The following is a 119,331-nucleotide window of genomic DNA, read 5'->3' as shown; positions in this document are numbered from 1 at the left end:
GAGTGAAATAAAACAGAAGATATATACCAGTCCCTAAAGAGAGAATATAATATGTCGGTCCCATACTGGGGAAATCCCTAAAACACCCAAGAGAAGCAAATCCTGATTGTCTACAGTGCTGACAACTTGGAAATTGAGTCTGGGAGACACAATCAGACATACAAACCCAGGCAGAATAGACTATGCCAACACTGTAAGCAGAAGACCCTCGAGGAGGAGAATCACTTCCTGTTGCACTGCCACACATATACTACAACCGGGGACACCTTCTTTAGAAATTAATGGACCTATTTCCAGACTTTCATGCATTAGAGCAGGCTTTCTCAATCAGAGTTCCCTGGAACCCCAGGGTTGCTTGAGTACTCTGCAGGGGTTCCCTGGCATCCCCCCCCCCCCCCATTGTGGGAGAAGTATAATAGTGCACATTATATAATAGGGGATACTGTAAAAATAAGCACTAAATTGGGGGTCAGAATAATAATGAGCACATTAATAAAAAGCACTAGGATAAGGAGACAGAATAATGAGTGACCATGTAATAGGGGGTAGTGACATTAACAGCCTCACCAACTTTTAAAATAAATGCAGGGGTTCCTCGAGATGAAAAAGTTATTTGCAGGGTTCCACCAGAGTAAAAAGATTGAGAAAGGCTGCAGGATGAGAGAAAACTCTACATTCAACTTGGAGAGGAGTGACAATCGCTGCACACTATGTCACAGTGTGCCACAGACTGAGAGGAGCAGAAATGAAGTGTAAACCTAAAAAATGTCTACAAACTGCTTATCCACTATACTGTACCTCCATCCCGCCACCAAGCCCTAGGACTCACCCCTTTCATGTTGCCCTTTTCCCCTTGCATTGATAATGTCTGTATATATCTTGGTCATGCCAATAAAGCTATGTTTGATTTGAATGACAGTTGGGGGGTGGCTGGTGTCACACAGTTGGGGTGAGTTGGAGCAATTGTGAAACAGTTCATACACAATACATGAAATGATGAAGTTGATTATCATGATTATAAACAGCGGTGGGCTGCCACTGGTAGCGGATGGGTAGGAAGCCCCCTTACCTTGGATGGGGCTGCAGAAGCTGGTTTATGACCCTTGGTGCCTCGTCGTGTCCCGTCACACAGATAGTCAGCAGCGTCCGGTGACAGATGGCGCAGTCCCCGGCTATTGTTATTATTGGAGTTCCCCTGTAAGATCAGTGCTGGGGGGCTCCCCCTGGCATCCCCCATTGTGAGGCCCCCCTCCTCGCTGTATATGTTCAGTCCTGGGGGGCTCCTCCTGGCGACCCCCCTTGTAAGTCCTGCCTCTTTTCTGTATAAGTTCAGTGCTGGGGGGCTACTCCTGGCGGACCCCCTTGAACAGACCCCCTCTTCATGTTTGGATAGGGTTATTTTCCTCACTGAGCGTTCCAGGCTCTCCGGGGCACAGTAGTGGTCACTGTCCAGCAGACAGTTCTGGGGGCCGCAGTGCGGAAGGTTGAGGTGAGGCAGCATGCGGGGGATGTCCGGAGGAGCTGCACAGGGGCCGGAGGTAGACGAGTTGCCATATTTGGGGACGGAGAGTCGGGTGGCAATGGTGAAGGGCTGCGGTTTCTTCATCACACCGTGAGACATAATCTGTTAGCGGCTCGCTCGAGTCGTGTCCTGCGGGGGAGAGACAGAATGTGAGACAGGCGGCCACACCCTATACATACACACACATACATGTATGGCTACCTGACACTGGAGGCACCTCTGGTTACCTATACTGAGGGCTACTTAATACTGGGGGCACCTCTGGCTACCAAATACCAGGGGCACCTCTGGCTACTTTTACTGGGGCTACCTAATACTGGGGGCACCTCTGGCTACTTTTACTGGGGGCTACCTAATACTGGGGGCACCTCTGGCTACTTTTACTGGGGCTACCTAATACTGGGGGCACCTCTGGCTACTTTTACTGGGGCTACCTAATACTGGGGGCACCTCTGGCTACCAAATACTGGGGGCACCCCTGGCTACTTTTACTGGGGGCTACCTAATACTGGAGGCACCTCTGGCTAATAATGGTAAAACCTATAATCACCTATTCTGGGGGTTACCTGATACAGTGTGCCTGAGTATGTGTTGATGCAATTTTCACACACTCCCCCTGAGATCTAGTAAGCCTAGAAACTGTCTTGATTATAATGAGTGGGAGGGTGGGGCTAATATGAGGGCTGGTCAGTATGAAGAGCACACAGCCAGGTATGGCAGGATTGATCAGTAGTTAGTAAAGGATAGGTTGCTCAGTGTTCATCACACACCTTCCTCATCAGATTCAGCTCAATACTAAGGGATTTGCTCCGTGGTTAGATAAGGGTGATATTGCTCAGTGTGTAGCACACCACAGAGGGGTTGCTTGATGGTCAGTAAATGGTCTGGCTGCTCAGTGGGCAGCACAGACCTTGTTCTGTGATTAAGGGGCAGAGGAGGGTTGCTCAGTGGTTAGTAAGGGTTCAGATTGCTCAGTGGGCCCAACACACACTCCTCACCAGGTCCAGTCAGAGCCAGATCATCCACAAAGCAAACCTGGGCAGTTGCCTAGGGCCTACAGAGAGCCTAGGGGCCTAGTGGATGCTGCCCCCACAACATTTGTGTGACCATCAGCAATGGGCATAAACTGTTATCTTGCCTAGGACCCCATTTCATCTTAATCCTTGTGTGGGTCCAGTGCACAGCCAGGTATGGGAGGATTGCTCAGTTGTTAGTAAAGTCTCGGTTTACTCAGTGGTTAGTAAGGGGTTGGGTTGCTCAGTGGACAGCATGCACCTCCCTTGCCAGGTCATTACATAGGGTTAGTAATGGGTTGGTGATGTACAGTGGCTAGTGAGGGTCGGGATATACAGTGGTTAGTAAGTGGCTGGTATGTTCTGTGGTTAGTAAGGGGTGGAGCAGGTAGTAAGGACTGGGTTGCCTAGTGACTAATAAGGGGTCGAGTTGATCAGTAAGGGGTCAAGTTGCTAAGTGGTTACTAAGGGGCTAGGGTGCTCAGTGGTTACTAAGGGGGTCATGTTGCTCAGTGGTTTTTGAGGGATTGGGGCGATCAGTGGTTCGTAAAGAGTTATATTGCTCAGTGGTTAGAGATGAGTCTGGTTCCTTATTGGCTGATAAGGAGGCCAGGTTGCTCGGTGGTAAGGAGTTATATTGCTCAGTATGGCAAGGTAAAGCAGGCACAGAATACAGTTTGGCGTAGGGGTTGTTCAGTGGTTAGTAAGAGATCGTGTTGCTCAATAGTTAGTAAGTGACATGGTTGCTCAGTGGTTAGTAAGGAGTGTTATATTGTGCGGCGGGCAGCACTCACCTTCCTTGCCAGGTCCAGCACACAGTATAGGGGCTGCTAAGTGATCAGAGGGGTATTGAGTTGTTCAGTGGTTACTAAGGGGTGTTATCTTGCTCAGTGGGTAGCATGCACCTTCCTCGCCTGGTCGGCATGCACAGCACACATTCTGGTATATTGGTTGCTCAGTAGATAGTAAGGGTGTCGAGTTGGTAAGAAGTTATATTGCTCAATGGTTAGCGCACACCTTGCTTACCAGGTCCAGCATTCACAGCACACATTCTGGTATAAGGGTTGCTCAGTGGATAGCAAGGGGACCGGGTTGCTTACAAGTTAGTAAAGAAGTTATATTGCTTAATGGGCAGCACGCACTTCCCTCGCAAGATCCAGCATGCACAGCACACATTCTGGTATAAGGGTTGCTCAGTGGATAGTAAGGGGTGCTGATTGCTCAGAAGTTAGTAAGAAGTTATATTGCTTAGTGAGCAGCACACACCTTCCTCACCAGGCCCAGCACGCATTCTGGTATAGGGGTTGATCAGTAGTTAGTAAGAGGGTCGGGTTGCTCAGAAGTTGGTAAGAAATTATATTGCTGAATGGGCTGCACACACCATCCATGCCAGGTCCAGCATGCACAGCACACATTCTGGTATAGGGTTTGCTCAGTGGATAGTAAGAGGTCGCGTTACTCAGAAGTTGGTAAGAAATTATATTGCTCAATGGGCAGCACGCACCATCCTTGCCAGGTCTAGCATGCACAGCACACATTTTGGTATAGGGGTTGCTCAGTGGATAGTAAGAGGTCGGGTTACTCAGAAGTTAGTAAGAAGTTATATTGCTTAGTGGGCAGCACGCACCTTCCTTGCCAGGTCCAACAGGCACAGCACACAGCCCAGCACGGATGCCCGGAAGCTCTCGGAGATCAGATACTGCCAGAGCCGGCGCAGCAGGGCGGATAGATGAGATCCGATCCAACGGACAATTTTCCCGAGCTGCGAAACACCCGAAACCGCCGCCCGACTACCCAGAGCCCGGAGGAGGGCGGAGCGGAGCAGCAGCAGGACAGGGGGGAAGGGCATAGTGCGGGGGGCGGGGCCGGGAGCTGCGGGGGAAAGAACAGAAGACATCGTTACTCTCCGCTATAATATACACTATATACTTACTGACCATCATCATCACTGCATATATATCCGTATATGTTATTACTAAGATATACTCTGCTTGTCATCACATATCTATATATGTCCTTCTGTATACACACACACATTCACATACTGGCAGTTATTCAATATAACAACTCACAAGAGGAGGTAGAGCTCTGACCTTCTTCTCAGATCATCACTATACATTAAACGCTAAGAGGTGGCAGATTCCCCTGTGGGTGGCAGTCCCCATGCAAGTGGCAGATTCTAGGCTTCCCCTGCAGAGGGTAGATTATGGGCTCCCACTGCTGGTGGCAGCCTGGCAGGTGGTGGGCTCCCCCTGTGGGTGGCAGTTTCTGGCTGTGCCGCTAGTGGCAATTTCTGTGCTCCCCCCTGTGGGTGGCAATTTCTGTGCTACCCCCTGTGGGTGGCAATTTCTGGGCTCCCTTGCTGGTGGCAGTTTCTAGGCTTCCCCTGCGGATGGTAGATTGTGGGCTTCCCCTGCTGGTGGCAGTTTCTGGGCTCACCCTGTGGGTGCCAATCAGAGCCGGATTAAGGCTAAATGGGGCCCTAAGCAAAGTAACTGATTTGGGCCCCCCCATCATGTCGTAATAGAATCAGAAGATGCAGCTGCACAGCAATATGCCGCACACACCGGGCAGCCGAGCTACTGGTTGCTATGGGCAACAGCACGCTTTCCTCTGTGGGTGCACAATGCAGGGAATAGCAGCGGCAAAATGCAGAGTGAGATATGAATGGCTGGGACATTTGCACTCAGAGGCTGGGGCACCCCTGTGAAGAGGGCGCCAGATATCACAGCAGCAGCACTTTCCCCCTGCATCTCCAGCCTGGCAATAGCAGAAAGCTCTGGACACCACCAAACCGGAAGCCGTTCCCCAGACAGAATTACATAACCACTCCCACCACTGAACAACCAATTTCCTCCCAAACTAGACAGCCACCATGCAGCCTCCATCCCAGTGAATACGATAGTCCAGCAGAGAAGGCAGCCGCAGTGGGGGAGAATGACAGCACCAGATGACTCACATTCACCTATTGCAATCCAAGCAATAGAGGTCCCGTCATCCGGAGCCCATCTGTCTCCTCTAGAGTGCTGCCACTCTGTTACTACTACTATTACTACTTCCTACTTCCTGTCTGATCTGAGAATCAGGAAGTTCAGAGCGAGCGGCTGCACTGTAGAAGAGACAGATGGGTTTCAGATGACGGGATCTCTATCGCTTGGATCATGGATAGGTGAGTGAGCGTTTGCCATCTGCTGCTATCATTCTTGCTGCAGCTGTGGTTCTCTGTGGGAAGGGAGGGTGGAGTGGGCAGCGGCAGAGCGCACAGTAGCAGGAGGGGGACCTAGGAGGAGAGCCTGGCTCTGAAGACAATCAGCAGCGCACGGCATCATTTGACAAGACAAGACAAATAACATTTATATCGCGCTTTTCTCCTGGTGGACTCAAAGTGCCAGAGCTGCAGCCACTAGGACGCGCCCTATAGGCAGTAGGAGTGTTAGAGAGACTTGCCTACGGTCTCCTACTGAATAGGTGCTGGCTTGCTGAACAGGCTAAGCTGAGATTCGAACCCTGGTTTCCTGTGTCAGCGGCAGAGCCCTTAAAGGGACTCCAAGCAGTGCCTGTGGATATGCCTTTAAGCATACCCACAACTAATTCATTACATCCTCACACCTACCAGCATGATGTTTGTAATTATATCCCCCTGGGTTCCTTATATTTCATTGCATTGTGCTGAATCGAGCTGCCAACTTTGGAGAAAAGTTGTCCTGTGGCCGTGATTTCGATCGCGAAAATATCGAAAACTAAAAGGCATAGAGCAGCCGTTTATATATCATTGGAAAGAGGAGAAAGAGAGCTTTAAAATGATATGCATCTTTCCATAGTTACTGCACTGCTCAGAGTCCCTTTAACCATTATACCATCCAGCCACCGCTGACTTTGGAGAAAAGTCGTCCTGTGGCCGCGATTTCGATCGCGAAAATATCGAAAACTAAAAGGCATAGAGCAGCCGTTTATATATCATTGGAAAGAGGAGAAAGAGAGCTTTAAAATGATATGCATCTTTCCATAGTTACTGCACTGCTCAGAGTCCCTTTAACCATTATACCATCCAGCCACCGCTGACAGGATGGCAAGGGCTGGTTTATGTGCTGATGGGGCCCCTTTGACTCTGAATGGGGCCCCAAGTGACTGCTTTTGTTGCCTGGTCGGTAATCCGGCCCTGGTGCCAATTTCTGGGCTCCCTTGCTGGTGGCAGATTCTGGGCTCCCCTGTGAGTGGCAGTTTCTGGGCTCCCCCGGCTGGTGGCAGTTTCTGGGCTCACCCTGTGAGTGGCAGTTTCTGGGCTCCCCCTGTGGGTGGCAATTTCTGAGCTCCCCCTCTGGCAGTGGCGTAACTATGGTGCTTGGGGCTACAGTGCGAATTTTACACGGGGCCCCAAGCACTCTATTGATACAGAGCCCCAAACCTACCAAGGACAGCTCCCGTTGCAGAGAGGTGCATGTAGAGTAATGCTGGTACACAGGATGAATTTTTCTGACAGATTTACTGTCAGATCGATTATTTCCAGCATGTCCAATCTGTGTTCCCATCGATTGACTTCTATGAAAAATCGTTCAGAAATCAGATAGGACTTGCTGGGAATAATCGATCTGACAGTAAATCTGTCAGAAAATTGCATAGTATGTAAGGAAACTGTTTGTTCAGATTCACAACTATGCAATGCACATATAGATGTGTTCATTACCAGCATATCACCAATGATAAGCTAATAAGATAGATGAAGGGGCCCTGGTGCAGTCGCAACCTCTGCATCCCCTATTGTTACGCCACTGCCTGCTGGTGGCAGTTTCTGGGCTCCCCCCTATTGGTGGCATATTGTGGGCTCCCCCTGGTGGTGGCAGATGCTGGAGGCAGATTCTGGGCTCCCCCTGCTGGTGGCAGTTTGTTGGTGAGCCCCTTACCTTGTGTATTTGGAGGGAAGGTCCCGTGTCTCTTCGGCCGCAGTTCTGTGTCAGCTCTGATGTCCCGGTCACCTGGCCCTATATATGACCCCCACCCCCCTTCTCCCCGGAGCCACTGATTGGGGGGAACAGCTGGCCCGGAGCACCGAGAGCAGCTGCTGTTTCACCCTTCCTCAACCAGTACTGCTCAATGTCTGAAGCTGGGGGGAGTAAGTACAACTCTCACTCATTCCTGTAAATATTTTATTATTTCTTTCCATGGGACAACACTGAGGATATGACCCATTGATACAATGTAAATAAGTCACTTTATAGCTAAACCGCTGGCAACAAAAGTGACTACATCAGTAAGTGAATAGTGTCAACATTCTGTCCAACTAGACATTTTCCCTCCCCGGGGGTCATGCTACTTGTTAATGTTACAAGGTCCTCAGGTATATTACACGAAAAAGGGGCGCGATGAGCTTTAAGGGTCGGGGAATAGCCGATAGTAGAATATAGGTAAGGGCTAGTTCACACTCGGCGCCGCTAGCCCGAGATCGCAATTAGCTCCACCATCCCGATTTTAACTAAAATCTCGTGATTCTTCTGCAATTTGCGCTTGTTGTGATTCCAGTTCAATAGAACGATAATCACACAGCAATCGCCGCCAAAACGCTGCATGCAGCACGTTTGTGATTAATCAAAACGCAACCGCTGCGGTGTGAATGTATCCATAGGGATACACTGTAGCAGCTCTTTGCTGATCGTTGGCGATCAGCAAAGTGCTGTAAAATCGCCCCAATGTAAAGCAGCGGTAAGATTTACAGATATTTTGCTATTTACAGTGGTAATTACAGTAGGAAATATTGGTAAATGTTACTGATATTTTACTACGGCTAATCCTAACCTTACTCTCACACAAAACCCTCCCTCACGCATATATTTACACACATGCGAGAGGTGTATAAACAATTAAGGCAGCCATACACTGGTCGATGTGCCATCAGATCGACCAGCTGACAGATCCCTATCTGATCGAGTCTGATCAGATAGGGATCGTATGGCTGCCTTTACTGCAAACAGATTGTGAATCGATTTCAGCCTGAAACCGATCACAATCTGTTCAGCTGCTCCTGCCGCCTGTCCCCCCCCCGTATACATTACCTGATGCGGGCTCCCGGGCGTCTTCTCTGCATCTTCTCAGCGCTGCACCCGCTCCATCCCGGCGCTTCCTGTGTCACTCCGTGACCAGGAAGTTCAAATAGAGCGCCCTCTATTTGAACTTCCTGGGTCACTGCAGTGACCCAGGAAGCGCCGGGATGGAGCGGGTGCAGCGCTGAGAAGATGCAGAGAAGACGCCCGGGAGCCCGCATCAGGTAATGTATTTTTCATCGGATCGGCCGCCGCTAGCGACGCGCACTTAACCGCGGGCGATCGAGGGTAATTTCCCGCACGGCGCGATCGACGGACCGATCCGATTTCGGGCGGAAATCGGATCGTCGGCGGCGTTTACCGCGAACGATTGGCAGCAGATTCGATCCCAGGATCGAATCTGCTGTCGAAACGGCCGGGAATCGGGCCAGTGTATGGCCACCTTTATAGCGGCCGTACATCTAGTGATGATAAACATATTCCACCAAGAGACAACACTCTGTCTAATTGAATCTGATTAGAGAGACATCTGTTGGCTGCCAATACACCGCAGGCCGACTCCCAATCAATTTCATGTTGAAATCGATCCGGAATCGGCCTTGTGATTCCGCATCTATTGGCCACACTTGCATTGATTTTTCTCAGCAGATTCAATCACTCTGAAATCTATAGCACAACTTGCCACATCAGCCGATCAAAAAAATCAATCATAATTGCAATTGGACAGAAAACTTTGGTGGATCAGACGTGACAGGGGAGCGGTGGTAGATCAGCAGCCCATAGCGTTGCACTCTATTGAGCAGTGTAAGGGCTGGAACCCACAGGAGCGCTTTTAGCAGCGTTTTGGCAGCACTGCGATACGCTAGCAGTTTGCCAAAACGCTGTGCTAATGTTAATGGATGGGGCAACTTCCACAGGAGCGTTTGCGTTTCTCAGAAACGCAAACGCAGGACCTGCAGCATTTTGGGAGCGTTAGCGCTTCAATGTAAAGTATTGAAACGCTAGTGGAAACGCTCAGCAAAACCTAAACTGAGCGGTTCTGCTAGCGTTTTGCGGTGCAGCGCAATGTAACAAAATGAAAAATTATTCACACGACCAATCAGGATAAAACCGCAAACCGCAAAACGCTACGCACCCGCTGGGCAAAAAAATACAATGTTGCAAAACGCGACCGCAAACGCGCATGAATCCGCTTGCAAACCGCTGTTACAAATTGCTAGCGGTTGCGTTTAGCGTTTGCGGTTTGCAGTGGGTTCCAGGCCTCAAGGTAGACATACACCTATAGACTGCCACCTTATTCAAAGAAGAATCGATTCCTACCACACACAACAGATCGATTTTCAATAGATTCCAGCATTGCACTGTGTGATGCAATGCAATGCTATGGGCTGCAATCGACTGCTGCTCCTGCTCCGCCCCCAATCAACTTAAAGCGGAACTGTAGATACGTTTTAAAGACAATGTTTCACTTACCTGGGGCTTCTGCAAGCCCCCAGCAGCCGTCCTGTCCCGCGCCAGTTGTCCACGAGTCTCCGTTCTCCCGCTGCCGCTCCGTACCTTGACTTGTAAGTCACGGCCAGCGCAGCCCTGCCAAGCATATCTTTTCTTTGCGTTCCCCTCTGCAATATCGGGAACGGGAAGAAAGGATATGCGAAACCGAAAGTAGCTGGCGGCGGGAGAACAGAGGCTCGTGGAGGACAGGCGCGGGACAGGACAGCTGATGGGGGCTTGTAGAAGCCCCAGTTAAGTGAAACCGTGTCTTTAAAATGTATCTACAGTTCCGCTTTAAGTCTCCTATACCCTGCAGATGGGTAACAGATTCGACCAACAGAAAATCTAATTAGAGAGGCATTACCGCCATCTAATAAGCATCTATTTGTAGTGTGTAGTAGCAATAGATCAGATCTCGATCAGAGTCGATCTCATCGGGCAGCCATCTGCTGGTGTGTGGTACCTTTAGTTATGTGGCCTGTAGTTAGTTGGAGCTCCCCTTTAGTCTGATATGATATGAACAAGATGCCGCGATGTTCCCAGCCCAGAAGCTGGCGGAGGAGGGGGGAGGGATTCCTGGGGGGTGAGCTCACTGAGTGTGACCTCAAATCTCCCCTTCTGATGACATCATCACACATTAACCCTTCAGCAGTAACTCGTGACCCAAAATTTGCTAGTGGGCTTCTTCCATTGTGGAATCACCAGGAGGGGTGAAGTGTGTGTGCAGCATAATATCCCTTTACACTGCGCCAGCTACGCCCCCACTACCGCCAGCTGACATCATCCTCATCTGCTGCCTGGTGTCTTATCTCTCAGGGACTCTATTGGTGAGGTCTCTATGCTTCTGAGTTCCCATCTCTGCAGAGCTGCTGCACCCTAATTTCTAGGGGGTTCCTCTGCCTGTGCCAGATTCCACTACCTGTCATGTGCAATCTCTGTGCTTCGGAGCGTCCAGCTCTGCCCATCTGCTGCAGACCTGCTGCCAGGGGAATCTCTGCATTCCTGAGTTCCCAGCTCTGCATACCAGCTGCAGTCATTACTAGGGATGATCACAGGTATGCAAATTGTTCCGAGTTGATGCAATTTTTATGCAAATATATGCAACTTGAAATGGACCAATCAGCTGAAACCTAGGTTTAAACTGATTGGTCCATTTTCAAACTGCATACATTTGCATAAAAAATTGCATAATTTCAGAACAATTTGCATCTCATTGATCATCCCTACCAGGGACTCCCCTCCTCTTACTAGAGGTTTTATCTATCTACATTATGGAGGATGGGGAATATACCCCAAGCGGGGCAGTAATAAAAGGTAGGAAGGATAGATTAGAATGAAGATGTAACCTGTAAAGTCTACAGTAGATATAAGTTTATAGCCACTTTCATCAGATTCCACCAATAACTGATATGTTTCTTCAGCATGTAGGTTTCCTCCAGTATTGAGCCCCATTTCCTGCACTCTCCATATACCGCTACCAGTGCTGCCTTACCTGATCTGTGGAGATCACAGACAGTCACCAGTAATAATTGGGGCAGCAGTCTCTACCTCTACTGAATGATTGGGGCACTACCACATCCATCTGCTGGTCCGCTCTCACCACTGCCCCCCTCCCTTACTCATTCTGAGCAAATCCTAGAGAACAATATGGAACCCCCATTACTGACTTCCTGCTGAGGATGGCGACCTGCTGTGCTGATGCTGCGTCTGATTAAGGGACTCAGAAACAGCAGGATCATCCACTAGGCAATCTAGGCCAGTTCCTGGGGCCTAGTGGCAGTGTTGCCAACTCATCCCTTTAATTACTGACACATATGAATTAATCAGGTTTTGTGGCTAGGTAGATGCAGTTCAGGCACTGATTATGTGCAAATAGCCCCAGAACCTGTATAACTTAGATGTGTCAGTAATTAAAGGGATGAGTTGGCAACACTGCCTAGTGGGTGTCAAAGGGACTGACTACCAAGTTTCAACTTCTATGAACCATTTTCCCACCTTAGCTTACCAGAAAGACTATCATGGAAAAACAAAGATACTACCTTGCCTTGGACCCAACATTGTCTTAATCCTTCTCTGCTCAGGACACGTCTGCAGATGAGGGCCTCTGATTGGAGTGGCGCTTATTGGGAGATCACTCAGTATTTCCCATCTCTTACAGTAAAGAACCCTTCCCACAGCCGGGAGTTGCATGCGTATTTACCATTTTCAGGCACTATGTGTGTGGTGATGATTATGTGTAATAATAATAATAACAATAATAATAATAATAATAATGTGATAACATGCAGTCCCCCTTCCCCCTCAATACTATTATTATTTTTCATTTATATAGCACCAACATATCCCATAGCGCTGTACATCGTACAAAACAAATAGTGGGCAGCACAGACACATGAGACATTCAAAACTCTGTACAATCAGGACCTCCAGCAATGCAAATACAGACATTGTTGATCTGAGACATCACCAATACTGGTTCATGTTCATATGATAAATTACATCACAATAAGAAACACTAGGAGGAGGTCCCTGTCCTTGCAAGTTTACAATACAGAACCTTGCATGTTGGAGTAATTAGGTAAGGGGACACAGGTGTTAGCGGGTGAGGCAGTAAACCTCCAATACCACTTATAGCAAAATGATAGGCTTGGCTTGGTGTGCTTTTAGAGTACATTTGAATATTTCCAGGCTCAGAACATGATAGATTTGCTGTGGGAGAGCATTCCAAAGGAGAGGTGATGCTCATGAAAAGTCCTGGTTGCAGGAGTGAGAGGAGGTAAACAAGCTAGAGGACAAGAGGGTCACCTGGGAGAAGTGAAGGTTCCAGGTGGGATGGTATCGGGAGATTAATGAGGAAATGTAAGGAGGTGACAATTTATGTAAAGATTTGAATGACAGTGTTAGTGTGGGTAATAGGTAGCCAATGGAGAGATTAGCAGAGAGGGGCTGCATCAGAGGAGCGGGAGAAAAGGTGGATGAGAGGAGCAGCAGAGTTCAATAGGGACTGGAGAAGTGCCAGTCTGGTTTTTGGTAGACCACAGAGAAGGGTGTTACAGTAGTCAAGACGGGATATGATTATTTGCCTCCTGTAAAAGGAAAGGACAAATTCTGGAAATGTTTTTGATTTTGAAAAAAATTCGGAGTCTGCCAGTGGGAGCGGAGAGAAGACCAGAGCTGCGGCGAGGGACAGAGAGACCACTAGAGGCTGGTAGATGGCCCAGGTAAGTCAAGCCAGTTTATTTAATTTGCCTCAGAAATCCTAAGGAGATGGGATGACATGAGTTGGGGGGGGGGGGGGGGGGGGTTATACTTTGGTCATCTCACCCCTCCCCAGAGATTGATGAGCCCCACATTCCGTCTGGAGATCCAATTTATTGGTGACACCCCTGCATACACCCACCTCAAGGAATCAAACTCTGATGAGACATGCATTTGGGAGACCTCCATCCAGTGATGAGACCCCCACATCCTCCCAGAGCTCCTCTGACACTGATAAGAACCTCCTTCCAGAGTACCCTCACTTTGTGGCCATAGAGGATGAGTATATGGTCTATGCTGCATAGGAGGGTGTAGAGGCAAAGGAAAACCCCTCCCCACAGGGGTGACAGGTCCTCAGTGATGGGTGACATGGGTGCTGACCTGTCTGATGACATGAGGGGATGTGAGGGTGACAGGTCCTCAGTGATGGGTGACATGGGTGCAGAGCTGTCTGATGACATGAGGGGATGTGGGGTGACAGGTCCTCAGTGATGGGTGACATGGGTGCAGCGCTGTCTGATGACATGAGGGGGGTGACAGGTCCTCAGTAATGGGTGACATGGGTGCAGGCAGCGCTGTCTAATGACATGAGGGGATGTGGGGTGACAGGTCCCCAGTGATGGGTGACATGGGTGCAGCGCTGTCTGATGACACTGAGGGGGGTGACAGGTCCCCAGTGATGGGTGACATGGGTGCAGCGCTGTCTGATGACACTGAGGGGGGTGACAGGTCCCCAGTGATGGGTGACATAGGTGCAGTGCTGTCTGATGACACTGAGGGGGGGTGACAGGTCCCCAGTGATGGGTGACATGGGTGCTGACTGTCTGATGACATGAGGGGATGTGAGGGTGACAGGTCCTCAGTGATGGGTGACATGGGAGCAGAGCTTTCTGATGACATGAGGGGATGCGGGGTGACAGGTCCTCAGTGATGGGTGACATGGGTGCAGCGCTGTCTGATGACATGAGGGGGGTGACAGGTCCTCAGTGATGGGTGACATGGGTGCAGGCAGCGCTGTCTAATGACATGAGGGGATGTGGGGTGACAGGTCCCCAGTGATGGGTGACATGGGTGCAGCGCTGTCTGATGACACTGAGGGGGGGGGTGACAGGCCCCCAGTGATGGGTGACATGGGTGCTGACCTGTCTGATGACATGAGGGGATGTGAGGTTGACAGGTCAACAGTGATGGGTGACATGGGTGCAGCGCTGTCTGATGACATGAGGGAATGTGGGGTGACAGGTCCTCAGTGATGGGTGACATGGGTGCAGCGCTGTCTGATGACACTGAGGGGATGAGGGGGGTGACAGGTCCTCAGTGATGAGTGACATGAGTGCAGCGCTGTCTGATGACACTGAGGGGATGAGGGGGGTGGCAGGTCCTCAGTGATGGGTGACATGGGTGCAGCGCTGTCTGATGACACTGAGGGGGGTGACAGGTTCCCAGTGATGGGTGACATGGGTGCAGCGCTGTCTGATGACACTGAGGGGGGTGACAGGTCCCCAGTGATGTGTGACATGGGTGTAGTGCTGTCTGATGACACTGAGGGGATGAGGGGGTGACAGGTCCTCAGTGATGGGTGACATGGGTGCAGCGCTGTCTGATGACACTGAGGGGGGTGACAGGTCCCCAGTGATGTGTGACATGGGTGTAGTGCTGTCTGATGACACTGAGGGGATGAGGGGGGTGACAGGTCCTCAGTGATGGGTAACATGGGTGCAGCGCTGTCTGATGACACTGAGGGGGGTGACAGGTTCCCAGTGATGTGTGACATGGGTGCAGCACGGATGTTATGGGGGTGACAGATATTTAGCAGGTATGATGGAGCCCCCTGGTGAGGTCTCTGCACACAATGAGGCTGTTGTTGCGGCTGTGGTGGGTTTGGCAGCTGGCACTGGACATCTGTTGCTGTGTGACTCAGTGATGGTGGGATGTATTTCAGGCATGCTGAGGGTGGTCAGGTGTGTGCGGTGCCCGGCCGTGTGCCCAGCAGGGGGAGCCACCTTCTGTCCAACATTACTGACATTTATCCCAGCATTACTGGCATACATGGGCTGCGCTGCACAATGACTGAGCCACACGCCACCCAGCTGCCCGGTACACCATGCATGCCAACCTCCACCAGCCCAGCTATGCGGCCAATCATCCCAGGAATCCAAACCCCCACCCAGCACCAACTCATTCCACCCACATACCCGGCACCGACTCATTCTACCCACATACCCAGCATTCATCTCTCAAATCTTTCACCTTCGTGGTTATGCTCCATAAAACTATTATTACGTATTGTATTTACAAAGTGCCAACATATTATACAGCGCTGGACAATATCTAAATAGGTTAATATACAAGGAAGAACATACAGGGAACTCACAACAAAACAAGATCACGCAAGATCATTATAACAGTAGTTCAGTGTCTCTGATCAAAATAGAGTCTGTTCTAGTCCACAAGAAGGGAGTCAGACGCTAAGTACCTCACGATGTAGGGAGATCAGTGGCGTAGCTAAGGAGCTGTGGGCCCCGATGCAAGTTTTACAATGGGGCCCCCAAGCACTCTATACATAACAATTGATACGGCGCACCAAAACCTGCCAATGGCAACTACAGTGTCTGAAGTGCAAGAAGGGGATGGGGAACAGTGTGTTAATGATTACCACTATTCAAAGGATCTATAGAAGTGATTATTATGAGCACAGAACCAATAGAGAGCTAATACTGTAGTTGATGAAGGGCCCTTTGGGGCCCCTCTGGCCCAAGGGCCCGATGCGGTCACAACCTCTGCAACTCCTATTGCTACCCCCCTGAAGGAGATGGATCCAACGGCAGCGGCATCTCCTTGACGACGAGCGCTCCGCCAGTCCATCTTCCTCCATGTTCTGGCCGGCGGGTATGCACGATGTTACACGGTGGGCCCAACAAAACTTCAAGCGATTGTGGTACTTTACGCAGAAGTCGTGGGGATCTATAGATCCGAACTACTGTGTCTGTCGCTTAACAATGTGCGATCACCGCTGGGGGGTGGGGGGAGGGGAGAGACACATCATTTACTACTGCAATGCCCTTTATGCTGGCCTCCCCAAAAAAGACCTGCGTCGCCTGCAATTAGTGCAGAATGCTGCTGCCAGATTGCTAACAAACCAGCCTCGCCACTGTCACATTACACCGATCCTTCGCTCACTGCACTGGCTACCAGTAGAATGGAGAATACTCTTCAAGATTGGACTGCTGACATTCAAATCCCTGCACAATCTGGGCCCTGGATACATGAAGGACTTGCTGAAGCTGCACCACACCTCTCACAACCTCAGATCAGCAAGTTCTATAAACTTGGTCACTCCCAGAGTGCACCTCAAAAAATCTGGAGACAGAGCCTTCTGTCATGCTGCCCCTACTCTTTGGAACTCCCTACCACACCCAGTAAAGACAGCACCATCCCTGGAGCTATTCAAATCCAGACTGAAAAGCCACCTGTTTAGCCTGGCATTTCCAGATTTATAAAATTCTTCCCCTGTACCACGATGGTCGGAGCCATGCTTATGCGCTTTGAGTCCCACGGGAGAAAAGCGCTTTACAAATGTTATTTGTTGTTGTTGTTGTTGTTATTTAACATGTTTACGTCTAATATCACTGTAATTATCGCTCAGTGGATACTTGCTAAGACAGTGGGATTGCATAGTCAAGCTGGAAACACTGGGGAGGGGCTGCCGGAGGACAATCTAAAGGGTAGGGGTAGCGACAATAGGTGGGTCTGTTGAGAAGGTGTCCTGCAGGACAAATGATGGTACTGATGCAGGGGTATTTGCGAGCATGAAAAGGTGAGTCTTGAGGGCTCAAATGAAGGTATGAAAGGTGGGGATGAGTCTGATGGCTAGTGGGAGTGAGTTCCAGAGAGTGGGGGCACCCCTAGTGAAGTCCTGTACAGATGTGGCATTACAGTTTTAGGTGGAGTATTGTGCAATGGCTGCTGGTGTTTCTGGGGTTCTCCGGACGCTACGGGTTTATTGAAGGGAACTTGTGGAAGGAGCTGCATGCAATGCAAATGCTAATTCACTGACCTTCCAGCAACCACCGCTATGTTCTGATATGCCCCAGGCACAGTCCTGTGTAATAAATCCACCACATGTTTACTGATCCTGCCTCATAGGCTGCAGTCTGCTGTTCGCCATACACAGTCAGATGTGCTTAAAGGTGCCCATTAAATCTACAATATTTTCCTCAGATGTCATCACTCAATCAGATTTGTACCATCGAATTGTACAGAAAACCAGGCAGTATATGGAAAAAATTCACGTGAAATGATTCTATGTTCGATTGGACTACAGAATTTTCTCAATTGGAATGTTGGATTTTACGATCTGAAAAGAGAAAGTGCCCTATTCGCCCTGTTTATGTGAAAAATTGATAATTACCTTCCAATTCAGAATCAGAATCAATTTATTTCGCCAAGTAAGTTTACACTTACAAGGAATGTGTCTTGGCAGTTGCTTAAAGGAGCACTTTGGGGAAAAATTGTGAAAACATAAACAAATAAGAAGTATGTTTTTTTTTCCAAAGTAAAATGAGCCATAAATTACTTTTCTCCTATGTTGCTGATACTTACAGTAGGTAGTAGAAATCTGACAGAAGCGACAGGTTTTGGACTAGTCAATCTCTTCATAGGGGGTTCTCAGGGATTTATTTATTTTCAAAAGCACTTAGTGAATGGCAGTTGCTCTGTCCAACTGCCAAAAAACTGTGTAGCGAGCAGGGAAGCTGGCCAGCATCATTGTTTAAATCCTTTTTAGGGAATATATTTATAAATAATAAAAGCCTTGCTGGGAATCCCCTATGAAACCTGTCATTTCTGTCAGATTTCTACTACCTACTGTGGCTGGATGGTGTAATGGTTAAGGGCTCTGCCTCTGACACAGGAGACCAGGGTTAGAATCTCGGCTCTGCCTGTTCAGTAAGCCAGCACCTATTCAGTAGGAGACCTTAGGCAAGTCTCCCTAACACTGCTACTGCTTATAGAGCGCGTCCTAGTGGCTGCAGCTCTGGCGCTTTGAGTCCGCCAGGAGAAAAGCGCGATATAAATGTTATTTGTCTTGTCTTGTCTTGTCTACTGTAAGTAACAGCAACATAGGAGAAAAGTAATTTGTGGCTCATTTTACTCTGGAAAAAACATACTTCTTATTTGTCTAAGTTTGCACATATTTTAAATTTTACAATTTTTCAACATAGTGCCCCTTTAACAAACACAGACAAAAACAATACAAGGACAGACAGTGTGTATATTACAAGTCAAGGACAGTATGTAAGTATAATGGCAGTAAGCAATGTGAGAATTGTTCATTTACAGTTCTGTGCTGATTACTTTCAAGTCCTAGCAGCTCTAACAGGGTTCTGCATTAAAGAGAACCCGAGGTGGCCTTGTATTACGTAAGTGGGGCACAGAGGCTGGTTGGGCACACTAACACCAGCCTCTGTTGCCCCATCGTGTGTGTCAAAGACCCCCCTGCTCGCCGCTAAACTCCCCGCAGTGCTGGCGACACGCAGCGCGTCGCCAGCACAATGTTTACTCTATCGCTGTCTGTCAGCGCCGCTCCCACGCCTCCTCCGCATCGCCGCTACCCGCCCTCGTCCCTTCCCTCCAATCAGCGGGAGGGAAGGGACGAGGGCGGGTAGCGGCGATGCGGAGGAGGCGTGGGAGCGGCGCTGACAGACAGCGCTAGAGTAAACATTGTGCTGGCGACACGCTGCGTGTCGCCAGCTCTGCGGGGGTATAGCGGCGAGCAGGGGGGTCTTTGACACACACGATGGGGCAACAGAGGCTGGTGTTAGTGTGCCCAACCAGCCTCTGTGCCCCACTTACGTAATACAAGGCCACCTCGGGTTCTCTTTAAGTATGGCTACCGCCTGAGGAAAAAAGCTGTTCCTGTGTCTGGAGGTTTTGGTAGCGATTGACCGGAATCTCACTCCTGAAGGCATGCGCTGGAAGATGGAGTGAGCTGGGTGGGAGGGGTCAGAGGCAATTTTGGTTGCTCTTTTTCTGCACCTGCTAGTGTAAAGATCCTGCAGGGAAGGTAAGCTACAGCCAATTATCCCTTCCGCTGATCGGATGATGCGCCTCCCCTTTTTTAACGCTGAGCAGGAGCCGAACCATACAGTCATAAATGATGTTATGGTGGATTCGATGATTGCAGTGTAGAACTGCACCCAGGGCCGGCCCTAGACTTTTTGCCGCCTGAGGCAAAATTTAAAAAAATCGCTCGGGGGGGGGGGGGGGGGGGGGGCACAGAGGGGCACAGAGCTGGAGAGGTAGCGGGCAGGGTGGAGGTATTGGGCCTAGCGGTGGGGAGGGGCCTAGCTCCCTCCCTCGCCTGGGTCCCTCAATCTGTGCTCCCCTCCAGCTGTAAATAGTTAAGTACCAGCGTATAGATTAAGAGGCAATGGGCGGGGATCACTCACCTTTTCCGCATTCCAAAGTGCGCTCCACTGACGTTACTTCCTGCAACGCCGTCCACTTACAAGACAGTGGGCGGCGTTGCAGGAAGTGACATCAGTGGAGCACTCGCTGGAACGCGGAAGAGGTGAGGCCCAATACCCCCTTTCTGCCTGCTACTCCTCCAGCTCAGCGGGCGGCCCCCCACCCATGGACAGGCGGTTGCCGCCCCCCCAGATGTGCCCCCTGAGGCAAATGTTTCACCCCGCCTCATGAGCGGGCCAGCCCTGACTGCACCGTTACATTTTGAGGTAGGCCAAACTTTTTCAACTGCCGTAGATGGTACATCCTTATCCCACAAATCTGAACGAATGATTGCATCTGAGGAAAACATTGTACCATCATTGGGCATCTTTAGAACAGGTAAACAATCAATATCTGACTGTTAAGGTGCCCATATATCAGACGATGTATGGGCAGATCGACCAAGAAACAGATCTCTCTCTGATCGAATCTGATCGGAGAGAGATCTGTTGCCTGCCCATACACCACATACCGATTCCCATTCGATTTCAGCATAAAATTTTCGGGAATCGGCCTTGTGACATCACACACACGTCCACATATACGCCGGCAACCAGGTGGGGCATGTGTATGGGAGCCAATGCGGAGACAAAGCCAGCGCTGGACACTGGCAGATTCCGTCACATTCGCTGCTCTCCCTGATATCGCACGCCGTTACTGCTGCGCACCCGATCCAGCATGTCGGCCCTACATCGTGCAGCATGTTTGATCGATGCAACCAATTTTGGCCTCAAATTGGTCACATTGTCGTTCAGGCATGCTCTTGGCGACACCGATTTTCATCTGATCTGATTGTAGTAATTGAATCAGATGTTCGATCGGCTGCCAAGTCGCCTGATGTATGGCCATCTTTAAGGAGTCCATTTATTTATTTATTTATTTATTGTATTTATAAAGCGCCAACATATTACGCAGCGCTGAACATTAATTTAGGTTACAGACAATATTTAGGGGTGACATACAGCAATATGACAATACAGGAATACAAGAAAACCAGATCACACACCATAGTATGAGTACCAGGTAATGCTTAGTCAGTCACTGGATGGAGCATGGAGATTAGGCAAGTTAGGTTCACTCAGATGCATAGCATGGGTGCACAGTAATAGAGGTGCATGATCAGGTAGGACACAAAAGGAGTGAGGACCCTGCCCAAAGGCTTACAATCTAGAGGGAGAGGTAAGGACACGAATGGTAGGGGACCAGAGTTCAGCTGTAGGTTTAGAGCACTTGTGAGGGGTAGTAGGCCAGAGTGAAAAGGTGAGTTTTGAGGGCTTTCTTGAAGATGTTGAAGGAGGGGGCTGCCCTAATGGGTGGAGGTAGGGAGTTCCATAGTTTTGGAGCAGCTCTTGAGAAGTCCTGGAGGCGTGCATGGGACTGGGTGATGCGGGGGGGCGGTTAGGCGAAGTTCATTGGAAGAGCGGCTAGGTGTGTACCTCTGAGTAAGATCGGAAATGTAGGTTGGACAGGTTTTGTGGACAGATTTGTAGGTCAGACACAGTATCTTGAATCTGATTCTGGACTGGATAGGAAGCCAGTGGAGGGATTCTAGGAGGGGATCTGCCGTGGTGGAGTGATGGGAGCAGTGGATAATTCTGGCTGCCGCATTCATGATGGACTGCAGTGGGGCTGTTCGGGTCTAGAGTTGGGCCGAACGGTTCGCCTGCGAACGGTTCCATGCGAACTTCAGTGGTTCGCGTTCGCGTCCCGCAGGCGAACCTTTGCGGAAGTTCGGTTCGCCCCATAATGCACATGGAGGGTCAACTTTGACCCTCTACATCACAGTCAGCAGGCCCAGTGTAGCCAATTAGGCTACACTAGCCCCTGGAGCCCCACCCCCCTTATATAAGGCAGGCAGCGGCGGCCATTACGGCCACTCGTGTGCCTGCATTAGTCAGAGTAGGGCGAGCTGCTGCAGACTGTCTCTCAGGGAAAGATTAGTTAGGCTTAGCTTGTTCCTGTCTGGCTGCATACCTGTTCTGTGAACCCACCACTGCATACCTGTGCTGTGAACCCACCACTGCATACCTGTGCTGTGAACCCACCACTGCATACCTGTTCTGTTCAGTGGACCCGCCACTGTATACCTGTTCATTGAACCCACCACTGCATACCTGTGCTGTGAACCCACCACTGCATACCTGTGCTGTGAACCCACCACTGCATACCTGTGCTGTGAACCCACCACTGCATACCTGTTCTGTTCAGTGGACCCGCCACTGCATACCTGTTCTGTTTAGTGAACCGCCACTGTATACCTGTTCTGTTTAGTGAACCCGCCACTGCATACCTGTTCTGTTCAGTGGACCCACCGCATCAGTGCGCATACCTGTGCAGTTAAGTGAACCCGCCACTGCATACCTGTTCTGTTCAGTGGACCCGCCACTGCATACCTGTTCTGTTTAGTGAACCCGCCACTGCATACCTGTTCTGTTCAGTGAAGAGAAGTCGCCTAAGTCACAAAAGTGTTAAGTACCTCACCTTTATCAAAATGAATGAGGCATGGATCCCGGAGGGCTGCTGCCCGCCCCAAGACTAAAGGTGCGTACACACATGCGACTATAGTCGTTTGTAACGATCGTTCCCCGATCTTTACCAACGACGATCGTTACAAAAAACGAACCACCGACTATTAAGGCAAACGACGAACGAGCCAAATCGCTACAAAAGAAAGTTCTGTCTCGGCGGATTTTAACCAACGACGATCGTTTGCAAAAGTAGTACATCGTTGGAAACGATCGTTCGTACTAGGCTTGACATGCGCATTTCACTATTTCTCCATGGAACTTCTCATTTTTATGCGCAGGCGCAATAGTTGCTTTCTGTGATGTAACGTTCGTTCTAACGATCAGATCGTTACACACATTTTAAAACTATCTTTACTTAGGTCGTTCTTTCATCAATTAAAAGTTCGTTCGTCGTTCTTAACGAACGATCGTTGTCGCATGTGTGTACGTAGCATCAGTCAGTCCCCGCACATACAGCATCTCTGCCTGCACGCCGTGTGACTGGCTGCCTGGCCTGCCCCAAGAAGACTAAGTCGCTCCCAGTCCCTCCACACAGCATGTCTGCCTGCAGGCCGCTTGACTACCTTCTCCGCCACCACCAACAGGGTCCGGGACTCCAGGCGAATTGCTGAATTTTTTAGGCCGCTGCTAGCAGCGGCCGCTGTAATAATTTTTCGGGTGCGTGTACATGACTGCCTAATTTTTCTGGCTGCACTGCGGGCAGCTGCAATAACAAAAGAAAAGGCATGTACATGCGCCCATTCCCCTTCGTGATCATTACCTTGCCGTGGTGAAGGGGCTTGCGTATCACAATGGAGCAATGACCGGCGCCTAGATGAGTGTCTCGGGGGGCACACCCACGATAATAAGGTCGTTGCCTCATTGTGGTCAGACCAAATTTGATCAGCTGGACAGTCACTGTTCTGTCATTCAGCTACATCAGCCAGGTGACCATATGGGCTGTAAAGCCACCAAAACCTGCACTCTCGCCATGGTGCGCACCAGTAAAGCACGCCCGTCACTACACAAACAGCTGTTTGCGGTGCGTTACACGATGAGTTTGGTGTGTCAGTGTGAAGCAGTACCTTAATTACACTACCTGATTGATGTATACACATGCAAGATGTTTGAAAGCACTTTAGGCCTGTCATTTAGCATTCAATGTGATTTCTGCCCTTAAAACGCTGCTTTGCGTCAAATCCAGATTTTTCCCGGGGACTTTTGGCATGTATCCCACTCCGCCATCCCCCCCTCCAGGTGTTAGACCCCTTGAAACATCTTTTCCATCACTTTTGTGGCCAGCATAATTTTTTTTTTTTTTCAAAGTTCGCATCCCCATTGAAGTCTATTGCGGTTCGCGAACTTTAACGCGAACCGAACCTTTCGCGAAAGTTCGCGAACCCGGTTCGCGAACCGAAAATCGGAGGTTCGGCCCAACACTGTTCGGGTCATAGGGAGACCAGACAGCAGGGCATTGCAGTAGTCAAGGCGGGAAATTATGAGGGCATGGATGAGGAGTTTGGTGGTGGCAAAGGTCATTAATGGTATAATCTTCCAAAGTCAACCACATGATTGATCGGATCGGGTACCGATATTGGTGCTGTTCGCCGATAAACGATCATTCTACCGTTCCTTACCTTGATCCATATTGTGGATCAATTCATTATAGTCTGATCAGATTGCTTATCATTTTCCCCTCATTAGTGGACCCAAATAAAAGTTTTCAATAATATCGGGAAATGGGACAGTTAAAGCGGACCTGAACTCAAAACTTTCTCTCAGCTCTAAAAGATGAGCAACAGCATAATAACCTTTACAGAAAAACATTTCTTTGTTACAGCTGAGACAAGTCCTGCAATAAATCTGCATTATCTACTTCCTGCTTTCTCGGAAGCAGACATAGGGTTAACATCCTGTGTTTACCAATTAGCTCTCTTCCGTGACAGACAGCTGACACAGCTGAGGGATCAAATTACAGTTGTGATTAGTCACAGATGAGGGGGAATTAGACAAGCTAAACCTTCTAAATACATACAGGGTGCATTTCTCTGGGTATTCCTTCTGTCCTGTGCAGTTCAGGTCCACTTTATTAAATGGGCACCTTTAGGCCTTGTTCACATCTAAAAACAAGTATTTTGCGTTTTTGTGTGTGTGGCTTTTTTTAGTGCCTCCTGGTGCTCCAAAGTGTGCTGCGTTTTTGTAAAAAGCACTTTTCTAAGCTCTTTTTTAGAGCAATTTTGTAATTCACTCCCTGACGCAAGTCATGAAGTGAACTCTTTGACCCGGAAAAGAATAAATACAATGTATTTATTCTTAAAGGGAACCAGAGAGGAACGGGGGGGTGAAAAAAGGAAAAGATTTCATACATACCTGGGGCTTCTTCCAGCCCCATAAGCCTGAATCGCTCCCACGCCGCCGTCCTCAGCTTCCTGGATCCGCCGGTACCGGGTCCCGTCACTTCCGGCGGACGCGGCCAATTGTCCGCATCACAGGGGCTCCCTCCATACACATACGCATGCGGCTGCGCAGTAGGCAGCCACATGCGTAACTGTATGGAGAGAGCACCCTGTGATGCGGACAATTGGCCGCGTCCGCCGGCCGACTCACGGTAATGAGGGGACCCGGTGGCGGCGGATCCAGGCAGTGGAGGACGGCGGCGTGGGAGCGATCCGTGCGTATGGGGCTGGAGGAAGCCCCAGGTATGTATGTGTCATCCTCTCTGGTTCCCTTTAAAAACGCGAAAGCAATCCCTGCACAAAGCGATTTTGTGAGCGTTTTGTGTTTTTCCTATACCTTCCATTGAGGTAAAATCTCCTCAAAAATGGTACAGGCAGCGCTTTGGTGAGCGGATCGGAAACAAACCGCTCAGATGTGAACTATCTCGTAGGGAATCATTGCACAAGCGTTCATAGGGTGATTTCGAAATTTACTGTGCTTTAAAAAAGGGCAAAAACGCCCTCAGCGCTGGTTCACACCTAGAGCGTCTTCGCTATTTTTAAGCGCTGGTGCAAAATAGCCCTGAAAGCGCGTGTGCAATGATTCCCCATGAGAGAGTTCAGATCTGAGCGGTTTGTTTCTGATGCGCTCAGCAAAGCGCTGCCTGTACCATTTTTAGGGTGATTTTGCTACAATGGAAGGTATAGGAAAAACGCAAAACGCTCCCAAAATCACTTTGTGCAGCGATTACATTTGCACTTTGATGAATAAATTATGAAAAACTGTATTTATTCATTTCCAGCTCAAAGAGTTCACTTCCTGACGCAAAAAGAAATCGCTCTGCAAAATCTCTTTGAAAAGCGCTTTACACAAAATCGAAGCAGGAGAGCACTCATTATTGCATCAGATTCAGCTGTGTGCCCTTGCAGATTGCACCCTTATGGCCCATACACACGTCAGATTTTTTTTAAACGACCCGTCGTTTTGACGTCCTGTCGTTCAGTTGTCCGGACGTCAAATCGGGCGTGTGGCGGATCGCTCAAGACCAGTCTTATCAGCTGAACGACGGACTGTACACACGCCCGATATGACGTCCGGACGACTGAACGACAGGACGTCCAAACGACAGATCGTTTAAAAAAATCCGACGTGTGTATGGGCCTTTACTGTCTATATAGCCATCCCACATTATGCAGCTGTGTGCCCTGTGCAGATTGCACCCATACTGTCCATACCTTCCAACTTTTTGAGATGAGAAAGACGGACACTTAAGCCACACCCCTGCCACACCCCTAATCATGCCCCTGGCACACCTACCATAATTATTTCATAAGAAAAATATGTTGTTTTATAATTCAGACCACATTGGTCCTCTCTATCCTGGTTCATTTTCTTTCATATTAACATTTTACAATTAGTGATATATCAATTTAAAGGATGGGAATACAGTTTAGAGTCAAATACATTTTTTAGTAGAGAAATATATATATTTACATGGAAAGAGGGACAAAGTCCTGAACGAGGGACAAATAAGGAAGAAAGCAGGACGGAGGGACAGGGCTCCCGAAGAGGGACTGTCCCTCCAAAAGAGGGACAGTTGGGAGCTATGATACTGCACAGCTGTGTGCCCTGTGCAGATTGCACCCATACTGTCTATATAGCCATCCCACATTATGCAGCTGTGTGCCCTGTGCAGATTGCACCCATACTGTCTATATAGCCATCCCACATTATGCAGCTGTGTGCCCTGTGCAGATTGCACCCATACTGTCTATATAGCCATCACACATTATGCAGCTGTGTGCCCTGTGCAGATTGCACCCATACTGTCTATATAGCCATCCCACATTATGCAGCTGTGTGTCCTGTGCAGATTGCACCCATACTGTCTATATAGCTATCCCACATTATGCAGCTGTGTGCCCTGTGCAGATTGTACCCATACTGTCTATATAGCTATCCCACATTATGCAGCTGTGTGCCCTGTGCAGATTGCACCCATACTGTCTATATAGCCATCCCACATTATGCAGCTGTGTGCCCTGTGCAGATTGCACCCATACTGTCTATATAGCCATCCCACATTATGCAGCTGTGTGCCCTGTGCAGATTGCACCCATACTGTCTATATAGCCATCCCACATTATGCAGCTGTGTGCCCTGTGCAGATTGCACCCATACTGTCTATATAGCCATCACACATTATGCAGCTGTGTGCCCTGTGCAGATTGCAGTATACTGTCTATATAGCCATCCCACATTATGCAGCTGTGTGCCCTGTGCAGATTGCACCCATACTGTCTATATAGCCATCCCACATTATGCAGCTGTGTGCCCTGTGCAGATTGCACCCATACTGTCTATATAGCCATCACACATTATGCAGCTGTGTGCCCTGTGCAGATTGCACCCATACTGTCTATATAGCCATCACACATTATGCAGCTGTGAGCTGTGTGCCCTGTGCAGATTGCAGTATACTGTCTATATAGCCATCACACATTATGCAGCTGTGTGCCCTGGGCAGATTGCACCCATACTGTCTATATAGCCATCCCACATTATGCAGCTGTGTGCCCTGTGCAGATTGCACCCATACTGTCTATATAGCCATCACACATTATGCAGCTGTGTGCACTGTGCAGATTGCACCCATACTGTCTATATAGCCATCACACATTATGCAGCTGTGTGCCCTGTGCAGATTGCACCCATACTGTCTATATAGCCATCCCACATTATGCAGCTGTGTGCCCTGTGCAGATTGCACCCATACTGTCTATATAGCCATCACACATTATGCAGCTGTGTGCCCTGTGCAGATTGCACCCATACTGTCTATATAGCCATCACACATTATGCAGCTGTGTGCCCTGTGCAGATTGCACCCATACTGTCTATATAGCCATCCCACATTATGCAGCTGTGTGCCCTGTGCAGATTGCACCCATACTGTCTATATAGCTATCCCACATTATGCAGCTGTGTGCCCTGTGCAGATTGCACCCATACTGTCTATATAGCCATCCCACATTATGCAGCTGTGTGCCCTGTGCAGATTGCACCCATACTGTCTATATAGCCATCCCACATTATGCAGCTGTGTGCCCTGTGCAGATTGCACCCATACTGTCTATATAGCCATCACACATTATGCAGCTGTGTGCCCTGTGCAGATTGCACCCATACTGTCTATATAGCCATCCCACATTATGCAGCTGTGTGCCCTGTGCAGATTGCACCCATACTGTCTATATAGCCATCCCACATTATGCAGCTGTGTGCCCTGTGCAGATTGCACCCATACTGTCTATATAGCTATCCCACATTATGCAGCTGTGTGCCCTGTGCAGATTGCACCCATACTGTCTATATAGCCATCCCACATTATGCAGCTGTGTGCCCTGTGCAGATTGCACCCATACTGTCTATATAGCCATCCCACATTATGCAGCTGTGTGCCCTGTGCAGATTGCACCCATACTGTCTATATAGCCATCCCACATTATGCAGCTGTGTGCCCTGTGCAGATTGCACCCATACTGTCTATATACGGTAGCCATCACACATTATGCAGCTGTGTGCCCTGTGCAGTTTGCACCCATACTGTCTATATAGCCATCCCACATTATGCAGCTGTGTGCCCTGTGCAGATTGCACCCATACTGTCTATATAGCCATCCCACATTATGCAGCTGTGTGCCCTGTGCAGATTGCACCCATACTGTCAGAATCAGAATCAGAATCAGAATCATGTTTATTTCGCCAAGTACAACGGGGGTTGTACCCGGAATTATTTTTGGCTCAAACAGGGTCGGAGATGGTTCAAAACACATGCATGCAATCCAACATATACAGTCAGGTACAGTAGTACAAAGTAGCATAAACCTACATACACATATACACATACACATACACACACACACACACACACATATACATACATACACACATATACATACATATACATATATATACACATACACATACATATATATATATATACATACACACATACATACACAAACACACATACATTAACATACACACATACACACACAGCACAGTACAGTACATATGCACATATACAGCACATAACTATAATGAAGGACGCGTGGGGAGGTCTGGAGTGCTGTGTGAGGGGAGCAGCCGGTGGCCTTCTGCCGGTGGCGCTCGCTCAGCTCCGCAGCAGCTCCAGACACCCCGCAGTGTGTCCTGGAAAACAGTGGACAGCAAAAAAGAGAAGGTATAGCCAAAGAGAGACTGAGAGAAGAAAGATAAAGAACCAGTGCAAGAGGAGAGAGACAGAGGCAGAGTCCCCCCCAGGGCTAGAAAGCACACTAAAGTCCGACAGTCAGTCCGAACAGTGTCCATCCCTGTGGAAAAGTCGCCAGGTGGAAGATCGCCTGGTGGACCACTGAACTTCAGATCTTGGTGGTGATGTAGGCTGACCGCTGATCCTCCGGGCTGGGTGGTGGCGCAGGCCGACACAGACCTCAGCAGTGATAGACACTGGGCGGCCGAGCAGGCTGGAGGCTGCAGCTGGTGAAGACCCTCACCGGAGCTCGGCCTGAGGATCTCTACCACGTGGGAGGCCCGGCAGGAAGCGGCGGTGGTCAGGCCTCCTGTGCCAGCGGTGCCAGCGGTGGAGCCCCAGCAGTCCAAAGTGGGTCCCAGGGTGATGGTGCAGAGTGGATCCAGCACGGTGGAGGCTGTCGGCGGTGATGGAGAAGGGCTCCCGCTTGCTGTGCTGCCGAAGAGCAGCTGCCCGGTGCATCCAGTGGAGTGGTGGCAGGCTGGCAGCCTGCTGGAGAAAGCATCGCATCTGCAGGCTGCATGGTGTCCCAGTCAGCGGCGATGGAGTGCCGGAGCAGCAGCAGGAGGGACGATGATTCATCTGGCGCAGGCACACACAGTGTTCCAGAGGTGGGATCGGAGCGACTGGGGGCCGGCGCCACATGGTCATCGTGCAGCGATCCAGGCAGCGGTGGTGAGGAGTATCTAGGCAGCGCCGGTGAGCAGGCAGCAGAGGGGCGGTCGGAGCAGCTGGTGCCAGTTCCACGTGGGAAGCAGCAAAGGTGGGATCGGAGCGGCTGGGGCCGGCGCCACGTGGGTCATCAGCTGAGCTGACCTCGAGGTGGGCCGGACCCCATGGCAAGTGCCGCTCAGCCAGAGCCCGTCAAGCCTGCGTGTCTCCCATCTGCCCGATGATGTGGCAGAGCTGGAGTGAGATTGCCTGGGCAGTCCAGGGGGAAAAAAAGGGGAAAAAAGGAAAAAATAAGAAAGATGTGAGCCGGAGCCCTGTGGCCGTGGCTACCCAGCAGGCGCCATCTTGGATCTCAATATATATATATATATATATAGCCATCCCACATTATGCAGCTGTGTGCCCTGTGCAGATTGCACCCATACTGTCTATATAGCCATCACACATTATGCAGCTGGGTGCCCTGTGCAGATTGCAGTATACTTACTGTCTATATAGCAATCACACATTATGCAGCTGGGTGCCCTGTGCAGATTGCACCCATACTGTATATATAGCCATCCCACATTATGCAGCTGTGTGCCCTGTGCAGATTGCACCCATACTGTCTATATAGCCATCACACATTATGCAGCTGTGTGCCCTGTGCAGATTGCAGTATACTGTCTATATAGCCATCCCACATTATGCAGCTGGGTGCCCAGCGCAGATTGCACCCATACTGTCTATATAGCCATCCCACATTATGCAGCTGTGAAGCCTGCGTTGTGTGATGTGGGGGGAGGGGAGAGGCTGAGATCTATAGAGATAGAAAATATAATGCTGATATTTGCAGCATGAATGCAAATCTAATACTCTGAGCCAATCGAACGCCCTCCCTGGGCAATTCCCAGCTGCTGACAGTTTTGCATTCATTTGCATGCAAGTCGGAAGTATCGCATCTTGCTGATCCTGTCTGGTGATTACACAATACAAGGCAACCGGCCATACACTGACAGATTTCCCCCCTGTACCGAACCGATCCATCGCTCTCTGATGGGATTGTGATTGATCTATCTACCACACACAGCATGTCAATATATCTTTTTGCCCCATTGAGTGAAGATCTATAAATGTATGGTGATTTTTAAAGTGCCAACTAACTATACAATCTTGATTGTGCAATCAAGATTGTATCCTTATTAGGCATCTTTACCAAATCTATGTAATAGAAGGGTAAACTGAGTGAATATACTTTGTATGGGTACTTTAGGTAGTCCCTCATATTACATAGAAGTGTAAAGATTGTACAATGAAGATTGTATTGTTAGTGGGCACCTTTAACGATCCAGTTTCCAGAATGAACAATTGTCCAATCCAATTGTTGCAATTGATCGAAAACAATCGTTCAGGCCCACCAACGGAGGGGAAAATGATAAGCAATCAAATCAGACTAAAAATCTTTCTGAAATTCAGATTGACTGAACAATCGATAGATCAATTGTTTGCTGTCGGACAGCACCATTGTCATCTGATCCAATTGATTATACAGTCAATTGTTTGGGAGACTGTTCGATGAAGCGCAACACGTTGGCCCATCAATCTTCTACTGCTCCTGCCCTGCTCCTGATCAATGCAAATCTTGTCCCATCGATAGTTCAGATCAGTTTTACATCAAAAATGAATGAAAATGACATGGATCTGGCTTGTTGGGGCGATAGATTTGTGGCAGATTTGATCAGAGTAATCTGTCGAGAATTGAATAGGAAAATCAATCTGTGTGGTCAGGGCCGGATTTACAACTCAGAGGCCTGTAGGTAGGTGCCCCCCAGTATAGGTTAGATAGGTAGCTGCCCCCCAGTATGGAGGGGGGAGTCAGCCGCGGGGAGGGCAGCCTGACCTCTCCCTCCCTTCCTCTCCGCGGGCCGCCCTCTGTGCTCCCCCCTCCGAGTCTGACTGCAGGGAAGGGAAGCGCTGTGTACAGAGAGCAACTCACCTCCCTGGTTCTAATCACTGCCGGTCTCCTCTTCTGTCTTCTCCACATAGCCGCTGATACACAGGAAGCAGCGTGTGCATCAGCGGCTATGAAGAGAAGAGGAGACCGGCGGCGATTGGAACCAGGGAGGTGAGTTGCGCTCTGTACACAACGCTTCCCTTCCCAGCAGTCACACTCGGAGGGGGGAGCACGGAGGGCGGCCCGCGGAGAGGAAGGGAGGGAGAGGTCAGGCTGCCCTCCCCGCGGCTCCCCCCTCCATTACAGCGCCCACAACTCCTTCGGCGCCCAGGGCACCCGCACGGGCCGCACGGCCCTAGAAACGGGCCGGCCTGGTCACTAATTGTCCTTAGAATCTTACACTATAGTCACTGTCTCATATCATCCTTAGTGACCTGAAACAAGGATTAGGGTGTAAGTGCCTGATGTCAATGATATGAGGCAGGGATTAGACTGTAAGCTCCTGAGTTCAGTGATCTAAGGAGTAGGGGCAGTCTCTCCATCATACAGCGCCTGTAGGCACATGCCTACAGTGCCTTATGGAAAATCCGGCCCTGTGTGTGTCCATCTTAGTAATCGCTGATGCTGGAGCATCAGTGAATGGGTAATGCATCTGTGAGAGGACACTAGGTGGTTTATCCAGGGGGCTTCGATTAGTGCAAAGTGGCCTCCAGTAGCTGACTCCCACCCCTGTATTGTCACGTGACCGCGAGCCGCCAGCCTGGAGCATTCCCTCGCTGTTGGGAGGGCCTGTGAGGTCTCAGGCACCATAGTGTGTGTTGTGGCAGATCTGATTGTAGCTTGTTATAATTTGGCTGTGTGTTGAGGGGGAGGGGGGGAGGGATAATATCGGTTGTATCAGGAACAGAAATCTCCCAGCATGGTGGTAAATCTCTGCAGGAATGGAGTGGTGATGTATGTGGAGGTTTGTACGGCGAAGAATAAGACTGTTGCTCAAGCTGTGTACATAGTTTGGATTACTATTGCCCGAAGAGATCACTTAGGGCTCGCTCACACCTAGGGCGTTTTGCGGTTTTTTTTGGCACTGGCGATTTTTAAAAACACTCTGAAATTGCTAGTGCTATGAATCCTTATGGGACAGTTCATATCATCACGTTTCGTCCGCTTTCCGTTCAGCAAAGCGCTACATGTACCATTTTCGAGGCGATTTTGCTACGATGGAAGGTATAGGAAACACGCAAAACGCTCACAAATCGCATTATCCGGCGATTGCGTTGGTGCTTTTATGAATACATTGGGCCTGATTCACAAAGCGGTGCTAACAGTTAGCACGCTGGTGAAAAGCCCTTTATCATGCCTAAACTCAGTTTAGGCATGATAAGTTAAGGTGTGATAAGTTTAGGTGTGATAAGTTTAGGCATGATAAGTTTAGGTGTGATAAGTTTAGGCATGATAAGTTTAAGCACCAACTGCGTTAGCACCGCAGTGCACAGCTGATCAAAATGTTTTGCGCTAGCAAAGTCTGGTGCACTTCGCATAGAGTTTAATAGCACTGCTTTGCGTGCGGGACTTTACACGCTATCTACACTTATCTAAACTTAGCATGCCTAAACTTATCACACCTAAACTTATCACGCCTAAACTGGCTTTTCACCAGCGTGGTGCAATGGTTATCACGCCTAAAGTCTCTAACTGGGTTAGCACCGCTTTGTGAATCGAGCCCATTGTATTTATTCATTTCCGGGTGAAAGAGTTCACTTCCTGACTGACCTCAGAAAGTGAAAAAACGGAATCGCTCTGCAAAAGCCCTTACAAAGCGCTTTGTACAAAAGCGTAGACGCTCCGTCAGGAGGGGAAAAAAAATGCGCAAAAAATCGAAAATCGCTGGTGTCAGCGATTTCAATTTTAGATGTGAACAACAAAGCCGTAGGGTTGTTTTGGGAGGTATTTGGTAGACAACCATTGTAAAAATACTGGGCTACTGCCTGAGAGGGGAGGGTGAGGGAGGACAAGTAAGCAGAACCAAAAAAACGAATGCCTGGTACACACTTTCAATTATGATTGGCCAATCACTAACCAATTTTACCACCTCCACGTAGTATGAGGGTCAGCAGATATTGAATACTATGAACAGACTCAGTAGGCAAACTCTCAGGGCCCTTTCACACCGGGGCAGTGTGGTGCGGTATTTTTACCGCACCTACCGACGGGCAATGAAAGTCTATAGAGACTTTCATACTGCCGTGTCATGGCGCGACGCAAGTGACGTTTTCACCGTATCCCCGACGCAAGTTCAGAACTACGTTACTGCGCATCTTCTGGGGCGACTTGCGTCGATCTGCGCTGGCCCGGAATTCATGTTAGTCTATGGTAATGCGGGGATTTTTTTAAAAATACCGACGCAACGGCGCGCATGCGTGGAAGTGTATTTTTACAATACGCTACTGTGCACTTCCACATATTCCAAAGCAGGAAGTGACCGCAATCGCGCGTCACTTCCTGTTTGGCCAGATGGGTAAAACTTTTGATTTTTCTATACAGCTGCTCGTTTTTATCGAATTGCTGTAAAATTGGATACTTTTATTATATTTTATCGTTGTGTGTGGCCATCTCTAGAGTCATTCACAGTCGATTTGGAACATCAACGTGGTTTATTTTCTGCCATTCTGATCACATTTATCCGATTGCTCGGGCGATTCTTTGCTGTGTAAATTGTCCCATTAGTGGCCACCTTTGAGGTGCTCATCAACAGTACAATATTTCCTAATGGGAGTTCATTCAATCAGATTTGCTGGATCGTACATCATCGGAAGGGCGGGGCACCTCTACACGCTGTAGATCCTCATGGACACGCGGCAGAGAAGTTGCCCTATTCTCCATAGGATGTGTATGAGCAGGATGAGACAGGTCACATGGGTGTCAGGAGACGGGCAGAGTGTGGCGGTGTCTGATCACCTGCCATGCTGGTATATACATAGCGTGTGCTGCCTTTGTGTCTATATATACATATATACACAGGAGAGAGAACAGGTTGTCGTCACAACAGCTGACACTCACAATCGCTCTATTGTGTGGAGGAGATAAGCAGACAGCTGTCTCTCCCTCTATCCAGAGAGCGTCAGCTGTCTCTCCCTCACTCCCTGAGAGCATCAGCTGTCTCTCTCCCAGCCTCGGCCATCTGGGGAGGATCAGCGAGAGGAGAGAGACTGCCCACAGCTAGATGAAAGACATTATTATTATTATTACTGATGTGTATATACTGATGTGTATAGCACCAACATCTTCTGTGGCGCTATACAAACAGTACCCCCATGGATCCATATGGAAAAGTCACTCTATAGGTTCCCACTTATGACACAATCTTGATTGTACAATGTTACCAAATCTATGTAGTGGAAGAGTTAAAAAGTGCTCATCCATGACACAATTTTCCTGTTTGATTGACCATTCGATTTGAGGATTTTATCGGGGGAGAATTGATTAGGTTCCGTTCTGCTTGATTGATGGAAATTGGACGATATCTGGTCCAATCAGCCAATTTAGATGAAGCAGGAACGGAAAATATAGATTATATAGGAATCAGCTACTGTTCACATGATTTTGATTGACACAATTTTTGGTGTCAGAGCATGGAGGCACAACATCGTTCAGATCGATCAGTAAGAAATAGTCGCCTGGATCTCGCTTGTAGTGTGTGGGCTACTAGTCGATCAACTTTTGATCAACCACACCGTAGTTGATCGCTCAGTAAAGTTGAACGCTTTAACGCTCAATGGAAAACATATATGGACACCTTAAAATGAGTGAATATACTTTTAATGGATAAGTAGTCCCTCAGATTAGAAGTGGTAAGATTGTACAATCAAGATTGCATCATTAGTGGGCACCTTTAACCACTTGAGAACCGTAGGCTTACACCCCCTAGTGGCCAGGCTATTTTTTACTAATTAGACCACTGCAGCGTTAAGGGCTCGCTGCAGGGCCGTACAACTCAGCACACAAGTGATTTCCCCCCCATTTTCTGCCCACCAACAGAGCTTTTTGTTGGTGGGCTCTTAACACTCCCCCACTGTTTGTTTATTTATTTGTATATTTATTTATGTATTTTTTTTTTTAAATAATATACCTATTTTTTTTTATCCCTCCCTCCCCTCAATCACCGCAATCGGCTGACATAGACACCGGCCTATGAGAACCGATCGCTCCTGTGTCACCCACCGATCGCTCCTGTGTCACCCAGGGGGACAGCCGAGTGACACGGCTGTCCTTAGTATAGTGCTGCCATAGATCGCACGGTATAAATAGATGGTGGTTTCACAGACTAACAGTCTCCTAGGGACGATCGCCGCTGGGGGTCTGATGACGGAGCGGAGTTCCGTCATTCAAGCGGAGAAACGCGCGCATCGGCGCCAATTGGCGTGGAGCAGTGCTTAAGTGGTTAAAGTGGCCAAACTTGATTAAAAAAAAAAATCAATTTGAAAAGTACGAATGACCTTTCCAAATGATTGTAACTTTTGAAAAATCTGACCAACGTAACACACACGAGAGTTGCATATTTCCCCAGTTATGATATAAAATGATTAAAAGCTCTGAAAAAAAAAAAGTTTGGGTCTTTGAATTGAGAGATTTACAATCTATCCTACACCATTCCATCTTCCACCACAACCAACCAAACATCCCAGGAGATCTGTCAATAACAAAAAATGCACATCCCATCCGCTGTGACCGTACACGTTTCCCAGGCCCGGATTTACCTCACAGGACAGGAGCCGATAGGCACAGATGTCTTGGCACTTTTGACTTCGCCCTCCATCAACCTACAAACCCCCAAACTGCACAGCAAGTGTGCTGGCTGTCCCTGCTATCACTTCTACTTACTTCCCCTATCCATCATAGGTAGTTACATGGGCACGTTAGTATTAGGTGGCCAGAAGTACCCTCAATATTAAGTAGCTAGAGGTGCCTTTGACTGAAAGGAGATCTCCTCAGTGCAATGGCGAGAGTAGGGTGAGTAACCTCTCATTTACACTCTCATCAGGACTCTACAAAGGGAAGGTGGAAGGCAGGAGCTTCGGGAGGGGAGCGAGCCGCCCTTCTATCATCAGGCGCCTGTAGGCACATGCCTACAATGCCTTATGGTAAATCCGGCCCTGACGTTGCCCATCCTGCATAGTGCGGCCTGAGTGAAGTCTCACAGGAATACAGTTCTCACTGATCTGAATCATTATAATAAATGCAGGACTGCTGAATCTTCCTCAAGCCCAAGAAATCCTGAAGTGAAAGGAATACAGCTGTGGCCACCTTCACTCCCTTGCGAAGCTGCCCGTACCAGTAGACGGGTGAGCCTGTAGTGCTGTATGGCCACCTTAAAAGTGCGCAATAATGATACAATGGTGATTGCACTCTTACCACTTTTAGGTAATATGAGGGAATCCTAAAGTATCCTAAGTACAGTATAATCTTGTTTTAATAAACTGTTATAGTAAACTACCTCCATAGGTCCTGGCCAATCTAATGTCTGTGGGAGCAACACCTGGTATAGTGAGCGCTGCTATAATAAAACTTCTGTTATAGTAAACATGTTTTTTGGCCCCTATATGCTGAAACTGCATATAGTAAACAGTGGGCGGTGCATGCGGCATGTGTCAGTGTGAAACCCATAGTCAACAACACCAATAACATTTCTATAGCGTTTTCTCCCATAGGACTCAAAGCGCTTTGGCTCTCTCAGATTCAGTAGTAGGTAGTAGGATGAAGTATTCACACAGCAAAAATGGTCAGCTGCTCTCTTCAGGCTGGCTGCAGGTGAGTTGATGCCTGATAACATTTGTAAGACAAAAAGAACGGCACCGGCGCTGGATATACAGTACTGTACTAATAAGCAGCCTGGAGGAAATGAGGAATAATGTGAACACAAGCAAAAGAGGATGCAGTGCTACCACTCCCACTTTGCAATTACAGATAAAAGTATCATCAGTCCTCCCACGGGGTTGTAGGCACTCCCGGGCATCTCTTCCCTTGTTAGCGATGATTCTCCTGGTAGCGTGTGGAGCGCAGTACAGGCTACTTTCACTTGTGCAGATCAGAACGAGCCTACTCGCTGCAAACGAAGGAGAGTAGAGAGCAGAGTGCTAAGTCCCACCCACAGAGGTATCGGAGCCACTGGCATTACAGATGCGAGTGGCTTATCATGATTGGTTACATTTTGAAGAGAAGCTGCTTCATGATTGACTGAAGTGTGAGCAATCACGAAGCCTCTCCCCCCTGGTCTGATTCTTTACAGATTTTAGTGTCTAAAAGCAGTGCAAATTTTCTTGCAGGCTTTTAGACCCTAAAACCTGGGGGGGAAAAAAATCACACCACAGAGAGATCTGCAGCAGCCCCAGCACTTACTCACCTCTCTGGGATCCAGCACTATTCTCCTGTCCTCCGGGTGGCGCTGTAACTCTGCCATGAGATCAAACTGATTTTACCCGAGGGATGCAGAGACTCGGAGGACAGGAAGGAGAATGGCTGCCGGTGTCAGAATCCCCAGGGGGGTGAGTGAAAATGCCCACTCTGTGCTATGCTCTGCACAGTCTTACTGCCGTCTACCACGATTCACACTCGGGTTACCACTCCTGGCTTGTTTTTTCCACCGAGTCTGACTCGTGATAACCGCTAACCAGCGCTGTATACTGTACTAGTGATTTGTCCAGCCTGGCTATGCGGCCCAAAGGTATACCTAAAGTGTACCCGAGCCTTAGCTCAGGTACAAAATGAGTTACTTACCTAAACCTAAAGAATCCTATTTAAGCTTTCCTCTGTGCTTTGATGTTCCCCGTCGCTGAACGTTTCAGGCCCCCCCCCCCAGCTCGGGATCACTTTAACCTTTAAGTCCACCAAATGTGCGAGTGCTTGTACTGTACCTCCAATGGGAGGACAGAGTTGCTCCTTTACAGCAGAGAATGTACCAGGGCATGATGGGCCTTTTCTAGGACAATTTCTGATATAGTAAACCACTTTTTCTGGTCCCTCTGCTCCCACCATTACATAGACAGCAATAACCAATTGTATTATTGTGGAGAAGCAGATAGAATCGTTCTTATTACCTGCGGAGGGATCTGATTGCTTTCTGTTCTATCAGAAAAGAAGTGAAGGAATATTCTACCCCAACTGAAGCCAAGACATCCATAAAATCCCCAGAGCAGTTTTAAAGAGAAACCGTGACCAAGAATTGAACTTCATCCGAATCAGTAGGCGATACCCTCTTTCCCATAAGAAATCTTTTCCTTTTCACAAACGGGTCATCAGGGGGCTCTGTGTGGCTGATATTGTGGTGAAACCCCTCCCACAGGAAACTGTGAGTACCATGGTCCTGGCAGTTTCCTGCCTGTAAACCTCGTTGCATTGTGGGAAATCACTGTTTACAACCTCAAAAAAAGCAAGCAGCAGCTACTTCCAGTGACATCCCCTGCCAGCAGTAAAAATGTTGCCATGTGATAAGTGTCAGAATGTAAATCAGGGAGAAGAAAGCTTTTACAATGGGCAAACACTGACTAAATAAATGTACACATAATTGTAAAAACGAAGCACTTTTTTTGTATTACATTGTTTTTACTGGAGTTCCTCTTTAACCATTCCGAAGATTCACCATAACAATTCAAGGAATATTTTTCACTTATCTATGTCCCTGAGAAACGATTGCAGCTTTTCTATGAAGTTTGCAGATGAGGAGTAATGCTGGCAGTAAAGTGTCTGGTGTTACTCCTGCTAGACAGGCTTCCCCACATCTATATAAGCAGAACTATGCAGGAGGAGTTATGTAACACTGCAGCAGCAGACACAGAAGCAGGAGGCATTGTGTAACACTGCAGTAGCAGACACAGAAGCAGGAGGCATTGTGTAACACTGCAGCAGCAGACACAGAAGCAGGAGGCATTGTGTAACACTGCAGCAGCAGACACAGAAGCAGGAGGCATTGTGTAACACTGCAGCAGCAGACACAGAAGCAGGAGGCGTTGTGTAACACTGCAGCAGCAGACACAGATGCAGGAGGTGTTGTGTAACACTGCAGCAGCAGACACAGGCGGCGCTGTGTAACACTGCAGCAGCAGACACAGATGGCGTTGTGTAACACTGCAGCAGCAGACACAGATGGCGTTGTGTAACACTGCAGCAGCAGACACAGATGCAGGAGGCATTGTGTAACACTACAGCAGCGGACACAGAAGGTGTTATGTAACACAGCAGCAGCAGACACAGATGCAGGAGGCGTTGTGTAACACTGCAGCAGCAGACACAGAAGGCGTTACGTAACACAGCAGCAGCAGACACAGATGCAGGAGGCGTTGTGTAACACTGCAGCAGCAGACACAGATGGCGTTGTGTAACACTGCAGCAGCAGACACAGATGCAGGAGGCATTGTGTAACACTGCAGCAGCAGACACAGGAGGCATTGTGTAACACAGCAGCAGCAGACACAGATGCAGGAGGCATTGTGTAACACTGCAGCAGCAGACACAGATGGCGTTGTGTAACACTGCAGCAGCAGACACAGATGCAGGAGGCATTGTGTAACACTGCAGCAGCAGACACAGGAGGCATTGTGTAACACAGCAGCAGCAGACACAGATGCAGGAGGCATTGTGTAACACTGCAGCAGCAGACACAGATGCAGGAGGTATTGTGTAACACAGCAGTAGCAGACACAGATGCAGGAGGCATTGTGTAACTGCAGCAGCATAAACAGATGGCGTTGTGTAACACTGCAGTAGCAGACACAGATGCAGGAGACGTTGTGTAACACTGCAGCAGCAGACACAGACGGCGTTGTGTAACACTGGAACAGCAGACACAGACGCAGGAGGTGTTGTGTAACACTGCAGCAGCAGACACAGATGCAGGAGGCTTTGTGTAACACTGCAGCAGCAGACACAGATGGCGTTGTGTAACACTGCAGCAGCAGACACAGATGCAAGAGGCTTTGTGTAACACAGCAGCAGCAGACACAGATGGCGTTGTGTAACAATGCAGCAGCAGACACAGATGCAAGAGGCTTTGTGTAACACAGCAGCAGCAGACACAGATGCAAGAGGCTTTGTGTAACACAGCAGCAGCAGACACAGATGGCGTTGTGTAACACTGCAGCAGCAGACACAGATGCAGGAGGCATTGTGTAACACTGCAGCAGCAGACACAGATGCAGGAGGCGTTGTGTAACACTGCAGCAGCAGACACAGATGGCGCTGTGTAACACTGCAGCAGCAGACACAGATGCAGGAGGCATTGTGTAACACTGCAGCAGCAGACACAGGTGCAGGAGGCATTGTGTAACACTGCAGCAGCAGACACAGATGCAGGAGGCATTGTGTAACACTGCAGCAGCAGACACAGATGCAGGAGGCATTGTGTAATACTGCAGCAGCAGACACAGATGCAGGAGGCACTGTGTAACACTGCAGCAGCAGACACAGATGCAGGAGGCGTTGTGTAACACTGCAGCAGCAGACACAGATGGCGTTGTGTAACACTGTAGCAGCAGACACATATGCAGGAGGTATTGTGTAATTTTGAGTGTGCAGTCGCTCTTGCTTGGCTTCCATCAATTTCAGATGGTCAGGTGTGCAGATCCATTAGTCCCGGACACCATGGGACTCAAACTGTAGCAAATGAAGAAAAAGATCCGCACCACCTTCAGAAAAGCTTAGTCTGTTTTATTGGAAAAAAAGACATACAAATTTAAAAAGAAATACAAATTTAAAAAGAACTTTAAGGCAGATGCCTTAAAGTTCTTTTTAAATTTGTATGTCTTTTTCCAATAAAACAGACTAAGCTTTTCTGAAGGTGGTGCGGATCTTTTTCTTCATTTGCTACGGAGGTATTGTGTAACACAGCAGTAGCAGACACAGATGCAGGAGGCGTTGTGTAACACTGCAGAAGCAAACACAGATGGCGTTGTGTAACACAGCAGTAGCAGACACAGATGCAGGAGGCGTTGTGTAACACTGCAGAAGCAAACACAGATGGCGTTGTGTAACACAGCAGTAGCAGACACAGATGCAGGAGGCGTTGTGTAACACTGCAGAAGCAAACACAGATGGCGTTGTGTAACACAGCAGTAGCAGACACAGATGCAGGAGGCGTTGTGTAACACTGCAGAAGCAAACACAGATGGCGTTGTGTAACACAGCAGTAGCAGACACAGATGCAGGAGGCGTTGTGTAACACTGCAGAAGCAAACACAGATGGCGTTGTGTCATACTGCAGCAGCAGACACAGATGCAGGAGGCATTATGTAACATTACAGCAGCAGACACAGGACGCATTGTGTAACACTGCAGCAGCAAACACAGATGGCGTTGTGTAACACTGCAGCAGCAGACACAGATGCAGGAGGCATTATGTAACACTGCAGCAGCAGACACAGATGCAGGAGGCATTATTTAACACTGCAGCAGCAAACACAGATGGCGTTGTGTCATACTGCAGCAGCAGACACAGGAGGCATTGTGTAACACTGCAGCAGCAAACACAGATGGCGCTGTGTAACACTGCAGCAGCAGACAGAGATGCAGGAGGTGGTGTAACACAGATATATGGGCAGAATGTATAGAAGCCGTATGTTGGTGGAAGCTCTGAGGCTCCTCAGTCTTACAATGAACAGATCACACAACATGGAGGAAAATCCTCAGAAATCCTTTATTCTCTATTAACATGCGGCTAGGGTTATTCACATCACTTCCTCTAAATGCAGAGCAGGGGGCTCCCCCTAAATATATGGGAACAGCCAATCCCCAAATACAGAGGGGAAAATTCAGCCCACCTAGAAAATAGTAACCCCCAATACAGGAGAATGGAGAGTCCCCCTCTGATATAAACAGCAGAGAAGTTACTGACCCCCAAGCACAGAGTGAGGTGAGACCACCCTCTCCTCAACTCCGAGCAATGTCTGCCCCCCATATTCAGGGCGGAGCCCCCAGAAGTCAGACTCTTATGGCATCAGACCTATATGGCATACAGCATGGTGGGGAGCGTCATGCAGAGCCGCTGCAGGGGATGTGGGGGTCCAAGGATGCTTGGAGGACTCTTGACTGGTTGGCAGAGAACCCTTTTTCCTTTATACCCAGATTAGGGAAAAACAGCCTCTGTGCCCGATTCCTCTGGGAAGGGGAGAGACACCCCATTATGATTGTACAAAAAAAGCTGCAAGGCACCGGAAAGCCAAGCCCACATTCACATGTTCTGATTGGCAGGCTCTGATTGGTCAGGGAGAGTCCTGGGTGCAGGGGCTTCTGGGAAACTTTGGCGTGACCACAGGCATGTGTAGATTGTGTGTACAGAGTCTTAGTGATTAATTCCCTATACGGAGGTTAGTGACAGCAAATACACCGGAGTGTTTGAGTCCAGGCGGCATGGGAGATGTGGCTCCACCCATTTATCCACACATAGTCAGCGTCAGCCACTGCAAGACAGAAGATAGGGGGTTAAACACGCTTCATCGTCACTAATGTACAAATGTAGTGCAAATTTATACAACTTAAAGAGACCCTGAAGCCTTTTTTTTTTTTACCTTATTTTGTCATACAATTCTCTTCAGCATTAATGACCAAGTGGAATCGCTGCATCCACGCGGCAGATGAATGATTTATTAGTGAGAAATAGCCCTGCAAAGTTCCTTTAGTTTCTTGAAGAGGCAGAGCTTTGCGCTGCAGCTCTGCCTCCTTCGCAGTCAATCTCAGCCGATCGACGCCTCCTCCCGCCCCTCTCAGTCTTCTTTCACTGAGAGGGGCAGGGAGGAAGCGGAGATTAATTGCGGAGAGGCAGAGCTACTGCGCAAAGCTCTGCCTCCCCAGGGCAGCATAATCTGCGACCTGCAAGGTCGTGGAACTTTGCAGGTCTATTTCTCAGTAATAAATAATCTCCCGGGGGGGATACAGCGATTCAGCTTGCAGCACTCCAAACACAAGACAGGAGCAGCACTCAAATGGCAATCGGCGATCCCCAGCCTCTGATTGGCCCGGGGATCGCCGCAGTCTGATAGGCTGAAGCCTATTAGAAGCGGCGCAGGACGGATATCCTTAGCCTACAGGAGAGGGAGGGAAGGAGAGGGAGCGCAGGATATCGCTGCGGAAGGAGGCTTTGAGAAGCCCCCCCCCCCGCTAAACACATGTAGCCGGCGGCGATCAGACCCCCCCAGCAGGACATCCCCCTAGTGGGGAAAAAAGGGGGAGGGGGGGGGGGTGGGGGAGTCTTGTCGCCCTGCAGCAAGCCTGATCTGTGCTGTGGGCTGGAGAGCCCACGCAGCACAGATCAGGGAAAAGGAGCCTGGTCCTTAAGTGGTTAAACGTTATGCAATTCGTGATAGATATTCGTGTGATTCACGTTTTGTTGTTTATATACTCAAGTGCCCCTGTGGCAGCTGCTACATTGGAAAGACCACACAGGAATTGAGGGACCTGAATTCTTCCCATAAGACAGCAATCAGGGGGAAGAATCTTGATCAAGCAGTTTCAGAACATTTAACTCAATTTAAACACAATGTGTCCCAATTACGTGTTCAAGTTATTGATGGCGTATCTAGATCATTTTGGGGAAATAGGAATAAAGAACTTTTAAAGCGGGAAGCCCGCTGGATTAGAGAATTGGGAACCATAGAGGTCGGGTGGATTAAATCGGGACTATAATATGACTTGAATTTTATATGGTAACTGTGCTGGTGGGTTTTCACTTTATTGTATTCATTCCTTCACCAATATGTTCATTGGGATTACATTTTATGTTTATTTCCTTATAGGGTGGTCCTCTTTAAGGTGAAGCATTTCTCTGTTTTGGGTGTATAAATGTGCATTAATCTGCTGTTGAATGTTTTTCCGCAGCCTGGGCCGCTTTAATGCAATTTTTTTTGTTTTTCCTCCGCGGATGCGGATATCCGCGTTTATATGCGAATTTCCGCATTTTATGCAGAAATTCGCCCTATGGTGACAAAATTTCGGATTTTCACTTTTTGTGGCGTTTTTCGCCTTTTCAGCATTTTTTAAAATATTTGTTGCAGTTTTCACCTGGACAGACATCACGCTTCCCCTAATAATGATTTTTAATCTGGGTTTAGCCTGGTTTTTTTTGTGTTTTTTTTCATGAACTTTATAATATTGGTAACTGATTGGTTGGGTTCTGTTTTTAAATTGGAAAGTGACCAATGAGAACATGGGGTGTGGCCAAACTGGCTGTTATTGTGAAGTTCATCATCAGGTCCTCTCATTTGCATGTCTTGTACTGATTGGCTCATTGCAGGTTCATGACACAGTATATAAGGCTTCTGTTGTGCATTGTTTGTTGTGCTGCGTGGCGTAAACAAGAACCCTAGTGGCTCGAAACAGCGGGCTGTAGCCACTCGAGCAGCATTTTTAATGGAATTTTGTACTCGATTTTCATAAAATAAAGTGGATTAGTAAAAGAGCAGTGCTGGATTGAAGTGGATTCTGTCGGATGACCTGCTGATCTACTTACCCTGGCAGCCGTCCTGTGCCTTCGGCGCAGCTCCGCATCACGTGAGCGTGACAGTCTCTCGTGCAGGTGAGGACGGCATCTGCACTGGATTGGACCCGGGCCACCGGCTGGATGCAGAGCTGCGGCGAGGGCACAGGATGGCTGCCAGGGGCTGGAGGAAGCTCAATTAAGCAGATTTTTTTTTATAATTAGCTCGGACCTTCCCTTTAAGAAGGCAATATAATAGTTGATTTAATCATCTCTATAAAGCATATTCGATCACTGTAATCTAACCTGCTATGAAATTGGTAACGGACAGGATGGAAAATGTTGGCAGTACTCTCACCTGTCCGGGTGGCTTGTGTTCTCCTGGGTCTGGTGCTATAACTTCATGATGCAGGTCTCCTTCTCCCTGTGTCCTCTACTATTCTGCGTCATGTGACACAAGCTAAAGTTTAAAGGGAACCAGAGACGAAGCACCCTTGTGTATTTTACCATATATATCAGTAAGAACATTAGAGAAAACACCATGCTCTCTGTTTCATCCTCACTGCTAAAAGTGTCTGTTATCAGCGGTGATAAGAATCCCGGACTGAGCATTCAGTCTGGCTTTGCAGGGAATAATTATAGCGGGGTCATTATAGCAGAGCCACAAGGGGGCAGGCTTGGGCTTGAAAAGACACCAGAGAAGACAGACTCAGCTATAATGTTTCCGTAGCAAAACTAGACTGAGTGCTCAGTTGGGGATTCTTATCAGAGGTGATAACAGCAGGGGCGTCGCTAGCCCTGTTTTAGGGGGGCACGTGCCCCCAATCTTTCCTGGGGTGCCACGGATCTCCCGGCCGCCGCTGCCCCCTCTGTCAGCGGCTCCCTCCAGCCGCCGCGTCTCAGACCTCAGGATCAGGCGGCGAGCCGGCGACCAATCGTGCGGGCGCTAGGACCCAGCGCCCGCACTGATATGCGGAAGTGACATCACTTCCGCATATCGAGCGGGTGCGTCCAGCGCCCGCTCGTACATCTGGTCGGGTCGCCGCTGATCCTGAGGTCTGCTGAGAGGTAGGGGGGGGAGCGGCGGCGGCTAGAGAGGGGGCCTCCCTGTCACTCACTCACTCACTCACTAAAGGGGCTCCCTGGCACGCACTCACTCCCTAAAGGGGCTCCCCTGGCACTCACTCACTCCCTAAAGGGGCTCCCCTGGCACTCACTCACTCCCTAAAGGGGCTCCCTGTCACTCACTCACTCCCTAAAGGGGCTCCCTGGCACTCACTCACTCCCTAAAGGGGCTCCCCTGGCACTCACTCACTCCCTAAAGGGGCTCCCCTGGCACTCACTCACTCCCTAAAGGGGCTCCCCTGGCACTCACTCACTCCCTAAAGGGGCTCCACTGGCACTCACTCACTCCCTAAAGGGGCTCCCTGGCACGCACCCACTCCCTAAAGGGGCTCCCTGGCACGCACCCACTCCCTAAAGGGGCTCCCTGGCACGCACCCACTCCCTAAAGGGGCTCCCTGGCACTCACTCACTCCCTAAAGGGGCTCCCTGGCACTCACTCACTCCCTAAAGGGGCTCCCTGGCACTCACTCACTCCCTAAAGGGGCTCCCTGGCACTCACTCACTCCCTAAAGGGGCTCCCCTGGCACTCACTCGCTCCCTAAAGGGGCTCCCCTGGCACTCACTCACTCCCTAAAGGGGCTCCCCTGGCACGCACCCACTCCCTAAAGGGGCTCCCTGGCACGCACCCACTCCCTAAAGGGGCTCCCTGGCACGCACTCACTAAAGGGGCTCCCTGGCACGCACTCACTCACTAAAGGGGCTCCCTGGCACGCACTCACTCACTAAAGGGGCTCCCTGGCACTCACTCACTCCCTAAAGGGCCTCCCTGTCACTCACTCACTCCCTAAAGGGCCTCCCTGTCACTCACTCACTCCCTAAAGGGGCTCCCTGTCACTCACTCACTCCCTAAAGGGGCTCCCTGTCACTCACTCACTGCCTAAAGGGGCTCCCTGTCACTCACTCACTGCCTAAAGGGGCTCCCTGTCACTCACTCACTGCCTAAAGGGGCTCCCTGTCACTCACTCACTGCCTAAAGGGGCTTCCTGTCACTCACTCACTGCCTAAAGGGGCTTCCTGTCACTCACTCACTGCCTAAAGGGGCTCCCTGGCACTCACTCACTGCCTAAAGGGGCTTCCTGGCACTCACTCACTGCCTAAAGGGGCTTCCTGGCACTCACTCACTGCCTAAAGGGGCTTCCTGGCACTCACTCACTGCCTAAAGGGGCTCCCTGGCACTCACTCACTACCTAAAGGTGCTCCCTGTCACTCACTATCGGGGTCCCTGTCACTCACTACCTAACTGGAGGCGCCTGTCACTCACTAGCTAACCTGGGGGTCCCTGTCACTCACTACCTAACTTGGGGGGGCTACCATATTAAGGGGGCATTCTGCCTATTTATGTGAAATGCTGTCTATTTATGTGCCTCATGACTGCTGAATGTGTCTTGTTGGGAGCCTTATGATTTGTTGGGGGCCTCATGATTGCTGAATTTGTCTTGTTGGGGGCCTCATGATTTGTTGGGGGCCTCATGATTGCTGAATTTGTCTTGTTGGGGGCCTCATGATTGCTGAATTTGTCTTGTTGGGGGCCTCCTGATTTGTTGGGGGCCTCATGATTGCTGAATATGTCTTGTTGGGGGTCACATGATTGCTAACTGCGAGACTATGGGAAAAGCTGAATCCTTATCATATGAGACAATAGCATTAAACCTACTTTTTTAGCGTTTTAAAACAGAAAATAAAACTGGGAGGTTCTAAAAAATTGAATACATTTTTCAGGAGTAGGATGGATGAAATTGTTTATCTTCACAGTTTATTTTCAATTAGGATTTTCCATAATGTTCATGTATGAGTTAAAACGTTTGTACAGTATTTAGTTTAAATTGCTGTTGCCACTTTGCGATAGATACCGGTAAGTGACTTTTGGGTTGCAGTTTGGGCACTCGGCCTCCAAAAGGTTCGCCACCACTGTCCTAATCTGATGTCCCACCATTGCTAGGTTCATGTAAATTTGTCTCCACCCGTTACCACACCTATATTCTGGTCCATGGCCCACCCATTTTTTGGTGCGGCGCGATAAGCACGCCACACAACGTGATCGTCATTTTTTTGGCACGCTAGCTGCAGTGTGCTGAATTCTGCTGCCTACAGTATGTACAGTATACGCTGTTCTCTAGTGCTTGCACTGTGTGCTGATTTACCTCCAGTGTGTACAGTGTAAGGTGTTACTCTGTGCCTTTATTGATTGTAAACCAGCTGTATTGTATGCTGATCCCTGCTACTTTCAGTATGTACAGTATTAGCTGTAAAGCCTGGTACACACATACAATTTTGATTAGCCAATTTTAGCTCTGTTCATAAAATTCATTGTCTGTTGGCCCACTTACTGCACGGGGGTGGGAAATTGGGGGTCAGTGATTGACCAATCAAAATTGTATGTGCGTATACATCTTTGATCTATGCCTATACTGATTGTAAATGATCGAAATAAAGGACAGGGGGCTCCGTCCAATATTTCGATGGGCAGGCCCGTTATCCGTAGCTTACACCGCTGCTAAGTTCATGTACATTTGGCCCCACCCATGGCCACGCCCACTCACCGCATGGCCACGCCCATCCCCTCCTGGTGCCCACAGGTGCCACTGATCTCCAGGGACCCTAGAAACGCCCCTGGATAACAGTCAGATTAAACAGAGAACAATGAAACAAAGAGCAGATTAGGTGTTTACTGTCATGTTCCCACTGATTTATAAGGTAAAATACAAGAGGGTGCTTAATCTCTGGTTCTCTTTAAACACTAGAGCTCCATCAGCATACACACCATTTCTGTCTCATGACCAGGAAGAGAATAAGGACACAGGTAGGAGAAAACCCGCTGCATGAAGTTAAAGCACTGCTCCCGAGAGGACACAAGCCACCCGGACAGGTGAGAGTACTTACGCCGGCTGGGGGGAGCACAGATGGGGGGAGGCCTGAGGGTAGTGAGGCAGGTGGTGGCTCCACAGATTTTGAATAGATTTCATGCCGAATAGAACCGTCTATGATCTGCCTGATGGTAGATCTATTGGCCATCTATAAAGGTTCCCATACATCTGGCGATTTTGGCAGACGATTGACCTATAGACAGATCTCTCTCTGATTGGAGAGAAATCTGTTGGCTGCCATAAACCACTGTCCAATTCCTGATCCCTATTCCTTGTAGTCCCCACCCCTGTCTGCTGTCTCCCCTAATGTACACAAGGCTGATTTAAAGGGCTCTGGGGCAAACTGAAGCAGGGGCCCCCTGGCCTAACCCCCCCCCCCCATTACCTAAATACTCCCCGGGCCCTTGCGTGTGAAGCAGCAGTAGTAATTACTCACCTGTACTGGCAGGTGGCGACTGCACAGTTCTGGCACTCTAGCCAAGCTGTCCTCTTCCTTCTCTATGACCCGGTGCATGTTTACACATAACACACAGGACAATTGCTCCCTTTGCCCCTAAATACTTTAACTGTCTGGTGTCTGCTGCTGTGTCCGGACTCCCCTTACACATTTGCGCCCCATGTGCAATACGCCGGCAACTACGCGGGGCTCAAATCTGGAAGAGGAGTTCGGACACAGCGCCAGACACTGGACAGGTAAAGTATTAAAGGTGGGCCTGGGGGGAGGGGGTTGGTGGGGTTCGTAAATATTAGGGGGGGGGGGGGGGGGACAGCGGCCGGGGTTTTGGTCATGTTCGTCCTTTGTGATTATCGCACGTCGTTACGGCAGCGCACCCGATCGAGCATGTCGGCCGAAGGTTTTTTGGCATGTTTTCGGGAATGTTGATGGTGGCACAGATTTTCATCCGATTCGTTGATTACTTAATTGTATGGTCGATCACCCGCCACAGATGTATGGCCACCTTTAGAATTTAACCATTCTCAGTATTCCTCTGCTGATACCCTGTGGCCATTCTCAGTATTACTCTGCTACTAGCCTCTGGCCATTCCAAGTACAACTCTGTTGCCACCCTCTGGCCATTCTCAGTATTACTCTGCTGCCACCCTGCAACCATTTCCAGTATTACTCTGCAGCAACTCTCTGGCCATTCTCCTACTGTGCTCTTACTCTGGAACATAAGTGCTACTCGTAATTTTGATTACTATCAACACTACTCCGTTGCCACCCTCTGCCCATTCTCAGTACTACTCTGCTGCCATCCTGCAACCATTCTCAGAATTACTCTGTTGTTACCCTCTGGCCATTCTTAGTAGTACTCTGCTGCCACCTTGCAACCATTCCCAGTATTACTCTGCTGCCACCCGGCGGCCATTCTCAGTATTAATCTGCTACCACCCTGCGGCCATTCTCAGTATTAATCTGCTACCACCCTGTGGCCATTCTTAGCATTACTCTGATTCCACCCTGTGGCCATTCTCAGTATTACTCTGATTCCACCCTGTGGCCATTCTCAGAATTACTCGGATTCCACTCTGCGGACATTCTATTACGTTGTTGCCACCTGTGTCAGTAGAGTTTCAAGGGGGTGGCAGAGGGGGCGGGACATCCTGGGTGACGCTAAAAGAGAGGGGCAACAAATCAAGCAATGTAAGGCAAAAGATCAAGATGAGATGCCTGCATACAGCTCAAACTGCAGTGCAACCAAGTGCTAATACCTGCTCCTGCTGTACTGTACAGCTGCAGCATGGACCGGCGCCACATGTGCAAATGGAGGGACAGAAAAGACTGCGGTCACCGTGCCAACCAAGTACTGCTGCAGTTGCTGTCACAGTCACCTGGCCACCGAGAGAGTCCTCCTAAAGTGGGGGACAGATTTGGCCAGTCACCAACCCCAAATCTGCGTGTGATCCTGCCTGCCTCAGCTTAGCAGCCTCAGCCAACTGCTCCATGTGTATCCGCCAGCCGGAGATGTAGAGAGACAGCACAGCCACGCCCACACCTAGTAAGTTCCATTGCTAACTTCTGGGCTCCGCCGCCAGTGTTGAGAGAGTCGCAGTGACAGTCTGGCTATTACAGCCATATCTCTCATTCCAGGTTCTGCTAATCAATGAGGAGGGGGGCATGGCTATCAGGGGAGTCTGGATGGCACCCATGTCAGAGATGGATGGGTGAAGACTTGTGGGAGAGATAGATGATGGATGACAGACATGTCAGAAATGGATGCAGCATTGTGGGATAGATACATCTATGCCACAATGCTGCACCCATCTCTGACAGGTCATCTAGCCCATGGTAGCCATGTCCCCTAATTGATTGGCAGAATGAGATGTGGTTGTAATAGCAAGCCTCTAACCACTCCCTTCTATTGGATGTACTGTAGGGAAAAGTGGGAAGGGCCATGACTAGCCTGCTACACAAAATGCCTCTTCCTTATGGGAGGAAGATGAGCACGGATAGAGGCAACATAGAGGAACAGTGGAGTTGGACTCTATAGAAAGGCCACGTCTCCAAAGTTTTGCCCCCCCCCCCTTCCTCTCAAAAAATGTTTTGGGGGTGTTTGAAAATAGTCAGCACTGGGTACCAAATATCCTAGATACACCACTGCCCTGTGGACACTGTCAGTAGTACTCTGCCGCCTCCCTGTGGCCATTCTCAGTAATACTCTGCTGCCACCCTCTGGCCATACTCCTTTACTCTGCTTCCACCCTTCAACTGAAGATGGCAATTTAGAATTTCAATCAAAATGAAATGCATGAGTTTTTGTTTTTTTTAAACCAATATTTGTTCTGTATTTTCATTGAATGAAAGGGCTAATTGAGTACAACTATCTCATAGTGTATGGGCAGCTATAGGCAGTTATCTTCACTTGTAGAGTCACAGAAGATAACGTACAGATCTTCCTTCCATACAATCATCATCAATCGGCGAAACACTCACCTCCCCCATCCCCATCTCCGCTGTGCCGCTCCCGTCATCCAGCGCCTTGAAGAATCCTGCAAGACACAAACACAGAACCCACTGTGATGGGCGAACCAAAAGCAAACTTACCCCAGCCAATCACAGGACACACTGCTGTTTAGAGTGATCCACATACTGGTATTATCTGCAGGAATTTACCCATTGCCCGACTGCCACTGCGGAGGGAGAGATACTCTGCAGCCATGTTTGTGTATATATGGGGGGCACAGAGCACGGCATCAAGGGCTAAAGTGTGACTGCTGATGCAGTGTAGCTCTCTGTGTGGCCAGAGGGACCTCCAAAACACTTATTACTACTATAAACAACTTCCATCTAATCCTACAACTGTAGGCTGCAAATCACTGCATCTTGTCCTGAGCTGGCTCACCTCAACCGCTATTGTGCATCTTCTTGGACGGAAACCACCCCCCCCTCTAGCTTCACCGCTAAATTCTCATGTCCTGTGAGTGGAGCTGAGTAAGAGGGCCACTGATCACTGAGGAAAGGAAATTCCTGAGGCCATATTCTAGGCAGGGAAAACAACACTAAACCAGATACATCATGTGTCCCAGAATCACTGCATGACTTCATCAAAATGCCCATCTCCCATCTGCTGGAAGACAAGCGCTCAGATGGAACCCGACTGTCCAGACGCACTAACACCTCCATACCGATAAGCGGAAACAACCTAACTCACGAGGAAAGTTTGTTTCTGACAAGAAACGTTTCACTTTCATCACCATAACTGGCTAAAGGCAGAGGTCACGTGACTGCAGACACCACGGATTGGTCCATAGGTGGTGAGGTTGTGCACTGCGGAGCAGCCGGATATAGCTGCATGGCAGAAAGGCATATGCAGGGGAAGATGTCTGGACAGAAAACATAGGACATAGAATATTGGGGGAGGGCTGTACTGTGAAGAGGAAATTGACGTACATGAATTGGAACTGCAAATAGACAAATGGGGCAATAGAAGTCATTTGGCTAAAAAGGTTACAAGGTATAAACTTGGCCTGGTGTGTGTATAAATACAGGCTGGCCCAGTGATGGAGCATGGAGGCAACTTACTAAACATGGCTTCCAACTTCACCAAACAGCACACAAAGTTGTCAAAGTCGACCCCAAGATCGTTGTCAGCGTAGCGAGCCACCAGCACCTGCATGATCTTATTGTTCAGCTTGTAGCCTAGAGAGAGAGATATCAGTATTCATCAGAGCTCCTCTGGGGACAGCATTGAGTGATGGCTGGAAGCTCAGGTGCCGGCTATTAGCTCAGGGGTCGGTTATGGTAGTGGCAATAAGTTTCAGAAGCAGTGTTTCTCACCTGCACTCTCCAGAGCCATCCGCAGCTCATAGGAACTCATTGTCCCCGATTTATCCAGATCGTGCTCCCGGAAGATCGTCTGCACACAGATTGGGGAATAAAGATTAGACACAATACACATCACATTATATTTTACTTTCTGTCCAGATTCAGTTAACGCAATCAAGTCTACCGGCGGTCTATTCACTACTAAGGTTCCAGTCAATGAACTTACAGCAAATTGTAGACAGTCTTGTCTAGGCAAATTTTTCTCTATAAGCGGTTCTGTCTATCATATGTCAAGTCTCACTGTTAATTATGTTTCAGGCAAGGTATAACTTCAGCTCTGGAAAATCTAATTATGTACTGGAATTCTCTCCAGGTCTGCTCAGAGTTTATCAATTCTACAGCTGATAATTTCTGATGCCATAAATTACAAATACAATTCCTATTTAATGCCTGGTCTAATGACAGTCCCCAGATTTCCCCTTTAAAGGACAACTGAAGCAATAATATGAAGGCTGCTATTCATTTCCTTTTAAACAATACCAGTTGCTTGGCAGCCATGCTGATCTATTTGACTGCAGTAGTGTCTGAATAACACCAGAAACAAGCATGCAGCTAATCTTGTCAGATTGGACAATAATATCAGAAACACCTCATCCGCTGCATGCTTGCTCAGGGTCTATGGCTAAAAGTATTAAGAGGCAGAGGATCAGCAGGACAGCCAGGCAACTGGTATTGCTTAAAATGAAATAAATATGGCACCCTCCATAACCCTCTGCTTCATTTGTCCTTTAAAGGGAACCTGGGGTGAGAGGGATATGGAGGCTGCCATATATAATTATTTTTAAACAATTCCAGTTGTCTGGAAGTTCTGCTTATCATGTCTTTCTAATACATTTAGCCATAAACCCTGAACAAGCACATAGTAGATCAGGTATTCTGACTCAGGTTTTATTGGATTAGCCATATGCTTGTTCCAGGGTTTCGACTCAGACACTACTTATGCAAGAAGATCAGCAGGGCTGCCAGGCAACGAACATGGTTTACAAGGAAATAAATATGGCACCTTCCATATCCCTCTCACCTCGGGTTCCCTTTAAGCTGTGATGTCATGATCTTCAGGAAAAGACACACCAGATATAATATAAACAGATTTGGAAAATGATGACACACAAAGTGCAGCATGAGATCGCCATCAACTCACCAGCCAATTCCGTATCCGATTCCACAAAGTCTGGAACTCCACCACTCCCAGCTTCCCGCTGCCGTCTTTCTGTGAGGAAAGGGTTAAGGATATGCTGCAGTAAAATCCCCGGCCTATAGGGGGCGTTCAAGGATGAAGGGTAATCAGACACGGGGAGGTGGCTGAATACCAATCACTGATCGTCCAGAGGGGCAAGAGAATGTCATTAACCTGTACATCTCCTCACTAGTTTCCAGATACCACCCCAATGACAATCTCCGCTCTGCACACAACCTTTTTCTGTCCTCCTCTAGGACCACCTCCTCACATTCACATATACAAGATTTCTCACCTGCTTCACCCCTCCTCTAGAATCCCCTCCCAAGAATCTGTCACTCTCCAACCATTGATATCTTTAAGCGCTCCCTCAAAACTCACGGTTTCCAACAAGCATACACTAACTTTAGCCATTCTCCCTCAAACGCTGGCCAAGTTGTACTTGCTAAATAGAACAAAAAAAAAAAAAAAACACTGCCTCTAGGCATGCATTTTGTGTACTACCCTACCTCTTGTTCCCCCCAATCCTTAAATTTTAATCTTGCAAGGGCAGGGTTCTCTTACCCTTTTGTGTCTTGGAATTATCGGACCGTCATGTTAAAGGGACACTGTAGGGGGGTCAGGGGGAAATGAGTTGAAGTTATCCAGGGCTTCTAATGGTCCCCCACAGACATTCTATGCCCGCGCAGCCACTCACCGATGCTCCGGCCCGCCTCTGGTTCACTTCTGGAATTTCAGACTTTGAAGTCTGAAGACCACTGCGCCTGCATTGCTGTGTCCTCACTCCAGCTGATGCCACCAGGATCGTACTGCGCACGCTCAGTATGGTCTGTGCCTGCGCCGCACGCTCCTGGTGACATCAGGGGAAGCGAGGACACAGCAACGCAGGCGCAATGGTTTTCAGACTTTAAAGTCTGAAATTCCAGAAGTGAACCGGAGGCGAGGCCGGAGCATCGGTGAGTGGCTGCGCGGGCACAGGATGTCTGTGAGGGACCATTAGAAGCCCCGGGTAACTTCAACTCATTTTCCCCCGACCCCTCTACAGTATCCCTTTAAATTTGCCACTGCATTTACTACATCTACCAATTCTGTATTTTGTACCAATGTCTATATCTTGTGTATAACATTGTCGGTATTCTGTACCTCAATACATGATTCAATGTTTTAGGTTTTGTTTCTTTAACCACAGAAATCTGGTCGATTTTACTGCTTGATCAAACAATCATAAAAATTAAACTAATATACCATATACATAGAATCTTCCAAAAATACTGTGTACGGCCACCTTTACTCTGTACAATGCCATGGAATATGTTGGAACAAATCAATAACTCCCCAGATTCCCCCCTCCACATGTCTGGACAAAGCGTGGTGGGTGGGTGGGGGGGGAGGGATGAGGCGTGTCAGGTGGTTCTCCAGCCTTCACCTGTGGCAACGTGGATTTCTTGGGTTACTTTGCACATGAAAAGAGGGACACACAACCACCACATGGAACACCCATGTCATTTTAACTACCAAACATACTCCACGAAAGTCAGAGTTAGTTCTGCATTAATGGTCATAACACAGCATAAGAAGTGGGTTTGGAGGACCCTCAGGATCAGGGCGGGGATCATATAGTCTGTGGACCAGAGATCATCTGCAACATTGAGAACTCACCCAATCACAGGCATCCTCCTCACTGTATGATAATCACTTATGTAATTTATGTGATCAGTTTAATGCTGTCAAAAGTTATGAACCCCCCCCCCCCCCCCCCCCCCCACAGCTGCCAACACCTCACACCATTACCGGCCGAAGCTGCCGGCTGACAGCTGGGGGGTAAACTGTCAGGATTATTATTTAGTGTTTATATAGTGCCAACCTTTCGCAGTGCTCGTCACTTAACTGTCCCTCAGAGAGGGGCTCACAATCTAATCCCTACCATAGTCATATGTCCATCATACACACTAATACACATTGAAATAGCTCTGACATAGTTCACAGCGCTGTACAGAGATCACTGATAACAATAACATTTTAATAGTGCTTTTCTCCCACAGGACTCGAAGCGCTTATTATGGGTCTTTCCAGTATAGCAGAGGCATGTGTGCAATAATATGACTATCTGGGACAGAGACCGTGCGACAAAAATGACAATACAGTCCCCCACCCTCCAGTAATAATATCCCTCTTATAGGGGCTGTCAGTACAAGAAGGATACGTCCATCAGGTTCACCATCTGCCGGCAAGACTCCATACTAAACCCGTCTGTCTTCAGGTCCTTGTCTGAGGAAACAGGAAATGGGTGGTGAGAAAATTATGTGACCTGCATCTCCAAGCAGAGCTGTCACTAGGGTTGGTGTCACCCGATGCAGAAACTCATTGTGTCACCCCTCTTCTCCATGAACCCCAAACCCCACCAGACTAAGCAAAACAAATAATACATTGTTTTGTAGTAATGTTACTTCTTACTGACATTTGTTGGAAAGGAGTTATACTGGACCGATTTGCTATAGGGGGAGAGAAGAGAGAGGCATAGTTATATTGGCCACAACTTGCTATAGGGGTGGGGGGGTGGAGTGGGGTGATTGTGTGTGTGAGGCTGTCTGGCCAGGCTTGCTATGGGGGGGGGGGGGGGGTGAGGGAGCAGTACCACACTGGACACACTTGCTATTTGGGGTGAGGGGAACTGTGTTATGCTGGCCACACACATGAGTGTCCTAGCCATATTTGTTGTTGGGGTTGAGGAAGGGATAACTATGCTGTACACACTGGATGGGACACCTTTGATAAGAGGTGAATAGAGGGATGTTATGCTGGGCATACCCGGCTCGTTTTTTGCGCCAGTATCGAGCCATCGGCTCAATGCCGGTGCGTCACCGCTCGTCCCCGCGGATCGATCCCCGCTCGTCCCCGCGGTCACTTCCTTCTCAGCGCTTCGTTTTTTCCTATTGTCCGCCCGCGGGGATTGAGCCGGGAATCGATCCCCCGCGTGATCGGACATGTCGGAAATCATTCGAGCCATCAGCGGCTCGATTGATAAGAAGAATCTGGGCCGTGTATGCCCAGCATAAGGTGATCACCAAGTGGCCCAGGTGGCCTCTGAACTACTTATCAGCTCAGCATGGTGCAGCCAGAAGAGGGAAGAGCAGGAGGGAAAAGTACATCAGGCACTAGCCTGGTCTATATTTACTTAGCTTTAATCCACTTTCCTTTAGCCTGGAGCTTGATGTCACCTCCTTTGCTGGCAACACTTTGTGACGTCCGTCACAACCGCATCCCCTAGTGATTCCACCCTCAACTGCTCTGCTGCCAGGTGTCCACCCACAAGGGGCCTGCAAGAACCATTATTACAGTCCAGCTTCTCCCCTGTGCCCAGGAACCTCCAACCAGCAGTCCCCTCATCCTTGTGTGACCCCTGATCTCCACTCTCACTCACGTCTGGACACAACTCTGTTGAGGATGGTTTTGAGCTCGAAGACACTTATCTCCATATCCTGGGTGTAGAAGACATCAGATATCAGTCAGGATATAACGGCAATAAACTGATCATGTATCTGATCTTGACTCCAGTCAATTCCCCCCCCCCCCCCATCAATATACTCACATCTCCTGCCAACTGCCGGAACATGTTCTTGAAGGAATCATCAACATCATCCTCCGAAATCTCCTCCTGAGAAGACAGAGAACCAGCAGAGAGGTCACTAGAAGCGAAGCAGGAAAACATGGTGCAGAAGCCACCATAGACGTCTAATATAAAAGCCGCAATCAGTGGCAAAGAAAGGAAATTTGGGCACGCGGCAGCGGCTATTATTGGGCACCGTAATTTACCTTTTTTGACCCAAATCACAGCTTTTATAAAAGCCCGCGATATGCAGCAAACAAGGTAAATTTTGGCGCCTAATTAGCGGTAATGATTTGAAATATAGCAAGGGTTTGCCGAAATGCAACTAACGGCATTGCATAGCAGGCACAAGAGGGGGGAGGAAAAGTTTGGAGGGGGGGGGGGGGTTGGTGCCACCAAAGGGGTTAGCCCCCCCCCCAGGGAGGGTCTTAAGGTTAGGCACCACTGGGTGGGTCTTAGGGCTAGGCATGGGTTGAGGGAGGATTCTGTGTGAGAGCAGGGTTTGTTTAGCCATACTAAATATTGGTAACTATTACTGATTTCAGAATTCAGCAGTAGAATATCGCTAATTTCAGCAATATTCTACTAGTGGTAGACCCCTGCGCCCTTTTTCCCAGCTGCCTTAAAGAGACACTGAAGCGGAAAAAAAATTATGATAGGATTTGTATGTACAGCTAAAAAATAAAAATATCAGAATATTTTCTTTGTTACTAATGTTCTAGTAATTATCCGTACTACACAACCAATTCATTGTATCTTAATTTTTTTCGCTTCAGTGTCTCTTTAAGAGGGGAAGGGGAAGGGGAACAGCCTGTTCTGTTCTATGCAGAGGCGCAGGAAGCAGCCTTTTCTGTATTATGGAGATGGTGAAGGGAGCAGCCTGTTCTCTTCTATGGAGAGGGTAGATGGTGCAACCTGTTCTGTTTTATGGAGAGAAGAGAGAGAGGATGAGCAGTATGTTTTGTACTATGGAGAGGGGAGGGATGAGGAGCAGCATGTTCATTACTATGGAGAGGGCAGGACGAGCAGCCTGTTCTGTATTATGAAGAGGGGAGGAGGGGCTGGGCAGCCTATTCTGTATAATATAGAGGTGGGGGAGGGGTGATTAGCAGCCTGTTCTGGCCTATGGAAAGGAAGGGGCAGCCTGTTCTGTAATATGGAAAGGTCACCACGTGGTCAGATTTGGCAGCAGGAGGTGGAGCAATAACTTAATGCAGGTGTAGGAAGCCTGGTGAGGAGATGCGGGAGGCGTGTCTTGGCACTAAATTGTCGGAGTACAGAAATGACATAAGGGAGGTGTGGCACCACTGGGAGCGGAAGCACAAAAACATTGCACTGAGAAATGCAACAGGGGTGTTAATGTCTCATTAGAATAGCCCTGCCCCCATCATTATGTGTCTATGCCCCGCTCCCTCTGAGCCTGCTTGTGTACAAGCATGGAGTGCGTCCTGCATTATTTGAGAAATATTGCTTCCCCCATCCCCTTATTACTATGAAACACCTCTAAGGGCACATTATTATGTACCCTCTCTGTGCTCCGCCCCCCTTCCCCCTCTGCTTTGGCACTCCACCTCTAAGGACGCGCCATTATTAGGTACTGCCTCTCGCGGACATAGTTTGGATCTCTAAAATGCAAAAAGTTCCCCTTCTAAAGCAACAGCTCTCTTATCATTGTCTCTTACCTCATCCGGAATGTCTGCCGTCACTTCCTCATCAAGTTCACTGAAACAAAGAACAAACCCCAGTGAGGGGAGACAGAGCAACCCAAGCCTCTGACTCCACCCCCAAAATGTTTCAAACATTTACCCCACCCCAAATGTTCCAAACCTCTACCCCCACCCCAAATGTTCCACTCCCTACCACCTGTCCCCAAACCTTTACCCTTGCCTCCACATGCTCCAGATCTATGCCCTGCCACCAAATGTTCCAAACCTCTGCTCCCCCCTAAAATGTTCCACTCCTTTCCCACTGTCCCCACATTTTCCGAACCTCTACCCTCCTCTTCACATGTTCCAGATCTATGTCCCGCTATCAAATGTTCTAAGCCTCTGCCCCGCCCCCAGATGTTCCAAACCTCTGCCCAAACCCCAAATATTCCACTCCTTACCACCTATCCCCAAACCTTTACCCTTGCCTCCACATGCTCCAGATCTACGTCCTGCCACCAAATGTTCCAAACCTCTGCTCCTCCCCCCCAATGTTCTACTTCTTTCCCACTGTCCCCACATTTTCCGAACCTCTACCCTCATCTCCGTATGTTCCAGATCTATGCCCCGCCACCAAATGTTCTAAGCCTCTTCACCGCCCCCAAATGTTCCAAACCTCTAGCCCATTGATCTACCAATCAAATGAGGGCGGTGACATCGCTGGGTACTCACTGTGTCTCGGAGTGTTTCTCTGTGAATACTCGCAGCACAAAGTCACCTTCCTTGTTTGCCTCGAACGTGGACGGGACGACAAGATACTCGCCAGGCGGGAGGCGCACCTGGGTGCTGACCTCTCGCAGGTTGATGAAGGTCTCAGAGCGGGCGCAGGACTGGTGCCTCAGGAAGAAATCCTTCTTCAGATGGACGTTCTGGCAGCCCTTAAACTGCAGAAGAGAAGAGAGACAAAGAACTGTCAGTGCTGCTAACAGCCATCAATCACAGCCTGGCATGGTGCTCCCTGAACTCCTGGATGTGACTGGAGGCTTCAGTAGCACAGACAGTCCACACTCCGCACATATTCATAACCTTAAAACATGTCTGTTCACACACCTCAGACCATCCGCTCCACCTGTTCACCCATCTCAAACCATCTCCTTCACCTGTTCACCCACCTCAGACCATCACCTTCACCTTTTCACCCACTTTAGACCATCCCCTCCGCTTGTTCACCCACCTCAGACCATCCCCTCCGCTTGTTCACCCACCTCAGACCATCCCCTCTGCTTGTTCACCCACCTTGGGTTGTCCATTCCACCTTTATACTCCAACTGCCTACCACAGCCTACCATCCTGAAAGCGTCTCTTCAGAACTGAATCACTATTCAGCCAGCCTTCAGGTACCTTCTTTTACTTGGACTTTCCCTCCACCAATCCTTTCCCAGACTCAGACCCTGACCAAACCAGCCTCTCTGCCCATCTACCCTGGCCAGACTTGCCTCTAAATTATTCATAGGCCTATCTTTATGAAATTCTACCATCTGGACTTTTCCTCCTTTCTACATTCACCAAACCATCTACTACCTCCCAACACCCTGCAACTTATTCCCACCATGTTGGACAAAGAGCATCTCTTGGACCTCGGGATCTTCCTCTGCTTCTTTCATAAAGCTGACTTTCCATCATTTCTTGGCAAACTTCTCAACCACTCCTGCAACCTCAGATCTACTCTTCTGCCTGTCAATTCTCCTATAGCTGCTCATCCAGCTACTCATCCCTTGACATTTGTATAACTGTGTGATCTCAGAGATGCCTTTATTCCAAGCTATGATCCTACAGACAATCGGTATATCCAACTTTTAGTCCAAAAACATTGTATATCCAGAAGTGAAACCAGAAGTCATTTGAACATCCTGCTGGGACCCTGGATTGGACGTACATACCTCATCAGGCACCTACACAAAGGAAGAAAGAACACTGTGTTACATAACATCACATGGCATGGACATCTGACATTCACAGCACTCACAGATCGGGATGGTCAATGAGATGAAAATTTCCAGTTGATGCAGTTTTATGCAAATTTTGTATGCAAATGTACACAGCTTGAAAATGAATGAATCAAATCCTGCTGAGGTAAAATTTGATTGGTCCATTTTTGAGCTGCATAAATTTGCATACAAAACTTGCATAACCCTGCATCAACTCGAAATTATTGGCATCTTATTGACCCTCCCTATTAATAGACTATGGGCTCTACCAATAGATATTCATGTAACTTAAAGCAAATTGCACACAGCACTGCCATGAACTGGTTATATATTAAGATTCATCTAATGTTTCATAAAAAATTTCCACAGGAAGTAAAGCGCAAAAAGAACAAACTGAAAAGCCTGAACTCTGAAAATAAACCTGAACTCAGAACTTCCTCAGTGCTCTAAAAGATAAGCAACAGCATAATAACCTTTAAAGAAAAACATCTCTGCTGCGACTGATACAAATCCTGCAATAAATCTGTATTGTGTCTACTTCCTGTTTTCATGGAAGCAGACACAGGGTTAACATTCTGTTTTTACAAATTAGCAGCTCTGGCAGAGGAGATTCTGGAGCTGACAAAGTTGAAGAGATCAAATTACAACAAGTGATTAGACATAAATGAGGGGGATTAGACAGGCTAGACTCTCTCTATGCATTTCTCTATGTTTTCCTTCTGTCCTGTGCAAGAGTTCAGGTCCACTTTAAGGCTTGATTTGAGATAGCTGATGTGCAGACAGTCAATCAAAGTCCCCAATTTATGAGCAGACCAGGACTGTAAAATGTTATCTGGAAGCTGATTGGTTGTAACCAGAGAATGGTGCCATTCTCAAGGCACCCTATAATGGTACAATTTCCACAATTGCCCAGCGATCAGATAGATGCAAATTGGAAATAAATTGTCATAATAGATCGATTATTTCACCATTACCCAATCTGAACTTCCTATGCATCATATTAAAGAAAAAAAATGTTTTCAATTGACCAAGTTGTCAACGAACCATCTCCTTTATTGGTGCTCATTAACGGTACATTTTTTTTCATAAGATGCGATCTTTCGACGCACTTTTTACCAGGGCTGTGGAGTCGGAGTCGGAGTCGTGGAGTCGGAGTCGTGGAGTCGGGCAATTTTGGGTGCCTGGAGTCGGAGTCGGAGTCGGGAAAAAATGCACCGACTCCGACTCCTAATGAATTTGTAACTAATGAAAATAGAAAATATGATAAAATGTTCTATTTCTCAGATAATAGTCATTAAAAATAATGTATATATACAGTATATATACAGTAATAGCTGTGCTTAGTCCACAAAAATGAAATAAACCAGTCAAAATTAGTTACTTGTGCTGCTTCAATAAAGCAGTCCCCGTATTTTTAAGGTCAGATATACATATCTGATTGTGACTGTATATATGATGTGTACACAGGAATCGCATATATACTAAATAACATCTATGCTGTAAGAATAAAGCCTGATGTGTAGCTGTGTCACTAATAGAGATGGTCAACGAGATGGAAATAATTCTGCATTGATGCTGATTTATGCAAATGTATGCACTCCCTTTGCTGATGAAATCAAATAATTTGATATGTTGTTAAAATTTGGTTTGGTGACTACAAATTAAAGGGTAACTGAAATGGATGAAAAGTAAAGTTTTATACATACCTGGGGCTTCCTCCAGCCCCCTTCAGGCTAATCAGTCCCTCGCTGTCCTCCACCACCCGGATTTTCTGCTATGAGTCCTGGTAATTCAGCCAGTCAGCGCTGTCCGGTCGCATGCCGCTCCCACAGCCAGGAACATTCTGCACCTGCGCAATAGTGCTGCACAGGTGTAGTATGCTCCTGGCGGCGGAGTGTGTGCATGCGCACTACGCCTGACTGGCTCAAGTACCTGGACTCATAGCAGAAGATCCAGGTGGTAGAGGAGGACATCGAGGGACTGATTATCCTGAAGGCGGCTGGAGGAAGCCCCAGGTATGTATAAAACTTTAATTTCATCTGTCTCAGGTTTACTTTGTTACACAGTAGTACTATACTCTACATATGTACTCCCCACAGAGCTGCAGGGAATCCACTGAGAATGCTGTGCACATTGAACACAGAGGTGTTGTCTGTTTACAATCTCCTCATTCCCCTGCAGAGTACCTGCACATCATTCTTACATGTACCCACACTTACATTGCCTAGGGCCTGATAGAGGTTCTTTGTTCCGGTTTGTACCTTTTACAAGTACTCTTACCAAGGACTAGTTTTAGTCTAAAGGGAATAAATATAGTAGTCTACATATCCTTCTCACTTCAGTTGTCTTGTAAAATTCCTAAGCGTTGGCAGTTAAGAGACGAATTTCATGTTACATACTTTTAATCAACAAAATTGTAATATGCAAATTAGAGGAGTCGGAGTCGGAGTCGGTGGAATTCTAAACTGAGGAGTCGGAGTCGGTGGATTTTTGGACCGACTCCACAGCCCTGCTTTTTACAATGGTAATCGGAAAGTAATTGTAGATTGTTTCAATAAAAGGGTCAATTAGGGCACTTTCTCTCTTCAGATAGGATCATAAAATCCAACTTTCGGATCGATTACATTTTCTGTTACCATCGACCATATACATAGATTTTCACCACACAGTGAGCAATTTTATGTACAATACAATCGTAAAATATACATCAAAAAATTGTATCTGATAAAAAAGTTGTACAATTAATGGGCACCTTTAAGGTAACCACACACCATTCAATTTTTTATATCGTATATCCTTTCACTTCAAGAATTACAATCAATTTTTTTTGATAGAGTGTGACATCTGAAAAATCTGACCAATGTATCACACATACAAACGTTACATTTTTCACTAATTGTACAAAAAATGATTGTAAACTTTGGGAAAATTGCTTGGATCTGTACAATCTACAATATACCATTCAATTTTCATAAAAATTATTCTGAAAAATCCAGCACTCTCAATCAACGTATATTGAAAATAATAATTAAAAAGGGAAATTTGATCAGATTTCTCGATTGGATCATTATATTGTAACGTGTGTAGCCACCTTTAGATTCGTTCACAATTGATTTGTGACATCAACAGTGTTATCTGCCAATCTGATCGCATTTATCTAATTGTACCGCTAGTGGGCACTTTAAAGGGAGTCTGAAGCCATTTTAAAAATAAAAAACAGATACTTACCTAAGGAGAGGGAAGGCTCTGGGTCCTATAGAGCCTTTCCGTTCTACTCCCGGTCCCTCCATGTCCCCCCGCAGGCTCCCCCGTTAGCAGTCCACGTGCTCTCTTCCAGATTGTCTTTGGAAGCACTCGGGCTTCTGAAGACTATCCGCTCCGTACTGCACATGCGTGAGCCCCCCTCTCTGGAGCACCCGCGCATGCGCAGTACAGAGCCGCTGGTCTTCAGGAGCCTGATCGCTTCCGAAGACTGCCGAAGTCACCCGCGGCGGAGAAACGGAGGAGCCTGCGGGGGAACCAGGAGAACGGGAAAGGACCCAGAGCCTTCCCTATCCTTAGGGGAGTATCTGTGTTTTATTTTTATATTCACTTCAGACTCACTTTAGGCTATTTTTCTAACATTAGTCCATGACTGCCTATGATGTCACAGTAACCTCACATATGCACCTCGGGCGCCCTTCCCGACTCACCTCATACACAGCAAAGCCGATGGTGTGCATGTCGCCCCCAGCCTTGCGCTCTTTCCTGCGGTGTTTCTGCATGAGGGCGACGAGGAAACTGCAGGCCAGTTCATTATCTGTGGGGTCATCGTCCTCTTCCAGCAATGTCACCTTAAACTGGGGGTTAATCCAAAACGTGGCTAAAAGCAAAAAGGAGAACGTAAGAAGAGAGAGCATGAAACAGAAGAGCAAGGAGGCACAGCCAGGCAGAAACAGAGGAACAGAGCAGGCTGTACAAATGGAGAGGGAATGGAGCAGGCGTGATAGCGTGCAGAATGGGAGAGTGTGGGGGCACAAGAGGAGGAGGGGACGCAGGGAGTGGCAGAGCTATAGTAATGAACAGTAGTGTCACCCCCTTCAGCCTCTAGTGTAGCACAGTGAGAAAAGACTATGGATAATTTGGTCTTCTTACCTGGATTGTTGCGGCACCCCCCAGCGGTGCTGCCCCTCCGCCACGTGCCCTCGTACATGGTGGTGTGCCACTTGCTCATGTCGTCCTTGGTAAGTGCATCCGGTGACAGATTACAAATCTCCAGCCGGGAGAATTGGCGCAGGAATTCTTGGAAAGACATCCTGGGGAAAAGATATAAAGGGGTCGGGGGGAGGAGATATGAAGAGGTTAGTGGGACGTGATATGAAGGGTCGGGGGAGGAAATATCAAGGGGTCAGGGGAGGAGATATTAAGGGGTTGGTTTAGAGGACATATGAAGGACATATTTATTTAACTCTTTGCAGAAGACAATGAAGGCAGGGAGACCTCTTCCCCAGAAATGAGACCGAGGCTTACCAAACTTGTTAGGACTACTGTAGAAAGTGAAATATGAATTGTGGAGGAACTGCTGCTTTCCTCATAAATTCTTCCGTCTCACTCGTTTTATATTAAAATTCACCCCTCCATCAGACACCCCCTCTGTGACTTACCAGAACTCTCCATCCTCCATCTTCAGACGCAGATCTTCACGCTCAGAGGGGTCCACCTCGTTCCATTCTGAGGAGCTGTGGATTGGATACAAGACAGCCAGTGACTAATGTGAAGTCAATGCGTCAAAAGAACAGGAAATGAGGAACAGCAAAAAAAAAAAAAAAAAAAAGCGCCACAGGAACAGGAAATGAGAAACAAGAAGAAGAAGCTGAGAGCATCTCACTTCCTGCACACAACACACAAGCTATCTTTATTGTAGAGTCTCCCTGTATAACAGATTAATCTAATTTCCACCTTGGACTAAAATATGGAAACCACTTTCAAGCCGGGTCATAGACCGCAAGAAAAACTACAGAAGAGAGGTTATAAAATCTTCCTGCATCCTGTGCTAAACTAAGATAAAAGTTTGGCTGAAGATGGGTTCCTGCCCCTGCCCCCCCCCCCCCCCCCCTTCCTTCTCCGTCTCCAGTAGGAATAGCTGAATCTAAAACCTCATCAACCATCAGCAAAACAAAACTGCATTTTTGCTCGGCCCGCTAAGCGGTTTATTGGTGGCTTTATTTAAAAGGGTCTTTGAAACTTACAATCCTCAGCAAGATCCCCTCCTCACTGACAACTGCCTAGCAGCCCCTGAGGGTGCATTACAGGATCAGCAGACCCCAGAGATGCTCACTGACGGATTTCAGGCAAGGCGACAAAGGCCATGGCCTAGGGCTCCAGGAAAGCAAGGAGCGGGCTGTGGGCAGCAGGGTGACAGTAGCACTTAGCCTGCCGACCATTCGTCCTGCTACACAGAGTTTGCACATAGCTACTAACAGCCAGATCTGGCACTCGGGGGATGAAGGGGCAGCGAATGGGCAATTCCAGTGATCTATGAACTGCCTGTCACTCACCAAATGTGCTGCTCATTAAGAAGCTTACAATCTAATTTCTGCCATCATGTCACTAACTGTCCTCGGAGAGGAGCCTACAATCTAATCCCTGTTGAATGGGGGGGGGGGAAGCTGGTGATAAAGGAACTTGGGCGGTAAAAAGTACAAATCCGGCCCTGGAGACGCTGATATTCCGGTAAGAGGCACCAGTGATCTGGCAAGTGATGGGTGTTCGCTGCCAGAGCCAATGAGAATTCTCAGCGCCGACCCTCAGCTCCAGAGTCTTCATCAGACAATGTGAGCAAGCCTAAATATGAGGGCAAGTATGAACCATCCCAGTGATGGGCCACCAACATTATAACTGAAGGCGGTCCAAAGACACATAAGTCTAGCCTTGACTGGTTCCCTTTCAGGTGGCTCGGCCATAGATTCCATGCTCCTGGAGATACTAAGCCTGACCAGTGATGTCATAACCAACACCAACCACAAATAATGATCAGTTCTCACTTGTCACTCCAGGCCCCAGTCCACTCCACCTGCCCCCAGGGGTTCCTGATGCGGATGAGCTGCTCCACCCCTCCTCGATAGTTGACCTGTCAGAGATATAACAGGTTTAGGAGACTGACAGAACTATGCACAGTTTCCATGCTTCTCTACTTGTATTCCATCATGGTGGAGCCTTCAGTTCTTACCTCTTTAAGACCCGTCACAGAGTAGGCATGACCCTTCACCAGCTTCTTGAAGGTTACGGCTTCCATGTCGAAGGCGCTGGTGATCTAACAAAAGAGCAGGAAACCGATATCACCATCTATGCAAAGGAAAAACTCTAAACAGCATCAAGTAGCAAGTATTTTCTCCTTGTGAAGTTTATTTCTGAAGATATCCCAGAAAGCATTGCTCAAAGCCCGCCTAGATTCCGGCCATAAGGGCAAACTAGTGCATTTCCTGTTGGCATCTCATATCTCTTCTGGTGAGATCTCCCAGCCACTATTCAAACCCAACTTGGAGTTTAGGGTCTCCCTGTCCACTTTGTGATGTTGTCTGTCCTTCCAATATATTCTCCATAAAAAGCTTTTGCTGCTAAACCACGTGGATTCCTTAGTGGAAGTGTGGTTAAGCAAAGTCACCAGTAATGATATTTGTATGACAAATGTAATCATTTTCTGCAGGCCCAAATAAAGGCAGTTAAGATGTTCATGCCAATAAATGGAGGCATGAAAAATTGTCTCCACGCTCCATAGGGAAAATCCCACCACAATGCCAAAATCTGACCATAAATCACTTGATGTGCCACCAGATCGACCAGTCATTACATCCCCCTCTCATCGAATCTGATCAGAGTAGGATCTCTTGCCTGTTCATACACTGCACACTGATTTCCAATAGATTTTTTAACATGAAATCTATTTGAAATCGACCTGCTGACGCCCCCCCCCCCCCCCCCTTCCAAAGTGTGGATGTGCCCTCCCATGCCTGTGTGCAGTGTTGAAGGCTTATCCGTCACACGCTCTTCCAATGTCCGGCATCACCGCGAGTGCCTGTACCACGACACCAGCGTATGTAGTGACCAGAGGAGGCCACGAGTCACACCAGCATCACTACACACAGGCACAGGGAGAGGCTCAATCAAGGGCCGTGCACCCGATCGAGCCCTTGCAACTGAGATTTTCCAGCATTTCCGATCTTTAATCTTTTTGACCGATTTTGGCTGGATCACCTGGGTTACCATGTTACAGTATAAATTCTCCTCAGATGTGATAAAATTGTCAGATCAAAAGGTCGACTGGCCCGCAAAATCGAGTGATGCATGGACACCCTTAGTCTAGCCATTGAAAAATCCCATGTTTCCTTCCTACCTATTTTTCTTTCACCTCCATCTCTTCTTCCTTCCTCTCAAACTCCTAATTTTACTTATGCAGTCCGGGACCCTTAACTCTGGGCATATATTTTGATACGGATTTCATTGCTGCTTGCTTGCCATCTGGAGTCGGGAAGGAATTTTTCCCTCTTGGGGCTAATTGGACCATGCCTTGTAAGGGTTTTTTCGCCTTCCTCTGGATCAACAGGGATATGTGAGGGAGCAGGCTGGTGTTGTACTTTGTACTGGTTGAACTCGATGGACGTATGTCTTTTTTTCAACCAAAATAACTATGTAACTATATCCCCACTGCATTTTTACGGACCTATGTCTATCTACTATGAGTGGTTACAATATCAATATACAATGCTGCCCATAGTTATTCATACCCCTGGCAAATTTTGACTTAAAGTTGCTTTTATTTAACCAGCAAGTAATTTTTTGACGGGAAATGACATAGGTGTCTCCCAAAAGATAATAAGATGATGTACAAGAGACATTTTTGAGGAAATAAAAACAAAAACATTTCACAGCTTTTATTTACATTTGAGCAAAAAGTGTCCTGTCCAAAATTATTTATACCCTTTTCAATAATTTCCTCTAATCGCAGACCAGCTTTTTGCATGTATGGGCAGCACGGTATCTCATAATATCATTGGCAAACTCATTATTATAATGCTTTTATACTGTTCCCATTCTTGGGTATGTAACTGTACTGCTTTTTCTGCTATTGTTTGTTGCATAAAAAAATTCAATAAACTGATTTGTTAAAAAAACAAAACAAAACAAAAAAACATTTCCTATGTAGCACCAGAAGGTGGGAGGTAGGACGGGTGGGATGTTGGGGTCACAGTTTATACAGCACAAAAGAAAACTCCTGTTTGAAGATAGAATTCAGCAAGATCGTCAGTACAAATAACATATGACGGATCTATTGCTGAACATCTGATCACAGCTAGATGGACATGGATACGATATGGCTGGCATCACATTCAGGACATAAATACTGCGACACGTCATCTCTATAGCACCCCCATATGACAAAGCCCGGTCTTACATCAATAGAGCAGCCCAGCAGTGATCCTCGCTCCAACGCCCGCTTGATGATCTTGTCCAGGTCTCGGGGGGCTTTCCGCAGCTCATACTGAACGGCCACGCCGCCGGTGAAATCCTCAAATCCCTCCGTGGTGCTACCACCCGATAGAGCCTCGTAGGATCCATTCAGCCTGGAGGAGAGAAGGAAACTGTGTCACAACCCCTTCATATCAAAAAACAGAGGGACCCCCGGGAAACGCCAGCACCCTTCTGGAAACACCATTCCGAGAGGCCATGTTTCTGTCCCACACATAATAACAGGCATAGAGTACGTGAGATATATTTATCACCGTGGCATGAGGTTTGCAATATTGAAGACATTTTATACTCACTTGGCATAGGCCTTCTCCAGCAGGGCACTCCAGAACTCAGAGCCCTCTGCAGAATGCACAAACACCAGCTCCCCATCCTTCACCGGCAATAGGTCATCCACCACCACGTCCACCCACTCACCGAACTGCCAGATCTAGGGCACAAAACATACATTCAGAGGGGGTTTTACATCTCGGCCATCCGGTATGCAGCCCCTACAGTTGGTTAGCAAAGCAGAGGTATAAATATCTGGAAATTGAACATATAGGTTAGGCAAAGTCCAAGTGTTTGTTGGTACCAGAGAGAAATATGGTGGATTCTGTTCCTAGAGAAGCAAAATAAAGGCATCTTGGCTTCTGAGGTTTCCAATTTCTTAAGTTTGAAGGCTGAAGCCAATATGGTCAATACAATGGATCCCTGTCTCCGCCCTTCTATTTTATTGCCCCTCCACCTTTTTTCTTGCCATTTAACCATTCCTTTCCTTGCCCCACCTATAAAGCCTTGAATCCAGGTGCATTTGTTACAGGTTTCTGGAGATATTATTATTATTTAGTATTTATATAGCGACAACATCTTCCACAGCGCTGTACAGAGTATATCGTCTTGTCACTAACTGTCCTTCAGAGGAGCTCACAATCTAATTCCCTACCATAGTCCTATGTCTATGTATGTATTGTGTAGTGTATGTGTGGCAGTCTAGGGCCAATTTAGGGGGGGAGCCAATTAACCTAGCTGTATGTTTTTTTGGGGATGTGGGAGGAAAACTGAGTGCCCAGAGGAAACCCACACAGACACGGGGAGAACATACAAACTCCTTGCAGATGTTGACCTGGCTGGGACTCGAACCAGGGACCCAGCGGTGCAAGGCGAGAGCACTAACCACTACGCCACCGTGCTGCCCCAGGAGATACTGAATACAAATTGACTTTATTGGTGTTTAGCGTTTTAGAAGAGTTTGGATCAGTGAATGTATTATTGAGTAGCATTATCTCTCCTGAGGAAGTGAACATTGCTTCACAAAACACGTTGTGTATGGGTTATCCTGCAATTCATTCTTTGTGAATCAATTTACATCAGGTCCCAGGAATGTGTAAATGGCCTTTCTATGGGTACCACTTTATTGATATATTTGTGAAGATATTATTATACGATTAATAATACATACTGTATGTCATGAATCTGGTACTTTCAAATATCTATGAATAACAGCAGTTTATAAAGGTCTGTGTAATGAAACTGATAAATGAATGAGATATGGATATTAATAATGGCTGATCTCATGAGTTAAGATAGTTACATACTTGAACACTGTCCCCTTCATTTAACCATCTTAGCGGTATGGACGAGCTCAGCTCGTCCATCACCGCCGATGGCTGCCGCTCAGGCCCTGCTGGGCCGATTTTGTTCAAATAAAGAGCAGCACACGCAGCCGGCACTTTGCCAGCCGCGTGTGCTGCCCGATTGCCGCCGCTCTGCGGCGATCCGCCGCGAGCAGCGGCGAAAGAGGGTCCCCCCAGCCGCCTGAGCCCAGTGTAGCCGGAACAAAAAGTTCCGGCCAGCGCTAAGGGCTGGATCGGAGGCGGCTGACGTCAGGACGTCGGCTGACGTCCATGACGTCACTCCGCTCGTCGCTATGGCGACGATCTAAGCAAAACAAGGAAGGCCGCTCATTGCGGCCTTCCTTGTTTATTCTGGGCGCCGGAGGCGATCGGAAGAACGCCTCCGGAGCGCCCTCTAGTGGGCTTTCATGCAGCCAACTTTCAGTTGGCTGCATGAAATAGTTTTTTTTTTATTTAAAAAAAACCCTCCCGCAGCCGCCCTGGCGATCTTAATAGAACGCCAGGGTGGTTAAAGGACAACTGAAGCGAGAGGGATAAAGAGGTTGTCATATTTATTTCCTTTTAACCACTTGAGGACTGTAGGCTTATTACCCCCCAGTGACCAGGCTATTTTTTGCTATTTAGGCCACTGCAGCTTGAAGGCCTCGCTGCAGGGCCGTACAACTCAGCACACAAGTGATTCCTCCCCCCCCTCCTTTTCTGCCCACCAAGAGAGATTTCTGTTGGTGGGCTGTGATCGCACCCAGGATGTTTATTTTTTTGTAAATATTTTATTTTTTTAAAATAAATAAACCCATTTTTTATAACATTTTTTCTATCTCACCCTCCCTCCCTCAGCCAATGACAGCCGATCCAGTGCAGCGCTGCCGTGGATCGCAGTGCTGTACACAGTAAATAGACGTCAGTTTCGCCGTCTAATGGTCTTCTAGCGGCAATCGCCACTGGGAGACTGATGACAGAGATGCGTGCACATCGGCTTGTGCAATTTCCTGCAAAACCCCTTCCCAGGACTGGCGTTTGGACGGTCCTGGGGATTCCGCCGCATTTACGCTCATCCATTTTGAGCCTAGAACATTTTCACAATATTCTAACGGTCTGAGATTTTGATTTTTTTTAATAAGCTGTAAGCCATAATCATCAAAATTATAAAAATAAAAGGTTTGATATATCTCACTTTGCATGTAATGAGTCTTTCATATATTAGTTTCACCTTTTAAGTTGAATTACTGAAATAAATGAACTTATGCACCTTATTTCACCTGTATATCCCTGCTCAGAGGAGCCCATGTCCTGGTATCCTATCACCAGTCATAAGCCCCTCCCCAGAGGAGCCCCTGTCCTGGTATCCTATCACCAGTCGTAAGCCCCCTCCCCAGAGGTGACCCTGTCCTAATGTCTCATGTGTGTCAGTACCAGCCATATATCCCTCCCCAGAGAAGCCCCTGTCCTGGTGTCATGTGTGGGTGTCAATATAAACCCTATACTCCTGCTTAGAAGAGCCCCTGCCCTGGTATTCCAGATGTGTGTCACCCCTATCTAAAAACTCCACCCCAGAGGAGCGCCTGTCTAGGTATCAACCAGTGAGAAGCAGCGGAAAACACCCTCTGCATCCACTCACCTTCCCCCATCCCTACCTGGAAATGGAAGATCCCGGCATAGTCATCCTGAAAGTTCTGTCCATGGGGAACCACCCGATGGAGGAGGTCCTCATTCAGCGTCAGAGAGCCAATGGCGGCCAGCAGCCAGCAGTCACCTGCAGAGGAAGAGTATTGGGATGTGTCAGAGAGGAGCTGAATGCCTTTCAACCCCTTAACAAACAGACTGAAACTCAACTATTGTATCGAGTGGTGAAGCTGATCTTATACAAACCTACAGCACTCCTGTCTCCAGGTCTGTGGCTGGAAATGTGCAAATCAGCAGATTCCTCAAAATAATAATATCACCAACTCTGACTCTGCTTTGGCTTAAAGGGAACCTAAAGTGAGAGGGATATGGAGGCTGACATATTTGTTTTTAAACAATACTGGTTACCTGGCAGCCCTGCTGATCCTCTGCCTCTAAAGCTACATACTCAGCTGGGGGCAATCTGCGATGGTCTTCTGGATTGGTACCTGATCCCTTGGATAAGAGAGCGCAGGCATGACAAGCGCGTGCGACAGAGTGCCGTCCGGCAGGTTCCGGAAACAATGTGTTAGGCATCGCTCAGACATGCTGAATTTTTAATGATTGTCGTTGCACCGCTGACCACCTGATTCTCGTCTGCCACAGCGGATTTTAGACCATCTTCGGTATGACCCTTTATACTTTTAGCCACACACTCTGAACAAGCATGCAATTCAGATATTTCTGACTAAAGTCGACTAGATTTACCCCATTTTTGCTTCAGGTGTGTGATTCAGACACTTCTGCAGCCAGAGTTTAGCAGGACGCCAGGCAACCCGGTATGGTTTAAAAAGGAAATAAATAGGGCAGCCAGGAATATCCCTCACTGCTAAGGTGTCCGTTAAAGAGACTCTGAAGCGAGTCTTAAAGCATGTCATTACTGTAAAGCAGTATAGATAGTGCTAACCACTGCATCCCCGCGGTAAAATGAGGGGTTTATAACCCCCAAATCCCCTCTGCAAACTCGGGGGAGCGCTTCCTGGTGAGGCAGAGCTTAGCGCTGTAGCTCTGCCTCTTAGCGCGTCAATCCCCGCCCCTCTTACTCCTCCTTCACAGAGAGGGGCGGGGGAGAGGCGGAGATCTGCAGTGGATTGACACGCATGGAGGCAGAGCTGCAGCTTAAAGCTCTGCCTCCATGAGCAGCAAAATCCATGACCAAGAAAGTAGTGGATTTTGCAGAGGGGATTTGGGGGGTATAAAGCCCTCGTTTTGCCGCGGGGATGCAGCGGTTTAACACTATTTATAGTGCTTTACAGTAATAACATGATTTAAGGCTCGCTTCAGAGTCTATAATATATTATGGAGTCTGTAGCTCATTTGTTTTATTTAATTAACGAATTTAGCACGAAAAAGACATTTGACAATACTCTTAACATTAAACAATACCAATGTTTTTTTGTTTTTCTTTTACTGCTACAGTAATCAAGCCTCTAACGTCTCATACACACACACACATCATTCTGGGAACATACACTGTACATACACGGCGTTTGGCTATAGATAATGATAAGTGCATGTGCTAGAGATGAAGGACTGGGATTGTTTCATACAAATATGCTACAGCTGTTCTGTGACCTAATTTTCCAATCGTACTAAAATGACCAAGAACTCACTGCAAAATTACTTCTACGAAATTTGAGTTCATCGCTACTCTTTAATCATCATTACCAACCTTTTTTATGCTTGATAAAGCAGGGGTGCTCCTCTGGGAAACTCGGTGCATTAAAGTTTTTTAACACAGCCTTTGCATATCTTTGCGCCTAACACTGCTTTGCTAGCTGTTTTTGTCTCCTACTACACTCATAGCCGGGGAATCAGGCTAGTACTGGCCGAGCACAGAAAACCGTTTACACGCCCACCGCAGCGTGTTCCAAATAACCACCATGGAATCCTGACCGGATCACCATCCAGGACCGTGAGGATAACCGTGCAAGCCAGGTCCCCGGCATAAGAGGGACAGAAGCGTGACAGCTGGCAAACCTATATAGGTTTCTGCAGCCTCGACAACCAGGTGAGACCTTTCCTATGGGCCTAGAGCCCTCACCTACTAGTATCACAGCGTGCGCTTTTTCTCCTGTCTCCATATCCAGCACTGTTCTATACAGGTAGCAGCACCAGTGATACAAGGGGACCCACAGATCGCTCTCCGATAGTAAACTTTACTACCAGAATCCTCAGATCTGTATGACAGTGGCATGGCTCCGCCGCCACACCATCAGGGGGCGCTGTGCACACACATTCCAGATTCTCTGGAACTGGAAGTACCACATTCTGCAGAGATAACAATTGTCAGAGCTGGGGGGGGGGGGGGGGGGATCCTACATGTTGTATAGTGTCTTCTACACACCTCAGAGACAGATCACAGGCTGACTGTAGCCAGCGGAATACCGGAATGTCTGCAGAGCAAACATCAAATATGTAGATCTTGTTTACAGTAAACTTCTGCATAGAGGAGACAACTATTGCTGCTAAAACAACATACAGAGAAAACATCTCCCATTACATGCTTCATAAAAGAGAAAGAGGGCCAGTGATCTCTGTAAAGCGCTGTGGTGTATGTCAGAGCTATATAAAATGTACAATAAGTGTGTGTCTGTGGTGAGGACATTAGAGTGTAAGCTCCTCTGGTGCAGAGACTGGTGGGAATGGATCAGTGATCTCTGTACAGTGCTGTGGAATATATCAGAGCTATATTAATGTACAGGTAGTCCTCGGTTAACGAACGAGATAGGGACTGTAGGTTCATTCTTAACCTGAATCTGTTCTTAAGTCAGAACACTGTGCCATCTCTGTCCCCTGTACCTCCTCTGTGCCCCCTGTGCCTCCAGTGTACCCCTCTGTGTCACCTCTGCCATTTGTACCTGTTTATACAAGCTTAAAAACATTTCTTCATTGATTTTTTTCAAAATAGATTTTTTAAAAACTACAAGTCCAATTTTAAAAAAATGTTTGGGCTTGTTCCCATGGAAACAGAGAATCCATGCCGTTCGTATCGGTGGGTCGTTCGGAAGTCGGGGACTACCTGTATAATAATCATAATAATAATAATAATAATATAGTGTGTGCCTGTGGTGAGGACTAGGATTGACCAATGAGATGCAAAATGTTCCGAAATTATGCACATTTTTATGCAAATGTATGCAGTTTGAAAATGGACCAATACATTTACTGTAAACCCAGGTTTAAATTGATTGGTCCATTTTCAAGCTGCATACATTTGCATAAAAGTTTGCATAAATTTCCATCAACTGCCTACAACAATTTGCATATCAGTGATCTTCCCTAGTGAGGACATTAGAGGGTAAGCTTCTCTGGGGCAGAGACTGATTGGAATGGATCAGTGATCTCTGTACAGCGTGGTTAAATATGCCAGAGCTATATAAATGTAGAGCACAATGGATTCCGCTCAACCTCCACTCACCAGAACAATGCAGGGGCCACGCAACTCAAACCCAAGCGAACAGCAAAAGAAGGCGGCTCCGCACAGTGTCAAAGGCGAACTCATAAAACTTGCAGTTTATTGAATCAGGCAAAAACAGCATAGCCAGACAGCTATATAAAATGAATAATGATAATAATAATAATAATAAGCGACTGTGGTGAGGACATTAGAGTGTAAGCTCCTCTGGTACAGAGACTGATGGGAATTTATTAGGGTCCGTTTCCACTAGAGCGAATCTGCATGCGGTTTCTGCAAATCAATGGGCCTATTTCCACTGGTCAGAAATTCTGTGCGGTGGACGGTGCAGAAAAAAAATCTGTGCGATTCACCTGTAATGTATTTAATAGGAAATCCGCATGCGTTTTCGCTATGTGAATTTGCGTACGTTTTTGCCTAAAATCAATGTAAGAAGAAACAGGCACTGACATGGTTAAATTCATACGTTTGAGTTAAAATTTGCATACAAACGCGTATGAATTCGCATCCGCATGCAAATTCATTTTCGCGTTTTCCCCAACGGAATCGCACCGCACTAGTGGAAACGTGCCCGTGATCTCTGTACAGCGCTGTGGAATATGTCAGAGCTATATAAATGTATAATAATAGTGTGTGACTGTGGTGAGGACATTAGAGTGTAAGCTCCTCTGGTGCAGAGACTGATGGGAATGTAGTGGGATTAGCACAGTAGTGTCAGTCAGTCTGGCAGGGATGCAGTTGGGGATTAGTGACGAATGCTGGTTCTATAATTAGCAGTGGTTTATAAGCCATTGCTGTGGCCTCAGCCAGATATTGCACAGAGCTGACAGCAGAGGCCAGGTGGGAGGAAGAGGGGACACAGCTCAGTAGTAGAAACACTGGAAATTTCTGTGACACATGTATAAGTGTCCACCAATGATACAATCTTGATTGTACAATCTTACCAGTTCTCTGTAGTAGAAAAATACACTGAGTGAATAGACTTTAAATGGATAATTTAGGTAGTCCCTCGTATTACATAAGTGGTAAGATTGTATCACAAGCGGGCACCTTCATGATGGCAACACACGATGCAATTTCCCGCCCAATCGATGGGTGATTGGACAGGAAGTTGTGCTGTTTGTACATGTCCAAACTGCTCTCGATCGAGAAAGGGATCGATTTTCCAATGATAACTTTGCAAAATCAATCCTTTTCTCGATCAGTATCAGATTGGACATGGCAGAAATAATCACCCGATTCCCGTTGATCAGACAGGAAGCTGCATCGCGTGTTTCCATCATAAGAAACACTTTGGCCACAAGCTATCAGACAGACAACGCAGTGGGTTGTCCATTTACCACCACTCCTCTTACGTCCTGATTGACGGAAAAATTCTGTCTGGTCAGATTGAAAATTTAGATGACCGTAATCGAATCTGTTGGAATCAACAGGGAAAATCTGTAAGCATATTGCCGCCTTAAAAAGGACATCCGAGATGAAAAACTGATTAGATAAACAATTGCATCTATCCTCCTTCTCCTAAAAATGACTTCCTTTTTTTAACATATCCCACAGTTTTATTTTATATTTAAATCTAGTTTTTACTGTTTCATCGTCTCTGTTTAATGACACATTCATTGGATGCCAGAGCTCAAATCTATTATTATTATTAGTTGTATTTATAAAGCGCCAACATATAACGCATCGCTGGACAATAAATAGGGTTCCATACATTGTAACAAGGCAATGTCACAAAGTGAAGTTGGCACACCATCAGTTGTCTTGGGGTGCTTGGTAAAGTGGCATAGGCAGTGCCACAGCAGATAGAGTTCATGGATATTACCAGCACACCGCAGTTTTATAATAAGCACTTTATTATGCCAGTTTCCACAGGTAAATCAAACAATTGTTTCGGGGGCCACGCAGGGTCCCCCTTTATCAAGGCACATGCCTTGATAAAGGGGGACCCTGCGCAGCCCCCGAAACAATTGTTGGATTTACCTGTGGAAACTGGCATAATAAAGTGCGTATTATAAAACTGTAGTGTGTTGGTAATATCCATGAACTACATTGTAACAAGGGGTGACACAGAGAGGTAGGAAATGGTTATACAACATTGCACAAGGTTATACATGCGTACAACATGCTCTATTTGCAGGAACGACGGGTCCGTCGGACCCTCCCGCGATAGTAGAGCGTGTGTACAGTTTGTCTGCAGACTGATAAGGCTGTTTCTGAGCGGATCGTTCAGAAACAGTGTTAGTCTGCAGACAGACTGTACACACGCTCTACTATCGCTGGAACGCCCGCCCAGTGGGAGTGTCCGACGGACCCGTCGTTCCTTATAGTAGTGCGGGTGTACGCACCTTTAATCTATAGTCCGATAGGAACTGCCACTTGCATACCTGATATTTAACTCTTTCAGGCAGAAAAAAAAAAAAAAAGGAACACAGCATAGTAATTTGTGTGCTTGCCACCTTAAATACACATGTCTATCTCATGTCACTTCAGTTGTCTTAAGACTGATGAAGTGGGATCTATATAAATGCAATTCTATGTACCCTAAATGTGTATTTTTGCTCTGGTTCTTATTTTCTTTTTCTCTTTCCTTGGTCTTTTCTCTTTTTCTTGACTGTCTGGAGGCGAGATGGTGGGGAGACTGCTGATTGGTTCCTGGTTGTCAGTTACTTTTTAGTTGTAGAAATCAGATTTATTGTATATTTTCCTTGGGATTTCTTCCCTTTTCTACATGAGTGACTCACCTAAGTACAGAGATGGCTTATAGGGGGTCACTTAGAGATTTCTAATATGTTCCTGATATTCTGATTATATTTGTGTATAGCTTATTGTACTGGCTTTCTATATATGTAAATGTCTCAGGCCTCTAGTTAGAGGATTTTCTATGCTTGTTCATATGTCTCTTTTTTTTTCAATAAAATTTAATAGTTAATAGACTGATGAATACTCTGATTTCGATGCCAGCAGGAGTTAACTGGCTTCCCTCTAAAAATTGCACTAGACTTTCATGGGCATAGGGCTATGATAGGGATTAGTATGCGAGCCTCTCTAAGGGACAGTTAAGTGACAAGACACTGTACAGCGCTCTTGACCCACCGCCTATCAAGATCTTCTGTCATGTGCCATCTTCTTCTGTCAGGTGCCAATTTAAAATCAACCAACTTAATTGATTTAGACCAATAATGGGTCTACTAATCGATTGGGCCAGCATATGGCGGCATCAATTTCTAGCAGATGCTCAAACTGGTCGGAAATTCAAGTGAAAACTGGCCAATCAGATGTACTACCTGTTGATTCTCACTGGCCCAATTCCAAGCTGGGTATGTTTTGTATGAAATTTGCACATAAGCTGCAAATACTAGCCTCTCATTGGCTATTCAGTGTGGTGAGGTCACAGGAAGGGGAGGGATCCCACATTGGGGGTGCAGCACCTGTATATAGACATGGATACGATAAGCCACACATGGAACATATAACATGACACGGAACTCACCCAGCGCTCCCTGGCATATGTCTGTCCTCGTGGCTCCACCTACAATGAACTGCGGATCATCGACGATTTCCTGGAGAGAAGACACAAGAGACCAGATCAGTGATAGATCTACAGATCGTTTTGCCAGATTCCCGATCTCCTTGGATCACAGTGCTCAGCAGCTGTCACACTGTAAAGAGGCAATACAGTGACAGTAGAATGCGGTACATTATTCAGGATACTCCTTTTTATGGTATCTATCCTGGTTTCAGCACCAGAAACACTTCCTATATCTACATATCGCTGTATTAGTATGTAGTCCCGCCCTCCCAGTGATGTCACAGCCTAGTCTCTAGAAAGAGCATAGTGAACTGAAAAGAAGTGCAGAGCCCCCCACCATCATCATGGCATCAGAGAGGGAGGGGGGGGGGGGGGGTTAACAAAGACAATCTTAAAGGATGCACTGTGAAGGGAATCCCCCTCCCCTCATAGCTGAGTTTTCCCCTCCCCCACTGATGAAAGCTTCTGCTAATGGGTGCAATAAAATATGGAAATTACATCAGTCCTTATCTGCCTGAAATTTCTGTGGTGGGGCAGGCTGTGAACGTAGAGTAAAAAGCCTCTGCTAAAATTTTAAATGTAAAAAAAGAGGTAAAATTGAAATTTTAGTAATTGAGCCTGATTATTGGCAAGCATTTTTAATATGTTATTGAGAAATTCTGATAAAAATCATGCTTAGTTCACTTTAAAGGATACCCGAGGTGAGAGGTATATGAAGGCTGCCATATTGATTTCCTTGTAAACAATACCAGTTGCCTGGCAGTCCTCCTGACCCTGCGTCTCGAATACTTTTACCTATCAACCCTAAACAGGCATGCAGCAGATCAGGTACTGACTTAGGTTTTACTGGATTAGCCATAGGCTTGTTCCAGGGTTTTGACTCAGACACTACTTATGCCAGAAGATCAACAGGGCTGCCAGGTAACTGGTATTGTTTAAAAGGAAACAAATATAGCAGCCTCCATATACCTCTCACCTCGGCAAATAGTGCTGTTTATGTCCACCAGGTGGCTCAACAGAAGATGCCAATAGGGATGCACAGGGAGGTGCTACCAATTTGGATTTTACTCAAAATGTATGCAGCTTTTAAATTAATCAAATATAGCAGCTCTGCGCTTGATAGGTCATTTTCCAAGCTGCATATATATAGTCCAAACTGCATACATATAGTCCAAACTGCGGGGGCATTATGACACCAGGGCAGTTTAGGTATTAGCATTCCAGACTGGAGGGGGTTGATTGAGCAGAGTGGTCTGTACATGCCAGTCCCTCATTCATCACTCACCGATGGCCGCTTCCACCGCACCCCCTGCACCTTGCTGGATCCGGGGCCCAGCTCCTTGAACCCCAAGGAGGCGGTGGCTGGAGGGAAATGGGGGTCCTCAAACAGGGTGCCATTCTCCAGGCAGGACTGGCGCAGGCTCTCGTAGTCCTGGTTCAGGTACTTCACTGCAGAGTCATGTGACCCCACCCCCGATGCCTTCAGCCGATCGATCTTCAGCTTTGAGGCGATTCCCCCAAACGGCATCATCTTCTTACCTGGAAGAGAGGAAGAACACTGAGGAAGGGCAGGACATTTCCTGGGGGGAGGGGGGGGATGAGCACCAAACATAGGTTACTATGGGAAATCCTGATGACCGTATCTGGCGAGGAGGAATCTTCTGGTATACATCATAATCTGGGCTTTCCTTACAGTAATACACAGATCTAGAGGGAATAGTGTATGATAAAATCTCACCCTGGCGGAATATTCATTCATCCTTATGGTTCCACAGCAATGAATTCTCCCGCTCTGCCTCCTATCTGTGCGTGACAGTTCCCTCTTTCATGCCCAGCTGCCCAACCCCCCTTCCCAAGCAGCAGCTGCCCTAGGCTGTGGCCTATGTAACCTTTGCAGTAATCCAGCCTAGAATAATCAAAACAAAAGCCCATATCAAGGAAGGTGGAGCCACCAAGAGAGTGCAGAACTTTAAATATTTTGTAAAGTTCGATCATAGGCTAAGCATGTAGTTATGAGGAGACTGGCTATCACAAATGATACTTTAATACACAAGACAAGTCAATGTTTCCGGACACGAGTCCGGTCTTCAGGGCAATTAGGTCTTTAAAGGACAACTGAAGTGAGATGAAAATGTAGGCAGCCATATTTATTTCCTTTTAAACAATACCAGTTGCCTGGCTGTCCTGTTGGTCTATTTGGCTGCAGTAGTGTCTGAATAACACCAGGAACATGCAAGCAGCTAATCTTGTCAGATCTGACAATAATGTCAGAAACACCTGATCTGTTGCATGCTTGTTCACCGGCTGTGGCTAAAAGTATTAGAGGCAGAGGATCAGCAGGGCAGCCAGGCAACTGGTATTGCTTAAAAGGAAATAAATATGGCCGCCTCCACATCCCTCTCACTTACAGTGAGTACGCGTGACCAAGCCTCATTTAGACGCAAAACGGCCGTTGCTCCACCGCTCACAGCCCGACACCCACCTCCTGCACCAGTCACCCTGCACTCGCCGGACACGCAAGAGACGCCTGTCATCACCTCTGCATTCATGTGGAATGTAAATGAAGCATTGTTTATGCCTGATGTGAAGCACATTGTCATCACATGCTAATAAATTTGCACAAGACGAAGGTACACGCAACTTTCTTGTGGACTAAAAGCTGTTGTGAATTTCCCCTGTGTTGAAGCAGTGCACACGTCTGGATGACAGTTTGGCAGACACAGGCCTGGAGTTGCAGGGAGATGGAATGACATTCACCAGTGTAACGCTTTTTGCTCACTTGTAATATATTGGGATGTGATATACACTTATCCTTTCTTTTCTTCAGATCCGGTGCGAAAGTGTGTGATTGGCTACATCCCAGGGCTAGATGGTATTTGTGCTATAGATTGAGCTGCAGTCTGGGCGATATCACTCTATACATGGATAATATATGGTGCATGAAAGGAGGGTGACGCAGCCCTGCAGAGCATGCCGGGAGATGTATACAGGCAGCTTCCCCCCTTCAGCCTCACTGACTCAGAGCTGGCCCTGGTCCAAATCCCATCCCTGTAGATTCCAGACATGTCTGCCTCTAATACAACATTCTGCGGTCTCTACTGTCACTAGGAGGAATAATGTCACATCCAGGTGGGGACACTGCAGCCTCTACTGTCACCTGGAGGAATAATGTCACATCCAGGTAGGTGACACTGCAGCCTCTACTGTCACCAGGAGGAATAATGTCACATACAGGTGGGGACACTGCAGCCTCTACTGTCACCAGGAGGAATAATGTCACATACAGGTGGGGACACTGCAGCCTCTACTGTCACCAGGAGGAATAATGTCACATCCAGGTAGGTGACACTGCAGCCTCTACTGTCACCTGGACGAATAATGTCACACACAGGTGAGGACACTGCAGCCACTATGGACACCAAGCTGGGATAGGGTCATATGCAGGTAGGGGGACACTGCAGCCTCTACTGTCACCAGGCTGCGATAGTGTCATATACAGGTAGGGGACACTGCAGGGCACAGGGTGGGACATCACTAAGCAAAGAACACGGTCTCTTCCCTGCTGAACGATTTCAATTCCCAGTCTGATATTACTGAACAAAGAATGAGCCCCCCCCACCTGACATCACTGAACCAAAGAGTCAGAGCAGTTTTGGGTACCCGGAGTCAGAGGTTCCATTAACTTGGAGAGTCAGATGATTACCACAACAGCTCTGGTGAGAATTAGACTAAGGACTTGGAGCAATTTTGGGTACCTGGAGTCGGAGGTTTCATACACTGAGCAGCCCCATCCTCGCTGATATCACTGAGCAAAGAACAAGCTCCCTCTCCTGCTGACATCACTGAACAAAGAACAAGCTCCCTCCCCTGCTGATATCACTGAGCAAAGAACAAGCTCCCACCCCTGCTGACATCACTGAACAAAGAACAAGCTCCCTCCCCTGCTGATATCACTGAGCAAAGAACAAGCTCCCTCCCCTGCTGACATCACTGAGCAAAGAACAAGCTCCCTCCCCTGCTGACATCACTGAGCAAAGAACAAGCTGCCTCCCCTGCTGACATCACTGAACAAAGAACAAGCTCCCTCCCCTGCTGAGATCACTGAACAAAGAACAAGCTCCCTCCCTCTCTGACATCACTGAGCAAAGAACAAGCTCCTTCCCCTGCTGACATCACTGAACAAAGAACAAGCTCCCTCCCCTGCTGAGATCACTGAACAAAGAACAAGCTCCCTCCCTTGTTGACATCACTGAGCAAAGAACAAGCTCCTTCCCCTGCTGACATCACTGAACAAAGAACAAGCTCCCTCCCCCGCTGACCTCACTGAGCAAAGAACAAGCTACCTCCCCTGCTGACATCACTGAATAAAGAACAAGCTACCTCCCCTGCTGACATCACTGAATAAAGAACAAGCTCCCTCCCCTGCTGACATCACTGAACAAAGAACAAGCGCCCTCCCCCACTGAACCAAAAACAAGCTCCCTCCCCCGCTGACCTCACTGAACAAATAGATATTCCTTAGATCTGATGAATACAACATCTAATCTATCAGAACATCTCACATAGTGTATACCCAACTGTAGGTTGCAAGCTCATGTGGACATGGCCCACCTCCCTTATTACTGCATCTTTATATTTCTGTATTCACTATAAAGTAACACAGGAGGTGACGTGTAACATCCTGTGAGGCGCCGGTGCACTGAAACTTCTCTGGAAGGGACACGACACTGATAATCCACCTGCATATACCCATTACTGTGTGCTAACCCTATAAGTCCACCTTCACAGGGACCTTTGCAATGTGATGCCTGTGGAAGCAGGTATACATCGGATCAGGAAAGTAGTGCTGCATGTTACACGTGTGTTGTGTCACATAGCCAATGAAAAGTAAGCTTCACTGTAGCCGCACGTGGTTTGCATTTATGGTGCATTTTGCACTCGGTTGTACCACAATGCACCCGCCGCCCTGTGAATGCCGTTATGCCGCACTTTAATGCACCACTGTGAGCGGGGCCTCAGTCCCAGAGCTCCACCTACGATACAAACCTGATCAGTGTGCTGGGAGACATTCTGCATTACTTAGCAACCAGTGTGTGTGGTGTGGTGTGTGTGTGTGTGGTGTGTGTGTGGTGTGTGTGTGGTGTGTGTGACCCACTCATAGTTGTTCTGTTGGGGGCTCTGCAGGAGGGCTGTAGATATGAGATAAGCCAATACATAAGTGCTGCCCTTCGAGATTGGGGTGAGAGAATCCACAGATTCAAAGTCACTCATGTGTAGTAGATGTTCTGTGCAATTTTGTGAGCTGATAGAAAGGCTCCAATTGCCTGTTACCACTTAAGGGGCCCATACACTGGACAGGATGGAAAATCTAGGTCGATCTGCTGTTGTCAGCAAATCGATGGCCCATAGAGTTGCATTGGGTCTAATGGTGCAATAATGCATTTATGCTGGGAATACACGATCAGATAGTTTCTTATCAATCGAGCGGATGGCTCGATTGATCATTTCCGTCAGGCCCGATCAGCGAGGCGCTCGATTCCCCGCTCGATACCCGCGGGGGACAATGGGCAGAAAACGAGTGGAAGATAATGGGCAGAAAACGGCGGGGAAGCACTTAGATCTGTTCCTGGTGTGTGGCACAGATCAGACAGATTCCTGTCAGATTTGACTTGACAGGCATCTGACAGAAATCTATCTGATGGTCGAATCTGCTGCAAATCTATCAGTGTATGGCCACCACCTACTGTATGGCCACTTACTGCTGTAGCAAATGATAGTGACTAATCACAGCCTTACAAATCTGTCAGCTGATCAGACTGATTACATGACTCTGCTACACGCGAGTGGAAACACTACCCATAGGTACTCCCATACCCCCCGGGGCTTATCGTATCCTTCAGTACTATCCCTGATCTGGTGATCACAGGTTGTCTTGCCATCCCTCCAGTGCTCATTTCTGCATGATGCTGGGCAGGCAGTCCCTTCCCCCAGATCCAGCCGTGGAAACTCCTTACATATCACAACTTTTCTTATATAAAACACATCTGCCTAGCTGCTCCATGCTGATACCTAAGAGGTCACACTGTACTGAGGCTCCAGCAGGAAGTTGATAGACGGGAGGATCTTCCCGCTATAATCCAGCATGGGTGATGACACTCCTGGGAGAAATTAATCTCACACTTCTTTTGTAAACTGACAGCGTGAGATGGACAAACACCAGCCAGAGATATGCCTCCACCGGGAGGGGCACCATTCTGTACACAGTCAGTATTTACCTGCCGAATGCTCGCCAATCCATTAGCAAACCACTGCCAGCACCCTGTGCCAAATATCAGCCCAACACACAATCCCTCCCAGCAGATAACAGGCTGCCAGACCCACAATCCATGTACAGACCAGGGGATCCCTAAAGATAGCCATACATCTAGCAGTGATGGGCAGATCTAATGGAATAGATTAGAGAGATCTGTCAGCTGCCCATACACCACAGGCCGATTCCTGATGCCGCATCACCCGCCTTGATGGCCCGGCACTGTTCTCCCTAATGTCAAATGCCCCCCCCCCCCCCCCCACACACACACACACACTATGCATTACATGTCCGCGTCCAACGTTGGGGGGGGGGGGGTTAGAGTTGAGTTGCACATTTCACACTGCTACCTGATTGACCATGATGGCTCGACATCTAGCAGCATGCCCGGTCGATACATACGACCAATATCAGCCCGAAATTGGTTGCATTGTTGATCGGGCATACTCTTGGCGGCACAAATTATCATCATTATTATCAGATGGTCGATCAGCTGCCAAGTCGATAGATGTATGGCCACCTTAACTCAAGCCAACTTTACATAACACCACCCATTATTACTAATACAGCAATGAAATATTCTGCAGCACTATCTCATCTTTGCTGCAAGTCCAGGGTATACAGTGAACTCACTGTTCTGTGGCCAGCAGTATGTCCTGGTATGACCTAGGCATTGGCTGTACAGTAGGTTTCCCGGCAGGTTATAAATCTGTGAATGGACTGACAGTGAGAGTGAATCTGTGACTGGTTGATCTGCTCCTGTATGCGCTCTGTTACCCAGCATGTGTGGAGTATTGTGCTCTCCCCTCTCGCTCTCTATAAAGAGGAAACTAATTCCTCAGCCAGGAAGTTGTTATCTCTCCTCCGATGTGCATTAATCCAGGGAGAGTCGTGTTTATATTCCCCAGAATCCCCGGCGGCGGTGAATCAGCCTCTTATTATTATTATTACAGTGGCTTCCTAATAAGGATTGTTCATATTACTAATGAGGTCAATATTAGCTCAGCCACACCCTGGCCTGAGATCTGCCAATACCACCAGCTGCTGTACAAATCCAAGGATAACCATGACACCCAATACCCTCATCACATTATCCAAGCCATAGTCTGACATTCTGATCCTTCTATGGCTGCATGAGCATCCTCTTGCCTGCTGTCTGAAACTAGCGGCTGCCTTATAGGACAACTGAAGATAGAGGTATATGGAGGCTGCCATGTTTATTTCCTTTGAAGCAATACCAGTTGCCTGGCAGCCCTGCTGATCCTCTGCCTTTAATACTATTAGCCATAGCCCCTGAACAAGCATGCAGCAGATCAGGTGTTTCAGACTTTAAAGGGAGATCTGACAAGACTAGCTGCATGCTGGTTTCTGGTGTTATTCAGATACTACTGCAGAGAAATAGACCAGCAGGGCTGCCAGGAAACTGGAATTGATTAAAAGGAAATAAATATGGCAGCCTCCGTATACCTCTTACTTCAGTTCCCCTTTAAGAAGGCCTCCACATTTATTTCCTTTTAAACCATACCAGTTGCCTGGCTGTCCTGCTGATATTTCTGGTCAGTAGTGTCTGGATCCCTCCACAATGGGATGAAGGAGGTGCGTGGCCCAGAACAGCGCATGCGTAGTGGCCCACAACCAAGCTGGATCGCAGCGTTCACAGCAGCATAGTGGATTGGACGGACATCAAGGGAGCGCACAGACTACAGGGGGCTGGAGGAAGCCCCAGGTAAGTAAAACCCCTTTTCCCCCTTCCTCACAGGTTTACTTTAAAGAAAACCTGTAACGTAAAAAAAAGTGCCTCTGGGGGTATTTTTTACGTTACAGGTTTTCTTCTCTGCAGTAGAGTGGACCCAAACGGGATCGGCTATTTCTGCCTTAGCCCATTGGGGAGCCACTACTGCGCCTGCGTTCGAGCCGGGAAAAGTAAATATTGCAGACGATACTGCGTCAGCGCCACAGCCTGACAAGTTGTTGGCAGTGGCTTCAGAGGGGCACAGCGAGACCACCGTGGGATGGAGGAGGACGGGGAAAGCCTCAATCAGATCCAGAGGCTTCCCACGCCTGAGGCAAGTACCCCCTAGGGGCACTTTTTTATATACAGTCTCTTTAAAGTGTCATAGTGTGCGGACTACTCTTCACTTTCTGCAAAAACAAAACTTCCCACAAGATGGCAGAATGAGTACATATATATCCAGCATAACGTTAGTGCAACACCTGTACAGATATGAATGGCTCCTCCCAGCCACTTCTGGAAAAACTGAACTGATAAGAAAGCATTTCTCTGTGTTTCATTCAGCAAGGCCAGATCACTGCACCGTGAGCATGTCGGAGATTTTATCAAGCCACTGTGCACAGTGCTGACGTCACCAGAAAGATGGCCGCTCCCATGCTGGTAAAACAAGAGCTATAGGAGGGAGGAGTGGCAGCGTAGACACGCTGGGGTTACCGCACAGCTTGTGAGGTTACATTACCGGACATCTGCTCTATATTATGATCACTGCGCAGTGCTGGAGGATGTGAACCAACCATCAACTATTTGGAGGGGTTTGTAAGATTTCACATTGTGACAAAGGAACCAGAAAACACAACGTTAGTAAGTGACACACAGAACAGACGCAGGATTAGTCTCAGGTTACAGAATGGGACACAAGGGTTCCTGATCTGAAAACAACAATTTTTTCAAAGGACACCTGAAGTGAGAAAGGAATATGGATGTTGCCATATTGATCTCCTTTTAAAAAGAGAGTCTGAAGCCTAAAATAAAATAAAAAATGATTTACCTTATATTATTTAAGGAGAGGGAAGGCTCTGGGTCCTATGGAGCCTCCCCGTTCTCCTCTCGATGTCCGCGTTCCCCCACAGGTTGCCCCGTTAGCAGTCCACAACCAATTTGGTTTCGGACTGCTATCTTCCGGGTTGGGGAGACTTCATCAGTCTTCGGAAGTACTCTGGCTTCCAAAGACAGGCCGCTCCGTACTGCACACGTGCGAGCGCCCTCTCTGGCGCACTCGCCATAATCAGTACAGAGCCGGCGGTCTTCAGAAGCCTGAGTGGTTCCGAAGTCTCCCCTGACAGGAGATACAAACGGAGGAGCCTGCGAGGAGAACGGTAAAGACTCATTAGGACCCAGAGCCTTCCCGGAAGTATCTGTTTTTTTATTTTATGTTAAGCTTCAGATTCTCTTTAAAGAGACTCAGAGATGAGTCTCACTACAGCTTTTTATTTTACTTACCCGGGGCTTCCTCCAGCCCCATAAGCATGGATGTGTCTCTTGCTGCCGTCCTCCTCAGCACCACTGATGTTCAGCCGAAATCTTCCCCGCTAAGCGGCTCAGTGATGTCAGTGGCCCCGGCTGACTTCACTCAGTCAGACTGAGTCCGACTGAGCCGCTTACCGGGGGTTGACTGCCGGAGAACGGCGGCACTGAGGAGGACAGCTAGGGATACATCCATGCTTATGGGGCTGGAGGAAGCCCCAGGTAAGTAATAAACTGCAGCAAGACTCATCTCTGAGTCTCTTTAAAGAGAAACTCCGACCAAAAATTGAACTTTATCCCAATCAGTAGCTGATACCCCCTTTTACAGGAGAAATCTATTCCTTTTCACAAACTGACCATCAGGGGGCGCTGTATGGCTGATATTGTGGTGAAACCCCTCCCACAAGAAAAGTTCGAACTTTTGGCAGTTTCCTGTCTGTGAACCTTGCTGTATTGTGGGAAATAGCTGTTTACAGCGGTTTCCAACTGCCAAAAAACATGCAGCAGCTACATCACCTGCCAACAGTAAAATGTTCACTGGAGTTCCTCTTTAAGCAATACCAGTTGCCTGGCTGTCCTGCTGATCCTCTGCCTCTTTTAGCCTTTTACGTTTAGCCATAGACAGGCATGGGCTAAACTTCGGATTCGGGTGAATCCGGATAGTTGCTATTTGAATTCACCAAGTAATGCTGTGCGGGCTGGGCGGGGGTTCAAGCTTACCCTTCTGAAGGGTAAGCTTGACCCCCCCCCGCCCAGCCCGCACAGCATTACTTGGTGAATTCAGATAGCAACTATCTGGATTCACCCGAACCCGAAGTTGCCATAGACCCTCAACAAGCATGCAGATCAGGTGCTCTGAGTGAAGGGTGTCTGGATTAGACACATGCTTGTTTCAAGTGTGTGATTCAGACACTACTGCAGCCACTACTGCACTCAGCCGTGGGTTCCTGTTTCGGTAACGGTTCTGGTGGTTTTCTTTCATTTCCTCCATTGTTTCCTGCAGTGCACATGTAATGATCCGCTCAGCTGGCTGCACAGGCAGCCAGCTGTTTGACCATTCCTTATGTCTGAGAGATGCAGGTCTCTGGAAAAGAGACCTGGTTTCATCCTGCAACTTTCAGAGTTGCATTGCTGAGGGATTTGCATACATGCAAATTGCTCATCTGTATCGTTTGAGGGCTGGCAGTATAAAAGCCTGCTGCTGACCAAAAGGCTTCGCTGGTCATAACGGTTTGTAAACACACTCCTGGAGTGTCAGCCTTCTCTGTTGGATGGTTAGCTAACTTAGAGTAATTCTGGGGGCTGTATTAGATACCCCTCTAGTTCAGTCAGGTTGTATATTTGTATTGCCTGTTCTGTCTGTCTGTTGGGTGCTAACCAGAGCAGCGGTTGCTATTGGTAGCTCCTTCTGTTTCTATACTTGGATCACACTTGCTCTCGCGAAAAGAGCAGTGGATCCTGCTAGCTCTGTTGCTTTACTTGGATCACACTCGCTCTGGCGGAAAGAGCAGTGGATCCTGCTAACTCTGTTTCCCTATTTAGATTGCACTCGCTCTGGCGGAAGAGCGGTGGATCGTATCCCTCACTTATTCCTGTTTTCGTTTATCTGTCTGGTCTGATACGAACGCTTGCTGGAGGCTCGGTGAGGTAACCGTTAAGCAAGTGCTCGCGTCCTCTGTTTCTGGTTTGTCTGTCGGTGGTCAGTTAGGCGTGCTTGTCTCTGTTGTGCTTAACATGCGGAGATCGCGCTGTAAACGTGTTCGCTGTTGCGAATGAGTGCGGTGTTCGCGTTTAGTTAGCGTTTGTTATTTTCCTTATCTTCTCATTGTATGATTTGCTGTGCCTTTGTTACTCTCGTGCCCTGTCTTGCTTTAGCCTTGTGTCACCTCTGGCAATCGCCTCTCTCGCGATTGCGTTCCTACTTCGTATCTGCTGTTGTGTGTGCACCGTCGCGGGTTGGCGACTAGATTGGTGAACAAATATACATTCTGTCCCTGTGCTCATTCGCAATCGCTTCCCTTGCGATTGCGTTCTCACTTGGTTTCCTCTGTTGTGTGTCCGTCGTAGGTTGGCGACTAGATTGGTGGACATACATACAATCCCCCTCTGTGCTTATTCAGTCTTGTGGCGCTGTTAGCAATCGCCATCCCTTGCGATTGCCTTCTCACCTGATTTTCATGGTTGTGTGTTCATCGTCGCTGGGTGGCGACTAGATTGGTGGACACACATACACTCTGTCGCTTTACTCTCTCTCTTTAAGGGCCATCTTGCCCTGCGTTCTTCCCTTCGTACAATTCCTGTCTGGCGTCTGTGGCAGGGCAGAGGATCTGTTCCTCTGCACTCCACAGCTCCATCTGCCGACAGGAATCTCCCTCTACAGGTGCGTTGCACCTTTTGCTGGGTTCTCTCAAATGATATACGCTTGTGGAGGATTTCCGCAGTGTCAGCGCGCATCCTGTGCGCTGACCACGGAGAGAATTCCACAATCGTTACAGCACATCACTTGTTCATCGTTTGTTGTCTGCTCGTGTTTAGTAACATCTTCATGGTGGATTACCCTGGGCACTATGAGGGTGTATATTGTGCTGTCACGTATCCTTCGCACTCTGATGGAATAATCTATACACTATTAGTCCAAGACCCGGGTCCATTGCATCAGAGGAGATATATGTCCCCTTAATGCAGGCGTATTGGTCGGAGGGATTCATTGTTTAACCACTTTGGTACCAGTGGTCTCTTGCCCCCTAAAGTAACACTGCAGCAAAGAAAAACATGATATAATGAATTGTATGTGTAGTGCGGATAATTATTAGAACATTAGTAGTTAAGAAAAGAGTCTCATGTTTTTATTTTCAGTTATCTAGCATTTTTAATAACATTGCATCATTCTCTAATATTTGCAGTTTACAAACCACATTCTGCATTTTAAACTATGAAACAGAGCTGAGCTAATAACCCTTTCAAATTCTCTGCAGTAAAATCTTTTCTGAAGTAGTCTCTCACGGTTTCTTTGATGTATAAGTGCTTCAGAAAATAGCACTGTAGCCAACTAAATTAGTCAGAGAGCTCAGAGAAGCTCTTTTGCATACATCAAGTGAAGTTTCTTAATTCTACCTGAACTGGAAACTGTAGGAGACTCATATTGATGACACTAGTTTGCGAAAACGGTCGGGAAGGAGACAGACAGCACCTTTATACTGTCCTTTACGGCTGACCCATACACGCGTGCAACTTTCTCGGGGTTCCCATTGCATGGGCCCCGTATGTAAGTTTTGTTTTTATGCTATTTTTAAGCTGTTTTTATTATAAAAACTCTATATTAAACGGTCGGTTTACACTTAGAGTTGCCGTTTGTTCGTTTTTTATGATGTTTACTGATATCCATTCGTGAGATGAATCATTGCTGAATTGGTGGATCTTGGACAGACTGTTGCTTCCTGATGTCCTACCAAAACGTTGATACAACCTTATAATGTGGGATGTCACCAGCTGGTAAGCCTCTCCTTTTTTTGAGTATCCATGATTGCAGAGCTATGCCGTGACCCCCATATTTATTGTGGTGAAGATTTACCTGCTCTTATTCTTTGTTGAAGACTCGTCTTTTGTTTTTGGACTCTGCGCTGATCATATATAATTTACTTGTTTGTGAACTCTGGACATTGTTGTTCTTTCAGCAGCAGCCACTTTGTTTCCTTGGCGCTGATACACATATGCAAACTCATATTGTTGCTACGAATGTTCTATTTATTATGCGTGCTACACATCCAATTCATTATATCATAAGTTCATTTTCACCTCAAATTCCCTTTAAGGACCAGAGACAGCTGGTACCAAAAAACGGGCCTACCAACGTCTCACCGCACCAACCAGCCACCGCAGGCCACTCCCTCTGCTGTCTCTATGACGGCAGAGCTCTGTGAGCCGTTCAGGAGCCGATTTAATTGGCTCCTGACCCTGTGATCACTGTGAGCCAATGACATTGGCTCACAGGGTCAGGAGCCAATTGGCTCCTGAACGGCTCACAGAGCTCTGCAGTCATAGCGACTGCAGAGCAAGTGGTCTGCAGCAATGGGAGCACGGTGCGATCGGCAGTCGCAGCAGGACAGTGTAGCGCCGTAATTGAAAGCTACATCTTGGCAGGAATAAGCAGCCATAAACAGGGTGTAGGTTTCAATTAGCGCAGTCCGGAAGCGGTTTTAACAACAGGGAGGCTTCCTTGTTTTGCTGCCTTCACCACAGGTTAATATTTCATTATATGCAAACATTGTTTTTATGTCCATATCTTTAATTTTAGTACCAGTGATTTCCAATAAAGTATTGTATTTGTTTATTCATATCAATGGTGCAGCTTCTCTTGAAGGTTTCTTTTCTCTATGCTCATTTGCACTACTGCAGCCAAAGAGATCAGCAGCACTGCCAGGCAACTGGTATTGTTTAATAGGAAATAAATATGGCAGCATCCTTATGTCTCTCACGTTAGGTGTCCTTTAAAGATACAGCAAATATTCCACATCTTAAAGGGACACTTAAGTCAAACAAAAAAAAATGAGTTTTACTCACCTAGGGCTTCCAATAGCCCCCTGCAGCTGTCCGGTGCCCTCGCCGTCTCCCTCCGATCCTCCTGGCCGCGTTGGCAACCACTTCCTGTTTCGGTGACAGGAGCTGACAGGCTGGGGACGCGAGTGATTCTTCGCGTTCCTGGCCACAATAGCGCCATCTATGCTGCTATAGCATATATCATATGCCATATAGCAGCATAGAGGGTGCTAATGTGTCTGGGAACGCGAAGAATCACTTGCGTCCCCAGCCTGTCACCTCCTGTCACCGAAACAGGAAGTGGCTGCCGACGGGGCCAGGAGGATCGGAGGGAGACGGCGAGGGCACCGGACAGCTGCAGGGGGCTATTGGAAGCCCTAGGTGAGTAAAACTCATTTTTTTTGTTTGACTTAAGTGTCCCTTTAAGTCAATACATCAATCTCTGCTTATTATTATTAATGGGTGAATTGAATGCATGCAGATTACAGGACACCATTTCCAGGGACAAAATGTCTATCAATCTGTACAGCACCATGGAATATGGACGCGATATACAAGTCACTAATATTAATATCACGGATGGTCCCTGGAAATCGGTAAAAGCCCACCAGACGTGGTACGCCCAGCAATCACCAAGAAACCGCCAGAATGATATGACATTCACCATCCAGAGTTACAGCAACACTGCCATCACACACAATGCAGTCAGTGCCCTCCACCAGAGTAATGGGAGCAGCAGTGCCCCCTGCAGGTAGACAGGCGTTCATGCGTTACCTTCACCTAACCTACCTCCAGAGAAGGTCGCCATGGCGGCTAGTTGCTGAGGCTGGCGTGAAGCAGGCGTGCGAGAAAAGCGTCTGTGGGCAGGAGATTGATTGCAGAGTGCAGGTGAGAGAAGGAAAGAAAGAAGACGGTGAACACAATGCAGTTACATCATTACATTACTATGTATTGCAGTATGCACAATACATCCCATAGGTGAGCTATGGGGAGGCAACATGGGCAGCTGCCCGGTGCACAGAAATCCCAAACGGTAAAATCTGACAGCTCCGGCCCCCATTACATTACTCACCAATCAACAGCCGGAAATGATTCTTCCAGGACACCTGTGTCAGTTACCTTACACTGCAAGGATCCAATAAACTGCCTGTTATCAACCGTTCACAGGTCATTGATGTCACAACAGTCACCTGGCTCACTCACACACAGACATAGACCCGGCCCGTCCCTTCCGATCCTCCAGTGCTCTGTCCCGTGCATCTCCTACTCCCATGCAAGACTGCAGGACTTCTCAAGAGCTGCCCCCACTCTCTCCTTCCACGACTCATCAGGCTCACTCCAACCTTCAACACCTTGAAACAAACCCTGAAAAAACACACCTCTTCTAGATCGCCTAGATCCCCCAGTGCCCCATCAATGACATAACTCCTATGATGCAACCCATACCACAAGAAATCTTTATCTTTTCTCTAATAGATCATCAGAGGGGTCTGTATGGCTGATAATGTGGTGAAACCCCTCCCACAGTGTGATGATAGGACGATGGTTTGGACAGTTTTCTGTGTGTGAACCTTGTTGCATTGTGGGAAGTAACATTTTTTCCATCTGACAAGCAAGCAATATTTCCCTCTGTGCATAGAACTCTCAGTAAATGAACATTCTGTACAGATCACCTGGAAGGACTAAAGATGTCTCCACCAGTGATAAGTTTAAGAATATAAATCAGGGAGAGGAAAGATTTTACAATGGGAAAACAGTGACCCAAAAAAAAAAAAAAGGCAAGGGAAGGCTCTGGGTCCTATAGAGCCTTCCCAATGTTGATGACAGCCGATCGCGCTGAATGACTGGCGGGGGAGGGAGGAGCGGGTTTTTTAATAAATAACATCCTGGGAGCTATCACAGCCCACCAACAAAAAGCTCTGTTGGTGGGCAGAAAAGGGGGGTGGAAATCACTTGTGTGCCGAGTTGTACGGACCTGCAGCGAGGCGGTAAAGCTGCAGTGCCTTAATTGTAAAGCATAGCCTGGTCACTAGGTGGGTGTCAGCCTACGGTCCTCAAGAGGTTGAAGTGGACCTTAACTCTTGCACAGGACAGAAGCAAAGCATAGAGAAATGCACCCCGTATGTACGGATGTGTTTCTGAGTAGCTACGACCGCACAGGACCCCATGGACTTCTGGGTAAGTTAACCCCCCATCTCCTGTGGTCAGCACCTGCTCTTTAATCAGTATATTAATAAACATTTCGAATCAGAGTAGCTACGAACTCATAGCTACTTGGAAGCACAACCCTACCTGTATGCACTTAGAGAGTTTAGCCTAGGCATGGGCAAACTCGGCCCTCCAGCTGTTACAGAACTACAAGTCCCACAATGCATTTGCCTTTATGAGTCATGACTGTGGCTGTCAGACTCCTGCAATGCATTGTGGGACTTGTAGTTCCTTAACAGCTGGAGGGCCAAGTTTGCCCATGCCTGGTTTAGCCTGTCTAATTTCCCCTCATCTGTGACTAATCACCAATGTAATTTGATCTCTCAGCTGTGTCAACTGGCTGCCTCGGCAGAGCAGCTGATTTGTAAACACAGGATAGTAACTCTATGTCTGCTTCCATGAAAGCAGGAAGTAGACACACTGCAAATTTATTGCAGTATTTGTATCAGCTGTAACTAAGAGATGTTTTTCTCTAAATTAAAGGTTATTATGCCGTTACTTATTTTTTTTAGAGCAGAGGAGAAGTTCTGAGTTCAGGTCCGCTTTAAGAACTGTTGTTCGGAAGACTGTTATGCCTGGGAACAGCTGATGTCACATCATTCACACGCAGGACACCACCCAGGCTGCGGTGACACAGCAGTCACACAGGACTCTGCTCATGAGGAGATAAGCAGAGCGCTCAGTGTCCCCCTCCTGTCTGCAGTACTAATGCTACACCTCCAATCATCGGAACTCCCCATTCTTATCCCGGAACCTCCTGTGACCAACAAGAGCCACTTATCCCATCCGCTGGCAGGAACTCTCATGCTGGACGTCTGATATTGTCTATCTACTCAACCAAAACCAGCCAAGAAAATCTACTGAAAAGCCGCAGAGCTCCCACTGCCAGCCAAGCCCCCCGGTCTCCCCCCATCTAATGTGCTTCCCCCAGGCCCTGCACAGTGTTGGCAGCAGAGCTCACATGTCCGACAGCGCACTCCAGAGTTTTCTCTCCATCCCTCCTGGGGTGACAGCAACCCAGCATGCCACTGGGTGACGGGACACAGGCACTCCAGCAGGGATGGAGAGAAGACGCACAAGGAGCGCTGGCAGACAGGTGAGTGCCCTCCACTGCCAACACAAGGCCCAGAAGAGCACATTTAAAGGAAAACTGAAGCAAGAGGCATATGGAGGCTGCCATATTGATTTTATTTTAAGCAACACCAGTTGCCTGGCTATCCTGCTGATCCTCTGCCTCTAATACTTTTATCCAGAGACCATGAACAAGCATGCAGCAGATCAGGCGTTTCTGACAATATTGTCAGATCTGAATGTGATGCAGACACTTCTGTAGCCAAATAGATCAGCAGATTGCCAGGCAAATGGTATTGTTAAAAATAAAATAAATATAGCAGCCTCTATATAACTTTCACTTCAGTTGTCCTTTAAGAGATGGGGAGATATGGGGGGGGGGGGGGGGGAGCCAATCGATCAATCTATCGCTCCCAAAATCTATCACTGCAAACCCAACTGTCCCCATTCAAGCCTGTGCGATTGTGAGAGATTTGAACAATTTCTGGCCAAAACCAGATGTATTAGAATGATCAGATCTGTTGGGAAAATCGAACACCTTAAAGGGAACCTAAACTGAGAGGGATATGGATTTTTACTTTTAAACAATACCAGTTGCCATGCTGATCTCTTTGGCTGCAGTAGTGGCAGAATCACACACGTGAAAAAAGCATGCAGCTAATCCAGTCTGACTTCAGTCAGATCACCTCATCTGCATGCTTGTTCAGGGGCTGTGGCTAAAAGTATTATGCTAAACATACATGGTTCGTTTTTTACTTATCATTCGAGCCGCTGATAGCTCGATTGATAATATCCGACAGGTCCGATGACCCGCCGGATAGATTCCCCGCGGGAATCTATCCGAGCGCACGAGCGGTGACGCGCTGGCTCGATACCGGTGCATAAACTGACCGTAAATGCCCAGCATTAGAGACATAGGCCCATATGCAATTAAGTTTTTCTCCTGAGTTTTCTCCCAGGAGATATTTTTAAACGTATCAATAAAATGCCTTTTAAGCCACCAGCAAGCAAGAATATACTCAAAATAATTTTGATAGAACTTATTCACCTACTTTTTGGTACTTTTTTATTTGGAAAAGTGCTGGAAACTTATTTTAAATCAAAGAAGCAAAATTATCTCCTAGGAGAAAACTCAGGTGAAAAAGTGAATTGCATATTGCCCACAGGATCAGCAGGAGAGTCAGGCAACTGGTATTATTTTAAAAGGAAAACTCCATAATCTTCTCAGTTTAGGTTCACTTTAAAGGCCAATTCTTTGGGGAATTAACTCATCTGATTCTGAACCCTTTAGGGATGTGGGAGGAAAGCAGAGTACCGGAGGAAACCCATGCAGGCATAAACTCCATGTACACAGTGTTCTACATCTAAAGTGGGAACGCAGTGCTGCAAGGCAAGAGAAACTGACACCCCAGGGTGCTCTGGCAGTAGCCCGACACCCCAGGGTGCTCTGGCAGTAGCCCGACACCCCAGGGTGCTCTGGCAGTAGCCCGACACCCCAGGGTGCTCTGGCAGTAGCCCGACACCCCAGGGTGCTCTGGCAGTAGCCCGACACCCCAGGGTGCTCTGGCAGTAGCCCGACACCCCAGGGTGCTCTGGCAGTAGCCCGACACCCCAGGGTGCTCTGGCAGTAGCCCGACACCCCAGGGTGCTCTGGCAGTAGCCCGACACCCCAGGGTGCTCTGGCAGTAGCCCGACACCCCAGGGTGCTCTGGCAGTAGCCCGACACCCCAGGGTGCTCTGGCAGTAGCCGACACCCCAGGGTGCTCTGGCAGTAGCCGACACCCCAGGGTGCTCTGGCAGTAAACTGACACTCCAGGGTGCTCTGGCAGTAAACTGACACCCCAGGGTGCTCTGGCAGTAAACTGACACCCCAGGGTGCTCTGGCAGTAAACTGACACCCCAGGGTGCTCTGGCAGTAAACTGACACCCCAGGGTGCTCTGGCAGTAAACTGACACCCCAGGGTGCTCTGGCAGTAGCTGACACCCCAGGGTGCTCTGGCAGTAGCTGACACCCCAGGGTGCTCTGGCAGTAGCTGACACCCAGTGTGCTCTGGCAGTAGCTGACACCCCAGGGTGCTCTGACAATAAACTGACATCCAGGGTGCTCTGGCAGTAAACTGACACTCCAGGGTGCTCTGGCAGTAAACTGACACCCCAGGGTGCTCTGGCAGTAAACTGACACCCCAGGGTGCTCTGGCAGTAAACTGACACCCCAGGGTGCTCTGGCAGTAAACTGACACCCCAGGGTGCTCTGGCAGTAGCTGACACCCCAGGGTGCTCTGGCAGTAGCTGACACCCAGTGTGCTCTGGCAGTAGCTGACACCCCAGGGTGCTCTGGCAGTAAATTGACAACCCAGGGTGCTCTGACAATAAACTGACACCCAGGGTGCTCTGGCAGTAAATTGACAACCCAGGGTACTCTGACAACATGCCATTATACTGGACTATGGGGTTGATTCATTAATGTATATCATTATGTATATAACTGTTTATAATTATGTATATATACTACGCACGCTAGTTCAGCACCGCAATACTTGATTAGCAAGACCGCTACTATGTCAATTAACATAGTAGCAGCCGCGCTAGTCAAATATCTCAGCTGCGTTGCTGCACTAGCGCAAGTAATTTAAAAGTATGCACACCTTGAGAGCGCACGCTATCGCTGCCGGTAGTGCGCATAGCATGCAAGTGTTAGATTTTACTTGCGCTGACCGATTTACCTTGTGCTGACCAGCGCTATATACATAATTGAATCAACCCCTATGTGTGTGTATGCACAGATTTCTGTGCATTTAGTACGGATTTGTATACTGTATGTGGAGTATGTATCTTTGTAGTACGTATCTTTGTGTGGATGTATTTTTCTCAGTAACTGCATGCAAATGTAGGTATATATTATGCAGCTGTGTACGTGCGTGCGTGCGTGTGCGTGATGTTGGCACAGAATCATGAAAAAAAGTTAAAGCAGCTGCAGACCAGAAGAACTGACAATAAGAAGGCAGAGCCCTTCCACACTGGGCAAAAAAAAATGCTCTAATCCAGCGGAGTAGAAGCAGATACGTGAACATATACCACGTTAAACGAAAATAAAAAAAGTCAGTTTAACTTACCTGGGGCTTCTACCGACCCCCTGCAGCCGCCCGCTGACATTCCGATCCCCCGCTGAGACCCAATTTAGTTTTCGGTGACTCAGTCAGTCGATGGCCACTGCGCCTGCACGGCCCTGGCCGCACTCGTCCTCGATCCTGCTCCTGTCGCTGTACGAGAAGATCTTTCCATGCGCAGGACACTCCCGGTGACGGGAGAGTGATGGAGGAAGTGCATGGCCAGGGCCGCACAGGTGCAGTGGCCACCAACTGGCTGAATTGTTAAAAACGAAGATGCGGGAGATTGGAGGATCGATTTGTCCCGGCATCGGCACAGGGCAGCTGCAGTGGGCTGGTAGAAGCCCCACCTAAAACTGACTTTTTTCCATTTAGGTTAGGTTCACTTTAAAGGACCTCTGTCGCGAAAATTTAAAATATATGTAAACATTTACAGTTAAGAAGTACATTTCTTCCACAGTAAAATGAGCCATAAATTACTTTTCTCCTATGTTGCTGTCACCTACAATAGGTAGTAGGAATCCAATAGAACCGCCAGGTTTTGGACTAGCCCAACTCCCCATTGGGGGTTCACAGGGATTTCATTATTTTCAAAATACACTTAGTCCCCATTCACACTTGCTGATCGCAAAACGCTAGCGTTTTGTGGTGATTAACGCCAAAAAAAAATCCCCATTCACACCTGACGATTTTTTAGCAATCGCGTTTTGCGCTTCTATAGCACTAAAACGCGATCGCCAGGAAATCGCCTGAAAATGGCGCATGCTACACATTTGCGTTTAGCGTTTTTTGGGCGATTTGCGGCAATTAGCGCCTATCGCCTAAATAAGAATGGGCCCATAGACTTATTACCCTAGCGCTTTGAAAAGCGCTAGCATTTGAGCGTTTTGCCGAAATCGCCGGCAAAAACCCTCAAGTGTGAATGGGCCCTTAGTGAATGGCAGTTGCTCCGTCCAACTGCCAAAAAAAGTGTACAGTAAGCAGGGAGGCTGGCCAGCATCTTTTTCAGGGAGTGTCTTTATAAAGGATAAAGGCCATGCTGAGAATCCCCTATGGAGAGATGGACTAGCCCAAAATCTGTCGGTAATATTAGATTTCTACTACTTACTGCAAATGTCAGCAACAAAGGAGAGAAGTAATTTATGGCTCATTGTAGTCAGGAAGAAACGTACTTCTTACTTGTTTGTGCTTTAAATTTTAAGATTTTTGCGACAGTTCCTTTAAGCATTGGATCCGTTTACATTTGCCAATTTCTACAGAGCGGAACAAAGTGGGAGTGGAACGAACTTTCCTGACCATCACAATTTTCTCTCAGGGAATCAGCGCAAGCCTATGGAACAGACAGCGTTCCTGATCTTCTCACTGTGTCTTCGGTTTCTATTCGGGCCCATGACACTGCTGCTGAGCTCAGGGACAACCACAGTGCTATCACTGGATTGCAAATTACTGATGGCAATCCTCTCTAGCACCAGGGAGGGTTTGCTTTAGTTTAATGAGTGGTGCACCAATAAGAATTTTCCCTGTTGCTAGGTAGGAGTCTCTTTGATCTAGCCAATCGTTTTCTTTGGTTTCCGCCGGGGCTCTGAGATTACCAGCGCTTGTACCCAAGCCCAGCAGTGATGTCAGTGTGCAAGGAGGACCTGAATGTGGCTCACCAGAGGCTGCGACAGGCTACAGCGTATCCTCTGAGGACAAGTAAGAGCATTTGGCCTGCAGTGTGAACCTAGTCTGATGCCTGTAGTGTGACCCTAGCCTGATGCCTGTAGTGTGACCCTAGCCTGATGCCTGCAGTGACCCTAGCCTGATGCCTGCAGTGTGACCCTAGCCTGATGCCTGCAGTGTGACCCTAGCCTGATGCCTGCAGTGTGACCCTAGCCTGATGCCTGCAGTGTGACCCTAGCCTGATGCCTGCAGTGTGACCCTAGCCTGATGCCTGCAGTGTGACCCTAGCCTGATGCCTGCAGTGTGACCCTAGCCTGATGCCTGCAGTGTGACCCTAGCCTGATGCCTGCAGTGTGACCCTAGCCTGATGCCTGCAGTGTGACCCTAGCCTGATGCCTGCAGTGTGACCCTAGCCTGATGCCTGCAGTGTGACCCTAGCCTGATGCCTGTAGTGTGACCCTAGCCTGATGGCACCAATGAGACCCAATAATATAAAAAACTAAAGACAACCTGCATCCTCTGCACCTTATCAGTGTTACTGCCTGGCTTATCAGTGTATACAGCATGCCGGATAATCCCCAGATAATGCAAGGAAGTGCTACTGTGCAACCTCCATACATACAGAATAAGGAGCCGCGTCCGATCCAACTCGGTCACAGCATCTGGGCTGCTGCGAAGCAATTAGCTGTGCCATGCACAGCTATCAGGATGCAGGGAAACTATAGCTTGCCACCCAGCATCACAACACAATACAGAATAAGAGCAGCACCCAGCATACAGGACAAGAGAATCCATACTGTGCAGCCTCCATACATACAGAATTGGGCCTAGTGCACACCAGAGCGGTTCGGTCGCGTTTTCAGATCCAATTGCGGATGTGGAAACGCTACGGTAATGTATTTCAATGGGGTGGTGCACACCAGAGCGGGAGGCGTTTTGCAGAAACGCATACTCCCGGGCTGCTGCAGATTTTGGATTGCGGAGGGGTTTCTGCCTCCAATGTAAAGTATAGGAAACACGCAAACCGCTCTGAAAAACGGTAGTTCAGAGCGGTTTTGCAGGTGCTTTTGTTACAGAAGCTGTTCAGTAACAGCTTTACTGTAACAATATATGAAATCTACTACCGCAAAATGCTAGCTGAAACGCTACAGAAAAATAAGAAAAAGAGTTTCAAAATCTGCTAGCATTTTGCGGATCTGCTAGCGGTTTTTGGTGTGCACCAGGCCTAAGAACGGATACTGAGAATTACACCCAGCATACAGGGCAAGAGAAGCCATACTGTGCAGCCTCCATACATACACAATAAGAGCAGATACTGAGAATTACACGCGGCATACAGGACAAGAGAAGTCATACTGAGCAGCCTCCATACATACAGAATAAGAGCAGATACTGAGTATTACACCCAGCATACAGGACAAGAGAAGTCATACTGTGCAGCCTCCATACATACAGAATAAGAGCAGATACTGAGTATTACACCCAGCATACAGGACAAGAGAAGTCATACTGTGCAGCCTCCATACATACATAATAAGAGCAGATACTGAGAATTACACCTGGCATACTGGACAAGAGAGGTCATACTGTGCAGCCTCCATACATACAGAATAAGAGCAGATACTGTGGCTGGATGGTGTAATGGTTAAGGGCTCTGCCTCTGACACAGAGACCAGGGTTCGAATCTCGGCTCTGCCTGTTCAGTAAGCCAGCACCTATTCAGTAGGAGACCTTAGGCAAGTCTCCCTAACACTGCTACTGCCTATAGAGCGCGTCCTAGTGGCTGCAGCTCTGGCGCTTTGAGTCCACCAGGAGAAAAGCGCGATATAAGTGTTATTTGTCTTTGTCTGTCTTACTGAGAATTACACCAAGCATACAGGACTAGAGAAGCCATGCTGTGCAGCCTCCATATATACAGAATAAGAGCAGATACTGAGAATTACACCCGGCATATAGGACAAGAGAAGACATACTGTGCAGCCTCCATACATACAGAATAAGAGCAGATACTGAGAGTCGAGGTATTTTATGTTCCCCAAAATGCTTACTAGAGATCATAGTGGGCGATAGTTTTGGTACAGGCAATGCAAGTTTTTCTTTGCGGATGATGAATTATTTGCTGAAATATAAACTATAACCTAAAATATATACTGTGTAAGAATTGCAGAGAATTTTGGCTGTATTATGCAATCACCTCCCCTCCCCCCTGAGGTTACCTGTGCTAACACTACATGCTTGAATGGCCTGAAGGTACCAATTAATCTGATGACACCCTGCCTGCCCTCCTCCACAGTAGGACTTCCCCAGGGACAGCGTTCCGTCAGAGAAAGGGTGTGACCTATTCCTCTATATTGTGACATATCTGCCTATACAACTGAACAGGTTATATTACTACAACAGATAGAATGACTGGCGGATTCCTGCAGAGTCTGTGTGGCGCCCCCTATAGAGACCCTGCGGTACCCCTCAGAGTAATTCACCAATCACTGACACTGCTGATATGGAGCTTGAGTCACTAAACAGTGATAACTTATCACGGTCCCGCTAGCGTTTTGCGTGCGTCATAATGCACGTAATACTTTTTGCGTGCAAACACAAATTTTCGTGCAAAATTGTGGCAGTTTTTGCATGAACATTCACGTTATCGCACGAAAGTGGCCACAATTTCACGTGAAAATTAGCATTTGCACACGAGCAACAACAGGAAGTTCAGTGAAGCTGCAGCCCTGGAGCGGAGAAGAAGACAGCGGAGACCGGGGGAGTCGCGCCGGCCTGAACAGGTAATGTATTGCCGCTGTGTTGCGTCGGGTATTTGAACGCCGCTATCGACGCACTCCCGACTCACCGGCGATCGAGAAAAATCTTCCGCACGAACGGATCGACGGGAACAATTGATTTTGGATGGAAATCGAATGTTCTGTCAGCATTTGTGTGACGATTTCACAGCAGATTCGATCATAGTGATCGAATCTGCTGTATATCGGCGGGAAAATCGTTACCACATAGCACGCTTTATCAAAGTTAGCACACCTTATCAAAGTTAACATGGCTTATCAGAGCAGCACAGCGAACTTATGCCTGCTAATTGGCAATGATGAGAGCTCCACTTGTACTGCCCTGAGCCCCTGCGGGTTCGTAGTGCTTGCTATGCTACTATGATAAGGCATGTTAACTTTGATAAGGCGTGCTATCTGTCTTAGTGACTTAAGCCCTATGAGATTTTCTGGCAAATTTACTGTCAGATCGATTATTTCCAACATGTCCGATCTGATTTCCGACTGTTCTCTGTTCATTCCTTGATCAGAAATCAGAGCGGACGTGTTGAAAATAACCGATCCGACAGTAAATCTGCCAGAAAATCTCATAGTGTGTACCGAGCATCACCTGAACTGCCCCCTCAACGCGCACACACACACACACACACACACACACACACACACACACACACACACACACACACACACACACACACACACACACACACACACACACACACACACACACACACACACACACACACACACACACACACACACACACACACACACTCTTTCTGATGCCTAAACTTAACCGCTCCCCCAGTGCAAAAACCCGCACATAGCTCAAAAGCGCCCTATATATACACACAGTAAAAAAAACCCACAAAAAGCAATAAATATCCAGCGCCACCACCTGATTTTCCCCTTTGGCTTGTTGCTAATTGGTATTAAAGTGAATGGGGCGCCCGATATGTCCAGGAGCCCGAGCGCCCGATTTGTCTGATACCACAAACTGCCATCAATATTGTTATTTCACATCACTGGGGGTTCCCCATAGTGACCTATTGTTTACATGTGCTTCCCCTTTCCCTGCAGTCTATGCACTGTCTACACTGACTGTCCTACCCTCTGCATGTATCATATATCTGTGATCTGTAGATCAGGTCTGATTGGTGCTCGCTGCATATCTGTTCCTTTCTGTGCCCAGGAAATAGGAGAGACATCACAGGAAGCGCATCACACAGCAGTGATCAGACCCGATGTATAGATCACAGATATGAGAGTGCGTGGAGCACGGTAATTTGGTGCCTATCGCTTTCATCTTGCACTACTAGGTCCACTGGACAGTCAGTGACATGACTATGTACTCTGTAAAGTGCTGCAGAAGAAAAATACATAATAAGTCAGTGAGGGGTATGCAGGGAACAGAAGATTTGGAAGCTGGCAGACCAGCAGAGGGCAGGCACAGCAGTGTAGACAGTGGTTGTTTTGTATTTTTTTCAGTAATGTATAATTTGTGTTTCCAAGCATTAAATTGAGGCAATGTGACTTAGATTTCTGACATACTTTAGTGGCTCACAGACCACACCCACTTTATACATCAGCTGCGTACAGCACTGTATAGATGCCACATTGTGGCGTGATGTAGTGCAGTGCTCTGTATAGTGACACTGCTATGGGGGCTGCATATAGCGCAGTACAGATCTATCACCTATAGGGGATGTATACAGAGTAAATATACCATCTATATGTTCCATATGGAGGAGGAAAGGAATCATCAGCCCTGTCTGGGTCATATTCAGACTTCAGCAGTTGCTAGGCAAGTGCTCCGACAAAACTTCCAGGAAAAAGTATTTAGCTACATTGTACAGCGCCACTGAATATGTTGGCGCTTTATAAATCAATACTAATAATAATATAATAGTTTGATAAAAGATTTGGGCCTCCTTTTATTGCCGCCTTGTTCCCATCAGTGAAAGTTTTACTGGAATCTGCTGGAGAGGAAGCGAGGGGCAAACACAGACAGCGATAAAAACCCACAAAATGATTCTAAGGGTGGGAAAACACTAGGCAGTGCAGGAAATGTAGCGTTTTTGTAGCGTTTTGCTGCATATACGTTTGTAAGTTTTTAGTGCATTTTTCGTGTGTTCGCGTTTTTCTCACACATGCCTTTTTCTTGCATTTTAATGCGTTTGCAGTTCACATATATCAATTGCTTATGCATTTTGTATGCATTTTTATAATGCCAATCTCTAGGAAGTCAACAGGAAGCGAAAATACATCAAACTTGTTTTTTTAGTTTTTATTTTAAAAAGCATACAAAGCGTATTAAAAAAAACGCACTAAAACGCAATACCTCTGAACCAACATTGGACTTTCATTATGTGTGTTTTAGAGGCGTTTGGGAAAAATATGCAGCAAGACCAGCGTAAAAAAAAAAAAAAAAACGCACATTGCAGAACGCAACCATGTGTGTTTTTTCCTGCGGCCCATTGACCTGCATTATGCGCGTTTGTTTTCGCTGCTTTTTCCACAACGCTAGTGTTTCTGCCTAGTGTGTTCCTACCCTAAACCTTTCACATTCGCTAAAAACTGAAATCAAAATCCTGAGATTGCGATATAATAGATGTAGGACAGCTCGGGATACTAATCCACTCATATTCCGGGGATCGGCGCTAGAATACTTTAGGCGACCCAGCAGGAAACCTACTAGGGAACAGTTCTCCAATCACAGCACAAAGCGCTGTGATTGGCCGAACAGTGTGGGTGTAGTTTACTACAACCAATCTGAAACTTAGCGGTTCAAGATTGTGCTGTCCACTCAATCACATTAGCAGAATTTCCCTATGAAGTTTCCTGCTGGGTCCCCTATACTAGACTAGCGCCCAGGAAACATAACTATAGCCTGATATGACCCAGGAGAGGAGTGCAGCAGCTTCTCTTCAGTTCATGGCAGATCCTGTGTAATAAATCAAGCCAGGATTTCTCCAAATGACAAAAACTCAGCAAATGCGAAATATGCCGGAACATTCAGAAATGTGTATTATGTCTAAAAAGGACACTATCCACAAATTATATTTATTGTTAGTATTAGTAAAGAGTTTATAGTGTAACTAGCCATTAGGCCTGTTTCAGATTAACAGGTGGTAGGTAGGTTGTGCCTCCCCATCACCCACTCCCTTTACTACACATATGCAGGACCGGCGACCTAACGCGCATGCAGGGCATTGTGCAAGCGCAACACGCTGGCACACATGAACACCTGGATGCAGAAACCAGGCATCTTATTAAGTAGGATATCTCATATATAGTGCAGATCTGTGATAATATATTACCCATAAACCTTATAGAACAGATAATACACATATCTATATGTAATATAGGCAGGATTATATACGCTATCAAACAGGTCATCAGCTGTATATTAGGATAATGCAAAATATATGAAATATTAATTATATTTCATATATTCTGCATTCTCCTATATACAGCTAATACACAGCACTATTTAATATCTATATGCTACATAATAGACACTTTATAGAACAGGCAGAGGAGTCATCAGACAGCACATAGATGTATGGTATATTATTCTATATAGTCAGGACGGATCATACCTACATGACACACAAGCAGAACACTGCACAGTATAATACATATCATACAGTCAGATATACATACAATATACAGATTGGATTCTATGCAGAGAAAGAGAATCCCCTCCTCTCTACAATCAGGAAAACTTTATCAATCGCACATGGCGGAAGTTATTCGCACCTCCGGGGCCCACAGCCAGCCCAGCACCCAGGGGCGGGGATGAGGGGGGTCTGCAGCCAGGATAGAGGGAGGGGGCTCTGCTGGGAAATCACCATCCAGAACTACAGTACAGATCAGCACACTTTGATGGACCTCTCCCCCCCCAAATAACCTGCGGACGACCCAGCCAAGTGCAGCCACATCAAACCCTGATTTGGGGGGGGGGGGGAGGAGGTGGGGGATCAGAAGGTGGGCGTTAGTCTAGGGCACACTCACAGTTCAGCCCCCCCCCCCCCCCCAAAAAAAGTCGCAGGATCCCCTAGTTTTTCGCCTGCTCAAAACTCCATCCACACAACCCCCTCCCCCCACTAGTGACAGCCAGGGGTCCCCATAGAGGAGAGTCAGTTATCAGCCTGCAGTGACCCAGATCTGGGCGTGGCCGGCAGAGTACTCACCGTGTCTGGTGCAGAGCGGGGTCCCGGCTGCCTTGCCCTCCGCCCCGGGATATGGATGTATGGATATAATGTATATAATATATGTGTTTATATAAATATATTTCCAGGGATCTATTGACTGCTGAAGATTTCCTGCAGCCTCCTCTCTGGCTACAATGTATCGCCCTCCCAGCTGCAGCCTGACAGAGGGCACCGCCTCCCGGGGGTGGGGCCACAGCAACCTTCTCACGTAAAGGGGCAGCGACAGCATTACTGCAGCAACTCCATGGAAGTTACAACAAATCTGTTTCCTGAATTGAGAAAAGGCTGATCCACTCTGCAGTCGGGAAATGTTTCATTCTTATTATTTATTGATGAATTGAAGCAAAAAAACAAACAAACAAACACATAAACAGAAGACAGGAGAGGCTCGGATTCCAATTTCAAATCCAAAAAAGCTTTATTGACAGGACCAAATACATTTAGCATTGTCAAAGCATAACATTAGCATTGGCATGGCTGTTGTGGGATTAGGGAAATGTGTAGGGGGGTTGGCTATACAGTCCATAAAGGTGGCCATACATCAGGCGATTTGGCAGCTGATCGACCATCCAATTCCATTATTATAATTGAATTGGATGAAAATCGGTGTCGCCAAGTACATGCCCGACCAACAATGCCACCAATTTCGGCCCCGAAATTGGTCGCATAGTCGATCGTGCATGCAGCAAGATGTTGGGCCAAGTTGCCTAATCGGGTGCACGGCGGGAATGGCGTGCAATTTTGCAATGAACGTGACAAAACCCCCGGCGCTGTCCCCCCCCCCCCCCCCCGGTGCAATGTATACATTACCCTTCCACCAGCTCCGCTTGTCCGTGCAGGCTCCGGACACATTACGCTGTGCATACACGCACGCCCCACGTGGTTTCCTAGTAAGGGGCGTGTGTGACAATCCAGCCCGAGATCCCGTCTACAAGACGTTAAAAGGCCGGTTGCTGGATCGTCAGAAGGTGGTAATGTGACAGAGCGTGCCAATCCCGTCTAATCTGCTCCCGTTAGCATTCGGGGAATAGTCGCACCCGATAGGAGGAAGTATGGTGAGCAGACTGACAAAGATTGGTCACACAACTGCCACCAATGTGACAATCTAGCCCCAAGATCCCGTCTACAAGACGTTAAAAGGCCGGTTTCTTGATCGTCAGAAGGTAGTAATGTGACAGAGTGTGCCAATCCTGTGTAATCTGCTCCCGTTAGCACCACTGTCCGTGTTGAATGGAGCGGACAGTCTCCAGCTAGCTACTCCTAAAAGGAAGAAAACGGTTATTTACAATTACAACCTAGCTAGCAAAGGTACCTAAGGAAGCAATGCGCGTAACTAAGGAAGGCACTCTCGTTACACGGCAGCGAGCTCTGCTATGTAAAGCCTGCATATAGGGCGCACTAGAGAACATTAAAGTGGACCCAAATTAAAAATACAAGATTTCAGAAATAAAATCTATTTTCTAAATTATAATAATAAATAGCAGCCTTTTTTCAGCAGCATAATGACAAATATACAATATTTTACATTTATTGGAGGAACCCCTCCCTTCCTTTCAATTTGCCGGGAAAAATCCGGCAAACTGGTGGAGTAGGTGGTGTCCGGCAATGGAGGAATTGCTAATGGCTGCCCCCAGTATAACCCTAGTTATGAAAAGAGAAGGGTGAAAAGCATGCACTGAAATGCTCATAGGTTTGAAGAAGTGTTTATTTATCGTGGTATGTATCAGAGTGGTGCAGCTAAATATTTTTAATTTAAAAAAATGTTTGGTTTGGGTCCGCTTTAAGCTGCGCTGCTTTAGCATAGCTACCAACCTGTCCCTCTTTTGGAGGGACAGTCCCTCTTTTAGGACTTTGTCCCTCTTTCTATGTAAATATATATATATTTCTTTACTAAAAAATGTGTTTGACTCTAAACTTTATTCACATCCTTTAAATTGATATATTACTCATTTTAAAATGTTAATATGAAGGAAAATGAACCAGGATAGAAAGGACCAGTGTGGTTTGAATTATAAAACAACATATTTTTCGTATGTAATCGTTATGGTATGCGTGACTAGGAGTGTGATGGGGGCGTAATCAGGGGTGTGGCTTAAATGTCCCTCTTTCTCATCTCAAAAAGTTGGGTGGTATGCTTTAGCAGCGCAGCTTGATGAATCAAGCCGTATGAACTTATACAGGCAGTCTTCTCCACCCATCAAAATACACATGGCAAGTGATGATATGCAACAGATTTTTCTGCCCAATTGTTTTGTCCTGTGCAGTTTCCCCTCCGCTCTCCGGTCCAGAATCTAGAACGGCAGCCGGCAGATTGTTGGCTGACAGAAATCACTGACGAATGTTTCAGCCAGTTATACACTGCTATCAGTGTGGTGCTTTTGTAGACTTGATAACAGCCGGATTTACAGATTTTGTATAGACTCTTTGAATGTAACTGACAACAGATGCAGGTGTCTGGTGTGCTATAACTACTGTGAGGCCTGGAACCCACTACAAAACGCTAATCGCAATCACTAGCGTTTTGTGTGAGCGTTTTGTAAGCGATTTCATGAGCGTTTTTGGTAGCGGTTTTTGCCAGCGATTGTATAGTGATTAGCGTTTTTATTTCTGATTGGTCCTTTCTATTCATTTAAATTTTTTACAGTGTGCAGTAACTTCAACATGCCAGCAAAATCGCTCTGTGAAGGTTTCGATGAGCAATTAGGCCAGCGTTTATATACTTTACATTGTAGAAACGCTAAAAATGCTGCATGTCCTGCGTTTTGGCAAAGGCAATCGCTCCAATGGAATTTGGCCCATCCTTTACATTAGCTGAGCGTTTAGGGAAACCGCTAGCGGTTTGAATCGTTCCCTAAACGCACAGAAAATCGCTCTAGTGGGTTCCAGCCCTTAGGCAGAGATCACACTTCAGTGCATGGAAGGTGGTCGCAGTTTTCCATGGACTTTGTTTGCATTTTCCCTACATGTCAGCTGACTGTCGGCAATATGAATTGCACATGGAGTCCGAAAAAAGCAACAAAGCATTTTGTTTTGGGGTTTTTTTGTAAATTGCGGTAGGCTCTCAATTGAGATTCCTATGGCGGCGAACGCCTCTGATGCAACAAATGCGATCACTAAGCAGCCGCCAGCCAGTCAATTCTATGAGAACAGCCCAACTGGAGAGAGAAATGTGTTACCTGGAAGTTCAGCCAGATCCGCAACACTATCAGATAGGGGGGTAACAATAGACCCTGCAAGGGATGCAGCCGCAGGAGGGCTCAGAAGCCACAGGGGACCCCTTGGGGGGGAGAAGTTTCTTTTCCCTGTCCTGACTAAGAACTAAGTGCATGGAGAGATAAAAAAAAAACTTTATGCTCTCTGCACAATGTTCTAATGCCTGCATCTTGCGCAAAAGGTGGATCAGCGCAACACCAGGCCGCCTCCGAATGGCCTCCATCAGAGATGCGCTGAGCCCCCCCAGGAACTACAAACGCACCTTGAACCCAAACAGAAGCTCTGCATATACACCAAAAGCATGGCTGTTAAGTGGGAGCAGCTGACCAAAAACGAATTACATTAGTACATAGCAAGGAAATGAGCAGCGCTACTTAAAAACAGACGGAGGCCATTCGGAGGCGGCCTGGTGTTGCGCTGATCCACCTTTTGCGCAATTTTCAATTTTATTTGATTAGCCGCACCCAGAGCCGGGACTAGGTCCTCCAGCACCCAAGGCTGAGACACCAAAGTGCGCCCCTCCATCCCTCCACCCCAGCCGTTACACACTGATTGCTCTTAGACTAAGAGGCACCCCAGGGTCCCCAACACCTTAATCTCTAGTTATCTGGCTTGTATTCACTTCCATGTATCTCCTTTTCTTATTCCTTTCTGCTTCAAACACAATTAGGAATGACAGCTGAATGAATTGTGCGCCCTCTCCTACACTGCGCCCTGAGGCTGGAGCCTCTCCAGCCTATGCCTCGGCCCGGCCCTGGCCGCACCCAGGCTATGCATATACATAGGTTAGGATTTAGTTAGTGTTAGGCCCCTCCCATGGAGGATTGACTTCTTCGCAGTGGGAGGGACGAGTACTTAATAGGTTGCATGCAAGCTGTTAATGGAAACCAACATCCTCCTCTAGTGGTAGACAGGTCATGTGTATGCTCGGTGTGTATTCAACCCCACAAGTGGGGCTTGCACTCTTTTGCAGGTAGGCACTAGTCTGTTTTTAAGTAGCGCTGCTCATTTCCTTGCTATGTACTAATGCCTGCATCTGCTCAGCCAATTATAAGGAATCATTTATGCAGGGAACACACTTAGCAGTATTGCATGCATTTTCCCCACAGGACATAGTGGAAAACGCATGCGATTCTGCTAAGTGTGTTCCTAGCCACAAAGTTTTGCAGACAAAGATTTGTAGACAGTCCCTATTCAGTGTGCAGCAGGCTCTTGTGTACTGAGCGTCCTGCCCCCTCCACAAGTGCTGTGTACTGTAGTGATGCTGGAGTAGTCTACAGAGCCAGTTCTGCGCCATCAGAGGAAAGAGTGAGTGTAATAAGAAGTGGGGACTGGGAGTACACTCATCATTTTTCTGTGTGCGGTTTTCTGTATGCATTTTCTGTACACCATGAGTGTCTGTATGTGTGAAAACATGCACGTTTTATCACAGAAGCTAATGTAATTGATAGAGAAAATGCCTTCACTGCTGTCTGTTTTTATCTGCATGGGGAAAACAACCTGGTGTCAATTCACCAAAGAAGTTTTAGTAAGTGATAAAAGGTCGGTATTTTAATTGTTTTTTGCAATTCACCATTGTGCGAGGATAGTTAGAGGAGTGTTCGGATAGCAGATGGGAATGGAACGATATGAATGCGGAAACTAAGCGGAAAACCCTCGGTAGTTATGCGGTGTTAATGATTTGCATGCGATACTTTGCCGCTCTGGAAGCTGGAAGTAAAGGATTGTGGGTAGGAGGAGGTTATTATCAGCACGTGACCGCAGAGGGTTTCCCTCCCTCTTTTTTGACCCCCTCCTTCTGTAGCCCTTTCAGGGAACAGAAGGTGATTTGGTAATGTAATGACATGTGTGGTGTAATATTTGCTTGGTAAGCGAAATTTCGCCTTGCTATTCAGAGACTTAGCACTGTGGAACTAAAACGGCGCATAGGAGGCCTAAAGCAAGCATTTGGTCGCATGTAATTGCTGTTGCTAGGCGACCATAGACACAGAGCGTGGGAACCTTACAGAAACTGCGCGAGAGGCAGCGCAGGTGCAGTGGGCAGAGTGGTGCGAGACATAGGCTGAGGAGACTGGTTAAAACTAGAGTTGGGCGAACTGTTAGCGCAACTGCAGCCGAACTGTTCGGCTGCCCAACCTGTCATGTGGCTGTGGCTCTTACTACTTCCGGGTCGCAATGACCCGGAGTAGTACGTCTGCGCTGGCCCGGCGGAGCGTGTCCTAGATCGCGCTCCCGTTGCCGGGCACTCTCTGCGCATGTGTGTGACGTCACACACATGCGCAGAGAGTGCCCGGCAACGGGAGCGCGATCTAGGACGCGCTCCGCCGGGCCAGCGCAGACGTACTACTCCGGGTCATTGCGACCCGGAAGTAGTAAGAGCCACAGCCACATGACAGATTGGGCAGCCGAACAGTTCGGCTGCAGTTGCGCTAACAGTTCGCCCAACTCTAGTTAAAACCAGTTCTCCTCACGGAGCGAGTCAGTCAGGCAGCGGTGAGCGAGGGGAGAGGAGGCTCGCAGAGCAGCAGCCACCCCATGAGGCTGAGAGGGGGCCCGGCGGCAGCTAACCGGACACACAGCCAAGGAGAGCGAGAGTAGTCAGGAGTGACAGAGACCAGGTGACAGCTGGGAAAAGCTAAAGAGACGCCAGGCCAGATCCAAGCATAGTACAGAGAGACACTATTGAGCCAGATGAGTATGAGCATTGGAACTTCATTAAGCCACAGACTGTAATCAGAGTAGTAGTCATAATAGACGAAAAGAGCTATAATTCAGTGGTGATCGTCTGAGGAAAGTGACAGTTAACGGCAGCATACTGAATTGTATCCTCTGATGAAGGTGGTGTGAATAGGATCTGCCTGTCTGATTATACCCTTAAAGAAACGGTAACCTTTTGATGATAAACAGTACATATATATATATATATATATATATATATATATATATATATATATATATATATATATACCAACAGCATAATATTAAAGTGAATGATAAGTGATATAGGTTCTACCTAAGTGCAAGGCCTGTGGAGAAGAGCGAGAGAGAGAGAGGAGAGAGTTTAAGATAAAGAAAATCTGTCAGCTAAACACAAGTTCTGTTAACAGCAGCAGAAACAGAGAAGAGTTGTAATGGAGTCACTCTGAATCCTGTGACAGTGAAAGAACTACAGTGAAAGGATCACAGCACCAGATAGAGAGGAGGAGTCAAGCAGAGATTGTTATCAGAGTGTTGCAATTGCATAAGCTGGAGCTAAATAAAGTGAGATCATACACACATGATTTAACTGACATTCATCTGCAGATCCGCAGATCTGAAAATCCATCCTGGTGGATCTGATCTGCAGATGAATGTCAGTTAAATCATGTGTGTATGATGATCTGCAGATCTCATAGACTATCATTGCAATTTGCAGGAATGGATTTTTGGCAGGAACAGATCTTTTGCAGATACTGATCTGTTGTGTCTGTACAGCATCTGTGTGTGTAGCATCTTGCAAAGATTTTTTTCTGATGTGGAGTTCAGCTCCATAGAAAAGACTGTGTAGAGTATGGCTCTCATACTACATGAAGGGTGGTAAGATTGGTCTGTGATCTTTCATTTTCAAAAGACTATGGTCTGATGTGTGTATGTGGCCTAAGGTTTTGCTGAGCAATATAGCTTGGACTTGGTAACAAGGAACAGAGACTGCTTAGAACTGAAGTTGCTCAGTAGATCTGTTTCTGCCCAAGCCCTTATACACCAGCATATGGTACTGTGATTAATAAGTGTTGTATTGAGTAGTGGTTGATGATTGTAATAGAAAATATAGAACTGATGTAGCTCATTTATTTGTGAGAAGTATTGTAACTAACCTGAATTTCATTCCGCAGCTTTTACCGATGCACCGGCTGTGAAGAGGAGAAGATTTAACTGACTCTTAATGTTAAAATAAAATATATATATATTTGTGTTGAGAGTTGTTACTGGTTGAGAAGTTACCAGTTGGCCATTGTTAAGGTCACAAATAAATTCTTGATATTCACATTTAAGTCAGTGTCTGGTGAATTCCTCTCAGTCAGGGCTGAACAAGGGATAAATTGGGTTACACTTCCATTACAAATCCCTCCCTCCATTCTGCATATTAAGCACTATTAAAGAGAACCGAGGTGTGTTTAAAGAATGTTATCTGCATACAGAGGCTGCATCTGCCTATACAGCCCAGCCTCTGTTGCTATCCCAAACCCCACTAAGGTCCCCCTGCACTCTGCAATCCCTCATAAATCACAGCCGTGCTGTGAGGCTGTGTTTACATCTGTAGTGTCAGTCTCAGCTGCTCCCCCGCCTCCTGCATAGCTCCGGTCCCTGCCCCTGTCCCTCCAATCAGCAGGGAGGGAAGGGATGCAGGCGGGGACTGGAGTTCTGCAGGAGGCGGGGAGAGCAGCAGACTGACACTATAGAGATAAACACAGCCAGCTCTGACAAGCTTTTTGTCAGCAGCGTGGCTGTGATTTATGAGGGATTGCAGAGTGCAGGGGGACCTTAGGGGGGTTTGGGATAGCAACAGAGGCTGGGCTGTATAGGCAGATCCAGCCTCTGTATGCAGATCATATTCTTCAAACCCACCTCGGGTTCTCTTTAAGCATTTACAATAATAAGTGGATGGGTGAAACGGAGGAGGTATTTGGATACATTTTCACGCTCCCTCCCGATGAAAAATGTATCCAAATACCTCCTCTGTTCCACCCATCCACTCAATATTGTAAATGCTTACCGTAATATTGCTTAATATTTTAAATGGTCTGATCTCTGCTGCCTCAAATATGTACAGTATAAGCTGTTACTGTGTGCTGCTAGTAACTGCAGAGTGAGCTGCAGCAGCTGTGCGAAAAACAAACAAACAACATATCGCTCTTTGTTTCATTCTTCACTGGTTAGTCTGCCTGTTATCAGCTCTGATAAGAATCCCCGACTGGGCATTCAGTCCAGCTTTGCCCTGCATGATTATAGCGGAGTCAGTCTTCTGTGATGTCTTTTCAAGCCCAAATCTGCCCCCTTGTGGCTGTGCTTTCCTGCTATGTATCCTAATAGCAGGAATGTAGAGCCAGGAGGGGGCGAGCTTGGGCTTAAAAAGACATCACAGAAGACTGACTCAGCTATAATCATGCAGGGCAAAGCTAGACTGAATGCTCAGTCAGGGATTCTTATCAGAGCTGATAACAGGCAGACTAACCAGTGGAGAATGAAACAAAGAGCAGAGTAGGTGTTTATTGTCATCATGTTCCCACTAATATATATGGGGAAATAAATGAGGGTGCTTCGTCTCTGGTTCTCTTTAAAGCTGTTGCTTATCTTATAGAGCAGGGAGGAAGTTCTGAGTTCAGGTCCGCTTTAACAATTATGGGATCAGTACAGATGTTTTTTCAGTGCTGTCTGGATTCGGAACCTTCTAATAGTGCAGTATATTGGCTGGAGTTGACTTCTGAACTGATCGGGGCAGTTTTTGAACAGCCTGGAATTGTGTTGAAATGAGGCACCTGTACCTGGCAGCACAATCTGCGGGTTCCAGGCTGGCTAAATTCACATTTGCATTATTGTTATATGTTGTGTACGGTTATCAAACCTGCGAGAATTCTCAGGAAAGGGAACAATGCCAAGATATGTCTCGTGAAACATTCCTCTGAGGCAACACTTGTTCTGTAGAATTATAAAATACGTTTATTTATTTACAGCAGCTTCTAACGTTAGTTTCGTTTTAAGGGCTGTCATGTATATTGTCCTTTGCATGACTAGATACATAGAAAGGATTCCCAGCGCAATAAACTAGTGCCTGGAATGTGAACGGCGAGTTCTTACAACATACAGAGGCACTATTTCTTGCCAAGTTTTCTCCTAGGTGATATTTTCACACCTTTTAGCAATTGTTCTAAGCTCATGCACCTTTAAGCCCCCTGGAGGTATGATTATGTCTGGATTTTAGTTTTTTTTTTAAACGTTTCAGACCCTAAAATCAGGTAAAAAATCATGCCGCCAGTCTCTGCAGCAGCCCCTGCTGTCACTCACCTCCCTGGGCTCCAGCGCTGCATTTTTATCTCTGGGAGACACTGTAACTTTGTGGTGAGATCGATGACAGCGATCTCACCAGAGTGATTCAGAGCCTCAGAGGACAGGAAGGAGAACGGCTACGGACGTCTAGATCCTCCGGGGGGGTGAGTGAAAACGCCCGTTGCCCGCTATTCTCTGCATAGAGCTCCTGGCAGCTAGCCCGAGTATAGGCCAGGAATACCGCCAGGGAGGTTAAAGGGACCCTAAGCAATCGCAAAAAATAAATAAATGAAATCTGTACTTACCTGGGGCTTCCTCCAGCCCTCCGTAGCCTGTGAGGT

General features: G+C 47.5%; 2 protein-coding genes across 9 annotated transcripts in view; both read right to left on the bottom strand.

The window, feature by feature from the left end:
• The window catches only part of LOC137504345 (spectrin beta chain, non-erythrocytic 5-like), a 76,746-nt gene extending 72,387 nt beyond the window's left edge, over positions 1–4,359 (bottom strand). For 6 of the 8 annotated variants that reach the window (XM_068232638.1, XM_068232641.1, XM_068232640.1 and 3 more), the window contains exons 1-2: positions 4,163–4,359; positions 1,070–1,651 (exon numbers count right to left, since the gene is read on the bottom strand). In XM_068232638.1, the coding sequence (XP_068088739.1) occupies positions 1,070–1,621 (552 nt within the window). In that variant the 5' untranslated portion in view covers positions 1,622–1,651; positions 4,163–4,359. Of the gene's footprint in view, positions 1–1,069; positions 1,652–3,329; positions 3,346–4,162 lie in introns of those variants that run through there. The other 2 variants (XM_068232645.1, XM_068232639.1) reach the window with 2 other exon arrangements.
• A 37,992-nt stretch (positions 4,360–42,351) lies between these two features.
• CAPN11 (calpain 11) lies at positions 42,352–95,571 on the bottom strand. Its single transcript, XM_068232653.1, has 22 exons — positions 95,504–95,571; positions 81,898–82,151; positions 80,574–80,643; positions 73,635–73,753; positions 70,681–70,814; positions 70,311–70,479; positions 68,088–68,171; positions 67,903–67,988; positions 66,523–66,597; positions 66,014–66,174; positions 65,572–65,741; positions 61,832–61,843; positions 60,624–60,835; positions 59,928–59,967; positions 58,228–58,293; positions 58,060–58,117; positions 56,842–56,906; positions 54,603–54,671; positions 53,414–53,492; positions 53,159–53,275; positions 52,070–52,125; positions 42,352–43,133 (listed from the first exon to the last, which is right to left on the bottom strand). Exons 1-22 carry the CDS (start codon positions 95,520–95,522, stop codon positions 43,107–43,109), a joined length of 2,142 nt encoding a protein of 713 aa, XP_068088754.1. The 5' UTR covers positions 95,523–95,571; the 3' UTR covers positions 42,352–43,106.
• Between the last annotated feature and the right edge of the window lie 23,760 nt (positions 95,572–119,331).

This window comes from Hyperolius riggenbachi, chromosome 4 (genome assembly GCF_040937935.1).
Source record: "Hyperolius riggenbachi isolate aHypRig1 chromosome 4, aHypRig1.pri, whole genome shotgun sequence".
In the NCBI taxonomy this organism is placed as follows: domain Eukaryota; kingdom Metazoa; phylum Chordata; class Amphibia; order Anura; family Hyperoliidae; genus Hyperolius; species Hyperolius riggenbachi.
This window is presented reverse-complemented; position numbering and strand designations above follow the sequence as displayed.

Excerpts from the sequence above, each read along its gene's own strand:
- CAPN11 (XM_068232653.1), bottom strand. Across the intron at positions 66,598-67,902 it reads ACTGGGGCCTGGAGTGACAA|CTCCTCAGAATGGAACGAGG; the intron begins GTGAGAACTGAT and ends TCCAATCCACAG. Across the intron at positions 59,968-60,623 it reads GAGAAACACTCCGAGACACA|TGAACTTGATGAGGAAGTGA; the intron begins GTGAGTACCCAG and ends TCTTTGTTTCAG.